The sequence below is a fragment of the Amblyraja radiata genome, chromosome 22, assembly GCF_010909765.2.
Source record: "Amblyraja radiata isolate CabotCenter1 chromosome 22, sAmbRad1.1.pri, whole genome shotgun sequence".
NCBI lineage: Eukaryota > Metazoa > Chordata > Chondrichthyes > Rajiformes > Rajidae > Amblyraja > Amblyraja radiata.
Window position 1 is genome coordinate 42,593,359 of NC_045977.1, and position 128,673 is coordinate 42,722,031.

The 128,673-nt window shown below is 44.4% G+C and overlaps 6 protein-coding genes and 1 long non-coding RNA gene across 13 annotated transcripts; 4 read left to right on the forward strand and 3 right to left on the reverse strand.

Annotated features, from left to right (window-relative positions):
* Positions 1–597: 597 nt before the first annotated feature.
* Positions 598–11,872, reverse strand: c22h7orf26 (chromosome 22 C7orf26 homolog). 5 transcript variants are annotated; one of them, XM_033041179.1, is made up of 7 exons: positions 11,272–11,516; positions 9,546–9,743; positions 7,182–7,403; positions 6,162–6,327; positions 4,708–5,238; positions 2,743–2,782; positions 598–923 (listed from the first exon to the last, which is right to left on the reverse strand). In XM_033041179.1, the coding sequence occupies exons 2-7, from the start codon at positions 9,735–9,737 to the stop codon at positions 752–754; spliced, it is 1,323 nt and encodes a 440-aa protein (XP_032897070.1). In that variant the 5' UTR covers positions 9,738–9,743; positions 11,272–11,516; the 3' UTR covers positions 598–751. The 5 variants fall into 5 exon arrangements, with proteins under 5 accessions (XP_032897070.1, XP_032897073.1, XP_032897071.1 ...); XM_033041182.1 differs by lacking the exon at positions 11,272–11,516 and adding an exon at positions 11,786–11,872 and having other exon boundaries at positions 605–923; XM_033041180.1 differs by having other exon boundaries at positions 605–923; positions 11,334–11,516.
* A 2,454-nt stretch (positions 11,873–14,326) lies between these two features.
* Positions 14,327–24,087, reverse strand: eci1 (enoyl-CoA delta isomerase 1). Its single transcript, XM_033041184.1, has 7 exons — positions 23,999–24,087; positions 20,995–21,132; positions 19,798–19,925; positions 18,653–18,799; positions 17,291–17,412; positions 16,761–16,939; positions 14,327–16,037 (listed from the first exon to the last, which is right to left on the reverse strand). Exons 1-7 carry the CDS (start codon positions 24,033–24,035, stop codon positions 15,871–15,873), a joined length of 918 nt encoding a protein of 305 aa, XP_032897075.1. The 5' UTR covers positions 24,036–24,087; the 3' UTR covers positions 14,327–15,870.
* Positions 24,088–25,708: 1,621 nt separating this feature from the next.
* Positions 25,709–33,916, forward strand: ptx4 (pentraxin 4). 2 transcript variants are annotated; one of them, XM_033041189.1, is made up of 3 exons: positions 25,709–25,788; positions 28,551–29,163; positions 32,731–33,916. In XM_033041189.1, the coding sequence occupies exons 2-3, from the start codon at positions 28,641–28,643 to the stop codon at positions 33,369–33,371; spliced, it is 1,164 nt and encodes a 387-aa protein (XP_032897080.1). In that variant the 5' UTR covers positions 25,709–25,788; positions 28,551–28,640; the 3' UTR covers positions 33,372–33,916. The 2 variants fall into 2 exon arrangements, with proteins under 2 accessions (XP_032897080.1, XP_032897079.1); XM_033041188.1 differs by lacking the exon at positions 25,709–25,788 and adding an exon at positions 26,983–27,236.
* Positions 33,917–34,931: 1,015 nt separating this feature from the next.
* On the forward strand, positions 34,932–88,791 carry clcn7 (chloride voltage-gated channel 7). Of its 2 annotated transcripts, none has more exons than XM_033041191.1 (25): positions 34,932–35,069; positions 39,778–39,846; positions 40,154–40,225; positions 40,732–40,797; positions 45,164–45,296; positions 45,418–45,527; positions 46,357–46,437; positions 47,756–47,818; positions 50,316–50,399; positions 51,384–51,477; positions 53,710–53,774; positions 54,441–54,557; positions 61,838–61,892; positions 62,024–62,084; positions 64,713–64,857; positions 66,493–66,586; positions 67,780–67,949; positions 69,192–69,243; positions 73,714–73,841; positions 80,403–80,488; positions 81,532–81,655; positions 83,549–83,623; positions 84,495–84,671; positions 86,746–86,826; positions 86,980–88,791. In XM_033041191.1, the coding sequence occupies exons 4-25, from the start codon at positions 40,768–40,770 to the stop codon at positions 87,064–87,066; spliced, it is 2,112 nt and encodes a 703-aa protein (XP_032897082.1). In that variant the 5' UTR covers positions 34,932–35,069; positions 39,778–39,846; positions 40,154–40,225; positions 40,732–40,767; the 3' UTR covers positions 87,067–88,791. The 2 variants fall into 2 exon arrangements, with proteins under 2 accessions (XP_032897082.1, XP_032897081.1); XM_033041190.1 differs by having other exon boundaries at positions 34,932–35,065.
* Positions 88,792–94,794: 6,003 nt separating this feature from the next.
* Positions 94,795–97,910, forward strand: LOC116985454 (restin homolog). Its single transcript, XM_033040243.1, has 2 exons — positions 94,795–95,243; positions 97,451–97,910. Exons 1-2 carry the CDS (start codon positions 94,909–94,911, stop codon positions 97,908–97,910), a joined length of 795 nt encoding a protein of 264 aa, XP_032896134.1. The 5' UTR covers positions 94,795–94,908.
* A 716-nt stretch (positions 97,911–98,626) lies between these two features.
* LOC116986011 lies at positions 98,627–101,928 on the forward strand. Its single transcript, XR_004415389.1, has 3 exons — positions 98,627–98,709; positions 100,220–100,315; positions 101,859–101,928. It is a non-coding gene; the product is annotated as an uncharacterized LOC116986011 (long non-coding RNA).
* A 17,676-nt stretch (positions 101,929–119,604) lies between these two features.
* On the reverse strand, positions 119,605–120,521 carry percc1 (proline and glutamate rich with coiled coil 1). Its single transcript, XM_033040258.1, has one exon. It carries the CDS (start codon positions 120,492–120,494, stop codon positions 119,658–119,660), a length of 837 nt encoding a protein of 278 aa, XP_032896149.1. The 5' UTR covers positions 120,495–120,521; the 3' UTR covers positions 119,605–119,657.
* Between the last annotated feature and the right edge of the window lie 8,152 nt (positions 120,522–128,673).

Below are 128,673 nucleotides of genomic sequence, written 5' to 3' on the forward strand. Positions count from 1 at the left end.
TTGTGATATTGTTTTTTTTTTTTTTTGTTTTTTTAAATGTTTTTTTAATGTAATGTTGCCCCTTGTCTGGACCTTGAGTCCGTAATAAAGTGTATTATTATTATTATTATAATATAGGGAATGAAGCAACAGAGCTTATACAGGAATTGGAGATAAAGGAATACTACTGATTTTTGTTTTAAAACACCCCTTTATAAAAAAAAAGGTTCTGCCGACAAGACAATTTAACAATATACTCAAATAATATGAAGTCACAGATAATGAAAGCAATAAATCCACAAGAAGGTACACAAAAAAGCTGGAGAAACTCAGCGGTACACATGTGTACCTTCGATTTTCCAGCATCTGCAGTTCCTTCTTAAATCCCCAAGAAGGATGTGTGTTTTTAAAGGTAGACAAAAGTGATGGAGAAACTAAGCGGGTGCGGCAGCATCTATGGAGCGAAGGAAATAGGCAACGTTTCGGGCAGAAACCCTTCGTCAGACTGATGTAGGGTGGGTGTGTTTTTAAAACTGTGGATGTTCAAAATTCTTAACCATGTTACTGCTGTAGGTAAAAATTTGGTAAACCTCATTAAGAAAGTATAAAATACACAGATGGTTTCAACCAATTCATTTTATCTTCATTGATAAGTACAAATTTTCAGTTTTTAAAAAAAGGTACTGAAATAACTCTTCGCAATTGGTTTCAATGCAAAAACTATACATATCCACGAACGACGTGGATGGATATCTTTGTAATGGAGAATCTTTCACCGGATCGGCCGGTAGGAGAAAGCCATGCCCGGCATGTACGTCTGCACCGGGTGAGTTGAGTACATGGGGTAGCGAGCTGGGGATGTGTGGATGTGTGGGTAGAAGCCAGGCGGCAGAGCTGTATGTGATGGCTGCTGGACTGGTCCCGTCAAAACCAACTGAAGCAAGCTGTCCAGAAACAAAATAAACGTTACAACTAGCTTTCCTTATGTTCAACTTTTTTTAAATCCGTGACCTGGCGAATCAGGTTCAATAATAATATATATTTTTAAATTCTCATAGCACTCAATCATCCCCGTAAAAGTGACAATAAGAGAGATAATAATGCATGATAGATGATTAATGGTGACAGCAAACAAGAAATGCAAATTAACTAAAGCCATTTTCAGCTGCTGCTATCTATTCCCTATTGTTTTTCTACAAGCTCACACTAAAAAAGTTTATTTTATCCCCACTATGAAATTCAATTTCCAATGTAAAAGTCTTTATATAATTGGTATTGACACACGTATTAATCAATAATCTATCTATCTCTGCCTTTAAAATATCTACTGACGGCCTCCACAGCCTTCTGTGGCAAAGAATTGCACAGATTCACCATCCTCTGACAAAATAAATTCCTCCTCATCTCCTTTTTAAAGATACGTCCTTTTCGTCTGACGCTGTGACCTCTGGTCCTGGACTCTCCCACTAGTGGAAACATCCTCTCCACATCCATTCTATCCACCCAGGATCTCAGTCAGAGTTCTTTCACCAATAGGCTGAGAGTCTCGGTGAAGGAGCACTGGCCCCCTGTCACTGAGACCTGCAGCTTTAGCTCCCAGTGACTTGGTGAGGGAGCCAGGAGCTGTAAGCTGATCCCACTGATCCCAACCACCTGTACACCAGAAATATGGTACTGGCAGTTACTGAGTGATCAGATGACCCAGGAGAATAAAAATTCACTGGCTGTTGAATGCTTGAATAAAAATGCTGATTACAATTAAAATATCTATAACGTTAGAGACAGGTAAAGAAGGACACAATCTCTTTTTCTGGATGCATGCTGCTTATTGACAGCCCAATATATTCATATCAATTTAAGTTATTTTGATCGATTTAAAGATACAACACGGAAACAGACCCTTTGAGCAACTGAGTCCACGCAGACCATCAATGAAACAATGGTTCAACTGGGCTTGTATTCACTGGAGTTTAGTGGGATGAGAGGGTATCTTATAGAAACAGATAGATTCTTAAAGGATTGGACAGGCTAGATGCAGGAAAAATGTTCCCGGTGTTGGGGGAGTCCAGAACCAGGGGTCACAGTTTAAGAATAAGGGGTAGGCCATTTCGGACCGAGATGAGGAAAAACTTCTTCACCCAGAGAGTTGTGAATCTGGATGATCGGCCATGATCATATTGAATGATGGTGTTGGCTCGAATGGCCTACTTCCTGCACCAATTTCTTTCTATGTTTCTATCAATCACCCCGTTCACACTAGTTCTAAGTTACTCCATTTTCTCATCCACTCCCTACACACTAGGGGAAATTTCCAGGTCAATTAACCTACAAACCCACAAGTCTTTGGGGCATGGGAAGAAACTGGAGCACTCTGAGGAAAGCCACAGTCACAGGGAGAACGTGCAAAGTCCACACAGGCAGCAAGCGAGGCCAGGCTTGAACCAGGGACTCTGGCGCTGTGAGCCCGCGGCTCTACCAGCCATGAGCCCGCCGCTCTACCAGCCGTGAGCCCGCCGCTCTACCAGCCGTGAGCCCCGCGGCTCTACCAGCCATGAGCCCGCCGCTCTACCAGCCGTGAGCCCGCCGCACTACCAGCTGCACCACGGTGTCTATTTTCAGAGAGCCACAGACTAAAGAATGTGAGCAATTTTTCGTAGCACTGAAATAAAAACGTAAAGTTCACAGCAACTATCAATCCAAACTATTTTAAATTAATGTTTTTCTCAGAAATTATCAAATACTGTAGAGAATAAGCGTGCTTACTTGTGATGTGGAAGTGCAGAGCAGATGGAACGCAAATTATCTAGAAAATGCATGATAATAATTAATAAAGTAAACTCATTTAGTCAACAATATGTAAATATTTATACATTCAATAATTCAAATTACTTTTATGTTTTCCAAATTTACATTTCCAAAAGAAACTAACCTTTACCAGAGTAACGAGGTTAAAGATATTGCTGATTTTTTATTAAACTGATACGGTGGGAGATTGCAACCTTCACGTGGTCCACCCTGCTTCGCCTAATGCAATCAACCCGACGTGCACAAACAAATAGTCCAAATAGAATAGGTTGACCTACAACTCTAGGCTGTGCACGCCATACGCAAGAAGTAGATTAAACTGATTAGTCGGAGATTTAAATTGAAAATATACACCAAAATGTGATGTCACTGAAAGTTTGTCCAAGACTGTTTTATCTTGGGAAGATCAGATTGTTAAGTAATCTAACATTACACATCACAGAATTTGGCAGTCTTTTTTGAAATAAAATCTGTATTGTTTACAAATCACAGTGTTCAGGCAAATTTTATGTTCCCCTCTTTCTTCTTTGGAATTATAATGAAAACATGTAAAAGACATATATTTCCCAGTGTTATCCCATTCAATAGGCAGAGCAAGGAGGGTGATCTGGCCTTGAAATAACAATGCAAACAGCTCCTCCAGATGCTAAACCACACTGCCCCAGTTGTCAAATTTAATTCTTGTTCCTTTTCAACACTTAGAAATGTACTAATATTGAATGCAACATAACCCATAGATTGAATTAGTGTGTATTTACATGTAGATATACAAACTCAACCAAGAATCATTGAGCTTAAATTATTAAATATGAATTGCTGCTGATGTGATAACTAATAAAACCCTATGTATAGCAGTTTTATAAAAAGGAGAAAGTCTAATTAATAAATTCAATCAATATAACAGAGTTAAATAAAATATAGTTAAAACAATATTGTCAATTTAATGGATAAACTGCAGATGCTGGTTTACAAAAAAAGATAATGTGCTGGAGTAACTCAGCGGGTCAGGCAGCATCTGTGGAGAATATGGATTGGTGACGTTTCACAGAGTGCTGGAGTAACTCAGCGGGCCAGGCAGCATCTGTGGAGAACATGGATTGGTGACGTTTTAGATCTGGAACCTACTTCGGAGTTTAGACCGGTTTCTAGTTTCTCAAGCACAATATCATTGTTTATTGAACAATATGTCTACTAAATATCTACTGAAACAATGCTTGAACTACTCACTTGAAGTGGGTCACTAAAAATCCCACAGTGACTGATTTACCCTTTGTCTACTTATTTGACCTCACCTTCTGGGAAAGTACCCTACAATCACTGTTATAACTTTGGGATGATATAACTTCTGGTCATAATATGAAAACAAAAACAGAATTCCAAAGAAAAACCACATAATGTAAATTATGTTTCATATTTTCAATAATCAAAGAGTCTGGCTAAGGAATGTAACTGAATTATATTCAACAACCTTTCTGCAAGATAACCCAATTAATTTATTTCAACACAGTTAACAATGCAGTTTGGTCCTGAAGAGGACACAAAGTGCTGGAGTAACACAGCAGATCAGGCAGCATCACTGGAGAACTCAATGTGAAACGTCACCAATCCATGTTCGCCACAGATGCTGCCTGACCCACTGTGTTACTCCAGCACTCTGTGAAACGTCACCTATCCATGTTCTCCACAGATGCTGCCTGACCCGAGTTACTCCAGCACTCTGTGAAACATCACCTATCCATGTTCTCCACAGATGCTGCCTGACCCGCTGAGTTACTCCAGAATTCTGTGAAATGTCACCTATCCATGTTCTCCACAGATGCTACCTGACCCGCTGAGTTACTCCAGCAGCTTGTATCCTTTTGCACACAAAGGAGGAAGCCAGGATGTGCAGTTGCTTGTTTCTAATTAATGTCCTCAGCTTACCTCGGGCACACAGCAGCGCTCCTGATGCGATACCAACTTGCAGAGCTTGAGCTAACCTGTCCAACGCCAGTTCAACCTCCTTCACGGGATTCGAAAGGTTCAGTTCTTTAACCAATTTGTTAATGTCTCCAACAAGCCGTTCGACGTGATCGAACATGATGAGCTCTAACCGTCCGTACAAGTTTTTCTCCGTTAAATGGCCCTGAAGAATCATAAGGACTTGAAGGACGCTTAGATGCAGCTTTGAGTAAAGGATGTTGATGTCCTTGTTTCCGTCACTTTCAACCTCCTTGCACATTTTGTTGCTGTGCCCATTCACAATGCTTGGTGCTGAGGGAGTCTTGCAGTTCCTTTTGTAAGCTAGTGGTGCAAGTGCACACCAGCGGATCAGGCCTGGCAGCGGTGTCAGCTCCAGAAACCCGCGTGGGAGATTCGCTGCACTGTTCAAGAACGTGATGAGTGTCAACCGTGGATCCTCGAACACCCAGGATACGACCATCTCCAGCAGATCTTGTGGAGGAATCAGATCATCTGCAACAGAACAAGATTGTTAAGGGCTTGGACACGCTAGAGGCAGGAAACATGTTCCCGATGTTGGGGGAGTCCAGAACCAGGGGTCACAGTTTAAGAATAATGAGTAAGCCATTTAGAACGGAGACAAGGAAACATTTTTTCTCACAGAGAGTAGTGAGTCTGTGGGATTTTCTGCCTCGGATGGCGGTGGAGGTCGGTTCTCTGGATACTTTCAAGAGAGAGCTAGACAGGGCTCTTAAAAATAGACGAGTCAGGGGGAGATATGGGGAGAAGGCAGGAACGGGGTACTGATTGAGGATGATCAGTCATGATCACATTGAATGGCGGAGCTGGCTCGAAGGGCCAAATGGCCTACTCCTGCTGGAGTATATCTTGGATTGAATTCTGTTTTTAATTTGTGTCTCTGTGATGTCTTTATTACTTATTTTATTCCGATTATATGTTTTTATTCCAATTACTATGTAAGGTGTCCTTGAGATGTCTGAAAGGCGCCCATTAAATAAAATTTATTATTATTATTATTACTCCTGCACCTATTGCCTATTGTCTATAGAACAACTGAGCTCAGAGAAAAGGCAGCACTACTGCTATGTCACCCCGTTCCCCCCACAAACCTTCTTTAAAGATACTGCAACCAGTTCAGGTCAGTTTATTGCCTCACGTGTGCCAAAGTACAGTGAAAACTTTTCACTGATAACCATAAAGGTTTAGAGATGGAAGATGATATAATAAGTAATTATAGCAGAAGAGAAAAACAGGAACACATGAATTAGAGGTTTCAATATTCCCATCAATGAGAAAACAACATAATCACAGAACAAAGCAAGAATATGTGCAGTATATTGTGAAATTGTGAAAGGTAAAACGATTCAAACAGGCATAGTGAAACAGGTGCTTTAAAGATGGTGTCAATACCATACCTGTGGAGAGGTCATAGAGGGCAGTGACTGCAGTGATCAGCTGGCAGCAGAAGCGTGGACTGGCGTGAACAATCCGCTTGAGTGTCTGTACAGAGCCAGGCACCAGAATGCAGTAATCCTCCACCAAGACCTTCGCAAGTTTCACACAGAATACCGCGTGTGTTCTCTGCAACACAGCCACAGAGAAAAATCATTGCACATGAAATGTGTAGGAAGGAACTGCAGATGCTGGTTTACACCGAAGATAGACACAAAGTGCTGGAGTAACTCAGCGGGACAGGCGGCATCTCTGGAGAGAAGGTTTGAGTGATGTCTAGACCCGAAAAGTCACCCATTCCTTCTCTCCAGAGATGCTGCCTGTCTCACTGAGTTCCTCCAGTACTTTGTGTCTATCTTCAAATCATTGCATAGGTCATCTAAATTAATTCAATTGTGATTTAATTTCAAACACCTTTAATGTTAGATATCAATAAATGACAAATGCAAGGATGGATTTAATTTTAAAGTTTTTAAAACATTTAAAAGTTAAAGGTGTAACAGTGTGGTTTGGTAAGACAGAAAAGTTTCATGCACAGATATAAAACATTATTTTTATAAACATTATACATAGAAATTCAAGATTCAATTTAATTGTCACATGTACCAATTAAGGTACAGTGAAATTTGAGTTACCATACAGTCATACTAAGTAAAATATTCTCGGGCAAAACAGGTGCTGGAACAACACAGTGGTCAGGCAGCATCAGGAAGGGAATGGACAGATGATGTTTTGGGTCAGGACCCTTCTTCAGACGGATAGTAGAAGGGAAAGGGTGGAGAAAGCTGTAAAGGCGGGGTGGGGCAGTGGATAGGGAAGCAGACATTCTTCACTTGCATCAACTAATAATCTCTCTCTCTTCACAAAACAAACAAAAAGGTGGAACAAATCACGCACTCTACTTTCATTCATTATTATTGGATAGCCATTTACTTTGCAACATTCCAATATTTTACCTTACGCTTTCTGATGGCGGGACATACCTGTAACCACATGGCGGTACACTCCAGAATGGGAACACGACAGATTGCTATGGCCATGGAGACGAGTTTCCCCAACATAGCCAGTCTATTGTCATCAGCTTTATTACCCTGAGGACCAAACAGTGCAGAGAAGATGATCTGTCGAACTGCATCTTTACTTTGTTCTTGGAAATAACAACACATGATCTCCAGCAGTTGTAGCTCCTGCAATGAACTCAATCTCTTGCAATAAAGGAAACTAAAGGTTAGTACAGAAGAAAGCACAATGAAATACAAAAAAGGACACACATCACTGGAGACAAAATAGCCCAAATAGCCTATAATCAGCGGAAACAACATAATCGGAATTCATCTGTCCCTAATCCAGTTCTTAAGGTCATAAGTGATAGGAGCAGAATTAGGCCATTCGGCCCATCAAACCCACTCCGCCATTCAATCATGGCTGATTTATCGCTCCCTATTCTGCATTTTCCCCATAACCTCTGACACCCGTACTAATTAAGAATCTATCTATCTATGCCTTAAAAATATCCACAGCCTTCTGTGGCAAAGAAATCCACAGATTCACCACCCTCCGACTAAAGACATTTCACAGCTCCTTGAGAGGCGAATCTAAGAGTATGATTTAGCTCTTGGGGCTAAAGGAATCAAGGGATATGGGGAAAAAGCAGAAACGGGGTCCTGATTTTAGATGATCAGCCATGATCATATTGAATGGGGATGCTGGCTCGAAGACCCGAAGGGCCTACTCCTGCAACTGTTTTTCTGTTTCGATGTTTTCCTAAAATAACGTCCTTTAATACTGAGGCCATGACCTCTAATCCTAGACTCTCCCACTAGTGGAAACATCCTCTCTACATCCACTGTATCCAAGCCTTTCACTATTCTGTACATTTCAATGAGGTCCCCCCTCATTCTTCTAAACTCCAGCGAGTACAGGCCCAGTGCCGTCAAACGCTCATCATATGTTAACCTACTCATTCCTGAGATCTTCTGCAGAATAGATATCCCTATTTAAACCGTCTTGAACTGAGGTCCTGCATAGCAGACAGAAGTGCTTTTGGCAACCAAATTAACTTTGTTACGAGCCCGAACACAAGATAAAAACAGCCTGAGTATTTGAGAATGTCTCTGTTATTCACCAACATACAAAACTGATTAAAATTACTTTAAAATGTTGCAAAACCACCAGAAAGTCCTAAAAAAAATAATGGGCTCAGTAGTAAAGAATTACATGAATTACTTTCCGTTTCTCCACATTTGTGTTAATGTTCTCTGTTTGTTTTATGTGGGGGGTGGGGGAGGGGATCGGGGGGAAACCTTTTTTCAAACTCTTACCTTGCCGGAGATATACGATTGTTTTCCGGGTCGTATCTCCGGTCGCTCTGCGGCCTAACATCATGGAGCTGGAGGTCATGCTCGGGACTGACTTGGAGCCCCAACGCGGGGGTGTGGACTTACCATCGGAGCCGATCCCTTGTCTGGGATCGACTCTCCAACCGCGGCCTGCGGACTTTAACATCAAGGAGCTCGCAGTCTCGGGTAAGAGACCGACATCAGGAAGCTCCAAAAGCCGCACAACGTTCCACTAGTCCCGACCCGGGGTAGATCACCCGGCGCAGGGAAGCTGAGATCCCCCCCAATGCAGGAGCTCGATTGCCCCGACAAGGACGCCCGACGCCGGTTACGGGAGTAAGATCGTCCCGTCAACGGAAGGTTAGAGGCCCCCGACCGCTGGTGGACAAAGAAGGGAGAGATTGAACTTTTTTATGCCTTCCATCAGTGAGGAATGTGGAGGAGTCACTGTGGTGGATGTTTATGTCAAAATGTATTTTGTGTGTTCTATTGCCTTTTTATTGGTATGACTGTATGGCAAATGAAGTTCCTCGTATGTTGCAAATACTTGGCAAATAAAGTAGATTACGATTATTATTATGATTAAAATTTGAGAGTTAATCAATCAAGCATGTTGCCCAAGTTTCAAAAATTTGGAGCTTCCTTATTCATGCTAGTTTATGCTTAACCCATCACATATGGAACATTCCCTAAAGGTCTGTCATTGTCTATGACAAGAAGAGATGGATGAATGGAGACACAAGGAACTGCAGACGCGAGAGCAACTCCACAAAGTGCTGGAGTAACTCAGCAGGTCAGGCAGCATGTCTGGATAGGCAATGTTTTGGGTCTGGACACTTCTTCAACAAATGGATAAATGTTTCAAGCCTAGACCCCATTCTCAAAAAGGGCATTGCCTGAATTATTCCATGCATTTATAATGTGCTTTTGTGTAATATTTCCAACGTATGTAGGTAGTTTTTAAAATGGTAAATTATAGATCTTCTGAAATTATCTTGTACAACTTACTTTTGGTTGAGCATTACGTTCTTTTGGAAGTTGAAATATAAATTCCTCGACCAGCTCAATGGTGGATTTGTCAACCAGTGATCCAGGGACATTCTGCAGCTGGCTGTTGAAGAAAATGTCCAGATGGTACAGGAGTTCTTTCGCGGCACTTAAAGCATCGCGGCGTAATAGGGAGTGGCGAATATCCGTCATCTTATCCTGCAGACACACAAAAATATTCAGCATAACTTCAAAACACTAGTTACCATTTCATTCCACAGAAGGGAAATAACAGATTTGAACTAAAGATAGACACAAAATGCTGGAGTAACTCAGAGGGACAGGCAGAATCTCTGGAGAGAGGGTATGGGTGGCATTTTGGGTCGAGACCCTTCTTCAGACAAATCAGACACAATTGGACATTTGGCCTTGATAACATTATAATTTAAATTCAAGTCCACAAAAGTTTAAATATGTTTACTAACATATTTTAGTGTGGATTGAAAGGTGCGAGGACACATATCGGTCCCTCTTGATGGTGTTTATGGCAGATTGTTGTCCTAAGTTGCTTAAGATTGTTCATTTAAGCATCTTGGTTGACTGCCGAATTTGGTTAATAAATATTATTTTATAAACCATCTTGATTCAAGATGTGTGAATGGTGGAGTTTAGAAGTTGCTTTGGACTACTGCTCCATGCCGTATGTTTGCAGACCCAGCTGGCAGTACATTCTAATTTGAGGCTAATGTTCCTGGGTTCAAATCTCACACTGGGAAAAAATAAACACTTGTAGAAACTAGTACTACAATGCCATAATACTACAATAGCAGCACTTCAATGGAAGACTGCATCTCTACTCATGCGGACAGGTAAAGATGCCACCAAGATGCAGGAGGAAGTGGAGGCGATGGTCTAGGTGTCCTGGCCACCATCTATGGAACATCTCTTAGGTTTAGGCTTATGAACGTCACGTGTACCAAGGTACAGTGAAAGGTTTTACGTGCTATCCAAACAGATCAGATAATACTATTGATAAATACAATTAGTTCAAACGTATGTACAATAGGTAGAGCAGAGGGGAACTTATAAAGTACAGAATATAGTTTACAGCACCAGGTCCAGAGACAAGGTCCAATGTCCACAGTGGGGTAGAGTTGAGCCGGTTCCTGGCGAGGGTGTTCCTCTCCCCCCCCCTCCCTCCTCCCCCCTCTCTCTCTGCTGTGGCCGCCTGCAAACGGCTTCTCTGTGGACAGGGATGGGGCAGGCGCCGCCCAAACGCAGAACATCAAGGCCTGAGCTTTTCCAGCATCCCCTCCCTCCCTCCCTCGTTCCTTCACTCCCTCCTTCACTCTTTCCCTCTCTCCCTCCTCCTTCACTCCTTCCTTCACTCCCGCCTTCCCTCTCTCCCTCCTTCGCTCACTCCCTCCTTCCTTCACTCCCTCCCTCCCTCCTTCACTCCCTCCTTCCTTCACTCCCTCCTTCCTTCACTCCTTCCCTCTTTCCCTCTCTCCCTCCTTCGCTCACTCCCTCTCTCCCTCCTTCCCTCTCTCTCTCCCTCCCTCCCTCACTCCTTCCCTCTCTCCCTCCCTCCTTCACTCCTTCCCTCTCTCCCGCCTTCCCTCTCTCCCTCCTTCGCTCACTCCCTCCCTCCTTCACTCCTTCCCTCTGCCTCCTTCCCTCTCTCCCTCCTTCACTCACTCCCTCCTTCCTTCACTCCCTCCCTCGCTCCTTCACTCACCCTCTCTCCCTCAGGCCGGGCCGGGTGATGCCGGAGCCCGGGTGTTCCCGCCGCCGCTCCTCACTCACCGCCGCCGCCGGAGCCACGGCCTGTGGTTTGTGTCGGGCCGCAGCTGGGAGGGAAGCCGGGGCCTGGCGGCGCGATCCCCGATCCCCGGGCCTGACTCCCGCCGCTCGGCGGCCGCTTCAACTCGAGCCCGGGGCGGGCGGGCGGAGTCAGAGTCAGAGTGAGAGCGCGCGGCGAGGAGGGGAGGAGGGAGGGCCCTCACCCTCAACACGGGCCTCACTCACTCACTCACTACTCCACTCACTCACCTCACCCTCAACACGGGGCCCTCACCCTCACTAACTATCCCACTAATTCACTCACTACTCCACTCACTCACTACCTCCCTCACCCTCCACCTCTCACTGACTCCCCCTCAACACAGCCCCCTCACTCATAACCTCCCTCGCCCACCCACTCACCCCCTCCACATTCATCCCTCACACTAACTCCCTTCCTCACCCACTCAGTTACTCACTCATGGCAGCTCATCACCCAACCCATCATGTCATGTGTCGGGAGGAACTGCAGGTGCTGGTTTAAACTGAAGGTCTGAAGAAGGGTTTTCACCTGAAACATCACATATTCCTTATTTCCAAAGATGCTGCCTGACCTGCTGAGTTACATCAGCATTGTGTTTCTATCTTCTGTCTTTATATCATCTACACAGACTCAAAAAGCACAGCACAAGCTCTTTGGCCCATCTAACGATGCTGGCCAAGACGCTCCATTTAGTCCATACTGACCAAGATCCCTCATCTAATCCATGCTGAATAGATAACATGCCTTCCCTACTCCATGCCAACCAAGATGTCTCATGGTCCATGCTGACCAAAATGTTCCCGATGTTGGGAGAGTCCAGAACCAGGGGCCACAGTTTAAGATTTAGGGGTAAGCCATTTAGAACGGAGATGAGGAAACACTTTTTCACAGAGAGTTGTGAGTCTGTGGAATTCTCTGAGGAATTCTCGGAGGCCGGTTCTCTGGATACTTTCAAGAGAGGGCTAGATAGGGCTCTTAAAGATAGCGGAGTCAGGGGATATGGGGAGAAGGCAGGAACGGGGTACTGATTGGGGATGATCAGTCATGATCACATTGAATGGTGGTGCTGGCTCGAAGGGCCAAATGGCCTACTCCTGCACCTATTGTCTATAATGCCCCATATATTCCATGCAATCCAAGACACCCCTTCTACTTCATGCCGACCAAAATGCCCCATCTAAGTTTTTCTAATTTGCCCACCTCCCTCTACATCTGTGACACAGCAGATCTGGGTGATACATTTCTTTCTCCCACATGTAACGGTAATGCTAAAGAACTCTGCCTTTCACTCTGAGTTTAGAGGTTATTGTGCCATACAGTTTTTATGGGCTGAATTTTGCCTTATTTAAAGACAGAACCATATGTCTTTTAAATGTTGTTGTTGTTCCTACCTCAATCCACATTTAAAGTTCCATTAAGGCAGCAGTCAAAACTAATTTAATATTTTGACAAAGTTCAAATTGCTGGGGTTTCTTCTCACATTCACTTTGATATTTAGTTAGTATATAATGACAAATGTTTTCAAAACAGGCCGTGTGGAAATCATTTCCAATGCCTCGTGTTTCACGAGGTCCAATAAAGTACTACTTTAAGGTACACAAAAAAACGCTGGAGAAACTCAGTGGAGCATCTATGGAGCGAAGGAAAGAGGCAACGTTTCGGGCCGAAACCCTTCTTCAGACCAGCATCTGCAGTTCCTTCTTAAAAACTTCTTAAGTACTACTTTAAGTTGTCTTGAAGAGTCTCGACCTGAAACGTCACCTACTCCTTCACTTCATAGATGCTGCCTCGCCCGCTGAGATTCTCCAGCATTTTTGTCTTGCCTTTGATTTTTCCAGCATCTGCAGTTCTTTCTTAAACTTTAAGTTGTCCGATGTAATTGCTATTACCGAAACATGGTTGCAGAGTGATCAATATTCCAGGTTGTGCAGTTTTCCTAAAGAACGGGCCAAAGGAGAAAGGAGGTGGGGATTTAAAGGAGACTTCCAGAAGATTGTAGAAGAGCCAACATAATTCCCTCATCCAAAAAAGGCAGAAGGAAGAGAACTCCAGGCCAGTTATCCAACTAATCCAACTAACAGCTATATTACTGGCAAGCTGCTGGAGTGAATAATCAGAGGAAATTGGTAATCATTTTGGAAAGATGAATATAATAAACTCTGGTCAAACATGGTTTTATGAAATGTAAAGTATGTTTGACAAATTTGCTCAACCTTTATTTCTCAGCAAAACAAAGTTTGAAGTGGCAACTCAAATTTCACTGTGTGCGGGGTTGATTTCCATGTCCCTGTGACATCCTCAATTCATAAGATGAAAAGTGGAATCGTTTTGTTTTTCAGAAAGAAAAAATCCATAAGAGTCACTTGTTATTTCCACGAGTGTATGTAAAAGGAGGAAAAGATTTTACCAGCAAGTTTGTGGGACAGACTGAAAAATTAAAACAAAGTTAACATAGAAGTTTATATCTATAATAAAAAACCTGTCTATCATTTTTTTAAACAAGTTAAATCTGTGCAGTGTATTAAAAGATATGAAAATTATTGGGTTACAGACACTGGAGTAATTTGAAGAAGGGTCTCAACCCGAAATGTCGCCTAGATGATGCCTCACCCACTGAGTTTCTCCAGCATTTTTGTCTACCTTGGGTTACAGGCAGTGCTTTTTTTGTAATGGTACGACATACCGGCACCTCTAAAAATGATAATTTTAATAATATGTTTACTTTTTAACCTGTGTCAATTTTATATTTTTTAGTAATGTTTATTAAGTTTGAAGTTGATTGATCACAAAATCATATCACAGAAGAAGAGAGTATATTCATAGAAAAAAAAATGTTGATAAATGTGGCTTAGTTGATATATGTACAAGCACATTTTTGTCTACAAAAAATGCACTGGTTACATATATGACCGGAAGAAGACTTTAACCAAAGACTAAACTGTGCAGAAGTAATTTGCAATGAAAAAAGGCAACAAAACAAGTTTTCAAAATTTGTATTGAATAATTACAATGGTGGTCGATTCCAATAGCAGATTTTCAGATAATGAAGCAAGACATGACAAGCATACCTGCTGTGAATGAAATGTGACAACCTCTGTACACATCATGAAAGTGCCAGGCACTGACCATCTCCAACTAGAGGAACAGTAATCACCTCACCTTGACATCAACAACATTCTCATCAGCAAATAACCCACTTAGATCATCCCAGAGTTCACCACCGACCAAAGACCTGGTTTTAGTTTAACTTGGCATGGTGTTTGGCATGGACATTCTGGGCCAAAGGGCCTGTTTCTGTGCCATCCTGTTCTATGTTCTGACTGCAGCAGCTGCACAAACACTATTACCACAAGAGTGGCTTTCTTATAGGATTGGACAGGTAGGACGCAGGAAAAATGTTCCCAATGTTAGGGGAGACCAGAACCAGGCGTCACAGTTTAAAAATAAGGGGCAGGCCGTTTAGGACTGAGATGAGGAAAAACTTCCTTCACCCAGAGAGTTGTGAATCTGTGGAATTCTCTGCCACAGAGGCAGTGGAGGCCAATTCACTGGATCTTTTCAAGGGAGAGTTAGATTTAGCTCTTAGGGCTAAAGGAATCAAGGGATATGGGGGGGAAAGCAGGAATGGGGTACTGATTTTAGATGATCAGGCATGATTATATTGAATGGTGGTGCTGGCTCGAAGGGCCGAATGGCCTACTCCTGCACCTATTTTTGTGTTTCTAACACCTGGTGCATCACAGTGAGGACTTGAAAATGATGCCAAGCTGTCGACTCTGTGTACTGTCTCAGTGTGCTACTGCTATACACTTGTACTGTATCTGAGTTGCTCATCTAAGATGTATCTAAGCGTTTATGTATAGTGATACTTGTTCTGAACTGTATACAAAAGCGTATTCCACTGTACCTCGGTACATGTGACAAATCATACTTTATCTCAATCACCCTATTGTCAGTTATCTTTCACTCATCTACAACAACTATGTTAAGATCATAGAGAAAGACAGTTGTATAAAAGTTTATTCTGTCCCCTATTGTAAGCCACTCTGCGGATTTGGTTCCATACATAGAACAGATTACTACAAATCACTTACTCATTTGAAAGAGACATTCTTTAAAAAGTTCTCTGGAAAACGAAAAACAAGTTTAGCATCCCAACAAAGTTTAAGTGCTGAATGCCCAAATTATTGCCCGGACTTGCTTTCGAAAGATTCAACCAAATAAGTAAAAATAGTAGATACACCATGAAAATATTATTATTGAGGCATTATCCTTGATTAATCTTCACAATCAAGAGACTGGCACAAATTTAGGCACTTACATATTTTATACTGCAATGGTCTGGACACAAATTCAGTCTGTCTTGTAGTCATTTGGAAAAGGCTGAAACCTGTCATTGATAACATAACAGAAACATTCCCAAATCTTTTGGAACAATTAAAGTAAAGAGAAGTGATATTAAGAGAGTCCCAGGAATTATTATCCAGTAAGCTGAGCCTCCCTGCATAAGGATACGGTAACTCAGCTTTTTCTTTGTTTTAGCATCCCCATGTACATCTCAAGCGATTTCTGAATAGAATCTTTGCTGATAAAATTGACAAAATTTTGTATATCTGATTCGCGTTGAGTCAAAAGCCGATCGAGTGCTGGCTTCCGCATCATGGCCTTAGTGATCTGTCGAGCGTGATCTGCAAGGTAAACCATTCGAAAAGGTAACGGATCTGTGAAGAAACTGAAGGACAAAATCTGACTCCAAATAATTTGTTCATTTAAATAACATTGGGACACAGGAATAAAAAGCACATTCAAGCTAATAAAGTAATGTCTTACATTAAGACTTGCCAATCAAGCTATGTGTAATTCACTAAATTCACCTAATCTTGCCCGGTCCACCAGGAGTACTGAGCTCCGTACCATCGAAGGGATCTACAGGAGGTGCTTCCTCAAGTATGGCAGCTAATTATACTGTCCCTAACTGGTATAGACAATAGGTACAGGAGTAGGCCATTCGGCCCTTCAAGCCAGCACTGTCATTCAATGTGATCATGGCTGATCATAGCACATGGCATTCTGGGCACAGGTTATTACAGCCCAGTGCAGTTATTAATTTTGGCTTGCAAAATGAGTTTTGCACATAAAGAACATAGAAGCTGAATTATAAAAGCACCACGGACATTTAAAGGCTTCCTCAATGTGAAAAGATCACAAAATTCAGAGATAAAATAACAAATTGTTTGCTTTTCCAACTGAGAAAGTCACGTTATCATTTCTAACAACACCGAGCACATTTTCAGCAAACTTTCTTGCGCACGCATTGTTCTTTAATTTTGTGCAGGAATAAAATAAGATCTTCCTGAAAAACAAAAATCATCGGAACTATTTTATGATTTATAAAGTCAGACCAGTTTTACCTGGAATAGTCAACCATTCTGACATGGTGCTTAAAGCAGTTGGCATAACTTTATCCTGTGGTACGAGGTGATCGACAAGTCCGATTCTCAAAGCCTCTGGGGCAGGGTACAAGAGGCCAAGTTGGAGGGAAAGCTCGGCTGCCCGCGTCCCTATGGTGTTTGTTATTGTGTCCTTGAACCTTTGCCAATGACATGGAGAAAGAGCCACATTAACCAAAATCCATTCGCTATTTAATAAATGGCACATAAACAAACTGATGAGGCAGTCAGACGGTCAGGCAGCATCTGTGGAGGCAAAGGGGACTCGACATTTCGGGTCAAGGCCCTGCATCAGGACTGAGAGCAGGGAGGGGAGAGAGTGTAAAGAGGTAAGGGCAAGGGGGAGGCAGGAGCTGGCTGGCGTCAACTGGAACCAGGTGAGGGAGAGAGTGATGGACAGATGGAGCCAGGCAGGTAGATGGGAGACCGTAGCTGCTGGGTAGAGACAGGTAGATGTGTAAAGTTCAGCGGAGGGCTACGTGACAACATACCAGAACGGTGCAACAATCCCCAGCTTCGTCTCGTTCAGGCCGATTTGATACTTTGGGCGATCTGCCATGATTCGGTAGTCACATGACATAGCCATGAGACATCCCCCAGCTGGGCTGGCTCCCTGCAATTCACAACAGACACGGCAGCTTCACACCTTACTACAGTTACTACAACAGCAGCACAGCCAAACTAATGTTACTTTTTAATTACAATCGTTGCTTTTAATAAAGGTCTGTCATACAACACAGCTATGAGCAGAGACAGAGAGCGACAGAATGCCATGCCTTCGCTGTTAGTTTGGACTCAAGGTGTATTTGCGTTCCAATTAGAACCACAAGTACAAAAATCTAGGTTTGAAGAACAAGATGCTGGAGAAACTGAAAGGGTCAGGCAGCATCAGTGGTCACCCCAGTTTTACCTCATCATCCCCCTCTGCAGTTTTGCGACTTTCTTTTGTCACCTTTTCAGTTCTTACAGTGGGTGTCCCAACTGAAATGTTCTCTCTGCTTCTCTCACTCTCCACAGATGCAGCCTGACCTGCTGAGTGTGTCCACCATTTTCTGTTTTTGTTTTATCCTTCTGCACTTTTTAGTCCCATCCAAAGTATCCGTAATGTACACATTGGGTGCTTATCCATTCAAATAAGGTCCAAAATCTGTTTGACTTTGCAAATAAATGATGATAGTGAGGTGCCTAAATGAACGTGGATCTGTCAATCTTCATGTTTCAGTTTCATTGCCCCTTCCTTGAAAAATGTGAGGATAAGTAACAACTTAAACAAATGATTTGTAAATTACAAATCATTAAATCTGTCACAGGCAATGATGGCCCAGTTTTACACTACCATCATAGAGTCTGTCCTCACCTTCTCCATCATGGTCTGGTTTGGCTCAGCCATCAAGCACGACACCCGGAGGCTGCAGTGCATCGTACGATCAGCAGATCATTATTGGCTGCAACCTCCCCCCCATTGATGAACTGTACACTGCAAGGGCCGGGAAGCGAGCGGGCAAGATCATCTCTGACCCATCTCACCCTGGCCACAAACTCTTTGAATCACTTCCCTCTGGGAGGCGACTCCGGATTGTCAAGGCTGCCACAGCCAGACATAAAAACAGCTTTTTTTCCCATGAGCAGTAAGCTCTACTCAACAGCCAAAAGTCTGTAGCCTCCTTTTGCTCTGGTATTTTATTTTATTCTTCACATATTTAGATTATAATGTTTTATTTTTAATTGTCTACTGTATATTGTATTGTTATCCTTGCGAGCAAAGCACCAAGGCAAATTCCTTGTATGTATGCATACTTGGCTAATAAAATGTATTCAATTCAATTCAATTGAAAGACGGCTGTGCCACTTACATTGATGGCAGCGATGGTCACTAGGCTGGATCCGTAGAGTTTCAACCACATCTCCTGCACTGATCTCCAGAACTCCCCCGTATGTTCTGGGGACTTCCCATACATCTCGGTGATATCCAAACCAGCAGAAAATATGTTGGGAATAGACTAAAATTAAAGCACAATTCCATTTTAGCTTTCCGAAATATGGACCAGTTCAAGCACACGGGAAGATTATTAGGATCAATTTGTGCGATTTCATTTGAAGATTCAATTACTCATTTTACACATTGGTGCCACATCATTAATTCAAAATAGCAGTAATCTCATTACCATGTGAATATGTGCCTATCAGAATTATAGAGACATACGGCAAGGAAACAGGCCTTTTGGCCCAACTTGTCCATGCCGAGCAAGATGCCTCATGGGCAGGTGTAGATGGGGCATCTTGGCAGCATCAGCAAGTTGGGTCGAAGGGTCTGTTTCCATACTGTAACTCTACAATTCTGCCTATGAGCTAGTGCCACCTGCCCGCATTTGGCCCAAATCCCTCTAAACCTTTCCTATCCATGTACCTGCTAAATGTCTTATAAATGTTGTTATAATAACCTGCCTCAACCACCTCTGGCATTCCACATGCCCACTGCCTTCTGTGTGGAAAAAGTTGCCCTTCCAGTTCCTATTAAATCTTTCTCCTTTCACCTTAAACCTACATCATCTGGTTCTTAATTATCCTATTCTTATACCAGAAGACAGCCATCTCGATCCAAAACATCACATATCCATGCTCTCCAGAGATGCAGCCTGACTCACTGTATTACTCCAGCACTTTGTACCTATCCATGCTCTCCAGAGATGCTGCCAGACCCACTGAGTCCAGCACTTGGTGTCCTTTTTTGTAGACCTGCATGTGCAGTTCCTTGTTTCTACATCTGCTTTACACATGTTGGTGTGACGTGAAATGCACAAAACAGAATGATACAAAAGATAGGTTCAATCATAGCAATTAAATGGGAATTAGATATTTCCTAGATGAATAGATATAGGAAAAATATGCACGGGAGTCTGATTAATCTGGTAGCTACTAATGAGTCTTCATAGTCATGAGGGGTCAAATGGTATATCATTCCATGATTCAGTGAAGCAGAGTTATTCATCATACGTACAGACGTGAGAATCACTCCACGACATTCCCGATCCATCTCCAGCTTTTCCATGCTAATTGCAAACTCCGTGAGAAATTCCAGGCTGAGACTGTTAACAGGAGGCTTCTGCATTTTAATCACAGCCACTCCTGAAAAAAAGTTATAAGCGTTAAACTATTTTCTACACAAGGACACAAAGTGCTGGAGTAACTCAACAGATCAAGTAGCTCCCCTGGTGAACATGGATAGGTGAAGTTTCAGGTCAAGACCCTCCTTCAGAACGTCACCTGTCCATGTTCTCCAGAGATGCTGCCTGACCCTCTGAGTTACTCCAGCACTCTGTGACATGTCACCTATCCATATTCTCCACAGATGCTGCCTGACCCGCTGAGTTACTCCAGCACTCTGTGACATGTCACCTATCCATATTCTCCACAGATGCTGCCTGACCCGCTGAGTTACTCCAACACTCTACCCTTTTGTCTATTAACTTGCATCAGCAGGTCCTTTGTTTCTACAAAGTGTTTGTGTTGTTCTTTTACGCAACAAAAAGTTAGCCAGATATGTCCAAGTTGACAGAAAACTCCTTATTCAATTAGCAAACGGATTAATCCTCAGCCCACTGATACTTACCATTCTCAGACAGCGTAAGGCATGGTTGTGGACAGCAATTTCTATAAATGACATCAAATGACTGAGTCTGTCTCAGTCCAAACCTGGCCATTCAATTACAACAAAAATTAAACTAACCCAGAAGTTCAATTAACAGATTAGTTGTTCTGTTTGCAGGCTTTTTCCGTTCTAAAATTGGGGTCACATTTGCTACCTTGCTATCACAGTGACAATTCTAAAATTTATAGACTCTTGAAAGATGTCTCCCTGAGGATCCACTATCTCTAAAGTTAACCAGGTTAACTTTAGAGACCTTAACATCAGGTCTTTGGGACTCGAGTTCCAAGCTCAATCACTTCTCTCGTACTATTTTGTCACGAACAGTAAAGACCTGTAGTTTATCATTCTCGTTCGACACTAGTTTCTCCATTTTATTCAGCAATTTTCTGTGTCTTCTTCTATGGATCAAACACATGGTAATTGTTTAATTCCTGCACCATTTTTTACTTTCCATTTATAAATTCTTCTGTCTCTGTCTCCAAAGTGCCCACATTGGCCCTTGCTTCATCTGCAAAAGATTACAGAGCAAGATTCTTGTTAAATTACCTGTGTTGGTGTCCAGTTCGACAGCCATGTTCTTATTTGTGAACGCCCTCCTCTGGCTTGATGACTTGCATGGTAATTGACACAAAATCCTTCCGTGCTTATGTAGTAATTTTGTAATGCCATAAAGTGAAGTACGTCCTAAAACACAAAAAAAAAATAACCGGTATAGTATTGAATGGACATCTAACCCATCGGTATCACTTCCACTGAAAGCCTGAAGAAGGGTCCCAAACCAAAACCTCTCTTGTCCATTCCCTCCACAGATGCTGCCTGACCCTCTGAGTTCCTCCCGCACTCTGTTTTGATCAACATCGTGCTGAATTATATGCCTCTATTACCTGAACGCCAGCTCAGTTCTGTCCAGTCAGTTCAGTTTACTGTCATGTGTACCGAGGCTCAGTGAAAAGCTTTAGTTGCGTGCTAACCAGTCAGTAGAAAGGCAATACATGATTACAATCGAACCATTTACAGTGTAAGAAATGTTGCTTCAGGAGTAGAGATTTCAGAGTGTGGAGCGATTGTAATACTTGTTTGTAGATCTGCTTCCATGGCTAGCACGCAAATAGTCGCCTGGGTTGGGCGCCATCTGGGGAACCAGGAGCCCACCTGAAAGACTATTGCACTGTCCATCTCCTTTAAATGGTTTTAGCCACTCTGCTGCACATTAAATGGCTTAGTCTATATTAGACAGCTCAAATACAAAAGTTGGCGGTTTTGTGGAATACTAGATCCAAATGTAATCAATTTCTACAAATAAGATTGCAGAGCACTGCGAAAAGAAGGCAAGTCAGTGAATAGACCGGATAATCCTCCTCCCGCTGCAAGAAATGTTGGATCTCCCAGAATATTCATTGACTTGTATTCTCTTTGACCCACTTGAGTGTAGGCAGAATGGGTAACAAGTGTGGGGGAAGATATGCGTGTGTGTGTGTGTGCGCACCATGGTGGAGGGGGCATGGCAAGTACAGGGGGTTAGAGGGCGGTGGGTTCCAGCTTTCTCCCCCTTACTCCAGGCTGTGTGAAGCAGGGTCCCGGCCCAAAATGTTGTCTGTACCTCCACAGATGGTGCCGGAGAAACTGCAATCCTCCAACACTTTGTGTTTCGTTTAGTGCTGTAATGATATGAGATAGGCATTGGAACTGGGCAGTGCTACGGGCTGGAGTGGTGCTAGGCAGTGGTGCTGGGCAGTGGTGCTGGGCAGGATAACAGCACTGCTGTGGCACTGGGGATGCTGCTGCTCTAGGCACTGGTCCCATGATAGGTGCTACACTGGACACTGGTCTTAGGGTGCTCGACCAGGGGATGGGTGCTGTCGCCAGGATGGGTGCTGGTCAAGGGATGGGTGCTGATTGGGGGGATGGGTGCTGGTCGGGGGATGGGTGCTGGTCAAGGGATGGGTGCTGGTCAAGGGATGGGTGCTAGTCAAGGGATGGGTGCTAGTCAAGGGATGGGTGCTAGTCAAGGGATGGGTGCTGGTCAAGGGATGGGTGCTGGTTGGGGGATGGGTGCTGGTCGGGGGGATGGGTGCTGGTCGGGGGGGTGGGTGCTGGTCAAGGGATGGGTGCTGGTCAAGGAATGGGTGCTGGTTGGGGGGATGGGTGCTGGTTGGGGGGGGTGGGTGCTGGTCGGGGGGATGGGTGCTGGTCGGGGGGATGGGTGCTGGTCGAGGGGATGGGTGCTGGTCGGGGGGATGGGTGCTGGTCGGGGGGATGGGTGCTGGTCGGGGGGGTGGGTGCTGGTTGGGGATGGGTGCTGGTCGGGGGGATGGGTGCTGGTCGGGGGATGGGTGCTGGTCGGGGGGATGGGTGCTGGTCGAGGGGATGGGTGCTGGTCGGGGGATTGGGTGCTGGTTGGGGGATGGGTGCTGGTCGGGGGGGTGGGTGCTGGTTGGGGATGGGTGCTGGTTGGGGATGGGTGCTGGTCGGGGGGATGGGTGCTGGTCGGGGGGATGGGTGCTAGTCGAGGGATGGGTGCTGGTTGGGGGGATGGGTGCTGGTTGTGGAATGGGTGCTGGTTGTGGAATGGGTGCTGGTTGGGGGGATGGGTGCTGGTTGAGGGGATGGGTGCTGGCCGGGGGTGTGGGTGCTGGTTGGGGGGGATGGGTGCTGGTTGGGGGGATGGGTGCTGGTTGACGGGATGGGTGCTGGTCGGGGGGATGGGTGCTGGTCGGGGGGATGGGTGCTGGTCGGGGGGATGGGTGTTGGTCGGGGGGGGTGGGTACTGGTCGAGGGATGGGTGCTGGTTGGGGGGATGGGTGCTGGTAGGGGAATGGGTGCTGGCCGGGGGGGTGGGTGCTGGTTGGGGGGGGATGAGTGCTGGTCAAGAAATGGGTGCTGGTCGGTGGGATGGGAGCTGGTTGGGGGGATGGGTGCTGGCCGGGGGTGTGGGTGCTGGTTAAGGGGATGGGTGCTGTTTGGGGGATGGGTGCTGTTTGGGGGATGGGTGCTGGTTGAGGGGGTTGGTGCTGTTTGGGGGATGGGTGCTGTTTGGGGGATGGGTGCTGTTTGGGGGATGGGTGCTGTTTGGGGGATGGGTGCTGGTCGGGGGGATGGGTGCTTGTTGGGGGATGGGTGCTGGTTGGGGGATGGGTGCTGGTTGGGGGGATGGGTGCTGGTTGGGGGGATGGGTGCTGGTTGGGGGGATGGGTGCTGGTTGGGGTATGGATGCTGTTCACTGACAATGTACGGTCTGCTGGCACTGTGCCCGGACAGGCCGGAGCCCACTGCCCCTCCTCTCCCCAGCGGGTGCTGCAGTGAGGCGGGTGCTGCAGTGAGGCCCGCGCTCCCCACCCCGGGGCCACTGACCTGAGCCCAGGGGGAGGGGGGAATAACATTAACCTGGGCCCGGCCCCCAGGGAGGTGGGTGAGGGGTGTGGAGGAGTGACACTACCCTACTCCTGGTCCTCCGGGCGGGGGGAGTAAATGGGTGAGGGGGAGCGGGGGGGCGAGTGGGGAGGGGGGAGGGTGAGTGGGGAGGGGGGGAGGGGCGTGACGTGACACTAACCCGTCCCCGGGCCTCGGGCCGCCAGCGCCGCCGCCATCCCTCACCGAAACCAGAACCGGGGGGGGGGGGGGGGGGGTCACAGCGCCACCCTGCGGGCGGGAAGCGTTGGAGGACCAGCGTCTGTGTCACATAGAGTGATACAGTGTGGAAACAGGCCCTTCGGCCCAACCTGCCCATACTGGCCAACATGTCCCAGCTACACTAGTCCCACCTGCCTGCGCTTGGCCCATATCCCTCCAAACCTGTCCTATCCATTTACCTGTCTAAATGTTTCTTAAACGTTGAGATAGTCCCAGCCTCAACTACCTCCTCTGGCAGCTTGTTCCATACACCCACTGTGTGGAAAAGTGACCCCTCAGATTCTTATTCAATCTTCCTCCTCTCAAACTTATACCTATGTCAGCCATGATCACAATGAATGGCAGTGCTGGCTCGAAGGGCCGAATGGCCTCCCCCTGCACCTATTTTTTATGTTTCTATGTTTCTATGTTCTTGATTCCCCTACTCCGTGTAAAATACACTGTGCATTCACCCTGTCTAAGCAGCAGATATAGTCCACCTAATTCTGTTCCTAGAATTTACGAACCTTTGTTGTGGAAATATGAAAAGACATCCAGTGATGACTGAATTGAAAAAATCTAACGCATGAGCAAATATATTAAAGTGTTTTTGTGAAAGGCCATCAATTCAACAAGGGAAAGAGAGAATGGTGCAGATCTGAGATGGGAAGCACAGAAGAAGATTTATGAGGAAGTTTGCAAAACAGATTCTAAAGGCAGCTAAACACGGACAAAACTTTGCAAAGAGAAAACAAATCAAAAGTGCGAATAAATGGTCAATAAAGAGGATTAGAAATTTAGAAGTCAGATGAAGTTCATCGTGGGAAGGGCATAGGGTATTGAGATTATAGATTAGAAGAGGTCCGACCCAAAACATCACCTATCCATGTTCTCCACAGATGCTGCCTGCCCAGCTGAGTTACTCCAGCACTCTGTGAAACGTCACCTATCCATGTTCTCCACAGATGCTGCCTGACCCACTGAGTTACTCCAGTATTTTGTGCCTTTTTATTTGTAGATTACCCCGTCTGACTTGTCGATTCCTTCTTAATGTTTCATACATACAGAAAGTACAATAAATATTTAGCCGTCAGGCGACAACTGTGGAAAGCGAAACAGAATTCTCAGTCAGGCTGGTTACCTTTCACCAGAATTGGAAAATGAGAGGGACAAGATATTTTTAAGTTAGAGGGTATGTCAGGTGTGGTGGTAAAAACGGGGAAGGTCTGTAATGGGATAAAAGGTATGAGAAATGACACCGTCTTTTGCACACAGAGAATTCACTGCCTCAGAGAGCGGTGGAGGCCGGTTCTCTGGATAATTTCAAGAGAGAGCCAGACAGGGCTCTTAAAGATAGCGGAGTCAGGGGATATGGGGAGAAGGCAGGAACGGGGTACTGATTGAGGATGATCAGCCATGATCACATTGAATGGCGGTGCTGACTCGAAGGGCCGAATGACCTACTCCTGCACCTAATGTCTATTGTCAATTGTCAGTAGTGTCCACTGAAGGGGAATGTTAAAGACTAATGAGTAACATCCACTTTATTGTTTGGTTTGTGTTATTCTCATTAGATCTCATATCCTCCATCCCACCACGTTTACACAGACTGAGCCAAACCTCTGTTTATTCTTTCCGCTAGACGCTAGCTAGCCCGTGAAGTACCTTGGCAATCGTGTGAAACTGTAATGGTGATAGCAGAGGGACTGTAGAGGAAGTCTGGATATTTAAGTGAGTAATTATACTATTACTTTCACACATGTATTTTCAATCCAAATTAATCTTTCATGAAGTCTTTTATTTAAAACATCTTCCCCCCACACAGCAAAAACCCAGCCACTACCAAGATGAAAACGAAAAAAATAAGCTTGTAGTCCACTGTGCTGGAGCAACTCGGTTGGCCAGGCAGCATCTCTGGAGAACATGGATAGGTGATGTTTCTATCCATATTCTCCACAGATGCTGCCTGACCCGCTGAGTTACTCCAGCACTGCGTATCTTCTTTGTGCACGTTCCAGTTTGCTTATTACTAGCTGTTATATTAATTGATTAATCTCTGGCCCACAACCGCTCAAAATCGATTAACTGTATTTAGGGAGCACACCCAGACTGCAGGGTGCAGGAAACTACACCTTCACAACCCACCCCCTCCCCAGACCCACCTGTGCAAGAGTTTCAGTTCACACATTGTTCTCATCAGACGTCTGACACAACCAGACTGGAAATGACAGCTCCTCAGTGGCCAGGAAGTGCCCGAGAGGAGGACCTAGGTGCAGTCAGTGTATCCTCAACCACTTTGTGCATTGGGATTCAAGGAAGACACACAATAAGAATGAGTGACCATAACTCTTCTCCTTCCTGACTGGCTGACTTGTGTATTTCTGCGTGTGTTTTATTTTGTTCTAAGTCCATCAGCGGGTAGAGCTGCTGCCTCACAACGCCAGTTACTGAGTTCCATCCTGACGTCCGGTGCTGTCAGTGTGTGCAGGGAGTGGATGCGAAAGTGGGACAACGTGGAACTAGTGTCAATGGGTGATCGATGGTCGGCGTGGACTCTGTCTTTGTTCCCTTGCTGCACCTTTCAATCAAGGGTCTCAATCCGAAAAGTTCTCTATCCAAATCCACAGATGCTGCCTGACCCGTTGAGTTCCTCCAGTACTTTGTGTGTTGCTCCAGACTCCAGCACATGCAGTTCCTTGTGTATCCAATGTCCAGTGTTTGGAACAGCTGGAAACCATTCATACAAAAGTACCTCCAGCCATTCACTGAACAACAGCGCATGACATCGCCCATTGCCAAGTTAGAGTAAGACTCTGTCAATGGGTTGTGACAGCGCAGTGGGTCAGGTCTGCAAACCTCGTCTCTATTTCCGTTTAGCCTGTAACAGTAGCCGGGCTGGGCTCTGGAGGAATGGGATCATAAATCATTTCAAAGATAGAGCTGGCGTGTGTATATAAAGCAGCATTGCTCGCCACGGCGGCCCGTCTGCTGGGGGTCACAGTTAACCCGCACTGACGGCCACAATCCCAGACATGAGGATGGACTTCAGCAAACCTCCCCCCTGGCTATCCCTGCTGTGTGTCTGCTGTGTTCTACACGCCGCCACTTGTGCTGAAAGCGTCGACAGCATGAAACAGAGGAAGCCTTTTTTCGAGCGGTTCCGACGCTTGGAGGAGCAGGTGTGTGGCAGCGGACTCTGTACACGAGGGGGCTTGTTGTTGTTCCCCTGGGACACGGGGAACTGCAGATGCTGGAACCTCCAGCAAAACACAAAGTGCTGGAGGAACTCAGCGGGTCGGGCAGCATCTCTGGATATAAGGAATGGGCGACCTTTCGGGTCGAGACCCTTCTTCAGACTGAAGAACGTCACCCATTCCTTCTCTCTACGGATGCTGCATGTCCCGCTGAGTTACTCCAGCATTTTGTGTCTTTCTTTTGCCGGAGGAACTCATCGGGACGGGCAGCATGTGTGGAGAGAGTGGACAGGCGACGTGTCGGTTCGGGACACTTTTCTTTGACTAGGAAGGACATTCTTGCTTGCATTCTCTGGAATTTAGAAGGGTGATAGGGGATCACTGAAACATATGCAATTATTAAGGGTTTGGACACGCTAGAGGCAGGAAACATGTTCCTGATGTTGGGGGAGTACAGAACCAGGGGCCATAGTTTAAGAAGAAGGGGTGGGTCATTTAGAACGGAGATGAGGAAACACTTTTTCACCCAGAGAGTTGTGAATCTGTGGACTTCTCTGCCACAGGAGCCAGTGGAGGCCGGTTCACTGAATGCATTCAAACGTGGGCTCGTAGGGCTAGCGGAATCAAGGGGATATGGGGAGAAGGCAGGAACGGGGTACTGATTGTGGATGATCAGCCAAAGGCGGTGCTGGCTCGAAGGGCCGAATGGCCTGCGCCTGTTTTCTATGTATCTATGTACACGCTGATGAAACGCGTTTAGAATTTAAGCACTTCTCGGGACAATTCCAGATGGAATAAAATGAATGAGGTGAAAAGGTTTACCGGCCAGAACATGAATTTGTGGAATATCTTTATCTGCCTGTGTCCAAATGAAACATGTCCTCGCAACGGGACACAGACGCCGCGGGCAGAGCCGCTGCCTCACAGCGCCAGTACCCAGCTTCTATCCCCACCCCACTGCTCTCGGTGTGGAGTTTGTACTTTCTCCCCGTGGGGTTCCTCCCACATCCCAAAGACGTGTGGGGTTGGAGGGTAATGGCCCCGAGTGTAGGGAGTGGATGAGAAAGTGGGTTAGCATCGAACTAGTGATGGGTAATCGATGGTCGGTGCGGACTGGGTGGGCCGGTTTCAATGCTGTTTCTATCTTTCAGTCAATTCAAAAAATTTCTGTGCACCATTTCCATGGTCGACATGGACTGGGTGGGCTGAAGGGCCTGTTTCCGTGCTGTATCTTTCAATCAATAAACCTCTGCTGCTTGGTGTTGTAACGTGTCATCCCCCTCCCATTCATTGCCGTAGTTCCGTCGTTTCCAAGAACTGAGCCTGGCACGGTTGCAGATCATCTCCGAGAACTTCAACGCTTCTTCCACTGTGGATCTCCGGCTGGAGATGCTGGCCGAGCAGTTCAGGAACATCACCGCCACCGTGAGCGGCCTCCAGGCGGCCACCAACCACAACATCACCAGCCTGAAATCATGGGTCAAAAAGCTGTTGAAGGAAAACAAGAAGATCGACCTGAAGATGTCCACCTTGGAGAAAGTGGCGAACCAGAGGGGCAAGCAAGCGTGGACGGAAAAGAAGCAGCAGGGCGAGGCCACCTCCAACCTGAGCAGCCAAGTGGAGGAGCAGAGGCAGCAGATCAGCGCCCTAACGGCGGGCAAGAAGCGGCTGCACAAGGCAATAGACAGGATGCAGGAGGACATCAAGGAGCAACATGTCCAAATAGCCCGCTTCCAGCAGCAGATGAAGAGCGCACTGCAGAACGACGCGCTCTCCGTCAGGCCCACCTCTCCGGACCGCGACCCCCCGGCAGCCCCGCCAGTCCAGCGAGCCAAGGTCCTCAACCAGTCGCCCAGTGGCGAGCAGAGGTCGCCCAGCGGCGAGCAGAGGTCGCCCGCGAAAGAAGGGTCAAGTATGTACTCTTTATATGAATGAATGAATGAATGAATAAGTTTATTGGCCAAGTATTCACATACAAGGAATTTGCCTTGGTGCTCTGCCCACGAGTGACAACATGACATACAGCGACAGTTAGGAATGACACATTGAACATTAAACATTACTACATGACCATTACTATTAGTTCAGTTTATTGTCACGTGTACCGAGGCCCAGTGAAAAGCTTTTGTTGCGTGCTGACCAGTCAGCAGAAAGACAATACATGATTACAATTGAACCATCCTCAATGCACAAATGCATGATAAAGGGAATAACGTTTAGTGCAAGGTAAAGCCAGCAAAGTCCAATCATAGATAGTCCAAGAGTCACCAATGGGATAGATAGTAGTTCAGGACCGCTCTCTAGTTGTGATAGGATGGTTCAGTTGCCTGATAACAGCTGGGAAGAAACTGCCCCTGAATCTGAAGGTGTGTGTTTTCACACTTCTGTACCTCTAGCCTGATGGGAGAGGGGAGAAGAAGGAGTGGCCAGGGTGAGACTGGTTTGTGATTATGCTACTGGCCTTGCCGAGGCAGCGTGAGGTGTAGATGGAGTGGATGGAAGTGAGGTTGGTTTGTGTGATGGTCTGGGCTGCATCCACAACTCTCTGCGATTGGCTGTGAAAGCTGTGCCAATGTGTTTAGCCAGCAAGGCTGTTGAAGACTTCCCACCAACTAAACAACCATCCTTCTCCCCAATTAAAATCACAGCCTCCCATCATTGATCAGCACTTAAAATCTCATCCAAAGGATGCCGGCTTGCATTGATTTCAATTGCATCTCCCTCCAATTAGTTGTAGAGCTGTAACAAGCCCTTCGGCCTACCTTATCCATGCCCATGTTGCCATACAGGGTTAGTCCCACTTGCCTGCATTTGGACCATTGCCCTACAAACCTGCCTTCTCCACATCATGTTATGCATTTCACTTCACCCCAACACAAGTAAAAGTGAGATGTGGAAACAAGGAACTGCAGATGCAGATTTACAAAAAAAAGACACAAAGTGTTGGAGTAACTCAGATGACATTTCAGGTCAGGACCTTCCTTCAGACCCAAAACGTCATCTATTCATGTTCTCCAGAGATGCTGCCTGACCTACTGAGTTACTCCAGCATTGTGTGTCTTTTTTTGGAAAGCCTGCATCTGCAGTTCCTTGTATCTTTAGTTTAGTTTAGTTTAGAGATACAGCATGGAAACAGGCCCTTCGGCCCACGGAGTCCGCGCCGACCAGCGATGCCCGCACATTAACACTATCCCACACCCACTAGGGACATTTTTTTTTACATTTACCAAGCCAATTAATCTACAGACCTGTACATCTTTGGAGTGTGGGAGGAAACCATAGATCTAAATGGTGGCCGACTAGGAAAAGGGGAGATGCAGCGAGACCTGGGTGTCATGGTACACCAGTCATTGAAAGTGGGCATGCAGGTGCAGCAGGCAGTGAAGAAAGCGAATGGTATGTTAGCTTTCATAGCAAAAGGATTTGAGTATAGGAGCAGGGAGGTTCTACTGCAGTTGTACAGGGTCTTGGTGAGATCACACCTGGAGTATTGCGTACAGTTTTGGTCTCCAAATCTGAGGAAGGACATTATTGCCAAAGAGGGAGTGCAGAGAAGGTTCACCAGACTGATTCCTGGGATGTCAGGACTGTCTTATGAAGAAAGACTGGATAGACTTGGTTTATACTCTCTAGAATTTAGGAGATTGAGAGGGGATCTTATGGAAACTTACAAAATTCTTAAGGGGTTGGACAGGCTAGATGCAGGAAGATTGCTCCCGATGTTGGGGAAGTCCAGGACAAGGGGTCACAGCTTAAGGATAAGGGGGAAATCCTTTAAAACCGAGATGAGAAGAACTTTTTTCACACAGAGAGTGGTGAATCTCTGGAACCCCCTGCCACAGAGGGTAGTCGAGGCCAGTTCATTGGCTATATTTAAGAGGGAGTTAGATGTGACCGTTGTGGCTAAGGGGATCAGAGGGTATGGAGAGAAGGCAGGTACGGGATACTGAGTTGGATGATCAGCCATGATCATATTGAATGGCGGTGCAGGCTCGAAGGGCCGAATGGCCTACTCCTGCACCTAATTTCTATGTTTCTATGTTTCTATCTCGGAGAAACCCCACGTAGGTCACAGGGAGAACGTACAAACTCCGTACAGACAGCACCCGTAGTCAGGATCGAACCCGGGTCTCTGGCGCTGCATTCGCTGTAAGGCAGCAACTCTACTGTCGTGCCACCGCGACCGCCTGTCCAAATTGTACCATCTGTCCAAACGTCTTTTAAAAGTCGTCATTGTATCTGGTTCTACAGCTTCCTCTGCCAACTGGTACAGAAACGGAATTCCTTCTGAGTGAAAAAGTTGCCACTGAGTTCCATCCTAAACCTCTCCCCTCTCACCTTGAGGCCGTCCCCTCTTGTTTTAGAATTCCAATGCAAAGTAAAAGTTTTCAAACGTAATAAACGTAATAAATCATCCCAGTAACGTTTGCATTGGTTTGTGATACAGACCTTACATTTAAATTAGGATATAAGATAGGAAAAGCCCCTAACATCCGAAACATAGCTGCATTTTTCATGTGAAATTTTCCAGTCTGAAGAAGGGTCTCGACCCGAAACGTCACCCATCCCTTCTCTCCAGAGATGCTGCCTGTCCCGCTGAATTACTCCAGCAGTTTGTGTCTGTCTTTGAGTTAAATCAGCATCTGCGGTTCCTGCCTGTGCATTTTTCATAAACCAAGTTGTGATTTAATCAAGGCAGTGGTAAGGAAATACTTGTTTTGTGAGTGTACACATCGTGCTCTATTCCATTTATAAAGCAAGGCCACAATTAGATGTTTCACTAAAATTAATACGCAGTGCTGACACTTCAGCTCTCTCCCACACCCACTCCCTCCCAATCCCAGAATAGTTGTGTATTTCACAATCCCAGCCTGCAGAATGATGAACAGTCACAATAATCCAGAGCATGATGCTGCTAAATTACATCTATGGAGTATCCAGGTTAACATTCTGCAAATGCTGTTAAATATAAATGTTAGTAAACAATTTATGATCTATGGCCAGTAAGTGGATAATGAGGAGAGGAAGTTTACCTGGTTTACTCAGTGAAAAATTCATTAGTAACAAGCATAAAGCTTCCAGCATACAATCAGGGACAACATTTGTTGATTTTGGTGAGTAGGAGAGTCAAATTATATCTTCGTCGTTCAAGAAAAGTCGAAGAGTGTGGATTATGTCAGAGTTAAACACAAAGTGCTGGAGGAACACAGTGGGTCAGGCAGCATCAGTGGAGGCAATGGACAGATGGTGTTTCAGGCCGGGACCCTTCTTCAGACTGATTATAGCATGGGGGAGAAATTTGGAAAGAGCGGTACTCTTTCTGCCCACTACTGCAAGCAGTCTGAAGAAGGGTCCTGACCCGAAACGTCGTCAAGATCTGACAAATAGGTTTCATTTAATAATTGTTTAGATGTTGAATTGATTTTGTTTTATTTGTAGTACATCCATTCTACAGCTTCTTTGTTTTCCTTTATTACAGTCTGCAATGTGAAATCAATGCTGCATTTTCCCAATTCTTCCACTGAAAACTATGCAACATTCAGCAAAAATCTTTTCACTGGCCTATTTGAAATGACCATCTGTTCTTGGGTCAGCACCAAGTCAAATTATTTAGGAACCATATTGTCGTACGCCACGGAAGACAACGACAACAAATTGGTGCTGCACGGCAGGAATACCAGCAAACAAAGCAGCATCCATCTTGTAATCGGAGATCCAGCGTACCGAGAGCTTCCTGTGGAACCTCTCCTAGACGGCCACTGGCACCACCTCTGCATTATATGGTCCTCCTTCGAGGGTAAGTACTGGTACTACATAGACAGGCGTCTGATAGCTGCTGGCTCCAAGTTTCAAAAAGGCTATGAGATCCCAGCTGGTGGAATACTTATAGTAGGCCAGGAACAGGACAAAATGGGAGGGGAATTTGACCACACTGAGGCTTTTGTGGGGAATTTGGCTGGATTCACAATTTGGAGCCGTGCTTTGTCTCCTGGGGAAGTCTCAGGCATTGCCACAGGAAAGGCTCTGCCTGGAAGCAGAATTTTAACCTTCAATGATATTTCCACTCTCAACGGCGCTATTCAACATGTTAATTGTACGTGCTTAGATCATTGTTACTAAACCAACTGTACTGTATTGGGATTCATTCATCACTGCCTTCTACCATATACGGCTTTTGGCAAATGCGAAGTGTATTGTACGGGAATTCAGTTGTATTTTTCATCTTTCACCTATCTGATTAACAACAAAAAATGATTTGAATGCTCTCAGAAACCAAGCAAATATTTTGTCTAACGTTTTGATTGTAGTATAACTGCAAACATGTACTATTAAAAATAAAAAGCTTGTGACATACATGAAAAAAGTTCAACATGTGTAAAGATCTTCACCGAATATAATTTAAGACCAAGTATGAGGATTCTGCAATTTTAATGCCTAAAGTAGTCTTGCAGAATCTATTTTTTGTAAATACTTATAATTTATAAACTTAAATTGTGTCATATTGATTGGAAAGCTGATAATTAAATTTAATTATGTATTATAGTGCTTCCTTATGAAGGCCTGATCATATTTGATGGTATCCTGTGGTGACTCCTTACTGAAATGCATTAATTATACTTGTATTTTTGTAATATATTTTACTGATAAACTGATTTGATATCAAACTTCCGCTACATGTGCTGCATTTTCTTAATACTCACATTGCTGTATCAATTCCAGGGGTTCGCATCAGGTTGTGTATTTAAGATTTAATAGGAACCTGAGGGGCAACTACACAAAGAGTGGTAGGGATATGGAACGAGCTGCCGGAGGAGGTAGTTGAAGCAGGTACCATCGCAATGTTTAAGAAACATTTGGACAGGTACAGTACATGGATAGGATAGATTTACAGGAACATGTGCCAATCTATGATCATTATTCCTCTGGGACTGCAAATAAAATGTTATGCAAGAATACACAGGTCCAACTACAAATATTTAATATAACATTAGATGCTGAATCTTTGCTTGTTTCTACTACACACGAAGTAAGGTCAGTTCAGCTCTTTGCAACATGAAATAGAAGGAAGGATTCCTTCATAAAGTAAAACCCTTTCATGTGGGTTATTAATTGCTCAGAACACTGTCAAGTCAAGATAACTTTGTTTATTGTCAGGAAGGAACTGCAGAGACACAAAATGCTGGAATAACTCAGCGGGACAGGCAGCATCTCTGGATAGGAGGAATGGGTGACGTTTCGAGTCTGAAGAAGGGTCTCGACCCGAAACGTAACCCATTCCTTCTCTCCACAGATGCTGCCTGTCCCGCTGAGTTACTCCAGCTTTCTGTGTCTATCTTTGTTTAATTGTCATCTGGACAAGTACAGTGAGGTGCAGGCAGGTACAATGAGAATCTTGCAGCAACATTGCATGCACATGGGCCCAGATAAACAACATCAAGCGTTGCCACGTTACGGCGTTGGCGTTACCACGTTACGGCGTTGGCGTTACACGTTGCCACGTTACGGCGTTGGCGTTACCACGTTGCCACGTTACGGCGTTGGCGTTGCCACGTTGCGACGTTGGCGTTATTACGTTACGGCGTTGGCGTTACCACGTTACGGCGTTGGCGTTGCCGCGTTACACGTCGCTGACGCACGGACGCGCTGACGCACGGACGCGCCGACGCACTGTCCCCGGCGCGGGTCACATGAGCGGCCGCGGCAAGATGGCGAACGTGGCCAAGAAAGTTTCGTGGGCCGGCAAGGACGAGGAGCCGCGGCCCGGGGAGACCACGCCGCTGATCAACGGCTCCCCCACCGCCGCGCACACACAGGTAGGTGGGTGACGGACACACAGCGGCCCCCGGCACTCATGGCGGCCGCTGCTGATAACGGCCCGACAGGGCAGCGGGGGAGAACAGTGGCGCGGACAGGGGTGGAGGGGCCGAAGGGGCGCAGGCCCAGGGCGGGTGATATCATCAACGTCCCCGCTCCTCTCTCTGCTTATGCTCTCTATCATTGTCTTTCTCTCCCTCCCCCCATCTCTCCCTCCTCCATCCACCCCTCTCCATCACTCTCTCCCCCATTCCCTCCCACCCCCCCCATCTCTCTCACCTCCCCCTTCCCACTCTGATGCCTGATCATTCTTGTGCAAGTTTAAATTCTCCTCTCTTCACTTTTTGTAAGCAAGCTGTGAGTTGAGATCATGTTTGCAAAACAGCATCTTCCGATTCACAGGAGTGCATTTCTCAAATGTCAGGAAAATAAAAGCAGAAGAACTCCTTGGCAGCAAGTTTAATTTCTACTGGTATTGTTAGTAACATTTTTAGTTCCTCAAAATCCTTTGACTTGCGTGGTCAGTTGGGAGGATTTCTTTGTAAGCAGGAGAAATGACAACACCCTGTTAGGAAATGCGTGTAAATTTGAAAACCTCAGAACATTTAAAACCCGCTGAGTTTGTCCAGCATTTTTGTGTACCTTAAATATAATCGTAATCTGTTAGAGATAATTCATGTTACTAGCCGTAAATAACATGCTAAAAATAAAACCTCAAGTCAGCTTTGTGGAGACTGGTTAACAAAGTTATCAGATATGAGCATTGTGATAAACAAGAATGCTTCCTTTGGAACAGACAACAGAGGGTGAAGATACATAACACCATATCTCACCCCCTGCACCTCAGCACAGGAGCCCCTCAGGGCTGCGTCTTGTCACCCTGGTTATTCTCACTCTACACAAACCAATTCACATCCCAGCATAGTTCAGTTAAAATATATAAATACGCAGATGACACAACCATCATAGGTCTCATCTCGAACAATAATGAACAGAATACCGCACTCAAACACACAAAGCAGTCACTTGGTGCACAGATAATAACCTCTTACTCAACACATCAAAAACACACAAACTCATCATTGATCTCAGACGTAAGGCACAACCCAAGACCCCCCTACTCATCTTAGGCGAACCCATATCCACCACTGACTCATTAAAATTTCTTGGCACTCACATAAGCAATAACCTCAAATGGAAAATCAATTCAAATCACATCTACAAAAAAGCCAACCAAAGACTCTTCTTCCTCCGCAAGCTCAAGAAGTTTAGAGTAAGGAAACACCTCCTAATCCGATTCTACACAGCCATCATCCAAAGCATGCTCACTTCATCAATTACAGTCTGGTTCAGCAGTTTAGACACTCACTCCCGTAATAAATTACAGCGCATAGTTAACAAAGCATCCAAAATCATCAGCACTCCCCTTCCATCAATAGAATCACTCCATCACAAACGGTCCGTTTCAAGGGTGAAGAAAATCATCTCTGATCCCTCCCACCCAGCTCACCACATCTTCCACCTGCTGCCATCAGGAAGGCGCTACAGCTCACTGCCCGCCAAGACATCTCGATTTAAAAACAGTTCTTACCCACACGCAATCCGAATTCTGAACACACTATGACAACAGCACATATCCTCCCCATGCATGTACTGTATATTGTATGATGTTGTGTTTTATGTTATGTTTGACGGGAATCAGCCTACCTTGTAACATCCTGTACTGAACCTGAATTCCACCAGCTTGACTGTGGTCATTAAATAATCTAATCTAATCTAATCTAATAAAGCTAGATGTCTTTGAAACACTTGGTATGATAATGTGCATAAGAATTATGGCCGTTAGACATTTCACGAGCTAAACAAGGAATCGCATTTATAAACAATTCCGTAAAAATTAAGAGAACTTACTGTATGATAGATAAGAATACGTTCAAACAGAAAACCTTTGTATGCAAAGATGAAACTAAAAGGAGACAATATTGCAGTCTAGTTTCATTTCATTACGACCGATGTCTGGATTATTTGTATGCACCCATAGATCAAAGATCACAGATTTTTTGAGTCAAAGATATCACAAGATACAGTTAGACAAAAATTGCCAGAACTCCAGCACAGAGAATTTGTAAAAGTAGAGAACACATTGAAGCTCATGTTCTATCATGTGTTGCCTAGAATTAGGTGATAATATCCTTTATGTTGATTTTAGTGTCATTAATAAAGGCCAGAAGCAATTGCAAACAAATTAAATGACATGGAATCCAAACTAGATTATGGAGATATTTATAAGAATTTATAGGGCAGGCTAGGACTTTATTCCTTGGAGCACAGGAGGCTGTGGGATGATCTTATGGAGGTTGTTTAAAGCAGGAGGGGAATAGATCCATTCTAACTCATGATCAACTTTTTCCACCTGCCATTCCTTTTTTTCCCCACAACAAAATTATTCATAACTTTTCAAACCCTTTGGGATCAGATTTCGACTGAGCAAAAAAACAACTGTTTTCTGAAATTGTATTGTATTCCTCACCTCATTAAGGATCTTCAGTTTCATTAAGGCTAAGTAAGGTTTGATTGCTGTTGCCAATCTTGTTTACAGGTCCCTGATTCCAACTTTTTTGTGTGTAATAGTTTGCAGTAATATCTGTGAGCAGCTGAATAATAGTGAGCACAGTTTGGTTGCTGCTGACTATGAAATCTAAGCTATTGGGATAACTACCGATTATTTTCTGACTTTTGGCTGTGAACTACGCTAACCCTAACTGAAACCGGATATCGATTGATGCTGAAAACGTGAAAGAACTGAATAAAACAGCAGGTCGGAAAGTATCCGTGAAGAGAAAAACTGAGTTCACATTTCATGTTGTTGACCTATCATCAGTACAATAGATAATAACTGCACTCATGAGTATTTCTAGTGTTTTGTTTTTAGTTACACATCTTAACTGTGCCTCCTAAAGTGGTTATCTACAGTGCATTTAGAAAGTATATTCAGACCCTTTCTTTTTCCACATTTTGTTACATTACAAACCCTATTCTAAAATGGATTAAATTCTTAAATTTTTTTTTTTTAATGAATCTACACACAATACCCCATTATAAAAAAGCGCAAACGGGCGTTTAGAAATATTTCCAAAGTAATTAAAAAGAAATAACTGAAATATCACATTTACTGAAGTATTCAGACCCTTTACTCAGTACTTTGGCAGCGATTATAGCCTCGTCTTGGGTATGACGCTACAAGCTTGGCACACCTGTATTTGGATAATTTCTCCCATTCTTCTCTGCAGATCCTCTCAAGCTCTGTCAGGTTGGATGGGGAGCGTCAATGCAAAACTATTTTCAGGTCCCTCCAGAGATGTTCAATCGGGTTCAGGTCCAGGCTCTGGCTGGGCCACTCAAGGACATTCACAGACTTGTCATGAAGCCACTCCTGCGTTGTCTTGACTGTGTGCTTGGGGTCATTGTCCTGTTGGAAGGTGAACATCTGCCCCAGTTTGAGGTCCAGAACGCTCTGGAGCACGTTTCATCAAGGATCTCTCTGTACTTTGCTCCATTCATCTTTCCCTCGATCGCGATTAGTCTCACAGTTCCCGCCGCTGAAAAACATCCCCACAGCATGATGCTGCCACCACCATGCTTCACTGCAGGTATGGTATTGGCCAGGTGATGAGCAGTGCCTGGTTTCCTCCAGATGTGACATTTGGCATACAGGCTCATCAGACCAGAGAATCTTGTTTCTCATGGTCTGAGAGTCCTTTAGGTGCCTTTTAGCAAACTCCATGCGGGCTGTCATGGGCCTTTTACTGAGGAGTGGCTTCCGTCTTGCCACTCTACCATGAAGGCCCGTTTGTGGAGTGCTGCAGCTATAGTTGTCCTTCTGAAAGGCTCTCCCATCTCCACAGAGGAACTCTGCAGCTCTGTCAGAATGATCATCGGGTTCTTGGTCACCTCCCTGACCAAGGCCCTTCTCCCCCGATTGCTCAGTTTAGCCGGGCAGCCAGCTCTGTGAAGAGTCCTGGTGGTTCCAAAGTTCTTCCATTTAAGAATGACGGAAGCCACTGTGCTCTTCGGGACCTGCAATGCTGCAGAAATTGTTTTATACCCTTCCCCAGATCTGTGTCTCAACACAATCATGTCTCTGAAGTCCCTGGACAATTTCTTCATGGCTTGGTATTTGCTCTGACATGCACTGTCAACTGTGGGACCTTATATAGACAGGTGTGTGCCTTTCCAATTCAATTTAATTTACCACTGGTGGACTCCAATCAAGTTGTACAAACATCTCAAGGATAATCAATGGAAACAGGATGAACCTAAGCTCAATTTTGAGTGTCATAGCAAAGGCTCTGAATACTTATGTAAATGTGATATTTCCGGTTTTTTTTTTAATTGCTTTGCAAAAATTTCTAAACACCTGTTTTCACTTCTTTATTCTGGGGTATTATGTGTAGATTGATGATAAAAAAAAAGAATTTAATCCATTTTAAAATAAGGCTGTAACGTAACAAAATGTGGAAAAAGTGAAGGGGTCTGAATACTTTCTGAATGCACTATATACAGAATAAGGAAACTGCAATACTTTCCCCATATCATTGTCTGACGTGCATTTTTTGAAATATTGTGTTATCTGTTATCACCCGCCTTTTATATAAACCATGCTCCTCTTCTAAAATAGCATGGACGATTTTTATTTTATTTATTTTTGTAGACCAACTTTTTTCGGATTCAGAGGCTGATCACAGTGAATCTAGATGATGATGATCCAACACATGAGCAGGTAATTTACCATTTGTTTTCATGTACAATGAAATAGATATTTGCAGTGAATCTTTAATACAACATATATTTACATATATACAACTGATTTTTAAGGTTGCGATTTGATGAGTAGAGCCTATTTCTGAGTCGCAGTCCTTTGTTCCACAATTGCTGAAACTCTGTTTTGTGGGAATGAAATATCTGGGTGTGATCATTGTTGTCTGTCTCTTTTTTATTCGTTGGTGAACTTTGAAGTAAAATAAATCTATATTACATCCTGGATCAAAGTATGTTTTCTCAGTTGTTTTTGTGCACCTTTTCCATAGGACAGAGTTTCAGCTGCTGGTGTGCCCAAGGAAATTCCACGTACAGAAAAGCTGCTTTCACTTAAGTATGAGGTAATGACCACTGCTTGTTGTCTTATATACTTTCATGTTAAGTTGATGCTCCTGTTAGTTCAGAGTAAATGATAAAAGGGTTATTTTGTACTATGGCATACCTTCACCTGCACTGGAATAAACCTGCAGTAATAGCCACAAAATGTAAGGTGTTCAACTTTAAGACAAGGACAAAGTATCTGCTCTTCATAATATGCACATTTCAAATTATGACATATTTTGCCTTGTATAACAAGACATATTTGGCTGTGCTGGCTCGAAGGGCCGAATGGCCTCCTTCTGCACCTATTTTCTATGTTTCTATTAGTGGAGTCAAGGGATATGGGGAGAAGGCAGGCACGGGTTATTGATAGGGGACGATCAGCCATGATCACAATGAATGGTGGTGCTGGCTCGAAGGGCCGAATGGCCTCCTCCTGCACCTATTTTCTATGTTTCTATGTCTTGTCATATCATGTTTGTGAGCTGTATGGCTTTGATTTATTTTAAATTTGTTTTTATTTAAGAGCCTTGACTATGACAACAGTGAAAATCAATTGTTTATGGAAGAAGAAAGAAGGATAAGCAAAATAGTAAGTATTTACCATTGCTGCTCATGTGTTTTTATGCTTGTGTTAGTCTGCCTTTCTGATCCTTTGCTGTAATGTTTCTGCTTTTGAATCCCATTTTTTGTGACTAGCTCAACTTTCACTGGAATTTAGAAGGGTGAGAGGGGATCTTATAGAAACATGTAAAATTCCTAAGGGATTGGACAGGCTCGATGCAGGAAAATGTTCCCGATGTTGGGGAAAGTCCAGAACCAGGGGGCACAGTTTAAGAATGATGGGTAGGCCATTTAGAACTGAGATGAGGAAAAACTTTTTCATCCAGAGAGTTGTGAATCTGTAGAATTCTCTGCCTCAGAAGGCAGTGGAGACCAATTTACTGGATGCTTTCAAGAGAGAGTTGGATTTAGCTCTTGGGGCTAACGGAGTCAAGAGATATGGGGAGAAAGCAGACTGATTTTGGATGATTAGCCATGATCATAGTGAATGGCGGTGCTGGCTTGAAGGGCCGAATGGCCTACTCCTGCACCTATTTTCAATGTTTCTAAGTTTCAGTGATGAACACGGTTTCTCTCGATACTCAGATGGTATGCGGAAGACTAGATTAGGGTCACAGTGAGAATGAAACTGGTGATGAGACTGTAGCTGTGAAGGAGTGTTTCGATCTCACTGTCTGATTATTTTTACCAGTAGTTCTCAGGCATTTTTAGGTTTACCTAAACAGTTTAAGTCGTCAGCAACAAAACAAACTGCTGGAGGGAGTCGGTGTGTCTGGCAGTTTCTGTGGAGGGAAATGGACACTTGATTTTTGGTCGGGGCCTATCACCTAAACTCGATCTAACCGTCCATTTCCCCCGACAGTTGCTGCCTGACGCACTGACTTCCTCCAGTAGATTGCTTGTTGCTCCAGGTTTCAGTGTCCGCAGTCTCTTGTGTTTCCAGGTTCAGTAATTAATCAACCACTTTACATATCCAAACATGATATACTGCACCATTGAGGAAACCCATCAAGTGATGGGTAAAGTGTGGGTCAGTGCTTAAAGGAGCAAAGTCAGGGAGTTTTGGGGACTGACTCTCTTGGTTCAATTATCGCAGGAATGAGTGGGTTAACCTATGATGAGCGTTTGACGGCACTGGGCCTGTACTCACTGGAGTTTAGAAGGATGAGGGGGACCTCATTTAAACTTATCGAATATTGAAAGGCTTGGATAGAGTGGATGTGGAGAGGACGTTTCCACTGGTGGGAGAGTCTAGGACTAGAGGTCATAGCCTTAGAATTAAAGGACGTTCCTTTAAAAAGGAGATGAGGAGGAATTTATTTTGTGAGAGAGTGGTGAGTGTAGAATTCTTTGCCACAGAAGGCTGTGGAGGCCGTCAATTGGTATTTTTAAGGCATAGATAGACAGATTCTTGATTAGTACGAGTGTCAGGGGTTATGGGGAGAAGGCAAGTGAATGAGTTCGGAGGGAGAGATAGATCAGCCATTATTGAATGGAGGAGTAGACTTGATAGGCCGAATGGCCTAATGCTGCTCCTATCACTTATGACCTAATTAGTCTGAAGGCATATTAGTCCAGGTTCAGGAACAGCTTCTTCCCCACAGCCATCAGGCTATTAAACACAACGAATAAGCTATGAGCTCTGATCTGCAAAAGACTATTATTATTTGTTGTTTGCACTATATTTGTTATTTATTGAACTTTTTCTTTTTGTTTCCCATTATGTACAATGTTTACATATTCACATATTCTGTTGCGCTGCAGTAATTTCATTGTTCCGTCCGGGACATATGACAATAAAACACTCTTGACTCTTGATTTGAGATTAGAACATTTGCAAAGAGACCATAACTGTGGCTTGTTTTACTTGAGTATAAACCACTCTGTTTGGAAATGTGAGAAATCTATCCAGTATAATGGCTTCCCAAATGTTGGCGATAGTGCATGACCTTTAAATCTCTTTATTACTAAAACTCTTGTCTTGTTTGTTTGTCCGTTTGTTTGCCCGGTTTGTATTAGCGCAAAAATGGTACACGATATACAATTTTTGGCCCACCTTACTCACCGTTGTCCTGTGATGTAAATTAAACAAGTTTCGATCAAATTGATGGTATATTTTACATTATTGACGTTTAAAATGTTAAAAAAAACAGCGCCCCCACTTGCCCCGTCCCCACTTGCCGTCTTTACTTGACAGGCGTCACAAAGGCCACCCCACAGGTCCTCAGCGCGGCTTTTCCACAATTTCAGACCGCCATCTTTTTTCCCGTCACAATGGCGACCCGACGACTCCACGGGTAAGTTTCCTTCTATTTTAATTTCTGCCCCCCAGGCTGGGGTTGGGACTGGGGGCGGAGAGAGGCCGCGCCAGGTACCCTCGGCCTCCCCCTCCCCCGGCTCCTGGACGCTTCCCCCCCCACAGCCCCTGCCTCAAGCCCTCTCCCCCTCCCCCTGCTCCAGGACGTTCGCCCCCCGACATCCCCCACCTCAAGCCCTCTACCCCTCACCCTGCTCCAGGACGTTCGCCCCCCCGACATCCCCCGCCTCAAGCCCTCCTCCCCGGCTCCAGGACGCTCCAGGATGGAGTTATGGAGGGAGGGAGGGAATGACAGGGTAGGAGAAGGGGGAGGAGGACAGGGGAAAGGGAGGGTGAAGGAGGGGGAGGGAGTGCTGGGGGGGATGAGGGGGAATGGAGGAGAATAGGGGTAGGAAGAGGGATGGCGAGGCGCAGTTGGGGGAGGGTTGCCACGACTCGCGTCACAACGGGGGTCTCTTGCTTCACAACGGGAACCCCTCAGGCACGCCTGCACAGTTGGGGCTATGGGCGAGTGGTAGAATATTGCGTTGGGGGAACGGACCCAACGGGTGCGACTCGATCCAGTACTTAATAAAACCCTTCTAGTGAAGCATTTTACTGTGGTTTTTATATCTAGGCTGCAACCTGTTGATATAGGATCCAAAATACAGTGCAAGTTCTTTGGAAGGTAGACTGCATTGCAGCACCAGGAAAGTGAGATCTGAGGGATTTCAAGTTAAATCATATAAACAATAAGTGAAGCATGATTGGTATAAATGCTGAACCACACATAAACACAATAAAAACGTTGACTTCTCAAACTTCAAGTAACCCTTGCTTTCTCCCCTCTCCATCCCCCATTCCCAGTTCTCCGATCAGTTTTACTGTCTCCGACTACATTTAAAATCTATCTGATTTGTTGTTAGCTTCTCCCAGCTAACAATGATCTCTTCTACATTTTCCTTCCCATTCCCTTTGCCCTGTTTTCACATCATCACACTTCCTTATCTATGCATCTCTCTCCCCCCTGAGTTAGATAGAGCTCGAGGGGCTAGTGGAATCAAGGGATATGGGGAGAAGGCAGGCACGGGTTACTGATTGGGGACGATCAGCCAAGATCACAATGAATGGCGGTGCTGGCTTGAAGGGCCAAATGGCCTCCTCCTGCAGCTATTTTCTATGTTTCTATGTCAGTCTGAAGAAGGGTCTCGACCCGAAACGTCACCCATTCCTTCTCTCCAGCGATGCTGCCTGTCCCGCTGAGATACTCCAGCATTTTGTGTCTATCTTCCGTTTATCCCAGCACCTGCAGTTCCTTCATACACATAAAAACAATGGCTTTACTCATTAGCTAATCGATTTCTCAATTAGCTATCTGATTAAAAATCAAAGTATTATTCAGTGCTGAATGATCGATGTATTATGGAGTAATCACAAGATTTTTACCATGGGTCTCTGGGCTGTTGCTGCCCAATCAATACACATCAAATAAATATAATCTCGGCAAATATTACTTTAGACGTGCCTGGTCAAAACTCCTTTTTAAATTAGTGGCCACTGAATAATAGGAAGTTTTTAAGCTAGGGGAAATGTGAAAGTCTCACTTACTCATCCTGCTTTTGACACTGAAGATAGACACAAAATGCTGGAATAACTGAGGCAGGCAGCATCTCTGGACAGAAGGAATGGGTGATGTTTTGGGTTGAGACCCTTCTTCAGACTGAGGGTCGGCAGAAGGAGATACAGAGATAAGGAAGGGTAAGGTGTGTGAAAACGAGACATCAAAAGAGAAATCTCCCTCTCCCCCGGCTCCCGCTGAGTTACTCCAGCATTTTGTGTGTATGTTTGGTGTAAACCAGCATCTGCAGTTCCTTTCTACACATTTTGTTTTTGACAACAGGTCTATTTGTTAATTTAGTTATCAAGATTAGCTGATGATGTAGTTCTTGTGGTTGACCATGGACATGTGATAAGCTTATGCTTGGTCCAATTACAGCATTCATTGACAGAAACTTTTCACAGTGTCATGTGGTAGTTTGCTCACAACTGTAATATTGATAATCTATTTAAGACTTCTTCTTTTTCCCCTTCCTCACAGGGCTTTCATGTACTGGAAATCAAAAGATGGATTGTTTGTTGCCTCATTGGAATCTTCACTGGCCTTATTGCCTGCATTATAGATATTGTTGTAGAATTACTCGCTGATAAAAAGTACCAAATAATTAAAGAAAGTATCCTTTGTGATTATGGCTTGTTGCGAAATACTGTTACAGACTTCATCCGCTTGGCTTTTTAAAAATTTGTTCATGTTTTCCACGGAAGTTATATTGACATTCCTTAACAAACATGCAGATATTGATAAATCTACAGAGAGTGGCGGATTATCCATTTCGCTTGTACTCTGGGCATCATTGAACGCTGCTTTTGTGATGATCGGCTCTTTCCTGGTGGCTTTCATAGAGGTCTCGAGGCACTTTGTTTCCCTAAATAATTTTAAACCTGATTAAAGGTAGACAAAAATGCCGGAGAAACTCAGCGGATGAGGCAGCATCACCCGCTGAGTTTCTCCAGCATTTTTGTCTACCTTTGATTTTTCCAGCATCTGCAGTTCTTTCTTGAACATTAAACCTGATAAAAATGGCTACTTATGAACTAAAACGTTAGCATTACTGAAATCATTTACAGGTTTAATTTTGTGATGGGATTTCTATAACTCTGTAGCTATATTATACTGTCCTCTTTATTTGTGTAGTTCATTTAATTTTAGCACTGGTGCTTTTATAATGAATGAAAGAAAGCATTCCTGCTGATAACATCCTGTGTGGCTGGTAGTATTCCAGCTATGGCCAGCTTTGCATCTTGGAGAAAATTAGCATTTCATTTACTTTGTATATGTGGTACATAAAACCTACCATAAGTTTGCCCTTTGTATTCATTTTCTCTCTTCACTTATCTTTTGAAGATCTTAGTCACTGCTCTAGATGTTTTTCTTTTATTCCACTGTTTTTAAGGATCTTGCCATTCACAGTATATTTACCGTTGGTGCTAATTATTTATTTACTATCCTCCTCTAATACCTGCCTTTCATTCTTGTGTCATCACCAGTGTTTTTCTCATGTAGGCTTAATTAATATGATCAGCTCCTGCATATCTCAATTATTGATCGATCTACTTGACATTGTTAAATAAGTTCTCTGTCAAAATACGATTGAACACAGTCAGCCGTTAAAATGTAACGCCATATTGAAGTTGATTCATCTTTATATTACACTTGTTTTTTGTTTCACTTAGCCTGCAGCAGCTGGGAGTGGAATTCCACAGATCAAATGTTACCTAAATGGAGTAAAGGTTCCTCATGTGGTTCGACTGAAGGTAGGCAAAATATTTATGAAGTTGCAGAGTTAAAGTCATGGAATTCTATCGCCCGGAACAGACTCCTTGGACCAACCTGTCCATATCTCCTATAAAACACTTAATCTCAATTTTCTTTTCCCTCATATCACCATCACGTCTCCCTTTATTTGTTGCTACCCATCTACAGGGTTATAGAGTAGATGTGGACAATTCCACTTTAGGTAAATAATTAGCATAGACGTTATTTTGGGTCTGAGGGAAAACCCTGTGCATTATGTGAAAGGGTGATCAAATCGATGATGACTTTCAAAGTACAGGTACATGTGTGTGTGTGTGTGTAGGAAGGAACTGCAGATTTAAACCAAAGATGGACACAAAATGCTGGAGTAACGCAGCGGACTGGCAGCAACTCTGGACAGAAGGAATGGGTGACGTTTTGGGTCGAGTCTCTTCTTCAGACCAAGTACATGTGTACTTGATAAGGAATGAATCATCGATCTTTGGGCTCATAGAGAATTGTAGAGCAGGAGCACTTGATAATACCATCATCCCCTCCAAGCTGGTGACCAAGCTCACGGATCTGGGTCTCTGCGCATCCCTCTGCAATTGGATCCTCGACTTCCTCATCCACAGACCACAGTCTGTCCGTATTGGTGGAAATATGTCATCCTTGATAACAATCAGCATGGGAGCACCTCAAGGCTACGTGCTCAGCCCCCTGCTGTACTCACTCTATACTCATGACTGTGTAGCCGGACATAGTGTGAACTCCAGCATCAAATTCGCCGATCTTGAATTTCAAAGGTCCAATAGAGACATGATCGGATCAAATGAAGTAATATTTGGGATTCTCAACGTGTAAGCATTGAGCACAAAGGCAAAGAAGGGTCTCGACCCAAAATGTCACTCATTGCTTCTCTCCAGAGACGCTGCCTGTCCCGCTGAGTTGCTCCAGCTTTTTGTGTCTTTCTTCGGTTCAAACGAGCATCTGCGGTTCCATCTTACACAAAGAAATTATGGTAATCCTTTAAGTGGGAGTAAGAACATTGAGATTAGTTTTTAATTGTCGGCATGGACATATTGGACCATTGTTCAATTAGATAATGTCCACAGGGCTGTTATGGTCCTTGAAAGTCATTGAAAAGTCCTTGAATTTATAGCTGTTCCAAGTGTACGAACCCTGTGTCCAATTCTGATTCCAACTTTATGCAAAATATGAGTTGATTATATTAATCTTTCCAAAGTTAGTGTAATCTGTGTTATGCTGGTGTGGAACTCTGTCGCCCTCCTCACAGGGACGTATGTCTGTAGAATGATGGGTGTACTTATCTTGCAGACGCTGGTGGTCAAAGTGCTCGGTGTTATCTTCTCAGTTGTTGGAGGGCTGGCCGTTGGAAAGGTAAGGTGCCACAGAGATAACTGCTTGTGCGAGCAGCAGATAATTAGTGTTTACAAAATCCTACTGCACAAACACTGTTCTCATGGATCTGAAACTAGAGAAGACAATATATTTATCATAAGACTATGATGCAGCAAAAAAAACTAAAGCGCGAAACAAGAGTTGAATTTTTATGCTTTCCTACATCCAATAAATGATGTGTTTAACCATTAGTGTTTTTGCGGTAAAATAATGTAATTAGATGTTAAAGCATGTGATATTTACCCAATATGTGGGCAGTTTTGTTTAAGTTAGAAAGCAAGTTATCATTTTTGTGTTTAGATGATTTAGTAACTCAGTGGGACAGGCAGCATCTAGAGGAATTATAGAGGAATGGGTGACGTGACGTTTCGGGTCGAGACCCTTCTTCAGTCTGACCCGAAACGTCACTCATTCCTTTTCTCCAGTGATGCTGCCCGTCCCGCTGAGTTACTCCAGCTTTTTGTGTCTTATCTTCGGATTAAACCGGCATCTGCAGTTCCTTCTTACACAATGTGATTTAGTATCTTGTTATAGTTTCTGACTAATCCTGCCCCAGAGTTGCTGTGATGGGGAACTAGCAGGACCATGTGAGTGGAGAGTATTGTTTCAGTCATGTGCTGAGTGCAGATCCATCAGTATTTCCTGTAGGCACATCTTTGTTTACTGGCTTCATGAAGTGGATTTAATTAAGGAACAGCTTTTTGCGATGGTTACGCAATAGATTTCAAAAAATTGTTCAGGAATGAGAAGAAAGAAGTTGCGGAACTGAGCAAGAATATAGTGGTTGATCCGGCAGGCATGTTGCACCATCTATTTGCACTGTATGTGTGCACAAAGATACATCAGACGTGATGGAGTTGCAGTTGGTGTATTCATGGAGTCATCAAGAGTAATCGGGATGGTACAGCATGAAAATGGCCCATGCCAATCATGAACCATGCATTAGCACAAATATTACCGTGACCCCATTATTTTATTGCAAGATGTGAAGTGAAAGCAGGGAGTACAGATGGCCTGACTTGTGCATCATTTTATAATTCCTAGCAGTGGATGTGTTGGTAAGATTTACATTCTTAGCTCACCGCAAACCTTCTGCGGCCTGTATTAAATGAAGTAAGTGAAGATCAGAAATGTTGCATGTACCTACTACTTCTTGGCTGTGGAAGTTGCTATCTCTCCAAGCCTTTGACATAAACAAAGATGCAGTTATTTGCTTCTGTAATTTATAGCTGGGAGGCATCATTATTTTTGACCCATTGTTTTATGGCCTCAAGTAACATTTGGTTTTAAATTTCTTGAAATGTCACAAGCTAAGGATGTTTGACAGATCTATAGCAGATGTTCACTGCATGTGCTATGTAATTATTTAGTGTCAAACATGTTTTTGATGCCATATTTAAACTTGATAGACTGAGCATTCTGCAAATATTGTCATAGGATAATACGTGATAGGAGCAGAATGAAGCCATTCGGCCCATCAACTCTACCCCACTATTCAATCATGGCTGATCTGTCTCTCCCTCCTAACCCCATTCTCCTGCCTCCCCCCCCCCCCCCCCATAACCTCTGACACCCGTACTAATCAAGAATCTATCTATATCTGCCTTAAAAATATCCAATCACTTGGCCTCCACAGCCTTCTGTGGCAAAGAATTCCACAGATTCACCACCCTCTGACTAAAAAAAAATTCCTCCTCGTCTACTTCCTAAAGGAATGTCCTTTAATTCTGAAGCTATCTCTAGATATTTTCCGTATCTAACTCCCACTATTGGAAACATCCTCTCCACATCCACTCTATCCAAGCCTTTCACTATTCAATTGTGAATCAACTTCAAGTGGATTATAGGTAGGAGAAAATGTAGTTCCAAATTCAGCTTGCTGGAAATATTATTTACTGGTCCGAATACTCCTCAACCCATACTTCTAGCATTTTGTGGTTTTGTTAGATCCTGGAAGTCCAAGATTGCCCAAGTATAAGTTAGTGGCTTCTGACAGTATGAAAGGCAAAAACAGAAATGATGTTCTCACTTCCCCTCCACTTGTAAAAGTTTTGTACTGGGAGGTGCACGTTGACAAAGTCGACATTTAATGCTCAACCCCAGTTATCTTGAAGTGGTGAATGTGGTGAGTCTCCATTTAGTACTGTCGTTAGGGTAAATAGCAGTGTGAGATTATTTGAGTAGATAGACACCAGTGAGTTTGGAGTCTGATGCAGGCCAGATGGCAGTTGCATTTCCTCAATAAGACCCAAACTCTGTGTATCAGCTGAACATTGGCCAGGCCAGATCGAAACCCGACACATTTAACCCAATCCTAGACTAGCCCCCAATCCAGGTTATCCGTTCAGTAATAAAACCACTTGTCCACAGGTCCTATTTCATCAACTGGTCAGTTAAAAGTGTTTACGGTGAAACATGACCAAGATTATTGGAGGTATTGAAACATCAGTTTAAACTTTCCATTTTCTAATTGTAGGAAGGTCCAATGATTCATTCGGGTGCTGTTATTGCTGCTGGTATTTCACAAGGGAGATCCTCAACCTTAAAGAGAGATTTTAAGGTTAGTTTTGCTGCTGTCTTTTACGCTTCAGTCTATCACAGATTGCTTTCTCCATATAAAATATAGTGGACATTTTGCAGTAAAGGTGTTAATGAACATAAATTGTACGTAATGTTCTGTGAGACCACTGTGCAATTTCATTCTATACTGATGACACTTTTGGTTGAATATCATACAGAAACTCCAAGGGAAGTGTGGTTATACAATTGTTAATATCAGTGAATCTCTGATCCTGATCATTATTCATATGTGTGAGCACACATGATTTGAAAAACAATGCCTATAATTCTTTTGAAGAACCAAGTTTATTGACATTGTGAAGTATTCCTAGATTACAAAATTCTTAAGGGGTTGGACAGGCTAGATGCAGGAAGATTATTCCCGATGTTGGGGAAGTCCAGAACTAGGGGTCACAGTTTAAGGATAAGAGGGAAGTCTTTTAGGACCGAGATGGGAAAATAATTTTTTACACATAGTGGTGAATCTGTGGAATTCTCTGCCACAGAAGGTAGTTGAGGCCAGTTCATTGGCTATATTTAAGAGGGAGTTAGATGTGGCCCTTGTGGCTAAAGGGATCAGGAGGTATGGAGAGAAGGCAGGGATGGGATACTGAGTTGGATGATCAGCCATGATCATATTGAATGGCGGTATAGGCTAGAAGAGCCGAATGGCCTACTCCTGCACTTAATTTCTATGTTTCTATTGTCATGGACAACGGGATGAAGAGAAAGTAATTGATCTCAATTTTTACTGTGTGATGTACTTTATATTTTTCTATATTCATATTTATGTTTCACATTTAAACTTTTCATTTTGAATGATTGCTGAAATCAATACACTTGTTCAAGGCACTTTAAATTGGAGGTTATGCCAGCAATCGTGACAAAGGTAGATTGTGTCCTGTATTGTCCAGTTAGCAAGCCAAAGTCAGGAAGGGATATAGAGGACAGGACCTTGACTGTGTTTTGTGCTCCTGCATTTCAGATATTTGAGTATTTTCGCAGAGATACTGAGAAAAGAGATTTTGTATCAGCCGGAACTGCAGCGGGAGTTTCTGCTGCGTTTGGTGCCCCAGTAGGTAAGCAGTGATGTAATTATCCCCAGTGATGTTTTACATTGTGCATCTAAAAACTACAAAGGTAGACAAAAATGCTGGCAAAACTCAGCAGGTGAGGCAGCATCTATGGAGCGATAGAATAGGTGACGTCACCTATTCCTTCACTCCATAGATGCCACCTCACCCGCTGAATTTCCAGAAGGGTCTCGACCTGAAACGTCACCTATTCCTTCGCTCCATAGACGATGCCTCACCCGCTGAGTTTCTCCAGCTAGGCTGTGGGCCGATGAGCTTTTTCGTTCAAGTTCGTGACCCCTCACGGAAGTATCTGAATTTTTAACATATTGTGTAGAAATATTATATAAATCATACCTGAAACTCATCAAGACCAAAACCTGCACATTTTTTTGAAATATGGGAAACACTCCAAAAGGAATACAGGTAATGCTGACCTTGCTGATAATTCTGTTTTTCAATTGATTTATCTTTATAAAGTTATGATGTGAACTGTTAATTAAAAATGATAAATAACAAATGTAGAGCTAGGGTTAGGATTAGGGTCAAGTTCGGTCTGTCGGTCGGGCTTGTTGGTAGGCCGGTGGATGCAGCGAGGGGGTCAGTCAGGCTCTCGGTAGGCCGGTGGGTGAGTGCTGTGAAGGGTCGGTCGGGCTGTTGGTAGGCTGGTGTTGCAGCGAGGGTGTGAGCGGACTGACGGAGACGGCGTTATGGTGGTGCAGAAGGGCAGTGCCGTCCCCACCATCATCACCACGATGATCCAGGAGGGCATGCTGGCCGAGGAGGACTCGCTGAGCGGCCACACGTACGGAGCATGCAGCCGGTCACAAAGCGGCTCCAGCTCCAACCGTGGGCAGCTCTGGAAGGGGGGTTAGGGTTAGGGTTAAGGTTAGGCATTTTCCTCTCAGTGGAAGATGCCTTATCCTACCCCCAGCCTGGCACTGTCCCAGTCGCACTATGGCTGTGACCCCCTTCTCTGTACACTGGCAGTCAGTGGGGTTCAGTAAACAGTGGAACCCATAAGAACTGCCCTCACCCATTAATTAGGCTGGTTCAGGAGCCGGACCTCTGCGGCAGTCTCATTCAAAAAACACACTCATAATTATATTCATTATATTATTTTTATATAATATAATTATACATAATTATATATGATTAGAGTCATATTCACAAGTCATGATATATGTGTGTGTGTGTGTGTGTATATATAATGTGGTATAATAATATAGGATTTAAATAGACTGCAACACGGAATTAGGCTCCCCATGGTGTATTATGGGCTTTGGACACTAGATGGCACTCACTTTTTTGATCTCATTTTCTAATTAGTTTAATTAATTAATGTGCAACTTTTGGCACTGACGAGTTATGACTTCCTTCTCAATTATATTTTATCTAAATCTGTGCAAAATTTCATGTAGTTCTGAGACATGGGTCACGAAAGTTGATGTTTAGACACATTTTTGATGCTCAGCCCACAGCCTAAGCATTTTTGTCTACCTTTGATTTTTCCAGCATCTGCAGTTATTTCTTAAACATCTAAAAACTACTTGCAGTTTGTGCAGGTACACTTCGCATTCCCCCCAAAAAAAATGTTTTTTCATGCAGATTAGGCTCTGCCTTTAAAGCCTCGAGAGAAAACCCTAGCTTAAGGGGTAAGAAAGATCAAAATAGGATGTGTTTTTAATAACAGTAAAATCTATCATGTTTCAAATAGGCTGCCATGGGAGTCCTGTTAGCCTGAGACCTGGGTTGGAATCCAGCTCTGAATGAGAGGATTTTGTCCTTGCTTGTAAGGTCCATGTTCTGAAGTTCCTTTGGCCATCACAACTCAGTTGTTTGTGGTTGATGCGTTAAAGCACAACACCATCCCCATGCACGATCAGTTAAAATATTCAGTTTCACCACTTTGTCAACCAAAATATAATGAATCTTGATTTGTTTGCACTGTGAGACTGTAGAAGCACACTAGAGAATGATGACATTTATCTGGATATCTTTTCTAAACATCCCACTTAAAGAACACCAAATTGTAGCCAGACATCATTCTTCTGTTTGAGTTATTATTCAGGCATATAAAGCTTTGCCCTACGTTTGTGCTGAAGGATATTTGATAACAATTGATCAACATCTAGTGATTGTGTTTTTATTTATAATTTTATTTTGCCTACCATTGCTAAATTAAATAACTAATAGTTTTGGACTTGAGCATCCTTATAATATACATTTCATTTTTAGGTGGTGTTCTTTTCAGCTTAGAAGAAGGGGCTTCCTTCTGGAACCAAATGTTGACTTGGCGTATAGTAAGTAGACAGGTTTACAACATAGCAATACCTAATGGTTGCCAGTGGCAATTGTGAGATATATGATTGTCTTCACTACATCCTGAGACAAAGACATTATTTTAACAGTTTTATCTAAACCTTGGACATAAAAGTACTGGAGTAACTCGGCATGTCAGGGAGCATCTCTGGAGAACATGGTGAAGTGACGTTTCAGGCCGGGACTCTTCTTCTTTCCCCGAAGCAATGTCCCGACCCGAGACATCACTTATCTATGTTCTCCAGAGATGCTGCCTGACCTGCTGAGTTACTCCAGCACTCTGTGAAACGTCACCTATCCATGTTCTCCACAGATGCTGCCTGACCAGCTGAGTTACTCCAGCACTCTGTGAAACATCACCTATCCATGTTCTCCAGAGATGCTGCCTGACCTGCTGAGTTACTCCAGCACTCTGTGAAACGTCACCTATCCATGTTCTCCACAGATGCTGCCTGACCCGCTGAGTTACTCCAGCACTTTAAAAAATATATATAAGCCTGTATTTGGAGTTCTTTATTTCAACAAAAAATACTCCCAACATTTCAAGTAGTGAAAAAAAACATTGTTTCTTTGGCACTGCAGTCTACAAGGCAGCTATTTATTTAAGACAAATTTGTGATGCTAGAAATGTTCTGTTTTTATTCCAGTTCTTTGCTTCAATGATTTCAACATTTACTTTGAACTTTGTTCTGAGTATCTACCGCGGCAAGCCAGGAGATCTGTCCAGCCCGGGTCTGATCAATTTTGGGCAGTTTCAAAGTGAGGTAGGAAAATGTCAAACACTTGCATAAAGTGCAGTTTTATGTGGAAAACAAAACAAGTAGTCCCGTAGCTAACAGTAAACAGTTCTTCTGAGAATTGAACCATTTAATTCCTCTTCATAATGATAACTCAAAGAATTATAGGGACAGCAGGGGGACATAATCTTTAAAAAAAAATCTATTTAAAGATGTGGAGACTTTTTTATTTATTTATTTTTATTTTTATTAGCAGTACAGTAAATTACATTAATACACATCACATATATCTTATTACATTACATTATGTTGTACCACTTCGTTTTTTGAGCTTTAAAAAAGATAGAAATAAAAGAAGTAAGGAAAGTGAGCAAGAATCGTGAAGGTGCAGGAAAGTGTTGGGAGAAGAGAGCCCCTTAGGGAAGAAATTAGAGAAGGAAGTAAAGAAAGGAAATAAGACCCTAGAAAGAAAAGAAAAAAAGAAGAAAGGAAAAACAATCGTTCTATTGTAACACAAAACTCCGCAAAAAAGGATATACCAACCGTGTTTTTATTAAAAATTTATTTTATACCCCCCGTTACCAGATCCTGGTACCCTTTATATTTTAACTTACTATTGCACCTTATGCTTGTAATAGTTCCGTAAATGCAGACCACGTCTTTTGGAAGTGATCTGCTTTGCCTGCTAGGAGGAGTCTCATCTCTTCCAAGTGTAGTGTTTCGAACATGTTTGAAATCCACATTTTTATTGTTGGTATTGGAGCATTTTTCCAAAATTTGAGTATAAGCTTTTTTCCCATTATTAGCCCATAATTAAGTAAGTTCTTTTGAAACACATTTAATTCGGGGTTACCTTCCGATATTCCAAAAATGATCCATTCTGCTTTTGGTACAAGTTTTATTTTAAATAATTTTGTGAAGATTTCAAATATTTCGTTCCAGAATTTTTGAATTTTTATACAGAAAACAAAAGAGTGCGTTATGTTAGCTTCTTGTGACTGACATTTATCACAAATGGGTGAGACATTGGGGAAAAGTTTATTTATTTTAGTTTTTGAATAATACAGTCTATGTAATGTTTTATATTGGATTAGAGTATGTCGTACGTTGATCGAGCATTTATGCACATATAGTAATGTGTCTCAGCTCTCTTTTGAAATTTTTATAGCTAGTTCTTGTTCCCAGTCTCTTCTAATACTATCGGTTGTAGGTATTTCTATATTCAAAATAATATTATATAAGTATGATATTAGATTTGCTGATTCAGCCTTTATCTTCATGGCTTCATCCAATAAGTCTGGGGGCATGTTATGATAGTCTTTTGTGTATTTTTTCAGATAGTCCCGGATTTGAAGATATTTGAAATATTGATTATTTTTCAAATTATATTTCAGTTGTAATTGTTGAAATGATAATAATTTTCCTAATTCATACAAGTCTCCGAGCGTTTTGATTCCCGTTCTTTCCCATTGTGTAAATGATTTATCTATAATTGAGGGTTTAAACGAAGGGTTATTGACTATTGGCATTAAAAGAGATAGATTTCTTAATTTTAAGTTCTGTTTTATTTGTTTCCAAGTTCTAATTGTACTATGTATCATTGGATTTTTATTATAATTTTTGTTATTCAAATTCATTGGTGAGAGGAGAGTCGCTCCTGTATTACATGGAGCGCAGTCCTCTCTCTCCATTACAATCCAATCCACCCTCTGGGCAGAGTTGTCCAGCAGGTAAATTATATTTTTAATATTTACTGCCCAATTATAGTACATGAAGTTAGGGAGCGCTAGACCACCCATCTCTTTTGGTTTACTAAGGTGTGCTCTTTGTATTCTGTGGGATTTATAATCCCATATAAAATTTAATGTCTGAGTCTAATTTTTTGAAAAACTTTTTTGGAAGATATATTGGAATTGATTGAAATAAATATAGGATTTGTGGTAAAAATATCATTTTTATAGCATTTATTCGACCTATTAAAGACATCGGAAGCGTTTTCCAGAATTTAATTAGATTATTTAATTTCTTAAGTAAGGGGCTATAATTGGCATTAAACATACCGTGATAATTTCTAGTGATTTCAATTCTAAATATTTAAATTTTTCTGTGGCTATTTTAAAGGGGAATTTCAAGAGATGTGTTGAGTCTTTCGGTTTTATCGACATAATTTCACTTTTGTTCCAGTTTATTCTGTATCCTGAGAAAGATCCAAAGTCCTCAATTAGATTTAATATGTTTGGTATACTGATTTGGGGTTTTGTGATATACAGTAGTACATCGTCTGCGTATAAGGATATTTTGTTATTTGAATATTTTGTATTATAACCGTAAATGTCCGGGTGTGCTCTAATTTTTTCAGCTAAAGGTTCAATTACCAGAGCGAATAACAGCGGTGATAATGAACATCCTTGTCTATTACCCCTTGATAATTGGAATTTCGTAGATAGTATATTATTAGTTAATATTCTAGCCGTGGGTTTGTTATATAATAATTTTATCCATGCGATAAAGCTCTCTCCCATTTGAAATTTTTGCAATACTTTAATCATATAATCCCATCCTACTTGATCAAACGCTTTTTCTGCGTCCAATGAAATGATAGATAACTCTTGTTCTTGAGGTTTGTGAGAGTGCATTATGTTAAACAGACGTCTCAGGTTATTAAATGAATGTCTCTTAGGTATAAATCCCGTTTGATCCTTATTTATTAATTTACTGACATATTGACTTAGTCTTCTAGCTAGTGTTTTCACTAATATTTTTTGATCCGTATTTAACAAAGCAATAGCTCTATATGAGCCTGGTTCTTCTATATCTTTATCTTATTTAAGTATTAATGTGATTGTTGATTCTGCTAGTGTTTCAGGTAAGGTTTGTTCTTTAATAGCGTATGTATACATTTTCTGTAGACGTGGGGTCACTGTGTCGTAAAAACATTTATAAAATTCATTACTGAATCCGTCTGGTCCTGGTGTTTTTCCATTCTTAAGTGTGTTTATTGTGTCTTCTATTTCCTTAGCTGTAATTTGTGCTCCCAGTTCCTCTTGTTCCTTCAATTCTAGTTTTGGAAGGTTACAATCGTCCAAAAATTCTGAAACTTTATTATTGTCTATTAGCGTTTTCGATGTGTATAAATTCTTATAATATTGAGCAAATCTTTTATTGATATCATTAGGTAGTGTTAATAATTCCCCTCTATCTGATTTGATCTTTAAAATTGCATGATCTTTTTCCCGTTTTTTCAGTTGGCGTGCCAAAAGTTTATGGGCTTTATCCCCAAATTCAAAATGTTCTTGTTTTGTAATTTGGAATAATCTTATAATCTTCTCTGATAATAATTTATTTAGCTTAAATTTCAGTATTAAAATTTTATTATGTTTATCCATAGTTGGATCTTTAGCATTATCTATATCTAGTTGTCTGATTTGTTCTTCTAATTGTCTTTGTTCATTTTTATTCTTTTTGTTTTGAAAAGCTTGATACGAGATAATGACTCCTCTAATAAATGCTTTGAAGGATTCCCATAATAGAGTGGGCAATATATCTGGTGTATCGTTTATCTCAAAAAATAGATCCATCTGTTTTTTTAGATATATACTCCCTTGTGGGTCTTTCAGAATTTGCGAGTTAAACCTCCAGAACGATTTGTTCGTAGCGATTCCTTCCAATTTTAAAACGAAAGTTAGCGGGGAGTGATCTGCAATCGTATTGGTGTGGTATTTAGGGTTCATGGTATAAGGGATTAGTTTTGAATCCACTAGGAAGTAGTCTATACGCGAGTATGTTTTATGTACCATTGAATAAAACGAGTATTCCCTTCCAGTCGGGTTCGCGATCCTCCAAACGTCTGCTATATTTGTATTTTTTATATATGTATTTAAGAGTTCACTAGTTTTAGATTTCATATTACCTCTTTGTTTTTGCATCGATTTATCTAAGTACGGATCTAAAGCACAGTTGAAGTCTCCTCCAATTATAACATTTTGGTAGTTAAATTCTGCGATTTTATTCAGGATTTTATTAAAAAATTGAGGATTATCAAAATTGGGCGCATATATGTTTACCAAAGTGATTGGCGTAGCATAAATCTCTCCTGTGACTATAAGGTATCTCCCTTCCTTATCTGATATAATATTCTTTGATTTGAATGGTATTCCTTTGCGAATAATAATTGCGGTGCCTCTGGATTTCGATGTATATGAGGAGTGAAATGTTTAGCCTATCCAATTCGCCCTCAATCTCATCTGATCTTGATGTTTAAGGTGCGTTTCTTGTAGAAAAGAAATGTCCGTGTTATATGATTTCAACTGAGCTAGTATTTTGCCCCTTTTAATTGGTTCATTAATACCCCTTATATTCCAGCTACACAGTGTGATTCCTCCCATTTTCTTTTGTTTATCATCTTGCATTTTCTCTGATTTTAGTACCTTTATTTATTACGGTGCATCCATACCTCAGGACTCTGGATAATTGGGGGGGGCGTTTATATTATTAACTTCCTTGGTAGATCCCTTTTGCGATTTTCCTTGAAAAAAAAAAACACATAATAGTGACATATTGTGATAAAAAAAAAAAATTTGACAAGTAAAATTACAGTGTCTGAAGTATTCGACACTGTAATGCGTGTCCCACGCGTCTGTGGGGTCCGACATTTATTCGACTTCCGAAATTGATGGTGTACAATTAGCTCCGCTCCTTTTATTACTCTAACCCTAAGAAGGCGGTGCCATTTCAAAATCAGCTATATTTCACCCAATTACACTATATATATATATATATATATATATATATCTATATTTCATTCAGACATTATCCGATCTGTGTTCAGCTACTGTGAGATTTATTTATCTAACACTTTATATATTTATCTAACACTTTCATCTACTAATTATTTATAATTAGTTATATCTTTGATAATAGTAAGCTGTTAGCTGTAAGGGTTAACCAGAAACAGGCTCCTGGAATTATACCAGGTGCCTGAGTCTCCTCCCTTCTTCACACGAACTACATAACACTTAACCTTTCAGTATTATCTACTTTAATTCTAAAATTTGTCATCTCTATATACGAGCTAGTCAGTCTTATTAGCAGATTATTACATTTTACCCATTATATAGTTCAGGTTAGTTTCCATTTATATTTCTATATTAGTATTGTTAATTATTATTAATTCTCTATATTTTGTAAAACTTTTTTAAAATCTTAAATCGCCATTTGTCCTTGTGATGTTTTCCACATTCGGCTCTGCTGTTCATCTCTGGTTTGCTTATCAGTCTTTCCTTCATTTTGAACAAAGAATGTCATTGAGTTAAATTCCAAAGCGTCCAAAGGAGATAAGGTGTCTAGACCATCGCACGTGGAAATTCTCTTCCATTTTAAACTTTTAGAGAGTGTTGTTTCTTCCCTTGTCTTCGGGTGTTCTCTGTGAGGTAATAAAAGGCAAGAAACTGTCCATATCATCCCGCTGCCGTGATTAATCTTCTGTTTCTGCCACTGCCACAATCTCTTGGGCATATTTATAAGATGCGTCCGAATTAGTGAAAGTTTTCTCTTTTCCCTTGAAAGTAATGCGCATTCTGGCCGGATAAAAAACGCCACATCTAACATCTTTAACTCCATAGAGAATCTGTCTTGTCTGTTCAAACTTTTTTCTCTTTTGAACGATCTCATAGGGATAATCCCGGAGGAGTTTGATAGTGTCTTTTCCAAAGGTCATCTTCACTCCATATTTGATTTTTTTCATCAGCTCTTCAAGTGCTGAAATGTCCCGAAGTATGACTATGATCTGTCGTGGGCTGGATCTGCTTGTGATCTTGGCTTAAATCTAGGTATTCGATGTGCCACTTAAATTTCCGGTTCCACAGGTAGATTGAGTACATGTTTGATTAGGTTGGCAGTGAACTCACGAGCGTTGTTCCCCTCTGCCCCTTCTGTTACTCCCAATATTCGTAGATTTTGGCGTCGTGAGCGAGCTTCGAGATCAAGGCATTTATCTGAGACTTTCGCCAGTTGACTCTTGAGGCTGTCTAGTTCTAGCTTCATTCCCTGCATATCTTCAGCCATTTGTTCAACCACTGTTTCCATGTCTTTTATTTCGGTTACATGTGAAGAAACAATTACATTCACAGCCTCAAACTTCTTCTCAGTTTCTTCTTTGCCTTTCTTAATTCTCCCCATTAGCTCTTCATGCACATCCTCAATTCGTTTTTGTATAATGCCAATGCAGTCAATAATTTTTTGATTGCCAGCATTAATGTTCGACATATTTTCCATCGATTTAACATTAATATTTTCCATCATTTTTGAGTTTCCAGCCTCAATATCCTTTCTCAATTCTCTTACCGAGTTCTTTATCTCCTCCATTTCATTTTTCTCCTTAGTAGCCATCTCAGTCTTGGATCTTGTAGCCATTCCAGAATCCACTTCAGAGGTCTGTTCTTCAGTTTTCTGTTTTTTTCAGCAGTTTTGAGATGTTTCTCTGAGGGCTCTGAGCTGGAGACGTTTTTTTCATTTAAATTTAAATTTAAATTTAAAGTCCTTTTTCCTCAGTTTTAAATCGCAGCGCTTACTGATGAAGTTAACTTTCCATGTTGTGATGCAGAAAGTGAAGAACAAGCAGATTAATCTGAATGTTTAAGAAGGAACTGCAGATGCTGGAAAATCGAAGGTAGATAAAAATGCTGGAGAAACTCAGTGGGTGAGGCAGCATCTATGAAGTGAAGACTCCATCCTATCCCCCCCCTGGTTAAATCCCTCCCTACCCATGTCCAAGACACATCACACGCTCTTCGTCTCCTCAATGACTTCAGTTTTCTAGGCCCCCATTCCCTCATCTTCACCATGGATGTCCAGTCACTCTACACCTCCATCTCCCACCAGGAGAGTCTTACAGCCCTCTGTTTCTTCCTCGACCGCAGAACCAACGAATCTGAATCATTGTATGAAAGTTAGACAGAATTTTAATGGTTCGTGGTAAAATGTGTTTTTCACTAAAAAAAAATGGAAAAAGAAAAAGTATCCACTCGTCACACTTGGTCTCTCAAGTTTTCTTGTAAGTTTTCATTTTATCAAATCTGCTTTGATTATTTATAGCATTGATATTTTCTTATTCTTTTATTATTAGCCTAAAAAAATTATGGCCTCAGTTAAAAACAATTGTTTGGTTCTTCAAATGTCTTAAATATCTTGTTATAAATGTTGTAAAATATCTTTTGATTCTTTCATCCATTGAACTAGAAAACAGAAGATGTGTGGAAATCTCTGGTAATACTAACTGCTCACATCAATTTATATTTCTTTCTTACCAGGCTGCACAGTATAACTGGTTTGAAATCCCGGTGTTCATATGTGTGGGTGCAATCGGTATGTATTATATCTTTTGAAATAGTCAAGTAACTTGTTTTGGTTCGTACTTGCTGTGGGAGGCAAAATTCAGCAAACTTTCTTGCTAACTTTTAAAAGACTGCTCAAGTATTACATTCTCCATCTTTCAGGTGGCATTCTCGGAGCAGTGTTTAATAGACTGAATTACTGTCTTACGATGTTTAGAATCAGGTACGTTGTAAAGATGATTTTTGTTTAATGTAATTAAGGTGGACATTCTGAAAGAGGAATGTAAGCAGTGGAATCAGTGGAGATTGTAACAGTGGAAAAACACTGTGCAAAGAATTTTCTAAAGAATCGCAGGAATCATCAAATTAGTTTTTTGAAATGGTTTTGATGACACATTTACATCAGAACCAAATTATTTTGTAATTTTGCGATCCATAATTTTGATCCAAATTGCAAATATTGCAGGAAATAGGTGTTGCGCTTGGAGCAAAGTTCCATGATCCAAAGCAGAAACGTCAGCTGTAAAGCTCATGAGTGAAATGCTATTTTAAGAACTACAGAACGGGTAAACTTTTCCAGCGGTGAGCTTGTTCTACCATCCTGTTATCTTCGGGCGAAACTGGCTTTCTGCGTTTGATCCACCCTCCTTGCACAACAAAGTTCTATCAATCTGAGAATGTCAATTGATTCACCTGCAACTTATATGGGAAAGGAGTTGGGATTTCCACTTTGCTGGGACGGAGTTGGAAGGAATGCTTCCTTGATTCTCAATGCTATTATTATGGCAATTTAGGATATTCTCAGTCCCCCTCTCACCCGCCAGCACAGGTGTCTTCTCCTTTTCATCTATAAATTCTATTCCTTAACCACCAAGTCTGCACTTCTCTCTGTCTGAAACAGAAACAGTCTAGTTATGGACCTTGATGTCATATATGATCCTGATTTGAGCTTAGATATTGGTCACTACTAACTTCAGCACACAACTTAAAACAATTTTTTGTATTATGATAAAGGCCAACATTTTATCTGGACTTTTTCAGTATTATTTAGGTTCTCTGAGTTAGTGTTTGTTTTAAATTAGTATACATTCCACTTCTTGTAATAACCCAAGTGAACAAAAAGGGATCTCAGTGGGCTTGGCATCATCTGCGGAAGGAATGGACGGCTGACATTACAGGTCGGAAATATTAAAATATTATAGTAAAAATGTATATGAACATGGATGGTATTTGCTGAAACCACTGATCTAAGAAAAAACATTTATATGGAAGGTTATCTGTTTGTGAGTTAATTAGGGACATGATAGGCGGCAGCTGTGCATTCCCTGCTGTTGCTGTCTGCTCCCATTTCCACAGTCAACGTGCAAGGAATGAAACTCTCTATTCATTACTGCAGCAGAAACTGGGCGCACTCCTGAGGAATGCAGCTGTCACGTGATCTGCTGTAGTTCTTAAGTTATCATCTGCAAATATTGGAAGGCTTATGTTAATCATTAGATTGTGTTTCATTTTTAAATGTAACTGGAGTATATATAGCCAAGTCGTGCTGATCCACCCAATAGAGTTTTAGTCTTTACTAGACTAAGTGGGACCCGTTGGGCCCCTGTCACACGGGAGGCCTGGTCCCCCAACTCAACCCGTTCCACCAGGAGTCCTGGGGAGGGGGGGGGGCTTCAGGCAGGGTCTGTCCGGAGGGGGGGGCGAGAATCCTGGAGTGGGGGAGAGCTTGAGGCGAGAGAGACACACACACACACAAACACAAACACACACACACACACACACACACACACACACACACACACACACACACACACACACACACACACACACACACACACACACACACACACACACACACACACACACACCCCGCCCCCCGCCCCCGACAATGCAATACAGACACACCGCGACATAAACAGACCGTAAGTAACACAGTCAAAGCACAGTGTACGTAAATCCTTTAAAAGTGGGGTGAATGAGTAGAGACAAGTTGTAAGAAGCCAGAGATACACGGCTGTGAAGCTCGATGGGCATTTAACATTACCGGCCGGTTATCCTTGGTTCTGAAAAATACTGTTTACGTTTTTTTTCCCCAATGAGACAATGAAATTCACTGGTCAGCACCGGCTACAATCTATGAGAACCTACGACAACCTTCGACCTCCTGGCAACCCACTACCACTGCACCTATGACATGAGAATTCTCGCTACTCTCCATGGCGGCTTCATTATAGTTGCCGCGAATTTTTCAACATTTTGAAAAATTTGCGGCGACTAAAATGAGGCCGCGACTAGTTCCCAGAATGCGGGAACTCCTCACGACCATGAAGGCGACTCCCCGGCAACCACCCGCAAAAATGTGGCGACCATGTGGCGACTGCAGTCACCTAAAAAGTTGCCTAGGTGGGACAGGTCCATAACTCTCTTGATAACATCCAGTGAATTGGCCACTATTGCCTTCTGTGGCAGAGAATTCCACAGATTCACAACTCTCTGGGTAAAGAAGTTTTTCCTCATCTCAGTCCTAAATGGACTCCCCCAACATGGGGGGATTGATTTAATAGCGCAAGTTATCTTTCTCTCTTTTCTGTAACGTCTCTTTGCATATGTTTGTATGGTAGTAAATCCTGATGATGGTGAATCGGTTTTTGATAACATTGCCAAACATGCAATCAATACAAGTCGTGTAGGAAAGAACGGCAGATGCTGGTTTAAATCGAAGATAGACACAAAATGCTGGGGTATCTGGAGAGAAGGAACGGGTGATGTTTCGGGTCAAGACCCTTCTTCAGACAATAGAATACAAGTCAATGGAAGGGAAGATTAACCTGTGTTTGTTTTGTCTGTAAAGGTACATTCATCGTCCTTGTCTACAAGTAATTGAGGCGATGGTAGTTGGAGCCGTGACTGCTACAGTTTCCTTTGTCATGATTTATGCCACGTACACCAGTGACTGCCAGCCTGTTGGAGAAGATCCGATTAAATATCCCCTTCAAGTAAGTTTCTTTTTGTTTCTTCTCAAAGTGTGTACTTTATTGGTACTCTTACCAACTCTTTTGGGAGGATTGTTTTCAGAGAAAGTTATGGCAATACTGCGGTTTAATTTGGAGACAAGAGTTAGGCAGAGCCACGGAGAAGTGCGGACATATTCTGGGAGCTGGAGATGGAACCATCGCTGCCCGTGTGGGCGGATGCTTTATTGATGTGGATGAAAGATGAGGAAGGGGACAGACAGTGGGGGAACTGCTGATATTGGGGAAAGAGAAGGTTACCTGGATCTCACTTGGAGATCCATGCTGACAGTGTGTGAAAGGATAGTGTTGATGTCTGCCCTAACGGCTCGCTAGATTTTACTGCGTGCATATGACGCCGTTGATCCTATAAAGATTCCAGCTGCATTATCAAAGGTATCAAAGGTATTTTATTGGTCACATTCACATACACCTAGGTGTAGTGAAGTGAAATGCTTCTTGCTATTTTGCAGCACATAAAGAAGGAATACAGACATAACATTAATAAGAGTTTTAAACATAAAGAACATCCCCCCACAATGGTTCCCATTATGAGGGAAGGCACAAAGTCCAGTCCCCAACCCCAGTTCACCTATAGTCGGGCCTATTGAGGCCTCCACAGTTGCCTCTACGGAAGCCCGATGTTCCAGGCCGTTCTCGCCGGGTGATGTTGCTCCGGCGTCAGGAGAGTCCTCAGCGGCCTGGGAACCCTGGAACGGCCGCCTCCGTACTGGAGGCCACGGCTTCCAAAGCCCACAAGGCCGCGCCGGTTGGAGCTCCACAACTGGCGATCTCATCTAGAGATCCCAGGCTCCCGGTGTAAAGTCAGCGCCGCCGCCCGCAGCTGGTCGCTCCACAGTCCCGCAGCTCCGTGATGTTTTCCTCAGCGATCTTCAGCTCACCGGAGCTCCAGCGCGGCGACCCGGGCAAGGCATCGCCCGCTTCGCTCCGCGATAGCGCTCCAGCGCTGTGCCGCCGCCGAAGCCGAGGTTCTGGGCGGTCCCCGACAGGAAACGCCGCTCCAGGCCCGCTGGTAGGCCGCGAGGACGGGTCGAAGCTGCAGCCCGGAGAAAAGCTGCCTCTCCGACCAGGTAGGGACCCTGAAAGGTAGTTTCCCCCCTCCCCCCCCCCCCCCCCACCCCCCACATAAAAAAGTCTAGACCTCCAAACAAAACACTTAACTAACTAAAATAAAAAATAAAAAGATGAAAAGACAGACAGCTGCTGGCTGTCTTAATGATATCAATAGACAATAGGTGCAGGAGTAGGCCATTCGGCCCTTTGAGCCAGCACCGCCATTCACTGTGATCATCCACATTCAGTACCTCGTTCCTGCCTTCTCCCCATATCCCCTGACTCCGCTATCTTTAAGAGCTCTATCTAACTCTCTTGAAAGCATCCAGAGAATTGGCCTCCACAACCTTCTGAGGCAAATAATTCCACAGACTCACAACTCTCTTGGTAAAACGGTTTTTCCTCATCTCCGTTCTATATGGCCTACTGCTTATTCTTAAACTGTGGCCCTAGGTTCTGGACTCCCCCAACATCGGGAACATGTTTCCTGACTCTAGCGTGTCCAAACGCTTAATAATTTTATATGTTTCACGTTTGTAATTTCAGCTGTTTTGCCCCGATGGGGAATACAATGCAATAGCCACAACATTCTTTAACACTCCTGAAAAAAGTGTTCGCAGTCTGTTTCATGATTCTCCAGGTCAGTGTTCATTTTGTGATGCTTCTTTAAGATCTATTCAACTGTTGCACTGTAACATTGGTAAGATAAATGGTTCAAGGTTAATAACTCCTAACTGGACTACTTTTTCAAGAAGTCTGAAGAAGGGTCTCTACCCGAAACGTCACCCTTGCCTTCTCTCCAGAGATGCTGCCTGTCCCACAGAGTTACTCCAGTATTTTGTGTCTACTTTTTCAATAAGTTCCCTTAAAATGGGTATAACTAAATGGGTACCATCTGTTTCCTACATTTTTCAATCATTTAATAATTTTTAATTCTCCAACATATATAAAAGCCAATATCACAAAGGAACAGCTTCTTCCCAGCACACACCTTCAGAAGGAAAGCAATAGGCGTTGGCAGTGTTACACATGTGGGTTAGTATTTTTATTTTAGAATGGACTTTCTTGACGGCCACAGCCGAATCCTTTAATGACGGGTGGCCAGGCCATGTTGAATGAATGAATAAGTTTATTGGCCAAGTATTCACATACAAGGAATTTGCCTTGGTGCTCCTCCCGCAAGTGACAACATGACATACAGTGACAGTTAGGAATGACACTTAAAACATTATCGATTATACATGTGAATTAAATATAATACCAGACAAAAGGAGGCTACAGATTTTTTTTATTGAGTAGAGCTACTACTCGTGGAAAAAAGCTTTGGAGCTTTGGGCAACCATTTTAAAACAAGCCTGTGAAAATCCAACTCTGTGAATTTATTACTGAACGAGATTCGAATGCATTTTGCGGGTCGTGTTATATTTAGTACAGGAGCTGGGAGATAAGAAATGGAAAAATTACTTTTCTTCTGTCCCTTCATTTACTTGTTTGCCTGCAGCAGTGTCTCTTCCCTGCAGCAGATCCCACATCCACAGTCCTTCCCAAAGTGAAATGCGGGTGTACGATTCTAATCCTGTCATCCTTTTTAATCGTGGGGAATGGGGGTCCGCTTCCTCAAGACTTCCCTCTGTTAGAATGACTGTTAGATTGTTTTTCCTCTTGGATTTACCAAACACGCTGCATTTACATTATAATATTTGTGAGAACGTAAAAGTAGAATTCGATCAATCAAGTAGACTGATTAGTTGACAGTTAACAAGCAAGCTGATTGCAGTGAAATAAAATCCAATGTTGATATTCAAAACAAGTCTTTATTTGTGGTGTTTGCAGGTTCATACAACCCTTTGACTCTGGGCCTGTTCACATTAAGTAACTTTTTCTTGGCCTGTTGGACGTACGGGCTGGCTGTCTCCAGTGGCATCTTCATTCCGTCTTTACTGATCGGCGCTGCATGGGGAAGATTGTTTGGAATATTTCTTTCCAAAATTTCGTCAGGCTCTGTAAGTGTAATCGCTCTTCGTGATCTTGAACTGTAGCAAACACGATGTCAACCTTTGGTATTTCATAAAGCTGACAGGTTTAGGGAGCCCTGGTTGATGAGATACTAGGGCAGTCACGGTGGCGCAGCGGTAGAGTTGCTGCCGTACAGCGACTACAGCGCCGGAGACCTGGGTTCGATCCTGACTACGGGTGCTGTCTGTACAGAGTTTGTACGTTCTCCCCATGACCTGCGTGGGTTTTCTCCGAGATCTTCGGTTTCCTCCCACATTCCAAAGATGTACAGGTTTGCAGGTTAATTGGCTTGGTAAAAATTGTCCCTAGTGGGTGTAGGATAGTGTTAGTGTGCGGGGATCAGTGCGGGCCCGGTGGACCGAAGGGCCTGTTTCCACGCTGTATCTCGAAACTAAACAAAATATTGAGGGACTAATGCAGACTGGCTTTACCTTGCACTAAACGTTAATCCCTTATCCTGTATCTGTACACTGTGAATGGATCGATTGTAATCATGTATAGTCTTTCCGCTGACTGGTCAGCACACACCAAAAGCTTTTCACTGTACCTCGGTACACGTGACAATAAACTGTAAACTCTAAAGCTGAAGCTAATTGGTTGAAATTTGAGGGAAAGATTCCAAAAAGGACTTCTTATTGCTCACTACAGCGGTACAGCAGATATTGCTGCCGCCTCACAGAATGAGCATCTGGGCTGGATCCTTATCTCCCCTACTGTCTGTGTGGAGTTTGCACGTTCTCCCTGATCTCCTGTGCTGTCTGTGTGGAGTTTGCACATACTATCTGATCTCCCCTACTGTCTGTGTGGAGTTTGCATGTACTCCCTGATCTCCCCAGCTGTCTGTGTGTTTGCATGTACTCTCTGATCTCCCCAGCTGGCTGTGTGGAGTTTGCATTACTCCCTGATCTCCCCAGCTGTCTGTGTGGAGTTTGCATGTACTCCCTGATCTCCCCACCTCTCTGTGTTAGGAGTTTGCATGTACTCCCTGATCTCCCCAGCAGTCTGTGTGGAGTTTGCATGTACTCCCTGATCTCCCCAGCTCTCTGTGTGGAGTTTGCATGTACTCGCTGATCTCCCCAGCAGTCTGTGTGGAGTTTGCACATAATCCCTGACCTGCTGAGTTCCTCCAGCACTTTGTTTTCCGCTCCGGTTTCCAGCATGTGCAGTTTCTTGTGTCTCTAGGCCTTTGCAGTTGTTTTGATTGTTTGCCATTCTGTTCTTATCTGCAGACTTGGGCCGACCCAGGGAAATATGCCTTGATGGGGGCAGCAGCTCAGCTCGGTAAGTGTGGACTCACCTCGTATGAAAGCTCAGACTCCCAGTTTGACAGTCTGTAGGACGTGACGTGTTTTTGTGTAGTCTTTCCTGTAGCAATAGATAATCTCTATTACAGCCCTACAATTCTCAAAGAAGTCACACTTGCACTGGAGTATTGGCAGGAGTATTGGTATTGGGGTTCACGGTGGGAGATTTCTCATCATTGTGTTAAATTTTTATTGTGTTTTTGTGTGTTCTTTTTCATTGTACCGCTGCTGGCAAATTCATTTCACTTGCACTTTATGTGCAATGTGACGAATAAAACTGATTGATTGATTTCCATGGTGCCACATTGTATAGGGTCAGTTACTGGCATAAACCAAGCATGCCAGCTGGACAGAGAACATTCATTTGATCGAAGATAGACACAAAAAGTTGGAGTAACTCAGCAGGGCAGGCAGCATCCCTGGTGAGAAGGAATGGGTGATCTTTCAGGTTGAGACATATCTTCAGGTCTTGACCCAAAACATCACCCATTCCTTCTCTCCAAAGATCCTACCCTGTCGCGCTGAGTTACTCCAGCATTTTGTGTCTATCTTTAGTTTAAACTAGCATCTACAGTTCCTTCCTACACATTATTTTGATAGATCTTTTGTATAATCTTACAGAATTTGGAATACTGAAAGTAGCCCCTCAGCCCAGTGGTTCCATTTAACGACCCTTTACTCGTCAGTTTCCCAAGGTAGCAGCGCTAAACCTAAAGGACTCCAGCAGATGAATGAAAAATGCATCCTTTTGATCACTTTTGAGTGAAAGAACAAAATGAAGAATGTAACCGAGTCAGACAGTATCCAAAGCGGACGGTATATTCAAGAGAGAGTTAGATTTAGCTCTTGGGGCTAACGGAATCAAGGGATGTGGGGAGAAAGCAGGAACGGGGTACTGATTCTGGATGATCAGCCATGATCAATCTTAGAATAAAATAAATCAAATGTGGTTAAAGTGCACATTGTCAGAATTTAATAAAGGCCATTTTTATACATTTTGGTTTCACCATGTAGAAATTACAGCTGTGTTTATACATAGTCCCCCCCGTCCCCCCCGTCCCCCCCATTTCAGGGCACCATAATGTTTGGGACACATTGCTTCACAGGTCTTTGTAATAAGTGCAGGCCCTTCTATCTGCCCAGAAGTGCAGGCCCTTCTATCTGCCCAGAGAATTCACATCGACTGTTATCACTGCAGTCTATGTACCCCCGGACGCTAATGCCAGGCTAGCAATGGAAGAGCTGCAAGCTGCTATCAGCAAACAACTAACTGCACAGCCAGAGGGGGCATTTATTGTTGCGGGTGATTTCAACCACTCCAACCTTAAAACTGTACTCCCCAGGTTCCATCAGCATGTTTCCTGCCCAACCAGAGGAAACAATATTCTGGACTTAGTATATACTAATATTACTGAAGCCTACAAAGCCCTCCCCCTCCCCCACCTTGGTCAGTCTGACCACCTCTCTCTGTTCCTGCTCCCCAAATACACACCTCTGATCAGACGTGTGAAACCTACCGTGAGGACAGTGAAGGTTGGGCCTGAGGGGGCTGTCTCTGTTTTACAGGAACAGTTTCAGCAAACAGACTGGAGTCTGTTTGCCACCCAGGCCACCTTTAACTCCCAAGTGGACATCAACTCATACACCTCAACAGTTTTGGACTATATAAAATTCTGCACTGATAACGTCACTACCCACAAAGAGATAAAGACCTTCCCTAACCAGAAGCCATGGATGAGCAGGGAGGTCAGACTCCTGCTGAAGGCTCGCGATGCCGCTTTCAGATCTGGCAACGCTGAGGGATACAGCTCATCCAGGGCCAATCTGAAAAAGGGAATTAGGAATGCTAAACTCAATCACAAACGGCGGATTGAGGAGCATTTCCAAAACAACTCCGACCCCAGGCGCATGTGGCAAGGAATCAAATCCATTGCCGATTACCAGAAAGTTAACACCCCCCCCCCCCCCCCCCAGACAACGCCTCCCTTCCTGACGAGCTAAACCATTTCTATGCTCGCTTTGACCGGGGACAACAAAACTCCAGCCATCAAAGTTGCTCCACCCCCGAATGAACAACCCCTCAGTCTCTCCACCTCTGCTGTACAAGATGCACTGAGCAAGGTGAATGAGCGCAAAGCTGCCGGCCCCGATGGCATCCCCGGGCAGGTGCTCAAGGCATGTGCTGGACAACTATCCCTGGTCTTCACTGACATTTTCAATCTGTCACTGTCCCCACTTGCCTCAAGACATCAACCATTGTGCCAGTGCCCAAACAATCAGCTACAGGGAGTCTCAACGATTTCCGCCCAGTGGCACTCACCCCTGTCATTGCAAAGTGCTTTGAGCGGCTGATCTTGGCTCACCTCAAAGCCAGCCTCCCCCCCCACACTGGACCCCCATCAGTTTGCCTACCGGACCAACAGGTCTACAGAGGACGCCATATCGGCGGCCCTACACTCTGCCCTGACCCACCTGGACAGCAATAACACCTACATCAGGTTGCTGTTCATTGATTTCAGCTCCGCCTTTAACACTGTCATCCCTGCCAGCTTGATCACCAAACTCAGCGGACTTGGCATCTTCACCTCCCTCTGCAATTGGACACTGGATTTCCTCACCAACAGACCACAGTCTGTTAGGGTCAACAACCTCACCTCCTCCACTATAACACTGAACACCGGCGTGCCACAGGGCTGTGTGCTCAGCCCTCTCCTCTACCCCCTCTTCACCCATGACTGCATCCCTAAGAATGGCTCCAACGCCATCATTAAATTTGCCGACGACACCACGGTGGTAGGACTGATCAGTGACAGCGACGAGTCAGCCTACAGGGATGAGGTCCAGCACCTGACAACCTGGTGTGCCAACAACAACCTCGTCCTCAACTCCAAGAAGACAAAGGAAATTATTGTTGACTTCAGGAAGAACATAGGGGGCAGACATAACCCCATCCATATAAACGGGATTGAGGTGGAGCGCGTCTCCAACTACAAATTCCTCGGGGTACATATCTCGGAGGATCTGTCCTAGTCCCTCAACACCTCCAAGCTGATCAAAAAGGCGCAGCAGCGCATTTACTTCCTGAGGAGGCTCAAGAAAGCTCACCTGTCCCCCCCCAGATCTTGACCAACTTTTACCGTTGTACCATCGAAAGCATCCTGACCACCTGCTTCACGGTATGGTACAGCAGTTGCACCGTAGCAGACAGGAAGGCACTACAACGGGTGGTGAAAATCGCTCAGTACATCATCGGTGCCCCGCTCCCTGCCATGGATGCCCTCCACCGAAAACGGTGTCTGAGACGGGCCGGGAAGATCATCAAAGACCCCTCCCACCCTAACCATGGACTGTTTGCCCTCCTCCCATCAGGGAGGCGGTACAGGAGCCTCAGGTCTCGTACTAGTAGGATGAGGAACAGCTTCTACAACAACACTATCACATTTCTGAACTCGGAGTCCCGCCGATAGATTTCTCCAGTCTCTCCGTCCACATTGTTTGCTTATTCTGTATTTTTATTTCTATATTGCACTATTACTACGGACTGACGCTAAACTGCATTTCGTTGTACCCATACTTGTATTTGTGCAATGACAATAAAGTTGAATTGAATTGAAAAAAAAATTTTAAAAATTGAATTGAACAAGGAGCAAGCCATTTAGAACAGAGACGAGGAAACACTTCTTTACACAGAGAGTTGTGAGTCTGGCATTCTCTTGATACTTTCAAGAGAGCTAGATAGGGCTCTTAAAGATAGCGGAGTCAGGGGGTATAGGTAGAAGGCAGGAACGGGGTCCTGATTGTGGATGATCAGCCATGATCACTTTGAATGGCAGTGCTGGCTCGAAGGGCCGAATGGCCTACTCCTGCACCTATTGTCTATTGTCCATAATTGCTCAGGTGTGTTTAATTGCCTCCTTAATGCAGGTATAAGAGAGCTCTCAGCACCTAGTTTATCCTCCAGTCTTTCCATCACCATTGGAAACTTTTATTGCTGTTTATCAACATGAGGACCAAAGTTGTGTCAATGAAAGTCAAACAAGCCACTATGAGACTGAGAAACAAGAATAAAACTGTTAGAGACATCAGCCAAACCTCACATTGTGGAGTACAGTGGCAAATAAATAAATGTCCCAAACATTAATAGAGGACAGTGTCATCATGGAACACCAGATGCAGTCTGTTGTGTTTAAGAAGGAACTGCAGATGCTGTAAAATTGAAGGTAGACAAAAGTGCTGGAGAAACTCAGCGGGTGCAGCAGCATCTATGGAGCGAAGGAAATGGGCAATAGGAAATAGGCAACGTTTTGGGCCGAAACCCAAAGGGTTTCGGCCTGAAACGTTGCCTATTTCCTTCGCTCCATAGATGCTGCTGCACCCGCTGAGTTTCTCCAGCACTTTTGTCTACCAGATGCAGTCTAACTTGCCTTCTCTCTGCTTCCTTTGGCAGGAGGTATTGTACGGATGACACTGAGTTTAACGGTCATCATCATGGAGGCGACTGGTAATGTGACGTATGGTCTGCCCATCATGCTGGTGCTGATGACGGCCAAAATATTTGGCGATTACTGGATTGAGGTGCCCATTTTCTTCACATTTCAAGCGTTTACGGGCGGATTATATAAACACTGTGAATATTTTTTGCTGTGATTTTCTCACTTTGTAAAGAAGCAGCTGATTGGATTTAATTGTCAGCATAGTTTGATGAATTGCAGTTTCCCTGAATAAAAAAAATACTGATGTGAGTTGGAGGGCCAGATGAAACTGCAAGTTGGGATTGGCTAGTTGGATATTTTGCTACAGTTCTTGATGTTTAAATAAATAAAAGCTATGTTCAGACATAAAATTAAAACATGGGCTAAGGATAGATATTTCTAGTATCCAACCTGGCTTAAATCTGCCAAAGTTAGACACAAAATGCTGGAGCAACTCAGCGGGTGAGGCAGCATTTATGGAGAGACAGAATTGGCGATGTTTCGGGTCGAGACCCTTCGCCCATTCCTTCTCTCCAGAGATGCTGACTCACCCGCTGAGTTACTCCAGCATTTTGTGTCTACCTTCGATTTAACCAGCATCTGCAGTTCTTTCTTAAACATTAAATCTACCGCAGATGATTGAGTTTACATTGGGCAGTTATACACTCTACTAATCTACTGAGAAGCAGGAGCTGCTCCCTGTACTACAGAAAGCAGTCTGGCTGTTTGTGGGCAGTCACTTCTCATTTATAAAGAGCCAGTTTATCCTGTGCCTTGGACTTGAAATTTCTCATTAGTCAATGTGACTCAGACCTGACTCTAGTTGTATCCTATCAGCCTTGAATCCAGGAGGTGAGCTCTAATTCATAGGTTAATTTGTCTGTGATTTAAATAACAACGGAAATAAAATAAAGCAGAAGTAATATGCTTCTGTTTTCAACGTGACTTCCCACTAAACAGTGCAGTGGGTCTGATTCAGATTCGACTGGTGTGGCGACACAAGCTATTGTTGCCTTCCTCAACTCTAGGGACCTGGGTCAATTCTGACTTCACACATTTGATAAAGTTTAATGTTCTTGCTATGACTGTGTTTAGTTTAGTTCAAGTCCAAGTTCAAGTTCAAGTGAGTTTATTGCCATGTGTCCCTGTATAGGACAATGAAATTCTTGCTTTGAACATTGCCTTGCACACAGAACATAGTAGGCATTTACTACAAAACAGATAAGTATGTCCATATACCATAATATAAATATATACACACATGAATAAATAAACTGCAAATAACAGAAAATGGGTTATTAATAATCAGAGTTTTGTCCGAGCCAGGTTTAATAGCCAGGCTTAATAGCCAGGTTTAATAGCCAGGTTTAATAGCCAGGTTTAATAGCCTTTAGAGACACAGCACGGAAACAGGCCCTGCGGCCCACCGAGTCCGCACCGACCAGCGATCCCCGCACATTAACATTGTACTCTACACACTAGGGACAATTCACACTTCTACCGAGCCAATTAACCTACAAACCTGTACCTCAAAGCAATAGTTCGCGTCGATGGAAGCTTAAATGAGATCTGTGTATAGATTTGCAATTTTTCCTACTATTTTCTCTTGCGACTACATAAACATGAACTGCTAATTCTTATCTTGCTGTTTAATATTTTGAAAGCGGGGCATGATGTTCTATGTATGTAGCATGAGGAGGAGGCTTTTGAAATTCCATTCTATTAATATTGTGGCTATTCCAGAAGTTCACTGTGGGGGTAATGGGAACCAGTATGAATGCCCAGCTATCCACATTACCTGATGTAAAGGTGCATGCAATGAACACAAGTGATTTCATGAAAATACATGACTTTCTGTGTGAGAATCTCCTAATGTAAGCAATTGTGATTGAGTGGCATGCACTGCACGACTTAACTTCTGACTAAATTAGAACTGGTTTGACTTTCATCCGGGTGAATAAACAAAGTATTGCAGTGCTTGTGACTGTAAATAAAATGTCTATTTCCATCCCGTTTGGAAGGAATGTATTCACCATTTAAGGATCGGAGTTTAAAGCTTTAAAAATTAGTAACTGGTTTATTTTTAAATTGTAAATGTATACTCCTGAAAATAGTGCAGTTTAGTGGGAGTCATACAGCATGGAATCGGGTTCCTGGCCCACCGAGTCTGCACTGACCACCACACATCCATCTGTGTAAATCTAGGGCAGTCATGGTGGCGCAGCGGTAGAGTTGCTGCCGTACAGCCAATGCAGCACCGGAGACCCGGGTTAGATCCCGACTACGGGCGCACTCTGTACAGAGTTTGTACGTTCTCCCCATGACCTGCGTGGGTTTTCTCCGAGATCTTCGGTTTCCTCCCACACTCCAAAGACGTACAGGTATGTAGGTTAATTGGCTTGGGGAATGTAAAAATTGTCCCTAGTAGGTGTAGGATAGTGTTAATGTGCAAGGATCGCTGGTCGGCGTGGACTCGGTGGGCCGAAGGGCCTGTTTCCACGCTGTATCTCTAAGCTAAACTAAATTATTCCCATTCTCCCCACATTCTTATCAATACCTCACAGTTTCTACCATACACCTACCTACATGACAGGGACAATTTACAATGGCCAATTAACCTAGCAGCCTGCATGTTTTTGAGGTGTGGGAGAAGACCTGGGCACCTATGAGAGACCCATGCAGCCGCAGACAGAATGTGGACATCACACACACGCACACCAGCTCCTCAGTGCTTTTAATAACACCATCTATCAAGGGCTGAATTCTGCTCCAGCAATAGTCTGAATTAAATACTTCTCCCAGTACTGACGAGTGAAAGTAAATAAAGATCATATTTGGGAGTGGGATAGTCTCCTTGGGGAGAACATCAATCTCACTCACATAAGGGGGTGAGGGGGGATTGTCAAGGTGGTTGTTGATCACTTGATGAGGTGCAGCAGTTTAACTCCGCTCCCTGGCATTCTATATTGCAGCATTGGCTGCAGTCCTTGGCATGTCATTCATTGGCAGGCATTACATCATGGTACACAAAAAAGCTGGAGAAACTCAGCGGGTGCAGCAGCATCTATGGAGCGAAGGAAATAGGCAACGTTTCGGGCCGAAACCCTTCTTCAGACTGATCAGGGGTGGGGGGGGGGGCGGGGACAAGAAAGGAAAAAGGAGGAGGACCCTGAAGGCTGGACGATGGGAGGAGACAGCAGGGGGACTGAGGAAGGGGAGGAGATAGCAAGGACTAACAAAATTGGGAGAATTCGATGTTCATGCCCCCAGGATGCAGACTCCCCAAGCGGAACATGAGGTGCTGTTCCTCCAATTTCCGGTGTTGCTCGCTGTGGCCATGGAGGAGACCCAGGACAGAGAGGTCGGAGACGGAGTGGGAGGGGGAGTTGAAGTGCTGAGCCACCGGGAGGTCAGCTTGGTTATTGCGGACCGAGCGGAGGTGTTCGGCGAAACGATCGCCCAACCTCCGCTTGGTCTCACCGATATAGATCTGCTGACATCTAGAGCAGCGGATGCAATAGATGAGGTTGGAGGAGATGCAGGTAAACCTCTGTATTACATCATGTTGGCTCTCAACTTGTAACTTTGCTCTTTCTCTAATACTATCTGTTTTGTTTATTAGTTTTATTAGGCAATATTACTATAAATAAGTGGCACTTCATTATGAATTATGATAGTTTTATCAGCACTACTTCTATGTAATGTCTTGTGATTTATCTGGACCTTGATTCTGTCATAAAAAGTAAAACACCGTTACCGTTGAAAGACAAGAGCATCAATTGCCAGTATATTTTACTTTTAATTGTTGAAAAGTGATACTGATTGGCTAAATTGCCGTTGTTATTTGTAACTAATCTCCCTCATAATTTGGGGAGCTGGAATATTTTTCTGCAGGTGCTATTTGGGGGGGAAATAAATTCCATTTAATGTTTCTCAGTTGAGTGCAGAAGAGATTTAATATAATAGCAGCAATAATGAGGGACATAAGAAAAGCTGTGTTGTTGTCCAACACGTGCATGCTGACTCTGTTGTCGTTGTCCATTGCACAGGGGCATTGGAAACAATTTGATGGCAGTGTTCCAAGTTGTGAGTGGTACTGACTGCTTAGATAAGGAGAAGCTGTAGTAAAGCCGAGGTTCCTTAACTGAAGAGCACGGATTAATTGTTCAGTTAAACAACGACCTCAGGAAAACACTTTCAGTTGAAAGTTGCTGAGCTTGGAATAGGTTAAAGAAGGTGATGTAATGGGCTAAGTGTTCGGCTGGCAACCGGAAGGTAGCCGGTTCGAATCCCGCTTGGAGTGCATACTGTCGTTGTGTCCTTGGGCAAGACACTTCACCCACCTTTGCCTGTGTGTGAATGTGTGTGAGTGATTGGTGGTGGTCGGAGGGGCCGTAGGCGCAGATTGGCAGCCACGCTTCCGTCAGTCTGCCCCAGGGCAGCTGTGGCTACAGAAGTAGTTTACCACCACCGAGTGTGACTGAGGAGTGAATGAATAATGCGATGTAAAGCGCCTTGAGTATTAGAAAGGCGCTATATAAATCCCATCCATTATTATTATTAACTTCTGCTGACTGGATAGCACGCAACAAAAGCTTTTCACTGTACCTGTCGGTACACGTGACAATACACTAAAATAAACTAAATGTTCAAAGAAGACTTGGATAAATACTTGAAGGGGGAAGATTAGAGCGGGAGAATGTGTGTGAATTCACCAAAGAGTTGAAGCAGAAAATTCTTTGATTCAAAGACACATTTAAAGCAGGTTTGTTTTTATTTATAAAATGCACAGGGAAAGCTGACCGAACGTTCTTGCTGCTGTATCCTCTATGGCAGTAAATAGTGAATTTGTCTTGCTTCCAAAGTTTCAGCTTGGGGTTTGTTAAGAAAGTGCTGAAGAACAATTGACAGTTTTTCTGTTTAAATGAAGTAAAATCACCTAATTGAAAATTGGAAAGTGTGGCCTATTAGTTATGTTATGTTTAAAAACAAAACAGTACTGATGTTGATTGTGTGAAATTAATTAATAGTTCCCGCCATATATTTGTTGTGAAGTTAACAGCTTCATTAATGATTTGCCTTGCTAAATATTTATTTTGTTCACTTGCAGCTTACAGGTTTTATTAATTAAAGTCATTATCATTCCCATTTTTCCCTTAATGCCTGAGTGTGTCTGTGGCGTGGCAAGCATTCATTGCCAATTTCTTATTGTTGATCAACCAAGTAGCTTTCTCCAATTGGCATAGAGATAGAGAGAGAGAGAGAGAGAGAGTGATACAGTGTGGAAACAGGCCCTTGTCCCCTACTCGCCCACACTGGCCAACATGTCCCAGCTACACTAGTCCCACTTGCCTGCGTTTGGTCCATATCCCTCCAAACCTGTCCTATCCATGTACCTGTCTAACATCTTAAATGATGGGATAGTCCCAGCCTCAACTACCTCCTCTGGCAGCTCGTTCCATACACCCTCCACCCATTGTGTGGAAAAGTTACCCCTCGGATTCCTATTAAATCTTTTTCCCTTCACCTTGAACCTATGTCCGCTGGTCCTCGATTCCCCTACTCTGGGCAAGAGACTCTGTGCATCTACCCGATCTATTCCTCTCATGATTTTGTACAGCTCTATGAGATCCGCCCTCATCCTCCTGCGCTCCATGGAATAGAGACCCAGCCTCCTCAACCTCTCACTGTAGCACCCTCTAGTCCTGGCAACATCCTGGTAAATCTTTTCTGAACCCTTTCAAGCTTGACAATATCTTTCCTATAACATGGTGCCCAGAACTGAATGCAATATTCTAAATGCGGTCTCACCAACGTCTTATACAACTGCAACATGACCTCCCAACTTCTATACTCCAATACAGTAGATATTTCAACTCCTGTGTCTAAATCATTTATCCAGCTCTCTGGATTTCCTAGTCCAGAGCATATTGTGGGATTAGAGGGTGCTGGACCAAATGCAGGCTAATGGGACTGGTTGGTCAGTGTGAATTGCACAGATTCACCACCCTCAGAGAAGATATTTCTATATACCACACTTTTAAATGCCTGGCCCCTTATTTTGGAGCTTTGTCCCTTGATGGTGACACTCACACTAATGGCCACATCTCACCCTCCCCTGTCCAAGGTAGACGAAAATGTTAGAGAAACTCAGCAGGTGAGGCAACATCTATGGAGCGAAGGAATATATTCCTTCGCTCCATAGATGTTGCCTCACCTGCTGAATTTCTCCAGCATTTTAGTCTACCTTCGATTTTTCCAGCATCTGCAGTTCTTTCTTAAACATCTCCCCTGTCCATCTCCCTTGCGATCTTGTATATTTGTATAAGGTCACCCCTCATTCTTCTAAGCTCCAAGCAACATACACCTGAACAGTCTGGCGTTTCTTGAACAGACGGCCTAATTCATCCCCTAGAATTAGCCTGACCTGAATGTCCCTATAATTTGGGTTTACTACCCATTTGCAATATTTGCAGTACTTTGTATTAGCTTTGGAAACCATTGCAGAAAGAGATCAGCTTTGACAGTATGTATGTAAATCCTAAACAAACTGAGTCAGTGATTTAACTCGGTAATCTAATTTTACATTGAGCTATATTAATGTAAATTAGAATTGGGCTGTATATAAATTAAAGTTTAACAAGTAGCTTGTTTGTGTTTCTAGGGTCTGTATGACATTCACATCAAGCTGCAGAGTGTCCCTTTCCTTGGATGGGAACCTCCTGAGAAATCTCACACTTTAACTGCACGGTAAGATTTCCCACTTCGTCCTTTCCATAAGCGTTACTCCTATCTCATTGAGAGAGCTCTCAGTTATGGCTCTAATGTACAATTACCTAATCAATTATAAAAATATAATAAAAGTGAACTGCAGATGCTGGTTTATACAAAAGGTAGACACAGAGTGCTGGAGTAACTCAGCGGGTCAGGCAGCATCTCTAGAGAACATGGACACGTGACGTTTCGGGTCAGGACCCTTCTTTAGACTGATTGTAGGGGGAGCTACAATCCAACAATCCGTCTGAAGAAGGGTCACAACCCGAAACGTCACCTATCCATGGTCTCCACAGATGCTGCCTGACCCACTGAGTTACTCCAGCACTCTGTGAAACGTCACCTATCCATGTTCTCCACAGATGCTGCCTGACCCGCTGAGTTACTCTAGCACTCTGTGAAACGTCACCTATCCATGTTCTCCACAGATGCTGCCTGACCCGCTCAGTTACTCTAGCACTCTGTGAAACGTCACCTATCCATGTTCTCCACAGATGCTGCCTCACCCGCTGAGTTACTCCAGCACTCTGTGAAACGTCACCTATCCATGTTCTCCACAGATGCTGCCTGACACGCTGAGTTACTCCAGATTTTTGTGTCCATCAATTATAATGATACCCTTGTTCAAGAAGGAACTGCAGATGCTGGAAAATCGAAGGTAGACAAAAGTGCTGGAGAAACTCAGCGGATGCGGCAGCATCTATGGATCGAAGGAAATAGGCAACATTTCGGGCCGAAACCCTTCTTCAGACTGAAGATGGGTTTTGGCCCGAAACGTTGTCTTTCCTTTGCTCCATAGATGCTGCCGCACCCACTGAGTTTCTCCAGCACTTTTGTCTATAAAGATACCCTTATTCATTTATTATTCGTTATTTACTTTGTACTCCATAGTACTGGAAATTAAAATGTCACTGGCATTAATTTCAAGGACAGGGTTTGATATTTAAGGTGAATTGTGTTGCACAACTAAGTTTTTAATGAACGCGTACGTTAACACCCAATATTTCATTTGATTGTAGTGAAGTGATGAGTTACCCAGTCACTTGTTTCAAACGTGTGGAGAAGGTGGGGCGTATTGTGGACCTCCTGAGTGACACAACTACCAACCACAATGGATTTCCAGTGGTTGACGAGAATCACGAGGTAATCATCGTAAATAGGAAAATATGTAGATTTTGGTCCTCACAAGCTAGGCCAGGAATGTAAACAGGTGGATGGCAATGATCCTAAATGTGGCCAGAAGGTAACAGAAAAACCTTGATGACAACGTTCTCCAATTGTGATGGGACCAGTGTTAAGATTTCTGAAACAGCGTAACATGTAGAGTGCCTGGTATAGAATAGAGCCACATCCCACATTGAAAGAGAATCTTCATCCTTAGAACAAGCAAAAAGCTTTATTAAATGTATTGTTGAGATCTTTTGTTAATTTGTGTAATTAGTATGCAGTTGTCAACATCTCTGTGTGATCTAAATAACCCCTTTTCAAATTGTGTTAAACTCTTGCAAGTGTTCAACATCTGTGGCTTGCCTCCCTCCCATCCCCACCCTGGCAACTTCTCATTCTGATCCTCTCATTGTGATAGTGAATGAGCACCTTTGTGATGCCAGGGAGGTGGTGACTGGAGCCGCAGAATAACCATCTTGCATTTCTCTGCCCTTTCTCTGAAGAAATAACCTTTTTTTAGAACCCTTTTCCCTCTGGAACTCCCTGGTCAATTCGTCCCTTCCCACCTGAACCACCCCCTCTCCGGGCACTTTCCCTTGCAACCGCAAGAAATGCTTCACTTGTCGCTTTACCTATCCCCTTGACTCCATTCAAGGACCCAAGCAGTCTTTCCAGGTGCGGCAGAGGTTCACCTGCACTTCCTCCAACCCCACCTATTGCATCCGTTGCTCTAGATGTCAGCTGCTCTACATCGGTGAGACCAAGCGTAGGCTTGGCGATCGCTTCGCCGAACATCTCCGCTCGGTTCGCAATAACCAACCTGATCTCCCGGTGGCTCAGCACTTCAACTCCCCCTCCCATTCCAAATCCGAACTTTCTGTCCTGGGCCTCCTCCAGTTGGTTATTTAATAACCTTTCTGTACCCATTGCCATTTTACTGAAACAGTACACATGTATAATCTAGTATTGTGTTCACAAACTATATCCTTACTGTTTCTCATAAAATACTCCAAAGCTGGAGAGGTAAAGTGAGTAATAATCATAATCATACTTTATTAGCCAAGTATCTTTTGCAACATACGAGGAATTTCATTTGCCATACAGTCACGCCAATAAAAAGCAGCAAAACACACAAAATACGTTTTAACATGAACATCCACCACAGTGACTCCTCCACACTCCTCACTGTGATGAAAGTTTAATCTCTTCCCTTCTTTGTTCTCCCGGGGTCTCGAGCCTCGAGCTTCCGTTGATGGGGTGATCTTGGCTCCCTTAGCCGGCAGCGTTTGGACCTTCGTCTCGGGGTGATCAAACTCCTGCATCGGGGGGGAATCTCAGCTTCCCCGCGCCGGGCGATCTGACCCCGGGTCGGGGCTGGCCGAAACCTGCGTCGTTTGTAGCTTCCCGACATCGGTCTCTACCCGAGACTGCGAGCTCCTCGATGGTGAAATCTGCAGGCTTTGGAGCGTCGATCCCAGACAAGGGATCGGCTCCGATGGTAAGTCCACAGTCCCACGGTGGGGCTCAAAGTCCATCTCAAGCAAGGCCGCCAGCTCCATGATGTTAGGCCGCAGAGCGACCGGAGATACGATCCGGAAAACAATTGCATCTCCGGCACGGTAAGAGACTGAAAAAAGTCCCCCCCCCCCCCCCACATAAAACAGACCACAGAACATTTACACAAACTTTTAAAACACTAAAAATACCAAAGACAAAGACAGACAGACTGTTGGCGAAGCTGCCATCGTGCAGCGCCCCCTGGTGGGATTACTGTTGGTAATACAACGTATCTCAAACTACTGTTCTAGTTTACTAATTCAAATCTCCACATATGACACTATATAAGTATGAAATACTTTCACTTTTTAGCCTGAATACGATAATGTTGGAAGACTATGCGGATTAATTTTACGATCCCAGCTAATTGTTCTCCTAAAACACAAGGTAATCTTTGAAGTGAATCTAATCAAAAAAGAAATGCTAACAATATGTTGATTTGTTTGTGAAGTAATGTGGAAAGATGGCCAGGACTTGAAGGCCTGAGTTGTAGGGACAGGTTGGGCAAACTGGGACTGAGGTTGAGGACTGATCTAATAGAGGTGTATAAAAGCAGGTATATAAATACATAGTGTGATTGAACATAATCTTTTCCCCAGGGTAGGGGAAGCAGGAACTATAGGGCATAGGTTTACGGTGAGAAGGGAAAGATTTGCTTGCAACTTGAGGAGCAAACCCGCTAAGATGGGGCAATTTGATGGGGCAATTTGGGGGGCATGGGCGAGCTAAGATGGGGCAATTTGGTGGGCATGGGCGAGTTGGGCCGAAGGGCCTGTTTCCATGCTGTATGACTCTCCATACATTCTTCAGGATTGTTATAACTGTAATTCATCTTATTGAAGTATTCTTGTGAATGGACATGTTAAAGGGCCTGTCCCACTTTCACAACCTAATTCACGACCTTTTTTACTCGTGGACATTTTTCATCATGCTAGAAAAAACGCCCCGACCTACTTGATGCCACGAGTACCTACGACTAGCATCACGGCCAGCTACGACCCTACCTACGACCTCGTGACGACCATGCTGCGAGTATGAGTCAAGGGCAAACCCGGCAGAGGTCGTGAATTAGGTCATGAAAGTGGGACAGGCCCTTAGTCATGGATTAAGATGTCAATTAGGAAATGGTGTTGCGAGTTGGATATCAAATGTGTGATTATTGTACAGAGTGGGAGAGAGAGTGAGTATAGAGGATGGAAATGTTCCCCCAGCTGCCAGGTGAAGCACTTGGCCTTACTTTGACTCTTGACTATTTCAGGTGTTTGTGGAAAGAGCAAACTCCAACCTGACCCAAAGGAAGCTCCAACTGAAGGATTTCCGCGATGCTTACCCGCGGTTTCCACCCATCCAGTCCATCCACGTGTCGCAAGACGAGCGCCATTGTACCGTGGACCTGACCGAGTTCATCAACCCCACGCCCTACAGTGTGCCTGGGGTGAGTAACGTTCAAATGCTGCCGTCTGGTCCTCTTTCAACCCCGCCCTTTTTCATGCTTCATTGACATTGTGATGTACAAAAAACACAGAGTGCTGGAGTAACTCAGCGGGTCAGGCAGCATCTGTGGAGAACATGGATAGGTGACGTTTCACACAGTGCTGGAGTAACTCAGCGGGTCAGGCAGCATCTGTGGAGAACATGGATAGGTGACGTTTCACAGAGTGCTGGAGTAACTCAGCGGGTCAGGCAGCATCTGTGGAGAACATGGACAGGTGACGTTTCACAGAGTGCTGGAGTAACTCAGTGGGTCAGGCAGCATCTGTGGAGAACATGGATAGGTGACGTTTCACAGAGTGCTGGAGTAACTCAGTGGGTCAGGCAGCATCTGTGGAGAACATGGATAGGTACATTTTAGAGTGGAATCTTTCTTCAGACTGATGTGGGTGGGTGGGGGGGGGGGGGGGAGGATGGAAGCTGGGTTATACAAAGTTTTGTCCATTTGATAACATGGTGCTTTGTTTAAGTTGCTGATCCTACATTGACAGTCAAGATACATTATATTTGGGTTTTCTATGGAGCATAACTTCTACTCTGTTGTATCTTACACTTTTGTTCAGGTCAATATTCTGATATATAATTTAGTATTTGAGCTATAAAATGTGATCTTTGATCATAGCTCACTCCTTACACTTGGAATAGATTTGGTTGTTGCTCTTTGTGCCGCTGCATTGCTTGTCCCTAAAGTAAGAACTTGAAACTGTCTGCGCCCCATATAATGAGTGGAATTATGCGCAGCTGGTGAATATTTTTGAAATCCAGCCCTCTCCTCCTTCCTTGCCTCTCCCCACCTTGCTCCATCTGCCCATCATCTCCCCTCCTCTGCTTCCACCTGCCACTCTCTCCCACCCCTCCTTCTAGTATCTATAAACTGTCCACCTTCCCTGCGCACTCTGTCTTGCTGCGGGGTCTCAGCTATCCCTATGCTTCCACAGATGCTGCTTGACCCACTGAGGTCTTCCAGCTGTTTAATTTTCTAGCGTTGTGCAGTCCCTCATGTCTTCGGAGACTAAACAAAATATTGTTTAGGAAGGAGATGCAGATGCTGGTTTAAACCGTAGACACAAAATGCCAGAGTAACTCACGGGACAGGCCGCATCTCTTAAGGGTCACCCATTCCTTCTCTCCAGAGATGCTACCTGTCCCGCTGAGTTACTCCAGGTATTTATGTGGGTGTTTTCAAGAGAGTTAAATAAGGCCCCTAGGGGTAAGGGAATCAAGGGATATGGGGAGAAGGCAGGAACGGGGTACTGATTTAGGATGATCAGCCATGATCATATTGAATGGCGGTGCTGGCTCCAAGGGCTGATTGGCCTACTCCTGCACCTATTGTCTGCGTCCCTCTCCATGCCTGGCCCTCTTCAGCCTTCGCACTCCTGCCTTTTGACCTACGTTTTCAAGGGTTTACATTCCCAGTCTTTCACTCGACTGGGACCTTTCCACAACCTAGGGGATTCTGAATGGTCACATCCAATGCACCCACCATGTTACTTCTTTTCAAACCCTAAGATTTCGGCTGACAATAATTGCTGTAACTTCTTCACCTACCAATCCGCATTATCTTTGCTCCCTGATACTCTGACATTGGAACATTTTCAGTTTCTTTTGTCGAGTAGAAATCAACTTCAAAGTTTTCTGCCATTTTCTAAATTCCTATTATGAATTCTCCATTTTCAATCTGTCAGGGAACAATATTTACTTTAGATAGACATAAATACCTGAAGGAATGGGTGATGTTTCAGGTCGAGACCCTACTTCAAGCAGTTCTGAAGAAGGGTCTCGACCTGAAACGTCACCCGTCCTTTTTCTCCAGATATGCCGCCCGTCCCGCTGAGTTACTCCAGCTTTTTGTGTCTATCTTAAGTGATGTTTTGGGTCAGCACCCTCCTTCAGACTGAATTGTGCCATTGTGCATTAGTTTATACACAATTTCAACGTAAAGATGTTAAGAAGTTGACAAATTCAACAGTAAGTTTACAACTAACAATTCGATGTGTGCGTTTTTTTTGTTACAGGAGGCGTCTCTGCCAAGAGTCTTCAGATTATTCCGTACTCTTGGCTTGCGGCACCTGGTCATCTGTGATGGAAGCAATGGGGTGAGTATCTAAACCATACTACTGCAAGATGCTGAACTAGTGGGGCTGAGGAACCTGGCTCTGTGCTGCATGACTCTCTACATCAGGAGCAGCTGTGTGTTATGCAACTGATTTAATTTGCCAAAATTGACGTGCTAAATATTTTGCATGTAGGTGATTGGGATCGTTACCAGAAAAGATCTTGCCAGATATCGTATACATAAAGGCCAACTGGAGGAACTTGAAATGGCGCACACGTGATCACATGACCTGCCTTTCTTCAGAGTCACGCTCGGACTTGCTGGAATTTTACCCTTTGAACAATTCTAGTAGAAACATTTTATCCAGCCATTGTTTTGTTTGCACTCCCATGTGAACGGGGCCTGGAGACCCAGGATAGTTTCTGGAAGGGCTAGTGTGCCAGAACGGAGCGTTTGCACTGTCACTTCTTGTAACTTTAAATTGTACAGTCTTATATTTTTTAAACTAGAACAAATGTTTGCCTTGCACAGTTTTCTGCTGTTCTTCCTGGATTATTGTAAATGTAAGTGTTTGGGTCATGCACAAAGTGTCTCCCGTCCGATTAGTTGGACTGAATTTAACTTTGGGAGCTTCTGATATTTTCTGCAAACTCTGCTCCTACTCAGTCAAGCATTGATGAAGCACTTGGGAACAACTGCCTAAGTAACAACTTGCTCTGCATGCAAAGGCACTTAATTGGATTCTACTTGCTAAGCAGTTCCAAATTTCACAGGCATCGGTGACAGGGTCGACAGAACAATTCCGCTTGCTAGTGCACCTTGCCACAAGACGGCTAAATGAGAGCTCTCTGCATGCAGTCGCCTTATCCTTGTCGAAGTTACCAACGTATAACTAGCAACGAGCAAGGGCACTTGCCTTCCCCAAACATGAAGCGGTGGATCCAAAAGCGACGTTGGCGCCAAGTTAGAGTTGCACTGCGGCTAACGCACGATTACAGCCTCCCACGGTGTAGCTTCTGTATAGATGGGGGCAGATCAGGAGGCACTTGTCACAAGTTTGGATGGGCACCGGATATTTTGTCTACATACAAGGTGGACACAAGAAGCTGGAGTAACTCAGCGGGACAGGCAGCATCTCTAGAGAGAAGGAATGGGTGACGTTGAGTCTGAAGAAGGGTCTCGACCTGAAACGTCATCCATTCCTTCTCTCCAGAGATGCTGCCTGTCCTGCTGAGTTACTCCAGCATTTTGTGTCTATGTTTTAAACCAGCATCTGCGGTTCTTTCTTACACATTGTGTTTACACAAATGGCAATGTAACCCAGGGCAGGGTGGCATTTCCTCAGTTTACTGTGTGTTGTAATTATATATGAATCACTAGAGCACTGAGTATTATATCACTTTGTATTTTATTAACCAACTAAATCAGAAGCTGTGCAAAGTATGAGGAAGTGACCCATGAGTTTTCTAGAGTGCTATTTTTTTTTTAAAGGATTTTGTCTTCCCTGACTGTAGCAGGAGATGTTGTGCAGAGATAAAGCAAGAATGAATACGGATGAATTGAGCTTATCTGTGATGGTTTATCTACAGTAATTTTATTGTGGTGGCTGCTGCTATACACACCCCACTGAAGACCAATTAAGTTTAATGTTCGATCTTGCAGAAAAATTGATATGACTAAATAAATGACACATTGGGCACAAGTACTAAACTTAATTAAAGTTCCATTAACCAATAAAAAGTTTCACAAAACTAGTACTTTTATAGCTAATCAGTGTTCTTATTCCTTCCGTGGTGGCTTGTATTTTATCATGCTCAAATGTTGCTTTTATTCTGCTGCAGAAACAGCTGAACTAATATTATTTTGATGGCCACCTGAATGAACCATAAACATATTTTAGATTTTGGGTCTTATTTGAATAGTTTTAAGATATCTATGCTCAAGATTTTCAAAAGGATTGTGAATTTTGTGTCCTGCCATAATAAATGTTTACATGTTTGATCTATTCGACTGTGTTCATGCAGACTTTTAAACGTCAAGAATCTAAAGTATTTCTTCTGGTTTTCTAAACCCGAGTTGGGACTGTTGGAGATAAAATCCTTTCCAGTGAATGGAATAGATCGGGTAGATGCACAGAGTCTCTTGCCCTGGAATAGATCGGGTAGATGCACAGAGTCTCTTGCCCAGTCACACGAGTTGAAATATCGACTGTATTGGAGTATAGAAGTTGGGAGGTCATGTTGCAGTTGCCCAAGACTCTGGTGAGATGGCAATATTTAGAATATTGCGTTCAGTTCTGGGCACCATGTTATGGGAAAGATATTGTCAAGCTTGAATGGGTTCAGAAAAGATTTACGAGGATGTTGCCAGAACTAGAGGGTGTGAGCTACAGAGAGAAGTTGAGTAGGCTGGGTCTCTATTCCATGGAGTGCGGGAGGATGAGGGGTGATGTTATAGAGGTGTACAAAATCATGAGAGGAATAGATCGGGTAGATGCAAAGATTCTCTTGCCCAGAGTAGGGGAATCGAGGACCAGAGGACATAGATTCAAGGTGAAGGGGAACGATTTAATAGGAATCTGGAGGAGTAACTTTTTCACACAAAGGGTGGTGGGTGTATGGAACAAGCTGCCAGAGGAGGTGGTTGAGGCTGGGACTATCCCGACATTTAAGAAACCGACAGGTACATGGATAGGACAGGTTGGGAGGGATAAGGACCAAACGTGGGCAGGTGGGTCTAGTGTTGATGGGACATGGTGGGCTGTGTGGGCAAGTTGAGCCGAAGGGCCTGATTCCACACTGTATCACTCTGTGACTATAAGAATTGTAACTGTGAACATATCATTCCCTCTCCTCTCTCAGTCATATCTCAGTATCGCAGCTGCCAAATCTTGTGATTTGTGAATAAGGTTGAGGGCACGTAGCCTCCTAGATACTGCATTTAAATTCCCCACGCCTTTTACAACCCGTCCCTACCAGAGATCAGAACTGAGATTAAATGGACTGGGTTCAAATCCACATCCAGAGGCTCACCAGAGAGGCATTCTGCGTTTCAAAGTATTATTGATGTTGGATAGGTAGAAATCAGTATAAACTAATGAATACAGGCCCACTCATCCCAGTATAACAGTGCAGCCATTGCTGGAATCACGACAGCCTTTGTTTCACTCCACTGTAGCTAATGTAGCCTTTCTTGGTTAAAGGGATTTAAAATTGCATGCACTAAGGTAAGAAGGGTCTCGATCTGAAACATCACCCATTCCTTTGTTCCAGAGATGCTGCCTGACCTGCTGAGTTACTCCAGCATTCTGAAATGTCACCTATCCATGTTGTCCACAGATGCTGCCTGACCCGCTGAGTTACTCCAGCACTCTGTGAAACGTCACCTATCCATGTTGTCCACAGATGCTGCCTGACCCGCTGAGTTACTCCAGCACTCTGTGAAACGTCACCTATCCATGTTCTCCACAGATGCTGCCTGACCCGCTGAGTTACTCCAGCACTCTGTGAAACGTCACCTATCCATGTTGTCCATGATTTAGACCAGCCTCTGCATTTCCTTCCTACATAGCTAGCCAATCTTGCTGCCGCACTCAAAATCATTTGTGAAGGCCAGTTTACGTTTGCTTTTGTATGCATACGTTTGTGTTTCTCTGGAGAAAGTAATCTAGGGTACAAAGGAATCGGCAAAGGTTGGCTCTGCTGAGAGAGACCCTGTCTCTCATCTCCTGCAAGGGAAGGGAGAGGACAGCAGGTGGCGATGTTGGCCTTTACTGAGGAGACAGTCATTGGTGCCAAATGTTTAATTGTCAGATGTACCAGCAACTGAACAGTGACATTCTTACTTGCTGCAGCAATAGACAATAGGAGCAGGCCATTCGGCCCTTCGAGCCAGCACCGCCATTCAATGTGATCATGGCTGATCATCCCCAATCAGTACCCCGTTCCTGCCTTTTCCCCATATCCCCTGACTCCGCTATCTTTAAGAGCCCTATCTAGCTCTCTCTTGAAAGTATCCAGTGAACCGGCCTCCACCGCCCTCTGAGGCAGAGAATTCCACAGACTCACAACTCTTCTGTGTGGAAAAGTGTTTCCTCGTCTCCGTTCTAAATGGCTTACCCTTTATTCTTAAACTGGCCCCTGGTTCTGGACTCCCCCAACATCAGGAACATGCCTGTAAACCCAATAACATGCAGATACAAATGTGATACGACAATGGTTTAAATCCAAACCTGAACCTTATTGGGTTTTAATCCCTATGTTTCCGTTGGTGGAGCCGTTCTCTCAGCACCAGAGACGGGGGTTCGATCCTGGTCTTGGTCCTTGCACCTTCTCCCTGTGACCACATGGGTTTGCTCTGATTTCCTCCATCTCAATAACATGTGGGTTTGTTGGTTAATCGGCCCTCTGTAAATTGCCCCCAAGTGTGTAGGGAGTGGATGAGCAAGTGGGGTAACATGGAACTGGTTGGTGTGGACCTGGTGGGCCGAAGGGCCTGTATCCATGCTGTCTCTTTCAATCAATCCACATAAACAAGGATGGTAGACAGGGAGGTGCCTTTGGCGATGTTCAGATGCTTGATACTGCAGTGTTGGTGAAGATATCCAATGTCTGTAGTCACACTCCTGGAGTTTGTTTATTTCATCCTACTCTTGAAACTGCTCATCTATGCTGTGTTGTTCCACCTCTGAATGGTGTTGTGAGCGGCGCTTGTTTCTGATGTCAAGGTGCAGGTAAACAGATCATCCCTTGGTGGACCTCACTTCTGCAGGTGCACAGTAGAGTTGCATCGTGGCCTGCTTCGGCAACGTGATCGCCTAGGAGTGGAAAAGACTGCAAAAAGTTGTGACCACTGCCCAGTCCATCACCGGCTCTGACCTCCCCACCATCGAAGGGATTTACCAGAGTCGCTGCCTCAAAAAGGCAGCCAGCATCATCAGAGACCCACACCATCCTGGTCACACACTCATCCCACCCCTACCATCAGGATGAAGGTACAGGAGCCTGAAAACTGTAACGTCCAGGTTCAGGAACAGCTACTTCCCCACAGCCATCTGGCTATTAAACACAACAACCTCAAAGCAGTTCTGAACTACATAGACTATTATTGTTTGTTTTGTGTGTGTGTATATATATATATTATATATGTATATGTGTGTACTTGTGTGTGTGTACTTGTGAGTATTTACACACACACTTAACTTTTTTCTCTCGTTTATGATATTGTTTCCGGTGTACCATGTTTACACTTTCTGAGTAAGAATGTCATTGTTCTATCTGGGACACATGACGATAAAACACTCTGGACTCTTGACTCCCATCAGCTGGTGGTGGGAGGACACCAAGGAACTGCAGGTGCTGGAGTCTGGAGCAAAGGACAAAGTACTGGAGGAACGCAGCGGGTCGGGCAGCATCTGTGGAGGGAACGGGCCCGGGACCAGCCTCAGTGAGGATGAAGACCATCGGTCAGTCTGAGGAAGAGCCTCACCTGCCCACCTCCCTCCACAGAAGCTGCCCGACCCGCTGACTCTCTCCAGCTGTGAGATTGGTTTCACACGAGACACCCGTGTGTTTAACGGGCTGATGTCGGCAATATGTCTTTGTCTTGTTTAACTGTGGCGATCTTCTTGTGACATTAAAAACTCTACAAAGGTGAGATCCGCTGGTGTGCGGGACCTGCAGCCCCAGGACAGAGGCACCGACCCCCGGCTCCTGTCCCGGGTCCAGCCCATTGTGACGGCCCCGGCCGCGGCATCAGCGAGGCTCCGGCTCCGGTCCCGGGACCGGTCGCTGCCCGCACTGGGGCGGCTCCGGGCGGCCGGCGATGAGCGACCTCTCCTCGGCGGATCACAGCAGATGTTCCCGCTACTCCAGCAGATGTTCCCGCTGCTCCAGTGATCGGTATCGGCCCCTCCGTGGTTACACAGCACCCACCCTGTTACACAGCACCCACCCTGATGTGTACAGCACCCACCCTGATGTGTATAGCACCCATACACCCTGTGTACAGCACCCACCCTGTGTACAGCACCCACCCTGTGTACAGCACCCACCCATCCACCCTGTGTACAGCACCCACCCTGTGTACAGCACCCACCCTGTTACACAGCACCCACCCATCCACCCTGTGTACAGCACCCACCCTGTTACATAGCACCCACCCTGTTACACAGCACCCACCCTGTTACACAGCACCCACCCTGTTACACAGCACCCACCCTGTTACACAGCACCCACCCATCCACCCTGATGTGTACAGCACCCACCCTGCTGTGTACACCCAGACACCCCACCCTGTTACACAGCACCCACCCATCCACCCTGATGTGTACAGCATCTACCCTGTGTACAGCACCCACCCTGATGTGTATAGCACCCATACATCCCACCCTGCCTTACACAGCACCCACCCTGTTATACAGCACCCACCTTGATGTAATAATAATAATAATGGATGGGATTTATATAGCGCCTTTCTAATACTCAAGGTGCTTTACATCGGATTATTCATTCACTCCTCAGTCACACTCGGTGGTGGTAAGCTACTTCTGTAGCCACAGCTGCCCTGGGGCAGACTGACGGAAGCGTGGCTGCCAATCTGCGCCTACGGCCCCTCCGACCACCACCAGTCACTCACACACACACACACACACACATTCACACACAGGCAAAGGTGGGTGAAGTGTCTTGCCCAAGGACACAACGACAGTACACACTCCAAGCAGGATTCGAACCGGCCACCTTCAGGTTGCCAGCCGAACACTTAGCCCATTGTGCCATCTGTCATCCCCTGATGTATACAGCACCCACTCTGTACAGCACCCACCCTGATGTATACAGCACCCACCCTGATGTATACAGCACCCACCCACCCTGCCTCAGGGATGTAATGCTGAGGCTCTATAAGGCGCTGGTCGGGCCACATTTGGAGTATTGTGAGCAATTTTGGGCCCCATATCTGAGGAAGGATGTGTCGGCTCTGGAGAGGGTCCAGAGGAGGTTTACGAGAATGATCCCAGGAATGAGTGGGTTAACATATGATGAGCGTTTGACGACACTGGGCCTGTACTCGCTGGAGTTTAGAAGAATGAGGGGGGGACCTCATTGAAACGTACAGAATAGTGAAAGGCCTGGATAGAGTGGATGTGGAGAGGATGTTTCCACTGGTGGGAGAGTCGAGGACTAGAGGTCACAGCCTCAGAATTAAAGGACATTCCTGTGGACTGGAGGGTAGCCAATTTTTTAAGAAAGGAGGGAGAGAGAAAATGGGGAACTATAGACCAGTTAGCCTTGCATCGGTGGTGGGGAAGATGCTTGCGTTGATGATTAAAGATGTTATAGCAGAGCATTTGGAAAGCAGTGACGTGATCAGTCAAAGTCAGCATGGATTTATGAAGGGGAAATCATGCTTGACTAATCTGCCATTTTTTGAGGATGTAACAAGTAGAATGGATAAGGGAGAGCCAGTGGATGTGGTGTATCTGGACTTTCAAAAAGTCTTTGACAAGGTCCCACACAAGAGATTAGCGTGCAAAATGAGAGCACATGATGTTGGGGGATAGGTGACGTTTCACAGAGTGCTGGAGTAACTCAGCGGGTCAGGCAGCATCTGTGGAGAACATGGATAGGTGACGTTTCACAGAGTGCTGGAGTAACTCAGCGGGTCAGGCAGCATCTGTGGAGAACATGGATAGGTGACGTTTCACAGAGTGCTGGAGTAACTCAGCGGGTCAGGCAGCATCTGTGGAGAACATGGATAGGCAAAGTTATTGGTCTGAAGAAGGGTCCCAACCCAAAACGTCACCTATCCATGTTCTCCACAGATGCTGCCTGACCCGCTGAGTTACTCCAGCACTCTGTGTCTTATAGATGAACTAGTGATTTGGTTACATTTCTTCCAGCTTGATAATGGCAATCACAAATCATTTAAAAAATATCTTTCCAGATCATCTGACAAAGATATTCCTCAGGTCGGCCGACTTCCCCATATCCACGTGTCAGATCCGAACCAGGAGAGACAAGAGAGAGGGGTCAGACACGCGATCAATAGCCCGAACTGTGGCAGGAATAAGCTGCCTTCCCTCAAGCCTGAGTCTCCAGCCACTCGTGGCAAAGGTACAAAGATGTCTTTGTTGGAATCCAGAGTGAAGTCAGTGGAAGAAGCAAACTGCTCCTTGCTAAAGGAGATTGGAAAACTCCAGAATGAACTAAAGCAGGTTGGAGGAGAAGCCTGTGGCTTCCGGGATCAAACCACATCATGGTCATCCATCATGGGCAACATTGAAGTCAGCAACAACACCATCTCAAAGATCATGTCACGTCTCAAGGAAGCAGAGGGGACACTTTACTCGGAGAAGTTGTCAATGATCATGTTATTAAATCGAGCGCAGCAGTTAGAACTGATGATCACTGACAACGAGGAGGAAATGAAAAGCCAAAGGAATCAATCTGAGCGCAGGTGAGCCTGGTGAAGAACACAAGGATGATCGGTCAATGCCAACACGTTCACATTATAAAACATACTGTGTAATGTCGACAAGTGGAAGCTCAAAATGCTGCTAAAATGTGTAGAATGGGACTTTGCCCAGTGTATTAATAATAATCATACACTTTATTGTCATTGTATATACATACAACAAAATGTCAGGCGCGCTGCCCAAGCGGAGCTCCAACCTATCAGATAAATAATAACAGCAAGAAAAACATCGTCAAGTCAGAATGTGCAATATGCAAATATATTCCACAGTATACTGTTATGGCAGTACAACATATTGGCTATGGGGGGTGTGTGTTCAGTTCAGAGTGGTGATGGCCTTGGGGTAAAAACTGTTTGTTAATCTTGTGGTGTGTGATTTGATGGACCTGTAACGCCTTCCTGAGGGCAGAAGGGCAAACAAATGTGTGGGATGAGATGAGGCCTTCAGGATACGTGATGCCGTCCGCAGGCAACGAGAGCTATAGATCTCTTCCAGGGCAGGCAGGTGTGTGTTGGTGATCTGGGCTGTGTTGACGAGTCTCTGCAGAGCCTTCTTGTCTGCCGCAGAACTGTTGCCGTACCACCCCAGGGTACCATGTGTCAGGACACTCTCTATGGAGCAACGGTAGAATGACACCAGCAGTTGTTGTGGCAAGTTAACTTTCCTGAGTGATCTTCGGAAGTGAAGCCGTTGTTGTGCCTTCTTTACCTGGGAGTGCTTGTTAGTTGACCACCTGACATCTGCTGACATGTGGGTGCCCAGGAACCTGATACTGGAGACTTTGACCACTCTTTCTCCGTTCATGTACGTGAGGACATAGGGTTAAGATGAAACGTCGCCTGCCCATTCCCTCCACAGATGCTGCCTGACCCGCTGCGTTCCTCTGCTCAAGATTCCCGCATCTGCAGTTCCTTGTGTCTTCATCCCGTTGGGGTATTGACAGAACTGTTGATATTAACGGCGTTTCAGACCCGCCTGGCTGGTTACAGGTTGAAGTGTCTGGCAAACTATTAGGAAAGTTACAACATTAGGAAAGTTACAACATTTTGAGATTTTAATAATTAAACCTGTAAGTATAGACAATAGACAACAGGTGCAGGAGTAGAGGCCATTCGGCCCTTCGAGCCAGCACCGCCATTCAATGTGATCATGGCTGATCATCCCCAATCAGTTCCTGCCATCAGATATTATCCCATCAGATAAAGCATTAAAAACAACTTTAATATTTACCTAACTCACTTTCATATCTTCAGTATTAAAAAAGTTATGGTCATTTTCATACTAGGAAATTAGCATCTTGTTCCCTATTGTATTGTATTGACTGAACTCAAAAGCTGTGATCGAGGACAAGCCTTGTCACAAGGGCCGTTTTACACAGACATACGTACAGATCGGTCATGGCAGCCGCTATGTTCAACATGTTCAACATGGCGGCCAGCGGCCACACTCTGATCTGTACGCACTGTGGAAGCTTTTAGACAGATATTTTGTGATCACTGCGAGACAATGACACAATACGGACAATGATCACGTTGCCGATATCGGGGCCTAATTAACTTATTTCTCATCATCAGATTAAATTTAAATCACATCAAAAACTAGATAAGCTGTTAAATAAACGCCCTACGTGCCTTTTGTTTTAGTGTGAACGTGCGATCCGTGATTTAGAACGCCTTGAATTTGAGCCCCGACTTTGAAATCCAGCGATTCAACAGACCAGCAACCTGTTGACAAAAAGCACGAGTGGATGACAGAAGGGGATTTCCTCTACGTCATAAGCTTGTTGTACGAGGAAATCCCCCCCTGACAACAATGAAAAACCTGCAGTTTATTCACCCCCCCCCCCTACAGTCTCTTGAGTCCCGCGCACAACAGTCGGCACATCTGGAGCCTGATGGCAGGGGTTGTAACAATGGTAAAACTATAGGTTAGGCAATTCTTTGGCTAAGTTTCAGATTATTCCCTGCAACAACACACCATAAACATTTGCAGACATTGGCTGTCTTTACTCAGTGCCATTTTCCCAAGTCCCACTAATAATCTTAAATCTCCTTGGTTCTTGGTTCTTGGTTTCTTGGTCCTCCAAAATATTCCAAATGGAATTTAAACTGGAATTTAAAATGGAATTTAAAGCTTTTGATGGCAGGGGCTGGTTTTGTGCGCTGAAGTCAGGTGTGTTTTCTCGTAGGTTAGCAGAATTACAGAGTGTGGTGCAGAACATTCATGGGCAGAAGGTACAAACGGAGAGAATGGTCTCCACCTTAATGAGTGACGTGGGACAGGGAAAGAATCAGATGGAACTGCAGGAGTCTGAAATTAAACTGGTCAAAGAAGAGCTGAAACAAGTTTCGCAGCAAATGGACGAGGAAAACAAGTTAACCGTCAGTATTGGGGAAATTATATTTAACATTTTAGGATTATGTCAAATGTTTGTGAATGCCTTAAATCTTGACGAGTACATTTGCATGCTATGTACTTTCTTTTACTTTTTAAAAATACTTTCAAAAACTTCAGAAACGGACAAGTTTATCTTAACTGATTTTTATATGCAACTTATTTGTCTGAAGTTTTTCGAAGACACTGTATCCCAGACCAAGTTTGCAACTTTGATTTCCAAGTATGTAGCAAAAGCCAGCCTTGCCTTATAATCCCAATCATTTTAATTGCTCTCTTGACCATAAACAAGAGGGTTTGCTCCTTCAGTTCATAGAGTCATGGAATACTTATGATATAGGAAGCAACCTGGCTCAGTGTGTTTGTAGCAGCCAAGAGAACGAGCTATCCAATGTAACCTCTTCCTGCATTCACATTGCCAATCTATAAACAAGGAAGGAACTGCAGATGCTGGTTTACACCGATGAACACAACATGCTGGAGTAACTCAGTGGGACAGGCAGCATCTGTGGAGAGAAGGAATGGGTGACATTTGGGGTCTCGATCTGAAACATCACCCATTCCTTCTCTCCATGAAGGTTGGGATGTTATGTTACAGTTGTACAACATGTTAGTGAGGCCACACTTGTATTACTGTGTACAATTTAGGTCTCCCTGTCATAGGAAGGATGTTGTTAAGCTGGAACGAGAGCAGAGAAGGTTTACGAGGATGTTGCCGGGACTCGAGCCTGAGCTATAGGGGGAGGTTGGGCAGGTAGGACTTATTCACCAGAGTGCAGGAGGCTGAGGGGAGATCTTATAGAGGTGTACGAAATCATGAAGGGAATAGATCGGGTGGAAAATGTCAAACATTCCTTTGCCAGATGAATATCCACATTTAGAAATGGCTTACTGTTACCCTGGCAGTGAAAATAAATTTAATACAAGTTTCATCTGGGAAGAAACTAAGAATGTGTTTATATATTTACAGTGGTCCAACTTACAGAAACAAAATGAAGCAACACTCTACGCTGAAGAGTCAATTAAACAATTAAGGAGCACATTTGAACACAGGTATTGTGTGATTAATACTGTATTTCTCCAGACGTTGCTGGCTACTACCAACATCAAGATATTTCCTCCCTCTGCTCTCCGCTGCTGTATATTTTTTATCTTGTTTAGTCTTGAAATGAAGCCAATAATAATTTTCACTTTTTATTGACCGTGTGTTCAGCACGGACATTGTGGGCCGAAGGGCCTGAGCCTGTGCTGTTCCGTGTTCTATGTTCTGTCGTGCTGTAAATAACAAGCTAACCATCAGCAGGAAACTCTGCTCCTTCCCCACTGCTGGCTCCATGTCTGTGCCGAGCCACCACCTCCCTTCCCAGGGCTCGGCCCAAAGCTGTGATGGTTAATCCCTAACCTAAAACCATCCAGCAGCTTGCAAATGTAAAGTGGACAAACCACCTTGCACAATTTCATAAGTGATAGGAACACAATTAGGCCATTCGGCCTATTAAGTCTACTCCGCCCATTCAACCTCCCTCCTAACCCCATTCTCCTGCCTTCTCCCCAGAACCTCTGACACCTGTACTAATCAAGAATCTATCTATCTCTGCCTTAAATATACCCACTGACTTGTGGGCTCCACAGCCTTCTTAATGAATGTACTTTATTTTCAATTTCCTGAAAGAATGTATTTACACACATCAGTCTGAAGAAGGGTCTCGACCCGAAACGTCACATTTTCCTTCGCTCCACAGATGCTGCCTCAATCGCTGAGTTTCTCCAGCATTTTTATCTGCCTTCGATTTTTCCAGCATCTGCAGTTCCTTCTTAAACATTGACGCACCTTTTGGACAAACCTATTACACGAGTACACAAAATATTTTGCCCTTATTTAATGTGAAAAAAAAAATCATTTCAAACAACTAACTCCCACTAGTCTGTTCGTAACATTGGAACAAAATGAATATTAAAAGCAGGCAGCACCGAGGTACAGTGAAAAGCTTTTGTTGCGTGCTAACCAGTCAGCGGAAAGACAATACATGATTACAATCGAGCCACTTACAGAGTACAGATACATGATAAGGGAATAACGTTTAGTGCAAGGTAAAGTCAGCAAGGTCCGATCAAAGATAGTTCGAGGGTCTCCAATGATGTAGATAGTAGTTAGGACCGCTCTCTGGTTGTGGTAGGATGGTTCAGTTGCCTGATAAACTGAGGATTTGAGGGTTGCTTAAAGTCCATGCTTATGTTGGTTATAGAGTCTATGTATCTCAAAGTCCTAGGAATTAGTGGGAAATGCGTTTATTTGTCTTTTCACGGCTGTTTTATGTTAATTTAGTTTCTTAATGTGCCAATTATTTCTTGAGCTTTCGATGAATGTTTAAAAAAATGTGTTTAAAATGATTTACCGAAAACGTATAATGATAGTTCCAGCATAATTTGGCCAAACCTTCCACGTTTGGTCAGCTTGCTATTTTATGCAGTTTTACAGAAGTATACCAACGTATTCATAAGATCTTTTGACTGGATTAATTTAGCTCAAGGGGTTAGTAATGAAATGTATTTAACATTACAGGATGCTGCAGATTGAAAATGCATTGAATTACCTCAAGAACAGACAAACCTTTCTTGAATCGGAAGAAAATAATCTGGAGGAAAGGATTAACACAAGGTTCATCTTTTAGTTCGTCGAGTGAAGGGAATAGAAACATAGACACAGAAAAATAGGTGCAGGAGTAGGCCATTCGGCCCTTCGAGCCAGCACCACCATTCAACATCATCATGGCTGATCATCTAATATCAGTACCTCGTTCCTGCTTTTCTCCCCATATCCCTTGATTCCGTTAGCCCAAAGAGCTAAATCTAACTCTCTCTTGAAAACATCCAGTGAATTGGCCTCCATTGCCTTCTGTGGCAGAGAATTCCACAGATTCACAACTCTCTGGGTGAAAAAGTGTTTCCTCATCTCAGTCCTCAATGGCTGACCCCTTATTCTTAAACTGTGACCCCTGGTTCTGGACTCCCCCAACATGGGGAACATTTTTCCTGCATCTAGCCTGTCCAATCCTTTAAGAATTTTATATGTTTCTATAAGATTCCCTCTCATCCTTCTAAATTCCAATAGGTCGGGTGAATGCTGAGTCATTTACCCAGAGTAGGGGAATCAAGAACCAGAGGACATGGGGTTTAAGGTGAGAGGCAACATATTTAATAGGGACATGAGGGGTGACTTTTCCACACAGGTGGTTGTATGGAACGAGCTGCCAGTGGAGGTAGTTGAGGCAGGGACTATAACAACATTTGAAAGACATTTGGACAGGTACATGGATAGGAAAGGTTTAGAGGGATATGGGCCATTCCCAGGTGGATGGGACAATTGTAGATGGGGTATCTTGATCAGTATGGGCAGGTTGGGCCGAAGGGCCTGTTTCGGTGCTGTACGACTCTGTGACTATGACTTCCTTGTTACCATTTTCCACAAGCCCCTCTTGGGTCGGTGCGGACTAGGATCGCCAACTGTCCCGTATTAGCCGGGACATCCCGTATATTGGGCTAAATTGGTTTGTCCCGTACAGGACCGCCCTTGTCCAGTATTTGACTGCTACAACTCGGGTCGTGGGTACTGTCGGGTCGAAGCGCCACATCTGACCCCGCCTCACCCGTCCCGATGTAGTGCAGCCCATGGAGTGCAGCAGCAGCTCCTCGCCCGTGGCCCCGTCGGCTTTGCCTGGGCCAAAACTCCTCAGCTGGCCCGCCGGCTGGGCTTTGTGTGCAGTCCAGCACCCGGGGCCAACTCATCATTCACCCAGCCACGGCCCAGTCGGTCAACGAATTGCCGTCGGGAATTTGTCCCGTATTTTGACCTTTTGTCCCTTATTTGGGAGTGAGAAAGTTGGCAACCCTAGAGATAACATTCCTCTCTCTCTCTCTGTTCTGCGTAAGAGCATAAAGACTGATGAGCGCTGTAAAGCCACAAGCAAGACAGCTGGCTCCCAGGTTGAGGTGGACATGACCGAGGGATGTGGGTCGATGTCTCACCAGAGTGGACAATGTCAGAGATATGTCCAGTGCATTGAGGGGGGTTCCTTGGTTATCTTTACAACTGGAAGGGAGAAGCTGAAGATAGTTGGAGTCCGTGTGGTAGGATTCAGTGTTGGCCACATGTTGGATGCAATTTGAAGGCAACCCCAGGCTTCTGTGTCTTTGTGTCCAAGGCTCGATGATCTAGCTGCTGCAATAGTACAACAAGAACACACGAGGCTGCAGAAACACAATGAGATGCAGACTTCCGCATCAGAGAACAAGAGTGACCAGGTAACCTTGTCTCCATATCACTGACTACGTATTATTTACAATGTGTTTCCTTTAACATATTGGGATAATTTAACACGAATCTGGTGAAAACTGAATATAGAATGCCAGACATAATGCATTATTGGAAATCTATTGAAAATCAGTTTAGTTTAGAGATACAGCGCGGAAACAGGCCCTTCGGCCCACCGAGTCCGCACCGACCAGCGATCCCCGCACACTAACACTATCCTACACACACTAGGGACAATTTACACATTTACACCAAGCCAATTAACCTACAAACCTGTACGTCTTTGGAGTGTGGGAGGAAACCAAGGATCTCGGAGAAAACCCAGGCGGGTCACGGGGAGAACGTGCAAACTCCGTACAGACAGCACCCGTAGTCGGGATGGAACTTGGGTCTCCAGCGCTGTGAGGCAGCAACTCTACCGCTGCGCCACCGTGCCACCTGGACAAATCTCGAAACATCTCTCACTGTGAAACTACCACGGCTCAGTGCGGTTGGGGAAGCTCCAGAGGTTCACACACACTACAGAATATCTCTAGTGATGAGAGTTTTAGCCACAAGCCTGGGGTACTTGGGTGCTTGATGGTCAGTGTGGAATCGATGGGCTGAAGGGCCTGTTTCCCTGCTGTATCTCAAAACTAAACTCTCTTGTAACTCTCTTGCAAGCAGGCAAATTTGGGCACCACATCTGAGGAAGGATGTGCGGTCTCTGGAGAAGGTCCAGAGGATGTTTACAAGATTGATCCCAGGAATGAGTGGGTTCACCTATGATGAGCATTTGTCGGCACTGGGCCTGTACTCGCTGGAGTTTAGAAGAATGAGGGGGGACCTCATTGAAACATACAGAATAGTGAAAGGCCTGGATGGAGTGGATGTGGAGAGGATGTTTCCACTAGTGGGAGAGTCTAGGACCGGAGGTCGCAGCCTCAGAATTAAAGGGCGCGCTTTTAGAAAGGAGGTGAGGAGAAACTTCTTTAGTCAGAAGGTGGTGAATGTGTGGAACTCATTGCCACAGAGGGCTGTGGAGGCCAAGTCAGTGTATATTTTTAAGGCAGAGATAGACAGATTCTTGATTAGAACGAGTGTCAAGGGTTATGGGGAGAAGGCAGGAGAATGGGATTAGGAGGCAGAGATCGGCCATGATTGAATGGCGGAGTAGACTAGATGGGCTGAATGGCCTACTACTACTCCTATAATTTGTGAATAACATGTCCAGTGTGGCAGTGATAAATGGTGCTGAGGAGATTTAAACACAGGAAATAATCCATTCAGTGCCATCGAACATCTCCTGGCAGCGGAGTCTGCATCTCACCAGAGACGTGTTAGAGAAATCCCCCTCTGCCCGCCTCCATACTATCCTGGGAGTCCGAACCACACAAGCCAGCCACAAATAGATGCAATATGTATTTTTTCAAAACAAAAAGCAAAGAAAAATGTCAAAGTTCAGGTATTAATTGCAGCAATAACTCAGGTACCGAGTATTGCTGGTATTTTGCTGACGTTAGCGGCACTTTCGTTACAAATTGGATAATTACTGATTCAATCACATCCTTAATCATATTTCTGTTGCTGCATCAGTAATGATCTGTAATAGATCTCAAACCTTCAAACATCACCACAATGTATCCATGACTCAGTCGTAATGTTAAGGGAGCTTTTCGCAAAGCATGCAATGCCATGGGGGGGGGGCCATATAAGCACGGATACAGGCCCTTCGGCCCATCTAGTCAGTGCTAGCCCTAATGGAGAAACAACTTCAATCACAAAGAATTTTAATCACCCCCATGTCTGAAAGGTAAATGATCCCCATAAACCCATGTTATAAATGTCACCTTTAAATATGATTATTTCCCAAATACTTCTTAGAATTACTTTCTTTACAAATCTTCAAGCCAACCAAGACGCTCCATCTAAGCTGGTCCCGATTGCCGGCGTATTCATTGTGATTTACTTTTAGTGTGGCCACATAATTAAGCCTAACGATGAATCGAGTAATTGTATTATAATATTCCATATTCCACATCTTTTATTGTTTTATAAGTGGAGGGTGTTTAAGATGCCGTAGGATTGTGTTTGACAGGTGTCTGCAGCGGCTGTGAGCAGTCACTGGGACTGGCATGACTGGCCACAGACGTGATGTCTGGCGATCACCTTGTGCTGGGGGGGGAGTGATAGAGCACGTGAGAATATTGACCCCAGAGTCAGGATAACACAGAAGTGTCTCGACCCGAAACGTCACCCATTCCTTCTCTCCAGAGATGCTGCCTGTCCCGCATAGTTACTCCAGCGTTTTGTGTCAGAGGGGGCCAGCATGAAGTTACTGGAATGGTCACCTCCAGGGGTAATATAATTCTGGCTGCAGGATGAGTCCAGAGATGAGCTGAGGGAGGGCTAGTGTTGGACAATGTTAGAAGCTGAACTAATGTATAATTCCTTGAGTTGGCCCAAACATAACCAAATGCTTTACCCTGCCCTCCATCCTCACACCGAGATCTCAACACACCTTCATGTTGGGCTCAGGTACCTGTAGATCCTATAGTGTAGGAGACAGGCTTCGTCAACCAAGTTGTGTGCTGTCCTTGGCCGTTTGTTAGTTCCTGTTGCCTTGGAGACAATGTGGCACTTTGTTTCAGGATAAAGTCGCTCAACGTTTGGAAGAATTCAGGAAACATTTACAACAGCAAGAAGCTCAGTTTCGGAAGGAAATAGAAGAGAGATTTCTACATCTTGAAAAGGTGAGATTATGGCTGGGAACCTTGGAAAGGTGGACATCACTGACATTCATACTTTTAGCTCTATTTCCTCAGTGCCCAGCTCTCTGTAGTAACACACACCTGTACAGGTGGTCACCAACATGAACTTGGTGCCCGCCCAGCCCACACTAAATGCTGAACCAATGGAGACCACACGAGAGCAAGTCATGTGGAACTTGTTGAAGGCGCGGGTGTTGAAGAACTCTGGGAAGAGGGAAGGGGAGAGGTGGTGAGGTTTAAGGAGAACATTGCAGACACCTTGGCAACTGAAGATATGACCTGCATCAGTGAGACTGAAGCCGTCCATGCATCGAGGTCAGGATGGGCTTGGAATTTGAATGTTTTTCTTTGTTCAGTCCTTGGTCTGTAATGTCAACGATGTCTGAGGTTAAAACAAAATTCACAATGATTCGATTGTCCAGAGGTCAATCAAGGATGGGCCGTGTGAGTGAGTACTGGTGGTCTATCAGATGTGGGCTGGCAGGGGGGGCCCGGAGTGGGGGGGGGGGGGGTCACTGTAGAGGAAAGAGAGTCCCGCTGTGAGTGGTGGTGGGGGGGGGGGGGGGGGATTGGGGAGCGGCGGGGGGAGGAGTGGGCATGGGGGGCCGCTGAGAACAAAGAGGGTCCCGGCATGGGGTGTGGGGTGAGTGTTAGGGGGCTGCCGAGAACAAAGTGGGTCCATTGGGAATATAATTAATACATTTGTAACTTTGTCACTGCCCTTTATGTAGCGACTCTTTGCATACCTTCTATTGCATGTCTGTATATCCTATTGCAAACAAAGGACTCCACTGTGCCGAGCTACACGTGAGAATAAAATGTCATCATCATCAAGGACATTGCAATGTGACTGAGATCCTTTTTGGATTCAGGTGTCATGGTGTCATCTCCAGACAGCAGCCTTGCCCCTAATGCCGGGACGTCTACCTGGATGGGTGACCACCCTGGATAGCCAGGAGGGTTCAATGGGAACACTGACCCACTGAGTCACACATCCTAGTTGAGGCATTCAGCAGGTCAGGCAACATCTCATTGAGCCTTAGATCTGTACAGCACCGAAACAGGCCCTTCGGCCCAACTCATCCCTGCTGACCAAGTTGACATACTGGGCTAGCCACAGTGGCCTGTATTTAGCCCATATCCCTCTAAACCCTTCCAATCCATGTATCTGTCCAAATGTCTATTGAAAGTCATAATTATGGGTGTTATGGGGAGAGGGCAGGAGAATGGGGTTAGGAGGGAGAGATAGATCAGCCATGATTGAATGGTGGAGTAGACTTGATGGGCCGAATGGCCTAATTCTGCTCCTATCACTTCTGACCTTATAATTGTATTTGTCAAACTGATCATTTGTCCTGGAAAGAATAGATTCATAAAACCCCATCACTTGATAAACTACCATTATTTTTTACACTGATGTACTGTAATGTGTATCAGGCAGCTCTGATCAGTAACTTACATTGCACTTTCATCAGTGATATAATTGATAAAGGAGATGCTGGCCCTTGTATGTATTTACACAGAACCTGCATAGATTGGAAAGGGTGGGAGGCAACTTTGAGAAGGACTTGCGGGAGAATAGTGGCAGTGAATGGAGCACTTTTCACCAACCCAGTGAGGATATCATCAAATCAATTAAAGACCAACAGGTGCGTACAATATTTCATCCATTACCCTTAGTTTGGTTTGGTTTAGAGATACAGCGCGAAAACAGGCCCTTCGGCCCGACGAGTCCGTGCCGACCAGCGATCACCCCGTACACACACGAGAGACAATTTACAGAAGTCAATTAACTTACAAATCCGCACATCTTTGTAATGTGGGAGGAAACCGGAGCACCCGGAGGAAACCCACGTGGTCACAAACCCTGTACAGGCAGCACCCATAGTCAGGATTGAACCGGGTCTCTGGCGCTGTGAGGCAGCAACTCTACCGCTGCGCCACCATGCCGACCCAACATTCCTGGATCATTCGGAGTAACTTCCACAGGTAAAGAGTGAGCATTATTGTTCCAGGTATGAAAGATGATCCATGTACCTGTCCTACTAAAATATTGTAGTCCCTGCCTCAACTACATCCTCTGGCAGCTCGTTCCATACACCTTCCACCCTCCACCCCTTTCACCTTAACCCCGTGTCCTCTGTTCCCGATGTTGGGGGAGTCCAGAACCAGGGGCCACAGTTTAAGAATAAAGGGTAAGCCATTTAGAACGGAGACAAGGAAACACTTTTTCACACAGAGAGTTATGAGTCTGTGGAATTCTCTGCCTCAGAGGGCGGTGGAGGCCAGTTCTCTGGATGCTTTCAAGAGAGAGCTAGATAGGGCTATTAAAGATAGCGGAGTCAGGGGATATGGGGAGAAGGCAGGAACGGGGTACTGATTAGGGATGATCAGCCATGATCACATTGAATGGCGGTGCTGGCACGAAGGGCCGAATGGCCTACTCCTGCACCTATTGTCCATTGTCTCTTGTCTAAGTTGTTGTTTTCTATATTTTATGATTTTTTCATTCTGTTTATCTAATCTATACTATTACTAAAACTCTCATCTCGACCATCTCATCTCAGCAGATTGGTCTTCTCACCTGTCATTCACCATGAAGGTAACCCACGGATAATAAATTCCCCAGAGGTGGGGCTGAGTCCGTGAGCAGCGTCCGGCAGAGAGCCTCTGAGTGAAGTCAGAGTGAGACCGGGAGCTACTGGGGGATGAGGGGAAATGAGCCGCGCCTGCGCAGTTAGGGGCTATGGGAGAGTGGTGGAACATTGCTTTGGGGGAACGGGTTGCGTTTGGGGGACCAGGCCTCCCTTGCGACTGGGACCCAACGGTTCCCACTTAGTCGAGTAAAACATAAAAGTCATGTTAAGTTGGTTCTGGTAAATTGGAAAAAGTAAGTTTATAAAAGTTTTTTCTTCCAGTCAAGGTTGGAAGAAAGCAACGTGAGGCTGGACAGTGATGTCAAGCAGCTGGCAGAACTCGTTTGCTCACAACACGATCTTGATCGAGAAAGTCCTCAAAGCGGAGATCCTTGATCGGTTAGGAAGCTTGTTATTTCTCCAGATAAACACAAAATGCCGGAGTAACTCAGCGGGACAGGCAGCATCTCTGGAGAGAAGGGATGGGTGATGTTTCGGGTCAGCACTTCTTCAGACTCAGGGGAAAGGGAGACTAGAGATATGGACGGGTGAGGTGTGAAAACAAAAGATCAAAGCAGACAATGCACAAGGAAATGTAGAATGGTTCATTGTTAGCTGAGGGGAAGTCGACAGCGAGGAGGACGGTGAAACTAGGGTGGGGGAGGGACGGAGAGAGGGTTGCTTGAAGTTGGAGAATTCAATGTTCATACCGATGGGGTGTAAGCTGCCCAAGTGAAATATGTGGTGCTGCTCCTCCAGTTTGCACTGGTCAATGGAGGAGGCCCAGGACATAAAGGTCGGTGTGGGAACGGGCGGGGGAGTTAGAGTGTTTAGCAACTGGGAGATCCGGTAGGCCCAGGCGGACTGAGCAGAGGTGCATCCAGCATTTTGTGTCTATCTCCGGCATAAACTAGCATCTGCAGTTCATCTACACATGTCATTTCCCAAATTCCATTAAAATAATCTCTTCATCATCCTTGCGGATTTATCGATGAAGTAATGTTTATTGTGATCACAATGTTCACGGCAGATTCTGTAACTCGAACGCCCGGGATCAAAGGAGGGGGTGGTGGACACTGCTGGCATGGTACTGACCTCCCCACCATCGAAGGTCCATCACAGTACTGACCTCCCCACCATCGAGGGGATCTACAGGAGTTGCTGTCTCAAAAAAGCCCAGAATTAATTCCATTCATATATAAACTGCTGATAATTTGCTGATACGTTCAGCATTGTGGAGAAGACATTAACCATTGGTTCATTGGTCAGTGTTCTCATCCACAGTGGAGTTAACAATCTCACTCTTCCCTCAGGAACAAACAGGAAACTCAATTAGAACATAAAATGGAAGGATTACATGAGCGTGTGAGCCTGGCGTTACTAACTCTTCAGGAAGCACTAGGCATCTTGCAGGAAGACTTTCATAAGGAGAAGAGGAAGGTAAACATCATTTAAATATTAAATATTTGTCTACAGTTCTGGTAGAAATCAATGGCGGGGACATTCATTTCAGTGTCGTTTATTGTCACGTGTACCGAGGTACAGTGAAAAGCTTTTGCAGTGTGCTATCCAGTCAGCGGAAAGACAATATGTGATTACAATCCATCCGTTTATAGCAGGGGTGTCAAACTCATGTTAGGTCACGGGTAAAATGCGGCTTCATGCACGCCGTGCACGTGCGCACGCTGCCCGATCCGGCATTGCAGACATCATCCCACGGGCCGGATCAGACCCCTTCACGGGCCACATCCGGCCCGCGGGCCACAGGTTTGACATCCCTGATACAGATATGATACGATAGAACTTTATTTATCCCAGGAGGGAAATTGATCTGCCAACAGTCGTAAAACACACCAAGATACATGAAACTTGAAACTAAAGCGACGAGTGGAAAGGATTGGCGATGTGCAAAGATTGGGGGGGAGGAGAGGGGGGAGGGGGGAGGGGGTGAAGGGGTGAGGGAGGTCGGGGTTAGACAGTCTCCCAGCACTGACAAGCCTTGAGTGAGGAAGTTGAATGTAAGGGATGTGTCAGGTTTTCTCCCCCCCACAGATAGAGAATGATTATCCAGCTGGTTTATAAGTGTGTTATGTCGTGCCTGTTTCATGAGCACAAACACTTCTCAATGATCTTTTGTTCAATAGGCTGATTCGGTCCATTTGGAGAATTCCAAGTCAGAAGCTGTGATGAGCGAGGGCGTAACGGACAGGTAACCCGGCTACGATGACACACACGGCGCATAAAATACCATCTTCAACGGGATCAGGATTAATTTGAACAGGATAACAAATTTTAAACAGGATTACATACGATTTTACAGCAGAGATAAATAGATTGTTGATCAGTACGGGTGTCAGGGGTTACGGGGAGAAGTCAGGGGAATGTGGTGAGGAGGGAGAGATAGATCAGCCACGATTGAATAGCAGAGTGGACTTGATGGGCCGAATGGCCTAATTCTGTTCCTATCTCATGACTTTATGGCCTTAAACATTTATTTTTATTTTGCTTTCAGTGTTTTTAAAATGTCATATCTGCTAACATTTTCAATCAATGGAAATATAACCATTTAAATAAAAATGTGGCCTCCTGTTAATCATGACTTCATATAATTTTGAGAAAAAACTGCAGATGCTGGAAAAAAAATCGAAGGTTGTCAAAAATGCTGGAGAAACTCAGCGGGTGAGGCAGCATCTATGGAGCGAAGGAATAGGTGACGTTTCGGGTCGAGACCCGGAAGGGTCTCGACCTGAAACGTCGCCTATTCCTTCGCTCCATAGATGCTGCCTCACCAATTGAGTTTCCAGAAGGGTCTCGACCCGAAACGTCGCCTATTCCTTCGCTCCATAGATGCTGCCTCACCAATTGAGTTTCCAGAAGGGTCTCGACCCGAAACGTCACCTATTCCTTCGCTCCATAGACGCTGCCTCACCCGCTGAGTTTCTCCAGCATTTTTATCTGCATTATGTATTTTTGAAGTGATTTTAAAGGTGTTTAGAATTGATTTTGCACTGGGTTTGATGAAGCCAATATGTGCAGGCAGGCAGGCAGAGTTCCGTGTGCACCTCTAGTAGGTACTAGTGAAGGGGGGGAACTCTAACGCTGCTCTGCGATGTGTTTATTCAGGGCGTGGAGCGTGGACTCAGCCCGTGCCGCCATGGAAGGGTTGTTGGCCGATATTCATCGCATTAAAGAGGACACGCCTGAAGAAATTGCAAAGATGAAAGACGACCTGATCGCAGTACGCTTACTTTCATTTGGCCTTTTAAAGTCTTTTGTTGTGAACTACGTGTCCGACAAATGAGTGATCAATGACGAATTTAGTCAATATTAGTTTACATGTATCTGAATCTGAGGGATGTTATTAAACATGGCATGGAGATACACAGCACAGAATCTGGCCCTTCGGCCCATCTCGTCCATGCCATTTCACTTACATGTTCTGCTGGGGCAACTCTGTGACTGAAATGGTATTTGGCATGGTTTGACTGAAGGATTCGTGAATGAATAAATGAGTAATAAGTTTATTGGCCATGTATTCACATACAAGGAATTTGCCTTGGTGCTCCGCCCGCAAGTGACAACATGACACACAGTGAGGGATAGGATGTTGCCTGCAAGACCAGATCCAGCTGCAGATGTACATTCAGCTTAAGAAGGGAGTGAGAAGATAGATTAGCTTCTTAATCAGGTGATATAACTATAGTAAAAACAAATGTTCATTTAAAAAATATCTAATATCTACATTAAAGTTTAATGGCCAGCTCTCCACCAATATAAAATGTGGCAGGCTCGTGGGCACGCTACAACTGCATATAACATTTTCCATCAGCAGTTGGCTGTGAACAACCACTTTCATTGCACATTGGCCACTCTGGCAATAAACTCATGTGAATCAGAATATGCTTCGGCTGTTCGGAAGCAGGGAGTGTGGAAAACTCACACACTGTTGTATCTCTCTCTATATTGGTACAGAGGGAAGCAAGAGTATATGCACTCACAATGTTCTCAAATAGATGGAGACACCAGGAACTGCAGATGCTGGAATCTTGGCCAAGACACAAAGTGCTGGAGTAACTCAGCGGGTCGGGCAGCATCTCTGGAGGGAATGGACAGACCATGTTTTGTTTCATTTTACCTTTTCATACCAGTAGTTCTCTTCTCCCCTGACTCTCAGTCTGAAGAAGGGTCTCAACCCAAAACGTCACCCGTTCCTTTTCTCCAAAGATGCCACCTCACCCGCTGAGTTACTCCAGCATGTTTTGTCTACTTTCAGTTCCTCCAAGCAATTACTCCACGACTAATCGAGTCCTTTGCCCACTTGTGCTTTTGAAAATGATAGTGAGTTAAATCAGTGGAAATACTATGGTCTGGCCGTCCTTATCGGCAACAGCTCACAGAAGTAAATGCGGACAAACAATTCATGACACTCTGCACCCTAGCTCAACTGCAAAACAAATTAAGATCTGGTTATCTTCAGTAAAAGCTCCTTATCTTAATCTTTAAAGTAAACACTTTAAATGGAAGTCAGCACAACAATAGAAATGTAGCCAGGGCCAGTCGCTCGCTATCAGATTTATAAAATGCTCGAGGATCCCCACGTGAAACATGGGGAGGAATGGATATTCCATACACGACTTTATCTGGATCACTGATGTTTGTTACAGAGAGTATGAACCGTCTGGGTGAGAATGTCGAAGGCAAGATGAGTGTGTTTACACTGACATTGGTGATACACTGGAAGACCACGTGTCATTTTTAAACAGTTCAGACTTGGTATTGTTTCACAATCACAATAAATCTCTCTATTACTCCGCTCCCGTGGGCTTTGAAATATACTTGTTATTTCTCCTCTGTTAGAATCGTTTTTGCGCAATTGTCGATTGCAGTGGCTCTCCTCCGTGGATTTCCCCCTTAAGGATAAGGGGGAAATCCTTTAAAACCGAGATGAGAAGAACTTTTTTCACACAGAGAGTGGTGAATCTCTGGAACTCCCTGCCACAGAAGGTAGTCGAGGCCAGTTCATTGGCTATATTTAAGAGGGAGTTAGATGTGGCCCTTGTGGCTAAGGGGATCAGAGGGTATGGAGAGAAGGCAGGTACGGGATACTGAGTTGGATGATCAGCCATGATCATATTGAATGGCGGTGCAGGCTCGAAGGGCCGAATGGCCTACTCCTGCACCTAATTTCTATGTTTCTAAGTTTCTATGTTTCCTCTTCACTTTGAACGACAATGTTAAACCTGGCCAGACCATAAACTAATACACAGTACATACTTGAAACATTTATCTTTTGCAAATAATGATACATACAGAAACAGTCACTCGTTTTAAAAATAAACAAATTAATTTGTGAATTGAGGTCTCCACTATTGAAATTTAAGATGAAAAATGCATTCACTGCATTTAAACTAAAGTTCAGAGAAGTCACGTCCATTATGAAACACAAATACATTTCCAGAACACAAAGATTCTCGAGCTTTCTCCCCCCCCCACAATCAGTTTGAGGAAGGGTCTCAACCAGAAACGTTACCTATCCATGTTCTCCACAGATGCTGCCTGACCCGCTGAGTTACTCCAGCACTCTGTGAAACGTCACCTATCCATGTTCCCCACAGAAGCTGCCTGACCCGCTGAGTTACTCCAGCACTCTGTGAAACGTCACCTATCCATGTTCTCCACAGATGCTGCCTGACCCGCTGAGTTACTCCAGCACTCTGTGAAACGTCACCTATCCATATTCTCCACAGATGCTGCCTGACCCGCTGAGTTACTCCAGCACTCTGTGAAACGTCACCTATCCATGTTCTCCACAGATGCTGCCTGACCCGCTGAGTTACTCCAGCACTCTGTGCCCGACACAAGATCCCAGCATCTGCAGTTCCTTGTGTCTAAATAGATTTCCAAAAAATGTATTAATGAAAATCTGACCATTTAGGCAACACCTAACTGAAGGACACAGAGTGCTGGAGTAACTCAGCGGGTCAGGCAGCATCTGTGGAGAACATGGATAGGTGATATTTTGGGTCGTGACCCTTCTTCAGACCTTTTCTACAACAAACTATTTAAATTTACTGAATCGGGGTGAATTTAGTTGCTGTTATTGTGGATTCTCAACAAGAACAACCAACATTTCTGCAGTTGTACAGGGCCCTGGTGAGACCACACCTGGAGTATTGTGTGCAGTTTTGGGCCTCTAATTTGAGGAAGGACATTCTTGCTATTGAGGGAGCCCAGCGTAGGTTTGCAAGGTTAATTCCAGGGATGGTGGGACTGTCATATGCTCAGAGAATGGAGCAGCTGGGCTTGTACACTCTGGAGTTTAGAAGGATGACAGGGTATCTCATTGAAACATATAAGATTGTTAAGGGCTTGGACACGCTAGAGGCAGGAAACATGTTCCCAATGTTGGGGGAGTCCAGAACCAGGGGTCACAGTTTAAGAATAAGGGGTAAGCCATTTAGAACGGAGATGAGGAAAGTTTTTCACCCAGAGAGTTGTGAGTTTGTGGAATTCTCTGCCGGGGTGAATTTAGTTGCTGTTATTGGGGATTCTCAACAACAACAACCAACAATTGATGAGATTAGGACTTCCTTGGGGAGTCCTCGTGCAGATAACCAGCCGTGCTTAAAGAAGCAGCATGAACTTAAACGTCTACCTACAGACGATGTTGTTTATCCTGTTATAATATGTCTACTGTTGCTTTCCTCACTTTGACCATTAATATTTCAATCCTAAATGGATTTGTCTGTGTGAAAAGTCTGCTTGTTTGTCACCATTATTTCTCCAGTGGATCGAGGAGATGGAGAGACTGAGGGAGGATGTCGGCTCCGTGCAGAGCAGCCCCAGCTCACCGGCCCTCAACCCACAGGCCCCCAGCTCACCGGCCCCCAGCCCACAGGCCTCCAGCCCACCGGCCCCCAGCCCACCGGCCCCCAGCCCACAGGATGAAAGCAACACACTGTCAGGAAGCAACTCACCCGAGAAGGAAGCTAGAGCCACGGACAACATAGAATAACAGACAGGTGTTGCTCCAGCCAGCAGGTAAGCATAGAAACATAGAAACATAGAAACATAGAAAATAGGTGCAGGAGTAGGCCATTCGGCCCTTCGAGCCTGCACCGCCATTCAATATGATCATGGCTGATCATCCAACTCAGTATCCCATCCCTGCCTTCTCTCCATACCCCGTGATCCCTTTAGCCACAAGGGCCACATCTAACTCCCTCTTAAATATAGCCAATGAACTGTGGCCTCAACTACCTTCTGTGGGAGAGAATTCCACAGATTCACCACTCTCTGTGTAAAAAATGATTTTCTCATCTCGGTCCTAAAAGACTTCCCCTTTATCCTTAAACTGTGACCCCTTGTTCTGGACTTCCCCAACATCGGGAATAATCTTCCTGCATCTAGCCTGTCCAACCCCTTAAGAATTTTAAAGTTTCTATAAGATCTTCTAAATTCTAGCGTGTACAAGCCGAGTCTATCCAGTCTTTCTTCATATGAAAGTCCTGCCATCCCAGGAATCAGTCTGGTGAACCTTCTCTGTACTCCCTCTATGGCCAGAATGTCTTTCCTCAGATTAGGAGACCAAAACTGTACGCAATACTCCAGGTGTGGCCTCACCAAGACCCTGTACAACTGCAGTAGAACCTCCCTGCTCCTATACACAAATCCTTTTGCTATGAAGTACCTCTATCGCTCATAAATGTGGCGTTGCCAGACCTCTGTATTTTTCATTTCGTTTAGTTTAGTTTAGTTTAGTTTCATTTAGAGATACAGCATGGAAACAGGCCCTTCGGCCCATCCAGTCTGCACCGACCAGCGATCCTCACACACTCCTTCTTCCTCTTGCGTGTGGCGTGCACAGCCTAAAGCTGTAGGACAACTTGTTCTGTTTGATCTGATTTGATTGTGCACGCCGGGTTGATTGCATTCGTCGAAACAGGCGGACCACGTGAAGGTTGCAGCCTCCCAGCCCTCTCTCGGAGAACGTACAACCTCCGTACAGGCAGCACACTAACACTAACACTATCCTACATACACCAGGGACAATTTACAATTTTACTGAAGACAATCAGCCGACAAACCTGTACGTCTTTGGAGTGTGGGAGGCAACCAGAGATCCCGGAGTCACGGGGAGAACGTTCAAACTCTGTACAGACAGCACCTGTAGTCAGGATCGAACCCGGGTCTCTGGCGCTGTGAGGCAGCAGCACTACCCGCTGCACCACCATGACGCCCGTGAATGGATTAGTTCTGTATTCGGCAACCTTGCAGCTGGTTTGGTTACCAACTGTTTGTTTTTCAGGCTGGGTGCTGACTACAGGTCAAAGTTCATCCGTCATTTTAGAAAGAAGGACATTTTGAGACACTTTTCAACGCAGCACTTGCGAGGAAACTTGTACATTTGGCGCTTGCTTCCTGTGTGTGTTCATTAACGATAACAACATTGATATAAGCATATTTACACAATTATTCAGACACAAACTAACCAGGTAAAGTGGCCCTGGCATTATTGTCACCTAAATATCTTTAATATTATTGAAGCTTCCAGGGTTTTTGATACAGTGGGTGAAGTATTGAGTAACTCTGCTTCTGCAGTGACTTGGTTACCTGTTGCTAAACTAGAAACATAGAAAATAGGTGCAGGAGTAGGCCATTCGGCCCTTCGAGCCTGCACCGCCATTCAATATGATCATGGCTGATCATCCAACTCAGTATCCTGTACCTGCCTTCTCTCCATACCTCCTGATCCCTTTAGCCACAAGGGCCACATCTAACTCCCTCTTAAATACAGCCAATGAACTGGCCTCAACTACCTTCTGTGGCAGCGAATTCCATAGATTCTCCACACTCTGTGTGAAAAATAATTTTCTCATCTCGGTCCTACATGTTGTGAATTGTGTAATTAATTTTATTAATATTTACTAATAGTGCAAAGTATTTTTGTATAACTAAGTCATTCATTGTCATTGTATTTATTTGCAGTAAAACCACCCTCTGCTTTGCTGTGTGACGTTACGTTGATGTCTATGACACCAGGCAGTGTTCAGGAGGTGAGGATGAGGCACTGTGATAACTGGGTGAGTTCACTCAAGGCGATGGTGTGGTTTGCCGAGATTCACCTCTCCCTCACCACCAGAACATTCTATAGAAGAGCGTGATGGCAGTGAAGACCTAGACCCGGGACCCAACACATGATGTCCATTCATATTTACTGCTGTTATATAAAGATGCAGCTGTTACAAAGTACAGACACTTTTCTTGCTTATTTCGAGTACGTTTAGATATCAAAGGAGCTTGGGACTTTGTGGTGATGCCAGACCTTTGGCTCTCTCTCTCTCTCTCTCTCTCCCTAGTGGAGGGTTGTGAGCAGCAGGTGACTGATTGTAGGGGATAGGTGGACACAGGAGAGGGGTCCCGACCCGAAACGTCACCTATCCACATTCTCCACAGATGCTGCCTGACCCGCTGAGTTATTCCAGCACTCTGTGAAACGTCACCTATCCACATTCTCCACAGATGCTGCCTGACCCGCTGAGTTACTCCAGCACTCTGTGAAACGTCACCTATCCATGTTCTCCACAGATGCTGCCTGACCTGCTGAGTTACTCCAGCACTTTGTGTTTTTGTGTAAACCAGCACCTGCAGTTCCTCGTTTCTACAAAGAGAAAACATGTTCTGTTTAAGTCTCATCTTCCCCACATTGTTTGCAACTTCACGGTTAAAGTGTGTTTAACCATAACTGCTCCTTTCCCCACAGATGCTGTCTGACCTGTTGAGTGTTGCCAGCATTCTGTGATTTTATTTCAGATTTGCAGCATCTGCATTTTTTTTTCATCGGCAATCGATGAAGGGTCAGGCAAAACGCTATGAAACACGACAACAAGAGATGTTCTCTCCCCCCCCCCCCCCACCTGTCACCTAGTGGCCTTCACCCCTCACCCTCTTGTTTCCACCTGTCCATCACCCCCATCCTCACCTGTCCCACCCTCTCTTGTACTGAGGTACACCTGTACTGTCTGTCCATCCCCCAAAGATGCTGCCCGACCCACCGCGTCCCTCCAGCTCTTTGTTTTTTACAGTCAACAGCTACTTCATTGTGTATGCATTATAAATGAATTGGATATTGTTATTAAATGTGAATTGTATTAACATCGATTCCATGTGTGTATAAATCCCTCGCTGGTGCTTGAGTGTTAGATGTGAAGCCACCACACATGTTTCTGTAATCTTTCTCTCAGGAACGACATCATTATCCTGAATAAATAATGTATATTTAAACTGTTCACTGTTTCACTGAAAATTAAAATGATTGAGTGGCAATTCCCTTGTCAAATCTGTTGTCATTTCTAGACGGGTTTATTAAGCATATGGAGACAGAGAGAAGATGTGTAAATAATGTAATATAAACAAGTAATCACCAGAGTCACCTCTGCCGACCGACACTCCAGAGATGGGACCTGCCGTTTCTGTTCCACAGAAAGGTTCACAGCTGAAGATTTGCTTGTTTTTCATTTAAATAAAATTGATGTTCTGAATCAGACCAGTTGTCAGGTTGTATTTGAATTTAAAATATATGCGTAGCTCAAACCTTCAATACAATGGATGATTCCACTAGATTTCATTAAGTAGAAAGAATACTGAAGAGCTAACTTGTTTGGAAGATGATGTGTGTGTGTGTGTGTTTGCCTAATATTATACATTGCTATTAAAATAGCGAGTGGGTAAATAAAAAGCGTTTCCTAATATTGATCCTCAGTAGAATCTTTATCTTTACTCCTTTTGATACTGATCTTTAGTCCAGTGTGAAGAAGGGTCTCGACCCGAAACATCACCCATTCCTTCTCTCCAGAGATGCTGCCTGCCTGTCCCGCTGAGTTACTCCAGCTTTTTGTGTCGGTCCCTTTCCCTTGTTCGGCAGCTTCGACCACCCCGGGCCGCGGAGTTGAACCGGCCCGTTCGCGGAGCTCGGATTCAGCCGCGGGACTGATATTACTTACCATCACCCGGCGGGGGTCACAACATCCGAAGCCTGGATCGCCTCGGCGCAGAGGGAGAACAAGAAGGGAAGAGACAAAGACTTAAGACTTTTGCCTTCCATCACAGTGAGGAGGTGCCTGGTGAACTCACTGTGGTGGATGTTAATTTGTGTTTAATGTGTGTTTTTGTCATTTTCTACTATATGTAGGACTGCAAGGCAACGGAATTTCTGCGGTCTGAACGACAAAAAAGGCTACTTTGACTTTGACTTTGACTAATATTGATCTATTAGTTAAGCATAGTGCATGTTTATGAAGCCAGGGGTTGGGAAGGTAGCAAAAGCCAAACAATGCAGACACAAAAAATGGGAAACAATGCTTGATATTGTTGCTATCTGTGAGGAAGCTGAGAGGTGGAAGTCTCGCTGGGGTCTTCAGTTCAGTGTAGTTTATTGTCACGTGTACCGAGGTACAGTGAAAAGCTTTTGTTGCGTGCTAACCAGTCAGCAGAAAGACAATACGTGTTTACAATCGAGCCGTTTACAGTGTACAGATACACGATAAGGGAATAACGTTTAGTGCAAGGTATAGCCAGCAACGTCCAGTCAAGGATTGTCTGCGGTCACCAATGACAGTTGCTGTTACCTGCTTCACTGAGCGCAGAATCCCACCTGTACAGTGACACACCTGGCCAATGCTGAAGGGAATAGATTGCCATTAATATTCGTTTCAATTCCAATATAAATGATCCGATCAACACATAAGCAGCTTGAACCAATGAGTTCCAGTAATAGTTTATTAAAATGTAAGAGTCGGTGTATTTACACATCCGTACATGTAAATATGACTTACTTATATTTACACACTTTGCTGTCGATCTGACCGTATAAAATACAATGTGAAATTTAAAATCAAAATCCATTAAAGACAATCTTCAGGAAAACTAAACGGAATGATTGCAGCGAATATTCTCTAATGTTAATGTTCGCATTTTCCATAAATTATACAATTTTCTTGCAAATAGGGTTTTAGATTCATTTCCAAAAATGAGAATAAACAGTAATTGTTGGAACTACTTTGATAGTTCCTTTACATTTAACATCTTCAAGGGGTGGGAGGTTGCAACCTTCACGTGGTCCGCCCTGTTTCGACAAATGCAATCAACCCGGCGTGCACAATCAAATAAGATCAAATAGAACACGTTGCCCTACAACTTTAGGCTGTGCACGCCATACGCAAGAAGAAGAACATCTTAAAGGGTGGTAGAAACACTGGCGCTGAAAGGGTTAATAACAGGTGCATGGATGGTGTGTGGTCTGGTCTATACAAGTTGGTAGGTCTCTGATTCCAGCACTTGCCTGTTTATTTCAGTGGAGATTTCTCTCCCAACCTGGAGTTCAGGTCCATTTGACTCTGAAGTCCAGTTGGCCAGAAGATCACTGAAATCTGGTGTGCTGGTGTGCAGGGTGCAGGCAGGGAGAGGAGAGATAGGCTCTTCCCAGAATGATGAAGGCAGCCTTCGCCTGTGCATCGGGACAACGTGGGCATGTTTCTGATCCACTTTCTGCCTCCTGTTGTCTCTCCTCCTCACGGCCGTGGGTTTCATGTATTTGTGTAAACCATACTCAAACAGTTCAGCCAGGGGTCCCAGTTGTTGGATGCTTTCCCTGTTACACACGTGCTTCAGAGCCAGGGTGTCTATGTCTCTGGGAGGATGTGCAGTCGCACGCAATTCCTCCTCGTCCTGCTCGCCATCTTGTGCAACTTTGATCAGGTCAGCGTAGTACAGCTCTCTACCCGATTTACCTGAATAAAACCTGTCCTCGTAAATGTTACAAGAATCGGGGTCATCGTCTTTGCTCTTCCGTCCGAAATACCTCTGAATGTCAGTGTTGATGATCTGGGTGAATCTCAGCAGCTGTAGTGTGGTCTGGGCCATGTGTGTATCAGGGGTAGGTGAGGGGCAGTCCTCAGGGTCAGTTGATCCTGCCTCCCGAACTTCATCCTCCTCCTCCTCCTCCTCCTCCTCCTCCTCCACCTCTTCATCCGACGTTTCCTGGAAGTCCATGTCCTGGTGAAGACCCAGATTTAGAAAAGAGAGCTGGAAGCTCGGAGCTGGCCGAAAGTCAGACAAGCTTTTGACCACACCTGCTGCCATTGGTGCTTATCTTGCTTCAGTCACACCCCGAGCGCTGTGCGGAAAGAAATGACATCTAACATCAGTGTGGGTTTACAGTTCATGGAGAGACAGCTATCAGCAAGATACCGAGAGGAACTTGAACACAAACAAACCACTGTAGACAACAGTTGTTTCAGCACACAACCATTGATTATCAAGAAATTTGAACCATTAGACTGGTAATTAGTGTAATAAAACCATGTCTTCTGGACTCCACTGAAAGCAGCGGCTCAGTTGTAAATATATGGTTTAATATGAATAAAATAATTTCAAAAGTTAGCAGGTGTAACTCCTTTTAAAGAATAGTAACTCCGATTTTAATTAACATGCGAATCTATGATTTAAAAAGTCTAGCTAACATTGAAATAATTCTAGGCTGGCATTAATAATCTAATTTTACCAGTTCATGTTCTTGAACTATTGTATCTTTTGGAGCAGCTTCTAAAAGATGACTATTTAGCACTCTGTATATCTGTGTAATCACTAATGCTGAGGCCTCAGGCAGCAAGGTTCACTGACAGCTTTATACTTCTTATGTTGAGCCGATAGTTTTACAAAAATGATATTAGTTCTTACCTGGATTCTGCGGTCCTAGTGGGCACGATACAGACACGAAGAGCTACCCTGGCTTAAGTAGCAGGTCCACACCTGTGATTAATGCATTTATAGTTTTGCGTGGACTGACTTTTGACAAATATTTGGTGGGAGTATTGTAACCGTATACTTTGTAAACAGAGCTTTGGTTTGTTTTAGCACCCAGCAACCACCGAGTGGTGAAGAAAGCAAATCAGAGGGATGGGAGATAGCGTTAAGCTTAATGGTCTGCCTGCCAGGGAATTTTCAAGTGGTGTTCCTGTAAATTCAGCTATTAAATGTCCGTGCCACAGATGCAAAACTGGCCTTCACACTTGTCAAAGGGTCTTGATCAACACTTCTGGTTTGCATTCTGATCAGGTGAGTCAAATAGGCGTAAAATTGGATTTCATGGTGTTTTGACTTATTGAGTGGGCAGAGCTAAGAAACATAATTGTTACACAATCGGTGTTTAAAGAGGAGATGCAACGGTAATGTTCCTTCACGACTGGTATTTGCATCACTGTTTGGAGAATCATGGATTCTTCCAAATAAATAAACCGCAAAAGATGGATTAAATTTAAAACCAACACAGCAATTAGGAATTAAATATTAATATTGAATAAGACAATACCATTATAATAACTCAGAATATTGGTGAACAGCGCAGTGGCGCAGCGGTAGAGTTGCTGCCTCACAGCGCCAGACACCCCCCGGGTTCGATCCTAACTACGGGTGCTGTCTGTACGGAGTTTGCACGTTCTCCCCGTGACCTGCGTGGGTTTTCTCCAAGATCTTCGGTTTCCTCCCACACTCCAAAGACGTGCAGTTTTGTAGGTTAATTGGTTTGGTGTCAATGTAAATTGTCCCTAATGTGTGTAGGATAGTGTTGATGTGCGGGGATCGCTGGTCGGTGCGAACTCGGTGGGCCAAAGGGCCTGTTTCCGCACTGTATCTCTAAACTAAACTAAAGGGCCCCTACCTGAAACGTCACCTATACATGTTCTCCACAGATGCTGCCTGACCCGCTGAGTTACTCCAGCACTCTGTGAAACGTCACCTATCCATGTTCTCCACAGATGCTGCCTGACCCGCTGAGTTACTCCAGCACTCTGTGTCTTTTTTTCCAGGCTAATTCACAGTTTGACTAAAGGGTGCATTTACCTCACAATAGTAGGCTTTGTGAGCTGCCCCAGATCAGCATCTACTCCCATCCACGACAATCGCTGCACAGTTTTAAATACTAGTGGAGGCCATGATTGCGTTGCTGTGTGGTATGAGCTGCCTGCATAGAACACAAAACAAGTCTTTCACCGTATCTCGGTACAGGTAACAAAATGAAACCAGTATCAATACTAAATATAATTAATAGATACTTGGGAAAATATACAAATATAATTTCAGTCCATGCGTTTTCACCTGGAGATGTTTTGCTGTTTTGTCTCTGGATTGAGGACATCCTCGAAAGAGGTCTGAAGAAGGGTCTTGACCCGAAACATCACCCATTCCTGCTCCCCAGAGATGTTGCCTGTCCCGCTGAGTTACTCCAACGCTTTATGCCTATCTTTGAGGACATCCTCACCAGCATTCCTGAATTTACATCTTTGGTCTCAGGGTGCTAATTAAAATTAAATTGGGTTATTTTGGGAAAAGAATTTCTTCATAAATATCTGACAACTCTTCAATGAGCAATATGATGCTTGCCAAACGTTCCATTCGTTCAGTATTACAAGCAAGCCAAGAACATTCCAGTTCCTCTCCTAACATCGCCTTCTCAACTCCAAGTCATAAGGTCATGAGGTCAGGTCATAAGGTCATAAGTGATAGGAGTAGAGTTAGGCCATTCGGCCCCATCAAGTCTACTCCTCCATTCAATCATGGCTGATCTATCTTTCCCTCCTAGCCCCATTCTCCTGCCTTCTCCCCATAACCTCTGACACCCGCACTAATCAAGAATCTATCTATCTCTGCCTTAAAAATATCCACTGACTTGGCCTCCACAGCCGTCTGTGGCAAAGAATTCCACAGATTCACCACCTGCTGACCAAAGAAATTCCTCCTCATCTCCTTCCTAATGGAATGGTCAATGCTGAACTGGCACAACGGTGATAATATTGGCCAACAGTCAGTTCAATGGAAATAAAAGTAGACTTGGTGTTCTGGAGGCACGAGGTACTGCAGCGTCGCACCCCGGCCACCCTCTTCTCCCCTCTCCCATCAGGCAAAAGGTACAGAAGTGTGAAAACGCACACCTCCAGATTCAGGGGCAGTTTCTTCCCAGCTGTTATCAGGCAACTGAACCATCCTACCACAACCAGAGAGCGGTCCTGAACTACTATCTACCTCATTGGTGACCCTTGGACTATCCTTGATCAGACTTTACTGGCTTTACCTTGCACTAAACGTTATTCCCTTATCATGTATCTGTACACTGTGAATGCATTGATTGTAATCATGTATTGTCTTTCTGCTGACTGGTTAGCACACAACACTGTACCTCGGTACACGTGACAATAAACTAAATTGAACTGAAGATGCTGGTTTACAAAAAAAAGACACATCTGTGGAGAACATGGATAGGTGACGTTTCACAGAGTGCTGGAGTAACTCAGCGGGTCAGGCAGCATCTGTGGAGAACATGGATAGGTGACGTTTCACAGAGTGCTGGAGTAACTCAGCGGGTCAGGCAGCATCTGTGGAGAACATGGATAGGTGACGTTTCACAGAGTGCTGGAGTAATTCAGCGGGTCAGGCAGCATCTATGGAGTTAAGGAAATAGGCAACGTTTCGGGTCGAAACCCTTCCGGGTTTCGGCCCGAAACGTTGCCTATTTCCACAAGGGTTTCAGCTCGAAACGTTGCCTATTTCCTTCACTCCATAGATGCTGCTGCACCATAACTCAGCGGGTCAGGCAGCATCTGTGGAGAACATGGATAGGTGACGTTTCACAGAGTGCTGGAGTAACTCAGCGGGTCAGGCAGCATCTGTGGACAACATGGATAGGTAAGGTTTTGTGTCGGGACCCTTCTTTATGTTTGTTTGTGTATTAACTGGTGTTTTGTTACAGCTCTATGGAGAGGCTGGGACTTTATTCACTGGTGCATTAGAGGCTGAGGAGCAACCTTGTTGAGGTGAACAAGATCAGGGAGTTTGGATAAAGTACGAGGCTTAAAGTAGGAGAGGAGAGATTTAAGGGGGACCTGAGGTGTAACTAATTCACCCAGAGGGTGGTCTGTATCTGGAACGAGCTGCCAGAGGAAGCCATAGAAACAGAAACAATGTTCAAGAAAGAACTGCAGATGCTGGAAAAATCGAAGGCAGACAAAAATGCTGGAGAGACTCAGCGGGTGAGGCAGCATCTATGGAGCGAAGGAATAGATGACGTTTCCGGTCGAGACCCGATACAATTATGAGTTTTAAATGATATTTGGGCAGATCCATAGACAGGAAGTGTTGAGAGGGCTGAGGGCCAAATACATGCAAATGGGTCGAGCCCAACTTGGTTGACTTGGGCAAGTTGGGCCAAAGGGCGCAGTTCTGTGGTGTACGACCGTAGGCCTCTAAATATTTATGCCTTTTGTGTTTTGCAAACAGTTGTACGTACACATGAGGAATAGCAGTAAATCTTTGCAAGCGTTTACATCAGAATGAGAATATATTTGATTCTGCAACTATTGTGCTGCGTGAGTGAGCCTGCTCTCATGGATGGCAGTGCATGTTATTTTACATGTCCCAGTGGAGTCTAGCTGTATTCAATGATGGACTATTTCACCATCTGCTGACTATAAAGCCTGTAACCATCCAATCGGCTAGCATGTATTTGCGAGCATATGCCCTGGCAGATGCTGTCCACAGCGTTCTCTCCAATGCCTGGTATTTATAACAAAATGAGACATTTGGGCCACATGTCTTATCTTCGTATCAGATTATGGCTTATACCTCCTCTGCTTTTTGTGTTCCTTTGTCTCAGCAATGTGCCTTGCCTTTCCTGGCCTTGTGTAGGCCCTGCCTGTAGCTCTACACTCTTGGTTTTAACACCGGCCGCTGTTCTTGCACCCGCCATTATGTGAGGGTAAATAAAACATGTGAATGTTCTTGTTTTAAACTGGGGGCGGGGGTGGGGAGGGGGGGGAGGGGGAGATTGAATAGGAAGCTGAGGGGTGACTTTTCCACGCAATGGCCGGTAGGTGTATGGAACAAGCTGCTGGAGGAGGTAGTGGAGGCTGGGACTATCGCAGTGTTTTAACATTTAGACAGGTACATGGATAGGATAGGTTTGGAGGGATATGGGCCAAACACAGGCAGGTGGGACTGGTGTGGATGGGACATGTTGGCCGGTGTGGGCAAGTTGGGCCGAAGGGCCTGTTTCCGTGCTGTATCACTCTGTGACTCCAACAATCACCTGTGTTCGAGGGCCATGAACAGGACTAGAAGGAGATGGCCAATCATTCTTGATTCGTACAATAAGATGATGACTGATTTAATCTTGAGCACCATCCAGGTTCCAGCCCCAACATCACCCTCCCACAGTCTCCTCACACTCCCTGACCCCCTTCAACATCAAATATCTGCCAGCATTTGTACAGGTACGTGGATAGCAAACCTTTAGAGGGATGTCGGCCAAAATGGGACTGATTCAAACAGGATTTCCCTTTTGTTTAAATCATCTGGACTGTTTGATATTTTTGTTATTTTCTAGATGTTTTTCTGACACCTCCTTAATAATGGATTCTGCACTTTCCTGATATTAGATATTAGGCCAACAGGCCAACGTTCCCTGCTTGCTGCTACTGTCCTCTCCTCAATAGTGGTGCTACATTCCTAGTGTCGTGGCTTCAAGGGCAGTTTATTGTCACATGTACCAGTTAGGTACAGGGAAATTTGATTTACCATGCAGCTATACCAAGTGAAAAGCAACAAGACACACAGTCACATAACAGTTTACATAAACATCCACCACAGTGGATTCCACATTCCTCACTGTGATGGAAGGCAATAAAGTCCAACCTTCTTCCTCTTGTTCTCCCGTGGTCGTGGCAGTCAAACCATCGGCAGTCGGGGCGATCCAAGCCCCCACAGCCGATGGTCAAAGTTGGCCAGTCCTCTGTGATCTTGCCAGAATCTAGGATACTTATAGTCAAGGAGGAGCCCAGTGGGTCATCTGTGGGGGGAATGGACAGGCACAGTTTCAGGTCAGAATCGCTCATCTCCACTATTGCTTCATGTTAATAACTCGACAATGCAGGGCAACAGGTTCAGGGAACCAATGATGGAATAGGTTGAAGATCCTTCCTCACAATATCATTCATTGGGATGCGTTTAGACTGACAGCTGGCTTCATTATCGGGCTGGACATCTACACAGTAAGTGAAGGCCACAAAGAGGTAAGTGAGTGATGTGGAGAAGATTCTTCACTCTGACTTCCACACACATTTGTGGATGAATCTGTGGAATTCTTTGCCACAGACGGCTGTGGAGGCCAAGTCAGTGGATATTTTTAAATTAAAATTAAATTAAATTAAATTAAAATTAAATTAAATTTCTTTATTTATATAGCACATTTTTAGTCAACTTGCATTGACCCCAAAGTGCTTCACATAATTACATCCACACACACAGGCAAAGGTGGGTGAAGTGTCTTGCCCAAGGACACACACAGGCAAAGGTGGGTGAAGTGTCTTGCCCAAGGACACAACGACAGTATGCACTCCAAGCGGGATTCGAACCAGCTACCTTCCGGTTGCCAGCCGAACACTTAGCCCATTGTGCCATCTGTCGTCCCAGAGGGTGATTGAATGGCGGAGTAGACTTGATGGGCCGAATGGACTAATTCTGCTCCTATCTCATATGATCTAATCATCTCAGTGCAACCATGCACCTGGGCCAGAGCTCGGGGGATGCCTGGTGTAGCCAGTGTGTCTGATTGTTGCCGTGGCCTCTACCTTCCCACTGCCCAGTCAATGCTCCAAGTATCACAGTGAAATACTTAAGAAGGAACTGCAGATGCTGGAAAAATCGAAGGTAGACAAAAATGCCGGAGAAACTCAGCGGGTGAGGCAGCATCTATTGAGCGAAGGAATAGTCGACGTTTCGGGTCGAGACCGTTCAGGAAACTCAGCGGGTGAGGCAGCATCTATGAAGCGAAGGAATAGGTGACGTTTCGGGTCGAGACCCTTCCGGGTCTCGACCCGAAACGTCACCTATTCCGTCGCTCCATAGATGCTGCCTCACCCGCTGAGTTTCTCCAGCATTTTTGTCTCCAGTGATTTTTCACAAAGTCATCTTTCTTGCCCCATCTCCCAACGCTCTTTGTCGCTAAAAAATACTGATAACGTTTTCAGTTTTAAGGAGTTAATTGTTCCAATAAACATTGCCTTTTATTATTGTTCCACGTTAAATGTTACGAGATGTTTGCATAATTACATCCCATTTGTAAGATTGAAAATCAACAGCAGCAAATGTCAAAACTCAGGAACAACAGTGAATTATCACACAATGAACTCCATCTATACCCGGGCTACCAGGAGAGTCTGATGAAACATTTGTATCCTGTATATATCTGAGATCCTTTGACTGCCTATAATATATAACTGATGCAAAGATTAGCAAATTAAATTCAGCAAATACACATTGGGCAAGAGAACATTGGGGTCTGAAGAAGGGTCTTGACCCGAAACGTCGCTCATTCCTTCTCTCCAGAGATGTTGCCTGTCCCGCTGAGTTATGCCCCTGTCCCACTTAGGAAACCTGAACAGAAACCTCTGGAGACTTTGCGCCCCACCCAAGGTTTCCATGCGGTTCCCGGAGGTTGCAGGTGGTTGCCGGACGTTGCAGGTAGTGGAAGCAGGTAGGGAGACTGACTTGAGGGTGAGGGAGGGTGAGGGTGGGTGTGGGGGTGGGTGGAGGGTGAGGGTGGAGGGTGAGGGTGGAGATGGGTGGGGGGGGGTGAGGGTGAGGGTGGGGGTGGGGGGGTGTGTGGGTGGTGGGGGGGGGGGGGGGGGGGGGGGGGTGGGGGGGGGGGGGGTTGGGGTGCGGTGGTGGGGGGGGGGTGGGGGGGTGGGGTGAGAGGGGGGGGGGGGGGTGGGGGGTGTGGTGGGAGGGGTGGGTGGGGGGGGGGGTGAGAGTGGAGGGTGGGTGGGGGGAGAGGGTGGGGGTGGGGGAGGAGGGGGGTGGTGGGGGGGAGGGTGGGTGGGGGGGGGTGAGGGTGAGAGGGGTGTGGGGGGGGTGAGGGGAGAGGGGTGGCGTGGGTGGGGGGGTGTGTGTGATGGTGGGTGGGGGGTGAGGGTGAGAGTGGGTGTGGGGGGATGAGGGTGAGGGTGAGGGTGGGTTGGGGGGTGAGAGTGGGGGGGGGGTGAGTGAGGGTGGGGGGTGAGGGTGAGAGTGGGTGTGGGGGGGATGAGGGTGAGGGTGAGGGTGGGTTGGGGGGTGAGAGTGGGGGGGGGTGAGAGTGAGGGGGGTGAGAGTGGGGGGGGGGTGTGAGGGTGGGGGGTGAGGGTGAGCCTTGAGGTGTAGTGTGTCAAAGAGGTAGTTCAGGAAGTGTGAGGAGCGCTGAAGAAGGGTCGCGACCTGAAACCTCACCTGTCCA

Coding starts and splice junctions, on each gene's coding strand:
- ptx4 (XM_033041188.1), top strand. CDS start 27,090: ATGAGGATGGACTTCAGCAAACCTCCCCCCTGGCTATCCCTGCTGTGT. Junction 27,237..28,550: donor TCCGACGCTTGGAGGAGCAG/GTGTGTGGCAGC, acceptor TCATTGCCGTAG/TTCCGTCGTTTCCAAGAACT. Junction 29,164..32,730: donor GCCCGCGAAAGAAGGGTCAA/GTATGTACTCTT, acceptor CCTTTATTACAG/TCTGCAATGTGAAATCAATG.
- LOC116985454 (XM_033040243.1), top strand. CDS start 94,909: ATGTCTTTGTTGGAATCCAGAGTGAAGTCAGTGGAAGAAGCAAACTGC. Junction 95,244..97,450: donor AGGAATCAATCTGAGCGCAG/GTGAGCCTGGTG, acceptor GTTTTCTCGTAG/GTTAGCAGAATTACAGAGTG.
- percc1 (XM_033040258.1), bottom strand. CDS start 120,494: ATGGCAGCAGGTGTGGTCAAAAGCTTGTCTGACTTTCGGCCAGCTCCG.
- eci1 (XM_033041184.1), bottom strand. CDS start 24,035: ATGGCGGCGGCGCTGGCGGCCCGAGGCCCGGGGACGG. Junction 18,800..19,797: donor GTGGAGTGATTCTCACGTCT/GTACGTATGATG, acceptor CTTTAATTTTAG/TCTATTCCCAACATATTTTC. Junction 17,413..18,652: donor TGACCATCGCTGCCATCAAT/GTAAGTGGCACA, acceptor TGTGAATTGCAG/GGAGCCAGCCCAGCTGGGGG.
- clcn7 (XM_033041190.1), top strand. CDS start 34,940: ATGAGCGGCCGCGGCAAGATGGCGAACGTGGCCAAGAAAGTTTCGTGG. Junction 66,587..67,779: donor TCTGTTTCATGATTCTCCAG/GTCAGTGTTCAT, acceptor TGGTGTTTGCAG/GTTCATACAACCCTTTGACT. Junction 73,842..80,402: donor TTGGCGATTACTGGATTGAG/GTGCCCATTTTC, acceptor TTGTGTTTCTAG/GGTCTGTATGACATTCACAT.
- c22h7orf26 (XM_033041179.1), bottom strand. CDS start 9,737: ATGACGGATATTCGCCACTCCCTATTACGCCGCGATGCTTTAAGTGCC. Junction 5,239..6,161: donor CCTCTATGACCTCTCCACAG/GTATGGTATTGA, acceptor GTTCTGTTGCAG/ATGATCTGATTCCTCCACAA. Junction 924..2,742: donor TCTGCACTTCCACATCACAA/GTAAGCACGCTT, acceptor GTTTCTGGACAG/CTTGCTTCAGTTGGTTTTGA.